This window comes from Muntiacus reevesi, chromosome 2 (assembly GCF_963930625.1).
Source record: "Muntiacus reevesi chromosome 2, mMunRee1.1, whole genome shotgun sequence".
Taxonomy (NCBI): Eukaryota; Metazoa; Chordata; class Mammalia; order Artiodactyla; family Cervidae; genus Muntiacus; species Muntiacus reevesi.
Genome location: NC_089250.1, coordinates 144,359,420 through 144,483,335, shown reverse-complemented (window position 1 = coordinate 144,483,335; position 123,916 = coordinate 144,359,420). Strand labels below are relative to the sequence as shown.

General features: G+C 47.0%; 7 protein-coding genes and 1 pseudogene across 21 annotated transcripts; 2 read left to right on the top strand and 6 right to left on the bottom strand.

The window, feature by feature from the left end:
- Positions 1-7,499: 7,499 nt before the first annotated feature.
- Positions 7,500-14,694, bottom strand: SFXN3 (sideroflexin 3). 2 transcript variants are annotated; one of them, XM_065923156.1, is made up of 11 exons: positions 14,488-14,694; positions 12,986-13,149; positions 12,165-12,339; positions 11,769-11,863; positions 11,348-11,423; positions 11,113-11,198; positions 10,783-10,910; positions 10,538-10,587; positions 9,697-9,746; positions 9,184-9,231; positions 7,500-8,862 (listed from the first exon to the last, which is right to left on the bottom strand). In XM_065923156.1, the coding sequence occupies exons 1-11, from the start codon at positions 14,593-14,595 to the stop codon at positions 8,766-8,768; spliced, it is 1,077 nt and encodes a 358-aa protein (XP_065779228.1). In that variant the 5' UTR covers positions 14,596-14,694; the 3' UTR covers positions 7,500-8,765. The 2 variants fall into 2 exon arrangements, with proteins under 2 accessions (XP_065779228.1, XP_065779229.1); XM_065923157.1 differs by having other exon boundaries at positions 14,508-14,649.
- A 2,113-nt stretch (positions 14,695-16,807) lies between these two features.
- PDZD7 (PDZ domain containing 7) lies at positions 16,808-35,340 on the top strand. The gene is made up of 16 exons (XM_065920075.1): positions 16,808-17,027; positions 21,617-21,757; positions 22,069-22,243; positions 23,033-23,209; positions 23,446-23,593; positions 24,770-24,830; positions 25,206-25,607; positions 26,048-26,245; positions 28,024-28,074; positions 28,672-28,847; positions 32,171-32,262; positions 32,388-32,479; positions 32,631-32,702; positions 33,215-33,826; positions 34,112-34,212; positions 34,624-35,340. The coding sequence occupies exons 1-16, from the start codon at positions 16,808-16,810 to the stop codon at positions 34,837-34,839; spliced, it is 2,934 nt and encodes a 977-aa protein (XP_065776147.1). The 3' UTR covers positions 34,840-35,340.
- A 272-nt stretch (positions 35,341-35,612) lies between these two features.
- On the bottom strand, positions 35,613-45,730 carry LZTS2 (leucine zipper tumor suppressor 2). 7 transcript variants are annotated; one of them, XM_065923150.1, is made up of 5 exons: positions 45,401-45,730; positions 39,785-40,234; positions 38,508-39,170; positions 37,723-37,980; positions 35,613-36,951 (listed from the first exon to the last, which is right to left on the bottom strand). In XM_065923150.1, the coding sequence occupies exons 2-5, from the start codon at positions 40,190-40,192 to the stop codon at positions 36,271-36,273; spliced, it is 2,010 nt and encodes a 669-aa protein (XP_065779222.1). In that variant the 5' UTR covers positions 40,193-40,234; positions 45,401-45,730; the 3' UTR covers positions 35,613-36,270. The 7 variants fall into 7 exon arrangements, with proteins under 7 accessions (XP_065779222.1, XP_065779223.1, XP_065779225.1 ...); XM_065923151.1 differs by having other exon boundaries at positions 45,411-45,730; XM_065923153.1 differs by lacking the exon at positions 45,401-45,730 and adding an exon at positions 45,090-45,194.
- A 2,359-nt stretch (positions 45,731-48,089) lies between these two features.
- TWNK (twinkle mtDNA helicase) lies at positions 48,090-53,437 on the bottom strand. 3 transcript variants are annotated; one of them, XM_065923146.1, is made up of 6 exons: positions 53,071-53,429; positions 51,617-51,743; positions 51,184-51,424; positions 50,943-51,050; positions 50,500-50,641; positions 48,090-49,294 (listed from the first exon to the last, which is right to left on the bottom strand). In XM_065923146.1, exons 3-6 carry the CDS (start codon positions 51,303-51,305, stop codon positions 48,974-48,976), a joined length of 693 nt encoding a protein of 230 aa, XP_065779218.1. In that variant the 5' UTR covers positions 51,306-51,424; positions 51,617-51,743; positions 53,071-53,429; the 3' UTR covers positions 48,090-48,973. The 3 variants fall into 3 exon arrangements, with proteins under 3 accessions (XP_065779218.1, XP_065779219.1, XP_065779216.1); XM_065923147.1 differs by lacking the exon at positions 53,071-53,429 and adding an exon at positions 52,937-52,983; XM_065923144.1 differs by having other exon boundaries at positions 51,617-53,437.
- Positions 53,438-53,485: 48 nt separating this feature from the next.
- MRPL43 (mitochondrial ribosomal protein L43) lies at positions 53,486-54,681 on the top strand. The gene is made up of 3 exons (XM_065923148.1): positions 53,486-53,672; positions 53,762-53,868; positions 53,984-54,681. Exons 1-3 carry the CDS (start codon positions 53,542-53,544, stop codon positions 54,223-54,225), a joined length of 480 nt encoding a protein of 159 aa, XP_065779220.1. The 5' UTR covers positions 53,486-53,541; the 3' UTR covers positions 54,226-54,681.
- Positions 54,682-54,800: 119 nt separating this feature from the next.
- SEMA4G (semaphorin 4G) lies at positions 54,801-69,062 on the bottom strand. Of its 2 annotated transcripts, XM_065923143.1 has the most exons (17): positions 68,975-69,033; positions 68,179-68,246; positions 65,591-66,026; positions 65,347-65,495; positions 65,018-65,080; positions 62,056-62,154; positions 61,858-61,951; positions 61,597-61,710; positions 61,223-61,392; positions 60,969-61,138; positions 60,559-60,703; positions 60,234-60,456; positions 59,709-59,824; positions 59,390-59,565; positions 59,133-59,194; positions 56,709-57,766; positions 54,801-56,581 (listed from the first exon to the last, which is right to left on the bottom strand). In XM_065923143.1, the coding sequence occupies exons 3-16, from the start codon at positions 65,712-65,714 to the stop codon at positions 56,937-56,939; spliced, it is 2,535 nt and encodes an 844-aa protein (XP_065779215.1). In that variant the 5' UTR covers positions 65,715-66,026; positions 68,179-68,246; positions 68,975-69,033; the 3' UTR covers positions 54,801-56,581; positions 56,709-56,936. The 2 variants fall into 2 exon arrangements, with proteins under 2 accessions (XP_065779215.1, XP_065779214.1); XM_065923142.1 differs by lacking the exon at positions 68,179-68,246 and having other exon boundaries at positions 68,975-69,062.
- A 6,476-nt stretch (positions 69,063-75,538) lies between these two features.
- SLF2 (SMC5-SMC6 complex localization factor 2) lies at positions 75,539-117,947 on the bottom strand. Of its 5 annotated transcripts, none has more exons than XM_065923139.1 (20): positions 117,694-117,947; positions 115,093-115,136; positions 113,865-114,589; positions 112,718-112,775; positions 107,233-108,221; positions 106,181-106,251; positions 103,260-103,382; positions 102,222-102,389; positions 101,277-101,379; positions 95,258-95,333; positions 94,316-94,457; positions 88,995-89,097; positions 88,211-88,387; positions 86,761-86,858; positions 86,108-86,195; positions 84,347-84,478; positions 83,822-83,899; positions 81,658-81,744; positions 79,432-79,500; positions 75,539-77,393 (listed from the first exon to the last, which is right to left on the bottom strand). In XM_065923139.1, the coding sequence occupies exons 1-20, from the start codon at positions 117,831-117,833 to the stop codon at positions 77,358-77,360; spliced, it is 3,507 nt and encodes a 1,168-aa protein (XP_065779211.1). In that variant the 5' UTR covers positions 117,834-117,947; the 3' UTR covers positions 75,539-77,357. The 5 variants fall into 5 exon arrangements, 3 of the variants coding, with proteins under 3 accessions (XP_065779211.1, XP_065779212.1, XP_065779213.1); XM_065923140.1 differs by having other exon boundaries at positions 107,233-108,218; XR_010661552.1 differs by lacking the exons at positions 75,539-77,393; positions 79,432-79,500; positions 81,658-81,744; ... (11 more) ...; positions 106,181-106,251; positions 113,865-114,589 and having other exon boundaries at positions 108,149-108,221; positions 117,694-117,789.
- Positions 95,343-98,918, bottom strand: LOC136160060 (ganglioside GM2 activator-like; annotated as a pseudogene).
- Positions 117,948-123,916: the final 5,969 nt, after the last annotated feature.

The following is a 123,916-nucleotide window of genomic DNA, read 5'->3' as shown; positions in this document are numbered from 1 at the left end:
AATAAAGCAGAAATAGATGTTTTTCTCGAACTATCTTGCATTTTCGATGATCCAGAGGATATTGGCAATTTGATCTCTGGTTCCTCTGCCTTTTGTAAAACCAGCTTGAACATCTGGAAGTCCTCGGTTCACGTATTGCTGAAGCCTGGCTTGGAGAATTTTGAGCATTACCTTACTAGCGTGTGAGATGAGTGCAATTGTGCGGTAGTTCAAGCATTCTTTGGGATTGCCTTTTTTAGGGATTGGAATGAAAACTGACCTTTTCCAGTCCTGTGGCCACTGCTGAGTTTTCCAAATTTGCTGGCATATTGAGTGCAGCACTTTCACAGCGTCATCTTTCAGGATTTGAAATAGCTCAACTGGAATTCCATCATCTCCACTAGCTTTGTTTGTAGTGATGCTTTCTAAGGCCCACTTGACTTCACATTCCAGGATGTCTGGCTCTAGGTTAGTGATCACACCATTGTGATTATCTGGGTTGTGAAGATGTTTTTTGTACAGTTTTTCTGTGTATTCTTGCCACCTTTTCTTAATATCTTCTGCTTCTGTTAGGTTCATACCATTTCTGACCTTTATTGAGCCCATTTTTGCATAAATTGTTCCCTTGGTATCTCTAATTTTCTTAAAGAGATCTCTAGTCTTTCCCATTCTGTTGTTTTCCTCTATTTCTTTGCATTGATCACTGAGGAAGGCTTTCTTATCTCTCCTTTCTATTCTTTGGAACTCTGCATTCAAATGGGAATATCTTTCCTTTTCTTCTTTGCTTTTCACTTCTCTTTGTTTCACAGCTATTTGTAAGGCCTCCTCAGACAACTATTTTACCTTTTTGCATTTCTATTCCATGGGGATGGTCTTGATCCCTGTCTCCTGTACAATGTCATGAACCTCTGTCCATAGTTCATCAGGCTCTGTCTATCAGATCTAGTCCCTTAAATCTTTTTCTCACTTCCACTGTATAGTCATAAGGGATTTGATTTAGGTCATACCTGAATGGTCTAGTGGTTTTCCCTACTTTCTTCAGTTTAAGTCTGAATTTGGCAATAAGTAAGTAAAAAAAAGTAAGGTAGCACAATCTAATTTTGAAACTGTGAACTAGCTTGAGCTAGTAGTTTGTGCAGTGTCCCAGAAATATTGAGTATTTTGGGGTTTTCCTGGAAGTTTACTGTGTTTACTGAGTTTACTGTGTTTACTGTGGCACACTGGGGTGCCTCAGTATACAGTTTGGAAACCACAGACTTAGAGAGTCTACCTGTTTTCTTTAAGCAACAAGCCTTCTCAGTGGTTTTAGAAAAGTTCAGTTCAGTTCAGTCACTCAGTCATGTCTGACTCTTCACGACCCCATGGACTGTAGCACGCCAGGCCTCCCTATCCATCACCAACTCCCAAAGTTTACTCAAATTCATGCCCACTGAGTAGGTGATGCCATTCAACCATCTCATCCTTTGTTGTCCCCTTCTCCTTCTGCCTTCAATCTTTCCCAGCATCAGGGTCTTTTCAAATGAGTCAGCTCTTTGCATCAGGTGGCCAAAGTATTGGAGCTTCAGCTTCAACATCAGTCCTTCCAATGAATATTCAGGACTGATATCCTTTAGGAAGGACTGGTAAGAAGTCATCTGATTTAGCCAAAGGAAAAGAACTAAAATCTTATCCACAGTTTGTGGGTCATATAAACAGTGGAGTCTGATAGCCTAGGGGTTCAGGTGTTGGAAGCCAGAATGCAGAATGTGGCTCTGAAAGAAAATCACTAGCAGTGATGATCAAGTCTAGCAGGATGAACCAGACACAGAAGGCTTGATTATCATAAAAAGCAGTTCCTTAATCTTATATCACCACCACCCACCACCACCCGCTATCCTACTGTGCCGTGATACCCTGGAAAGGAGGTCATGACAATGAAAGTATATCACCAGAGACCAGCAACTCTGCTTTGGGAAACCAAACAAGAATGAGGTGATGTCTCTTTCCCAGCATACCTTAAAAGATGGCAGCTCAGAGCCAGCCCCAAGAAGTGGCAGAGGCAGAGGGCAGGTCAGCACCACAGAAACTGCCAAGAGGAAAAGGTATTGGTGTGTAGAAGGAAGCAGATAGACAGCAGAGTTGGAAACAGTGGCTCTGATTACATGTTAGATATTCTGTCCCTCACCTCCCTGCATTTAGGACTCCTAGAGAGACACAGAAAGGGAGGGCTGAGTTCCTTCTCTTGCTGGCTATCACATGTTGGAACGTCTCTAGGAAAAAGCTTCACTTTGCCTAGGGGACTTATCAAGTCCCATTACTCCCAAGATTCTGACAAACCTCCCTGGGAGGATAGGCTGGAAATCCCTGAAGCTGTGAGCCACTGTTTCTGTTGTGAATATGTCATGTCTTTTAAGTTTGTTGAGGAGTAAAATAGATTGAGAGCCACTGTGTCAGTAAACTAACTAACCTTGGACAAATATGTGAGTGGGGTTTACAGCACTTTTGGATTCCACATTCATTTATTCAGGAAATATGTAGCATATACCTACTGTGGATCAGGCACTATTACAGCTGCAGTGAAAGTGAAGATATGAGTGATTGCTTAATGGGTATAGAGTTTCAGACGTGCAAGATGAAAAAGTTATGAAAATCTACTCCACAATGATGTGAATATACTTAACACTACTGAACTGTACACTTAAACGTGGTTAAGATTGGTAAGGTTTATATTACATGTTTTTTTAATCACAATTTAAAAAACAGTGAAGGTATGCTGCCTGCCCTCAGCTTTTTCATTTAAATTGGAGAGAATCAGTTGTATAGGATCAATAGGAAAACATATTGTAGAAAATACCACTCAGGTTAATTCCCAGCTCACGATAATTGCCCTTCTTTGAGAACAGCCCCAACCACAGAGAGGGACCTGAAGGATGATGCACAATGCCCTTGACCCTGACCTCTGGCTACCTCCTAGGGGCAGACAACTGATCTAAGCTGCACCAGTTTTTGAAACTTGAACAGAGACTGAAGTTGTTACCTTTTTGACAGTGTCTGAGTACTCCCGTTGCTGAGGCCTCCGGAACCACTCAGCTTCTTGCCCTTTCTAAGGCCTGGTTGATTAGCTCCATCTCTGGTTCTAAGAGCTATGGCAGAATCCTTTCAATTTAATGAAGCTATCCACAATCATTCTCTACTGCTGTCCACAAATAACTTCAACTATAACCCAAACCAGTAGTGCTCCTTCTAGGAAATAAAAGTTATCAGTTGAAGATTTGCTGGTGACAGAGGAGGGGAGGTCTTCAGTCAGAAAACAGCAAAGTGGTTAATTTATAGATTGAAATAGCAAATTCTTGTTTCATAAGCACTTTACCCTGAAGGAGCTGCAGTGTTGCCTGTTACAGACGAAGTTATCTTCCTACTGGATGTGAGGGGATGTGGGGGAGGACAGAGTTGTGTGAATAGCCTAAATTATTCACAGTTCCTCCCCCATTCTCCTGGTCTTTGTTATTCAGTTGCGAAATGTTGCTGGGAAGACTGGAAGGAGAAAGCTTGAGGAGGCTGTGGCCTGAAGTTCCGGCTACTACTGTCCTTCTGGCAGCCTGGGCTGGGGCTGCCAGTGAGGAAAAAATATTTATAAAAGAGTGAAGGGGGCAGCTTCAGAGGCTCTCTTTGGGAAAATGATACAACTGGTTCGAGGTTCCTCCACAATTTCTAGCAAAAGATTGTTCGGCTTCAGGACCCGAGATCAGAGCAACATGCAAGGAGATTGAGGAAGAGGAGAACGCCTGCCGAGCACTGGCTGTGTGCCAGCAGGTGGGATGGGGCTCTTCACCCAACAGCCCATTTCTACTCAGCGCTGGGCACAGAGCCACACTTAGCAGAGTTTACTGAGCTGTGGCACGCAAGGGTAGAGACCGAGAGACCGCGGAAGGCGCAAGATGCAGAGTCAACAGCCTCACAGGCCGCTGGTGGGGTGGAGGGGCGGAGGGGGAAAGAGGCCTTGGAACCCAGGAAGGGCCTCGATTCCTCGAAAACCTCGCGTATTTCTGGGCGGGAAGTCAAAAGGCGGACGCTGGGGCGCTTGTGGGTTTCGAAACTGAAAACTAGGGAGGGGATTTGGCGGATTTAACGGCCCAGGACCCAGATGATCAATGAAGCGGATCTGTGACCTGTGACGCAGGTTCCAGGCTCAGGTAGGCGAAGTGAACGGTATCCTCAGTCAACGGCGCTAAAGCCGTTGCCCGGGAAACGGGGAGGAGGCGGAGCCAACCGAACTTGGACTGACAGCAACCACAGCAGGGGCGGGACTCTGCTTCTGACTGGTTATGTTCCTCTCGAGGGGCGTGGCTCGTTTACGGCCAAGCGGCCGCGGGGGCGGGTTGGCTTGAGACTGACAAGCTTGACTCGGAGGAAATGGGACTTGGTTTTAACAAGCAGGGCACCAGCCAGGGCGGGACTAGGATAGTCTGGTTGCCATAAGTCCACAGGGCAGGAGCTAAAGCTAGCCCGAACCACCTGTCCTACGCAGACATTTTAGACACAGTCGGGGAAAGGACATGGTGAGGTGATTTGGGAGAATAGCATTGAAATATATATTCAGTTCAGTTCAGTTCAGTCGCTCAGTTGTGTCCAACTCTTTGCGACCCCATGGACTGCAGCACGCCAAGGCCTCCCTGTCCATCACCAGCTCCCAGAATTTACTCAAACTCATGCCCATTGAGTCGGTGATGCCATCCAACCATCTCATCCTCTGTCGTCCCCTTCTCATCCCGCCTTCGCTCTTTCCCAGCATCAGGGTCTTTTCCAATGAGTCAGCTCTTCACATCAGGTGGCCAAAGTATTGGCGTTTCAGCTTCAGCATCAGTCCTTCCAATGAATATTCAGGACTGATTTCCTTTAGGATGGACTAGCTGGATCTCCTTGCAGTCCAAGGGACTCTCAAGAGTTTTCTCCAACACCACAGTTCATAAGCATCAATTCTTTGGCGCTCAGCTTTCTTTATAGTCCAACTCTCACATCCATATATGACTACTGGAAAAACCATAGCCTTGACTAGATGGACCTTTGTTAGCAAAGTAATGTCTCTGCTTTTTAATATGCTGTCTAGGTTTTCATAACTTTTCTTCCAAGGAGTAAGTATCTTTTAATTTCCTGGCTGCAGTCACCATCTGCAGTGACTTTGGAGCCCCAAAAAATAGGCTTAAAAAAAAAAAAGTTTGCCACTGTTTCCAATATATATATATTACCATATGTAAAATAGCCAGTGGGAGTTTGATGTATGATGCAGGGAACCCAAAGCCAGGGTTTTGTGACAGCCTCAAAGGGTTGGGATAGGGAGGGAGGTGGGAGGGGAGTTCAAGAGGGAAGGGATGTATGCATACCTAATGCTGATTCACATTGATGGGTAGCAAAAACCATAACAATACCATGAAGTAATAATCCTCTAATTTAAAAAAAGAATTAAAGAAGAAGTAAAAAAAGATGTTGGCCTCCATTGGAAATATATACAGTAAAAAAAAAATGTTGAACTCATTAGCCCCAATGGCCAAGGAAAAGAGCAGGATATGCCTACTTGGCCCCCTCCTTATAGCCAGGGTAAGCCAGGTCTCCAGATCCAAGCCATTTTTTCCCCTTAGAACATGGACCAGGAGAGAGGAAGAAGGCTGGGGAGGAAGGCCAAGGATGCTGATACAAGTTTCCAGAGAAGGTACCCAGAGTCTGAGCACTGGGAGGAAGACGGGAGACCCAAGAATGGGGCAGATTACTTTCCAGTGAGTAAAGTGCTATCTCTGCCCAAATGCTAGCTTCCAAAGAAAATTCCAAGCATGTGGAAGCAGTCTAGAAAGCACACCTCACTAGGATTTGCCCCTAAAGAACCTGTGAAGTTAACCTAAACCAAACTTTTTTTCTTTTGAGAAGTTGGTGTGAAACTAGGAATTTTGGTGGCAGAAAAGCCTTCCTACTAACTGGCCCACTGGTGCCCTGGCCAGTCTTCTCTCTAACATGGCTTAGTTTTATCTGCAAAGTACAATAATTGTTACTAAATATTCTTAATGATTTTGTTTTACAAAGATTCCTGCACCTCACTCCCTAAGTGGATTTTTTTTGCCTAGATTTTCCAGTGAAGTGCAAGGCCTCTTTTCAAGGGGATTTTTAATGCCCAAAGCTATAACTGTAGAAAGAGGTTTCCAGATTTGACCCAAGGTGCCAGCTGGGCTTGGTGGGAGACACTGTTCCCTGGCAGGATGCAACTGAAACTGGTTATCTAACTGTCATCCCATAGTTAGTCAAGAATGGAAATCTTTGCTTATACTCCTTGTTATAAAACCCTCAAGCCTGGAAACTCTTCAGTGGCTTTGGTAAAAGGTCTGTCAATTTTTTCTGTCCTGTAAACAAAATGGGCCAGGGAGGAGCTGCCCTGGAATGTCAAAAGGACTAGAAGAACGACCTCAGGTTAACTGGTGGGTGGGGAAAAAGCATAACACATGATTCAGAGTCACTCAACTTGGCTCGAATCCTGATTTCACCACCACATAGTTGTGTAGCTGTAAGCAACTTTCTTAATGTCTTAAATAAGCCTGTTTTCTTGCTATAGTGAAAGTGATAGTCGCTTAGTCATGTCCAATTCTTTGCGACCCATTAACTGTCACCTGCCAGGCTCCTCTCTCCATGGAATTCTCTAGACAAGAATACTGGAGTGGGTATCCATTCCCTTCTCCAGAGGATCTTCCCAACCCAGGGATTGAACCATGGGTTTCCTGCATTTTTCTTGCTATGAATGGATATAATATGTCTGGCCTCACAAGGGTGGTTGTGGAGCACCAAAGACACAATGGACTTAAAGCACTTAGTTTCATTAAGCCTGCCTGGCATGACTGGAAGAACTCAATGAGCAGTAGCTAGTGTCGCCCCCTACTGCCCATCAAGTGAACTACTTTCCACAAGGAATGGGTGAGCTCAGGCCGGGGGAACAGGTCACCTGAGGCTGTTGTGGGACCATTCAGTCCTAAAGATTCCTAAAGATTTATCTTGACCACCTACTGTGAGACCTTTAGGCTGAAAAAAAAAAAGGAGATGAGTGTATAGAGGTATGTGGCACGCTAACAACTTCTCTGATGGAGCTAGGCAGTCCTTAGCCCTCTAGCCTTCCTCTTTTAGAGGTCCCCACCCCATCCCATGCCACATGCCTGAAGACAACCAAGAAGCCCAAAGCCTGAGTTGATTTGTAGGTGTGTGATCAGCCCCTTCCCACCCCCGCCCCCCACCCTAGCTCTCCTCTCCTCCAAGGGAATAGGAGGTGGAGCCATCTACCTGCATCCTTCCTACTTTAGTACTCTGGGTGTTGATGGAAGATTGATTTTCTAATCTCAGAGCGCCCTCTGCTGGGATCTGAGGCTCCCTACAAATGGGAAAGGAAGAGACTAAGACTTGAACTTTGGTAGCGAGAGAAGGCGCCCTACAAAAGACTGCAGAAAGGAGGCTCTTCCCTGGCACTCAGGACGTGGAATTGAGTGACAATGAAGAAACAGACAGATGTTCAGTTTACGGAGTAACAATGGCACCATAGCTTTTATTACTGGTGGTGGTTGGTTGCGGGAAGCAGGAAGGTGCTCTTAGAGGATCACACTGGGGCCTTCACCCCACTTCAGCCAGAGGTCACAGGAGTTGGAGGCAAGGTCCAACTCTTCACTCTGTGAATTCACCAGCACATACTACATCCCCAAGCGCACCTCCCCTTTGGACCAGCCATTGACACCTGGGCCCTTCTGCCTCTTGGAGATGGGGGTGGGGTGGGAGCAGAACCAACCCTCAAGAAAGAGAAGGAACTAAGATCAGGATGCTGTGGAATGTATAACAAGATCAGCGCAACACAAAATCCCCGGTCTTAAGATTGTACACTCAGGCTTCGTCGCCCTGAGGTGTCTTACAGCCACTCAGACACCTGTGGAGTGTAAGCACCATTCCCACAGCTGCCTCTCTCTGTCAGAGGGTGCTGCGGGGGCTCTTAAAAAGGAATGCTTGCTGTGCCTTCATGGCTTTTTGGTTGTGGGAGGGTGCTGGGATTTAAGTTTAGCTTTGAGGTTATGATGTCAGAATGGACCAAGAACTCCTGGGATTGTGCCCTAAGATGGCCTTATTGTAGTGGGAGGGAGGGAGGATGGGAAGCCAGCAAGAGTAGTACAGGATGCTGACATTCCTTTGTTCTATAGAGAAGAGGAGAGGAAATGACCCATTCCAGGATGAAGGGGATGGGACAAGCCTCCTGCCTCCCTTATCCCCACATGTCCTCCTCCGCCAGCCCAGTTCTCGAGTCAGCTTTGGGAGACAGAAAGCAGAAATCTGAAGGATTCAGCCCAGTTTGGCCTGCTAAGTGTCCTTCAATCTTTGTCATGAGATCCTGGGGCTCCTCTTATGTCCAGAAGGGGCAAGGTCCCATCAGAAATGACTTGGCTGGTGAAACTGTTTAGGCAAGAAAGCCCTGTACCCTGGCTGGTAGATAGCCAAGAAGGGAAGCCAGACATGAGGACACCCCAGGGCAGCCTGTACACACACACGTTATCACTTATGTACCTACACAGATGTACTAGAGTAGGAGAAAGGGATTATATGACCCTGTCTTTTGAAATCAGAGGAGAGTAAAAGGCTTATGGGGGCACCTCTCAGTCTATGGATCGCTGGTCTCAATGGCTGCTCCCCCACCAAGCCCTCTGCCCAGCACCAGGCAGATGGAAAGCAGCAAGGACAGCAAGGCTCCACTAAGCAGTAGCCCAAGGAGGCAAGGAAGGAGGCCAGGGGCTGACCCTGCCTCAGAGCCCCTTGTTGTAGTAAACCACTTCGATGCTGGGGTTTTGCTCCTGAATCTGAACTCTCAGCTCCGGCTCCAGCCTGCTCACATGTATGGAGCTGTAACAGAAGAGCAGGCTGGCTAAGTGTCCCATGAGCCCACCCCTCACGCTCAGGGACCACCATCCCTCATCCTCCCAGGCTGCAGAATCTTCTCCTCTGACTGCCAGAGGCCCAGATCACAGTCATTCCCTCACCCCCAGGATAAGCTGAATGCCCACCAGGCCCCTTCCTGGAACACAATGATGGGACCTAAGGTCAGCTGCTCCCACAGGTGTAGAAAAGTGGAAGTGAAAGTGTTAGTCCCTCAGTCGTGTCCAACTCTTTGCAACCCTATGGGCCTGTCCAAAGCCCCCAGCCAAGCCCAGGGACAGCACTTACCTTCTCTGGGGGAACAGGGCACAGCACAGTGGGGTGGCAAATACCAGGCTGAGGGAGAAGAGTGTTAGAGAGGTTTGTGAGGCGCTGATCTAAGAGTGTTCCCTCCCAGTCCCCCACCCCATCTCTGGAGACAGCCCCTACGGGTGGAAACTGATTAAAGCCAACGATGACAGATGACAGTACATTCTGGCTGAGGAAAGAGCCTCCAGAGCAGTGATCCAGAGCGCCACAGTCAGTGACAGAACCAAGAATTAAATGTGCATGAAACTCTGAGATGGGATCAAAAGGCTTATTTCCATGGTGGATGTGGGATCCCTTCGACTAGACTCTTGACCTTCAAGAACAGACCTCACCCCTTAACACACACAGTATGCTTTACAGGTATCCAAGACCCCTACCAGCTGATTATATGAATGAATGACATATATAAACATCTTAAAAGCAATAATATCCACCCACATTCACCACAGACAGGACACTCGCACCACTCTAGCTATCTTCCTACATACTTACCAGAAACCCACCAGGCCCATCTGCAGTGGGGCCCCCAGCCAGGGGCGGCGCTATGGGGAGAGAGAGAATATAACAGTGTGTGTCCCCTGCCCCCTCATCTGTATACCCATACCACGGTGGTTCTATCCCATCAGCTCTACCTTTAAGCCTCTGATATATGGCCCTTTTCTTTCCCCCAATCCCACAGCAGTGACTGGTCACCTTCCACTCCAGCCAGGCATGTTTGCCGACACCCACCCTAGCATACCATCCTAACACTTACCTCTCAGAATCACTTCTTACACTTCCTCCAGGAGCGTTTCTCCAGGAAGCCTTCTCTAACCCTCCACTCACTCCCTCCCATCCCACTGCATGAATCTGTCCGTTTCCAAACTCACCTCCTGCTCTGTACACCCTTCTTGATTTGCTCCAGCCATAGAGACCACCAATCTGTTGCTCCGTGTGTGTGTATGTGTGTGTGTGTGTGTGTGTAGTTGGCACTCACATGTGTGAACCTGTGTGTATATGTGCATGTGTCTCAATGCTTTTCACAGCTGACAGCATGAGCATGATACCAGGTGTAACTGTGATGGTCCCTCCCTATGTGTGTCTCTGGAGTGACACCAGCTTCCTTCAGGATAGAAACTCTTTCCTTCCTTTCCTGCCCTTCTCCTGCACCCTCAGTGTTCCTTCATTCCAGTTCAATTTAGTCTTGCTGAATGAATTAATGAAGCGGGAGGGGGAGCACAGGGGTGCAGACAGGTAGCAAGTCTTAGGTCAGGCTGGAGAGGATGTTGGGGACTGGTCACTTCTGCCCCCAGGCACCACTACTTCCAGGATGGGAAAAGTGAAAGTGACCTACCTTCAGGAAGTCTTTCTTCTCCAGGGTGTCCATGATCACCGGCGGAATAGCTGAGGGAAGAGCAGGGCAGGGAGGGAGGGAGTGAATGGAGTGAAAGTCAGGACCCTCAGGAAGGGGCGATCCCCCTTAGCAGCTCCTCCCACTCCCCCCAGAATCTTACAGCTCCCAGAGTCCTCACACCCCCTGGATAATGGCATCCCTTCTCTTAGAGCCTCCCGTGCCCCACAGAGCCACTCCTGCCTCACCCATGGCAGGAATCGCCATGCAGATTCTTGATATCACCACCTGGAAGATTCCTTGCTTGGCTGCAGCCACAGAATGGCCAAGCCTCTGACCCTGTTCATTGGTCACTGGGATGCCCACCTGCAGCTCCCTGAGAAGGGAAAGGGGTGGGGATCAGATCACAGGCAGCTGGTCCCTGGGGTACCCTCAGACAGCCTAGATTCAAAGGCTGGTTCTCCCACCCCAGCATCCCCCCAGCACCAGATGGAGATTAGGCCCGGCAGTTTGCACGGCCAGCTGGTATGCCTCCAAGCACTCTGTGCATGCACATGCCAGAAGCAGCGGCCACTCACCTTTGCCTCATCAGGGGGATGTTGATGCAGTTGGCAGCTGCAACGGCTGCAAAGGGCACAAATCTGCCAACCAGTGGGGGAAGATGCTGGGGGAGAAAAGGTGTCACTGAGTGGCCCTAAGGGCCATGGGGTGGCAGAGAACTCCAAGGAGAGTTACCAGGAGCCTGTAGATTGAGTGGAGGAGGGGAAAGGGAAGAAGGAGGTAAGTAAAGAGCGAATGGGGGGCGGCATTTACCTTGGTGAGGGATTTGAGTCCCAGGGCCGTGGCCACAGCCCCGGTGGTGGCACTCACGTATGCTGTTCCCAACTGCCTGTGGGTGGAAGAGCCAGGAAATGAGGTGGAAATGAACAACCCAGCATGTGGCTGTTTGCTTCAGGGACATGCCAAATCCTCAGTAACTGAGGCATGGGAGACTGGTCTCGCTGCAGAGAAACGTCTCCCCTGCTCCAGTGTAGACCTGTCTGGAAACCCCAATCCCTCCACTTGAAGAGGGCTGGGTCCTCTTCAAGCATACACAAGAAGACCTCATGCCATCAGTCAGGCCAGGAAAATGACAGGCTGAGAGGAGGGCACTGAGCCACTGGCTGCAGAGGCCTGGGGGGACAAGAGAGAGAAATGGAGAGCCAGGAGAAGAGTTCCTGGGGTGAGCTCTCACCTCACAGTGATGGGAGCGTCGCCACTGCGGTTGGAGTAGTTCACGATGGCGTTGAAGGACTGATTCAGCCACTGCCAGAACACTACGGTTGGGGTCTTCCTGGGGGAACAAAGGCACTTATTTCCACAGTGTCCCACCTCCTTGGATACTGACAAAAAAACCCCAAAGATTATCCCCAAACCCTCTAGAGGGGCCCTGGTGAACCTGCTCTGATGACCTGTGCATGACCCTCCTTACACAAACACACTTGAGTTTTGAGGAATGGAAGAGATTCCAACACAAGCTCTCAGCTACCCACTATTTTCTGCCCAAACTGGCCCAGAGAGGACATGCCTAATCATCAGGTTATCCTCTAGCCTGAACAGAGTACCAGGGAGGAGACACACAAGATAGGACCTGCCTGTAGAAGATGAGCATGCAGCCAGTGATGGTCATGTTCATGGGCACCTGGGCTGACATGCGGCCAATCAGGACCACCTTCTCTCCTGTGTCTGGATGGAAGGCAGAGTCGTACACGTACTTGGCCCTCCACAGCTGGTCCTCGGTGAGCCCTGGCGTTACCACGCCAGCCCTGAAGAAGTTGGCAAGGAGCTGACAGGCAATTCTAGGGGGCAGATCCACTCTCCCAAACCCTGCCCACCCAGCTCAGGGGTGATCTGGGCAGAGGCCTCTTGCTCCCAGTCTCAGAACAAATGAGCTCCTTGTCTCTGGGGAAGAATCAAATCTTCCAGAAAGAGGGCTCCTATTTCTATTTCCCTTCTAACCACACAAAGAGGAGTACCCTTCTGTTTCTGTCTAATGCTAGGTCATGGGTCATGGTGGTTTCCAATGGGTCAAAAATGGCTGGGGTACTCTGAGGGTTTTTCCTCCTTGAAACAAGGAGGCTGCCCTCCTAATTTTTTAGGACTCAACTTTGAGCCCCTCCATCCTTGCAGAGGGTGGCCCAGCAGAAGGACAGGTCCCTGTAGAGGGTGTGTGAAGCATAGAACCGCCCCCTACCCATAAATATCAACACTACCTCCTCTACCCAAACACCCTGAAATCCTTTGGGTTGAAGTTCTGTGTCTTAGTTGTCAGTGATTCCGACAGATACAGTCAAGGAGTGAGGGGGTGGAGGAGTAGAACAGGGTCATGCTCAAGTGAGGAGAGATAGGTACAAAAAGTACTGTATGAATAGCAGGGAATGAGCCCCTCAGTCAGATGGGGTCAGGGGTCACCTGTAGTTCTGCACGATGTTCCGGGAAGCTTCTAGCTGTGCTCCAGACAGCAGCAGATTTCGGGGGTCCGTCACGGTGAAGAAGTGCCGGGCTCTGCCTAGGAAAGTGCTTTGGTCCCAGCGAGGTTCCTGGATATTGATATCTAAAGGCAACTCACCCATTTTCTGCAGGGCAGGGACCAAAGTCAGAGAACTCCAAGGAGGGGGTCCAAGGGCTCCACATGGGGGAGACTTTGGTGGTGCTGCCCTGGTCCCTGGGCCTATTGCCAATCCTTCTAGAGCTCAAGGTGATTTTAGATAGGTAAGCAAGCAGGGCAGGAGCTGTTCTCTGGGCAATGTTCCAGCCCAGGGACCTACAGCCCCTGGAGGAGGGGACAGAAGAGAACAGGGCCAGGAAAGCAGATGTCCTTGTGCTCTGGCCTGCTGCAGATTTTCATGAGTGAGGATTTACACGTGTGTGGTTGACGCATGAGCCAACTAATCCCATGCAGCTACTCTTGTGCTCTGTATGCACAAAAATGCAGATTATATACATCACACATCCACGTTCATGTCAGATTTAGGCCCCTCCCCTCTCACACACTCACATTCACATACCCACACACAGAGATACCAGCATACTCGCCCGACAGAGACCTGCAGACAGGGTGGACACACCCTGTACACCAAAACTGTTACTTACTTACTTACACACACACACACACACACACACACACAGAGCCTACATACAAACACCTGAGGCTGTTTGGAAAAATGGCATAAGCTGTACCACACTCCAGGCCCTAAATGGAGGCGAGCAAGGGCTCAACAGCTCCAGGGCTTATCTATTCTGGATCTCAAACAGGGGACTGATGCCAGCCAACCAGGTGTACTCACGGGCATCCACAAGTTCCCTCTCCAGATCCGTCTTCCTCAACCCCACACTGAATTGCCCAAAGTTCTCCTTGTTCCCCAGGTGGGCAGGGCTGGCATGGACACCCACTCACCTCTTCCTGAGCCACCTGCCTCTAAAGGAGCAGGATTGGTAAGTGATCCCTTCACTCAGCATAGAGAGGAAAGTCTGAAGCAGCCATCTGGCCATGTTGGGCAAAATCCTACAAAATGACTAATCCTCTCCGACCACACTTCCTCACAGGCAGACACACCCTCCCCTCTCACACACTCACATTCACATACCCACACACAGAGACACCAGCATACTCGCCCTACACAGACCTGCAGACAGGGTGGACACACCCTGTACACCAAGACTGTTACTTACTTACACACACACACACACACACACACACACACACACACACACAGAGCTTACATCCATCAGCTGCAGACACTTGAATGTGTGACCACACAGAGCCCCACCCTAACATTCCGTCCCTAATCAACCTCCCCTCTGCCCCATGGATCTCCCTAGAGCCGAAGATACTGAATCCTATAGGACAGGGGCAGCTTCCCTTTCTGACTCCCAGCCCTCAACCCTCTACTCCCCTGACCCCCGAAACCCACCCGGCACAGCGAGCACTCACGCTTTCCTAGACTCCTGGGCTCCGCGGTTCTGCAGCTCTCAAACTCGCCTTCCTCTCCGGGCTTCCCGCCCCCCGCCTTCACATCCATCACGCGTAACGTCACGCGTGACGCTCACCGGCTTGAGGGGCGGGGGCTCCGCCCGACTAGGCCAGGGATTGGTAGGGCCTGGGGGCGATGCGTGTCATTAAGGGCGACGCCCCCAGTCCTGGCTACCGAGACCCAGCCCTCCACAGCCTCCCAGAGCCAATCCTGGCTCGGGAATCAGTTCTGGCCGCGTCCCCAGCGCGAGAGAGGAGGGGAGGAGCTGCCCCATTTATTTGCATTCCCTTGGCTGGCCTCGGGAGGCACCCGGCCTCTGCCCAAGGGGTCTAGGTGCCCCCGGCGAAGGCAGGCGGCGCGGAGGGGCATCCTCTCACAGTGCGTCCAGAGGGACTCGGGTTACCTCCAGGCTTGTTTACTTGATGGCTACCTTGGCCGTGGCCTTTGCCTACTTGGTCCCCTGGGCTCCTACCCCGGTTCCCATAAGGTCCTCTCGCAGCATCTGGACATTCTTACCCCTTCACAGCCTTCTACTCGCGCCTCTGTCTTTTCAGTGTCCACACCTTTCCTCCTCTGTATTTTCTATCCTCCCCTCCATCCTCCAGTCGCTTCTATCCTCCCCTCTGTAACCTCTAGCTCCGCTGGGTCCCCAGTTTCCTTATGACTCCAGTCCCTATCCCTGCATCACAGACCCTGGCCCCTGGCCCTGTCCCGGAGGTGAAGGGGCAGAAAGCTCAAAGTACCTCTCTCTGCCTCAAGCAAGTGGATCAGACATTCTTCCTCCTTCTGGTGGCCCGGAACCAGCTTCCCTGCTATGCGTCCTTTCCAGAACTGGAAAGCCAGAGAGACACTTTCTGACATAGAAGGAGGATGCATATGAAGGCAAAGTTCAAACACACGCGCGCGCGCACGCACACACACACACACACACACACCTCAGTCTTCATACAGAACATCCATGCTGCACACTGAGGCTCCAGCTCGAGCTCCTGCCCACTGCTGGCTCACTTCTCTCTCTGCCCAGGTGACATTCCCTCGCGGAGGCCTCAGGGGTGACCGCAGAGAGGTGGCAATTCCATAAGCCCTAGTAAGTAGCTGGTTTGCCTGGAAACGACGCGGTTCTAGGCTCGCCTGCACCGAACCGGTAGCGGGAGCTGGGCGAGCCGAGATCCAAGCTTTAAGCTGGTAATGCAGGATGGGGTATCAGAACTCGGACTGGAGCGGGTAGAACCCACCGGCCCCAGCCCAGTTTACATACGGCAGCCCCAGGCACCCAGGAGAGGTGGCGGGAGGGAGTGACTGGCGGCCTTCCCAGCCAATAGGAGCCCGAGGCTGAGGTGGCCAGCCCTGTTCCTGCAGACTCGGCGGGGCGTGGGCGGGGATTCCCAGGCCGCTGCGCTCTTCCCTTCGCCCGCAGGCGGGCGAGGCCGGCGACTGCCGCAAGCGCGAGCAGGTGAGGGGTGACGGGAAGGTTGGAGCCCGGGGGTGGGCTGCTGCATTCTGGGTTCTGGAACTGCTATGCGGGATTTGGCCCGAGGTTTTGCGTGGGATATTGTGGGATTCTCAGCAGCAGGTCCTGTCCCCAAGGCTGGGAGATGTTCATGCACCTCTTTCGACCCAAGGGACGGGGGGGGGGCGGGGGGGGGGACAGAGGAGACTGCAGCCTGGGGCTTGGAGATCTCTGGGGCCCTTGGCTGCAGCTGTCCCAGGTTCTGAAGTCCCTGGAGCCCGCAGCCCACATACCCAGGAGAGGTGGTGCGGTGAACTGTCCTGGCCCAAATCTCTCTCAGTGCTTGCAGCCCAAGGACTGGCAATAATCCCACCTCCACTCTCTCAACCTCTACTGAGGACTGGAGACCTACCTGAATAGATGACTCAGCCGAGAGCAGGAACAAGGGGTAAAAGAGAGGTTCTCACCCAGCTTGTTGTATAAATGGCTCCAAAGTCCACGATGGTGCCTGAAATGGGCAGTTCTCTAGCTGGGAGAGGTGAAGGGCCTAAGTGTTGAACAGGATGCTCAAGCCAGGGGGAGGGGGTGGGGGTTCTGGGGGGCAGCATTTACACCGCTTCCCCAATCGCTGATCTCCTTGTGCAGGCCTGGAGCACACACTCCTGAGAAGCAGCAGAGGTTTGGGGCTCCCAGTCCTTGAGACCCCGGTTGGCACAGAAGGCTCATGGAGCCCCAGGCGTGGGGGGCCCTCCTCTCGAGGGTCAGCAGGTTCCTTTCGGACCTGCAGGGCGCCACCCTAATCTAGCCAACATGGCACACGGATTTGCAGTGGGCTTCGACCCACTGAGTCTTGGAGACCTGAGCTCCAGCTCTCTGAGCTCCCTCTCCTCCCGAGGCCACCTGGGCAGCGAGTCGGGCTCCGCAACGCGATACCTGCTGAGAAAGCAACGGCTGCTGAATGGGCCCCCCCGGGGAATCCGAGCCTCATCGCCCATGGGCCGAGTCATCCTCATCAACTCCCCTATCGAAGGTGGGGGCAGGGCCGGGAACTACCAGAGTGGGTAGGGGACAGCAGGCTTAAGTAGTTGAAGAGCCAGTGTGGGTGGGGGAGTCCTAGGAATGCAGGGAGAGAGAGGGCCTCTGGTAACCCATAGACTCTTCCTCGTCTATCCTTTTCTCATCTTCAGACCGGTTTTTTAGTGTTGCAAGATTATGGAGAGGTCAGAGCTGGGAGGTCTGGGCATGGAGGCGAAGAAGGGGTGTGTGGTATGCTAACCCCCAAGTAAGCAAGGCCAAGTATTAAATTGGCCCCCTCCCTCCTGTGGACTGTTTCTTTCTCCAGGCTCATTTGAGCATGACTTTTGGGGGGCATGGAGAAGGACATTCTTCATCAGCCTGCCCTTTGTGTGCCCAGCTCTGGGCTGGGCTGTGGGGGTCAATGTCCAGATGGACAGACAGAATTAAAGGCTTCAGGTGCAGAGGATGGAGACAGAGGTAGACTGGAAGATGCTCCAAAGTATGGGGAGGGGTCGAGGGTCAGCATGGAGTCCCAGATCTGGGCCCTGAGGGAAGGGGGCACCTAATCTTAGGCAGTTGCTTAGTGCTGTTTCATGGCACACCTATCTTATACCAGCTCTCATTAGGTCCTGAGGGGAACCTACAGAGAACTAAGTCTCAATTTTCACCTTCTAGAAATTTCCAGTGTAGCAGGGTTTGGAGACAGAGCCATGGTAGCAGCTGGTAGTGAGGTAGAGATATCACAGGAGAGGTTGAAATGGTAAGTGTGGAATATGGCAGGTGGGCGCTTAGGAGACAGCCTGGTGCAGTGACAGATGTGAGGCGACAAAAAGCCAGTGAACCAGGCAGGACCTTGCCTACCAGCAGGGGAGGGGGCCTCCCTGGGCCTGGGCTTTCCCTGAGCAGAACCAGATAAGTATCTCCAGCTCCCCTCCTCTCTCAGCCAGCAGAGCTCCCCTGACTGGCTCTCAGATTGGACTTTTCAGACCCTGCTCTTCCCTCTGACCCCACTGGGCCCCCTCTATCCCCTGCCACAGGGGCAAGGGTGGAATATTCTGCTCAGAGAGCAGGCTTTCCCACACCAGTGGCTCAGCATGCTCATCCACCATACTGGCCTCACTTTCAGGTGAGCAGCAAGGCAGTATATCATTCTGAACATGGAGCTGGAGTCCTCAGATGAACTAGGAGACACGGAGGAGCAGAAGGGAGGCACTGCAGTACAGTCCCTGCAAACCCCGTTGTATTAGAATTACACCTATACCTCCCCGTCCCCCGCACACTCCATGCTTGATGATGATGCAAGGCCTGTGCACACTGTCCCTCTGAAAAGCCTCTTCCAACAGTTCCATGAGTGCTCTCTCCCTCACCCCATGCCCCAGTGCAGTCAAGAGAGCAGCCTCCCTTAGCGATGATAGAAGGACTGGGGCATCAGTCAACCAGTTGGTCTGTCTGGGTTGGGAGCCTGTGAGCTCAGAATCGTCCCCTCTACCTGAGCACAAACATCTCCCAACTCACCACAGCCTGGAGCCCCTCCCCCATGTTATTTTATATGTTATTATTTAGACCCTTCCAGAGACCTAACATAACTGATGAGGAAGACACAGTAGAAAGGGGAACACTGCTACCCACATTGTCCTCGAGAGTTCCCACCAGCTCCTCAAACTCGTTGGGTCCCAGAGAAATGGCATTATCTTTAATCCCAACCAGCCCCTCTTCTCACTCTCCCAACTCATTCATTTATTCATTATTCTGCTTATTATTTCATTCATCAAAAAAAGGCTTAGCAGGGACTTCCCTGGAGATCCAGTGGTTAAGACTCCATGTTGCCACTGCAGAGGGCATGGGTTTGACCCCTAGTTGAGGAAATAAGATCCCACATACTATGCAGTGTGGCCAAAATAATTTTTTAAAAAGACTTAGCAAATATCAACCACTGTGCAACATACTGGGGAATACCTTGGTGGAAAGAATTACTAAGTCCCTACCATGATTGACTTTCCTGGTGGCTCAGATGGTAAAGCGTCTGCCTACAATGTGGGAGACCCGGGTTCAATCCCTGGGTCAGGAAGATCCTCTGGAGAAGGAAATGGCAACCCACTCCAGTACTCTTGCCTGGAAAATCCCATCAACGGAGGAGCATCATAGGCTACAGTCCATGAGGTCGCAAAGAGTAGGACACACCTGGGCGACTTCACTTCACTTCATTTCACCATGATTGAGGGCTTCCCTGGTGGCTCAGATGGCAAAGTGCCTGCAATGAGGGAGACCCAGGTTTGATCCCTGGGTCAGGAAGATCCCCTGGAGAAGGAAATGGCAACCCACTCCAGTACTCTTGCCTGGAAAAGTCCATGGATGGAGGAGCCTGATAGGCTATAGTCCTTGGGTTCACAAAGAGTCAGACATGACTGAGTGACTTCACTTTTTCACTTTACGATGATTGAGCTTATAGTCCAGTGAAAGGAGAGTGAGAATAAATAATATTACAAATGAGCAAATAATGAGAAAGTATGGTAATAATCTTAAAGGTATTAATTTGGGTGCTAGGATAAAGTGGTGGTTATCAAACTTCAGAATACATCAGAATTGCCTGGGGGCTTATGAAAAGATTACTGAATCCCACACTCAGAGCATCTGATTCAGTGAGTCTGTGGTAAAACTCCAAATTCACATGTGTAATAACTTTCCAAGGGCTGCTGATGCTGATCTGGAGAGCTCGCTTTGAGACCAATTTTGAGACTCCCTGGGAGGAGCGGGTGGGGCCTTTCTTTAGCAGGATCGCCCAGGAAGTCTTCTCTGAGAAAGTGGCACCTGAGCCAGGAGGAAGAAGAAATAGGAGGTGGCTTTACGAAGGTCTGGGCATGAGCACCCCAGGCAGAGGGAACACTGAAAGGACTGGCTGGTGTGAGGAACAGGGAGGAGATCAGTGTGGCCCAAGGTAATGAGGCCAGAGACGGTGGCCAGGGGAAAGTGTAGAGAGGTGGGCAGAGGGAAACCAGGGAGGGCCTTATTGGGCATGGAAGGAATGTGGAGCTCCTTCTAGAAGCAGGGGCAGGCATTGAGGTTTTTAATCAGGGCAAAGGCATGACTGTGTATAGAATGGATTAAAGGACACAGAGGTGAAAGTGAGGAGATAGTAAGGCTGCTGGGTATCTGGAGAGATGCCTGTTGGCAGCGCTAGGGCACTGGAGGTAAAGAAGCTTCCTTCCTCAGGGGCTCCAAGCTCCTAGGCTCAAAACCCAGATTTTGACATCCCCCTGGCCCAGGGAACTGGCTCTCTGGGAGGGAATGAGGAGAAAGAGCATTGGAGGGCAAGAGAGCAAAAGTCTCCTTGTCTGGGCTGAGAATGTCCTGGGACCTATGCAGATAGAATCAGCTAGGAAGCCCCAGTGCCTCTCATGCCTCTGTCCTGCACTGTCCCTGCCTACAGGCTGCCCTTGGGGGTTTCTTCCAGAGCCACTCTGCTCATGCACTGTAACTTGATTTCTCTTAGATCAAGTGTGTGTGTGTGTGTGTGTGAGAGAGACAGAGAGAGAGACAGAGAGAGATTTCCCCTCTCAAACACCTCTGAGTAAGCCTCACCCAAGAATTCTCTTCCCACCTGGGACCCAAGTTACCCCTCCAGTCCCCTCACTCTTCTCTAACCAGAAGACCACCTCTGAGCCTTTGCTCACTCCATCCCTTCATCAGTGCCTTCCCCTTTCCCTCCACCCACCCAAATCCCACCTTCCAAGAAGCCTTCCCTGATAGTCCTGGTCCCTAAAGTTCCCCTCCTGACTTTCCCTGTCACTGATGGAGGGAACCACTTCTGTGCTCTAGGCGCATACTAAGGCATGGTGGTGTTTTGGGTTTCTCTCCTCGTGTAGTCAAATAGCTCCTAGAACCCTCACCTCCAGAATCACAGAGTCTACAAGGTAAAAAGAGCCTCAGAGATCCTCCACAACATCCCAGACAGGGATTTACTATCAGCTTGTATGCCTCCAAATAATGAGGAATTCACTATCTTTCATGGAAAATTCATTCCATTGTCTGCCAGCTAAAGGTTTTAGAGAAAGTTTTCCCTTATTAAATCCCCATATAACTCCACTGTGTGGGCTTGGTTCTGCCCTAGGAGTTACACAGACAAAAATATCTAATGCCTTTTATAGAATAGTTCTTCAACTATTTGAAGATAGGCTTGTCTCTGCTGTAAGCCAGAGAGCCCGGATTCCCTCGACTGTGCCTCATAGAATGGAATCTTTTTCATCCATCTGACTCTGAGTGGCAGGGTTTTTTAGAATTTGGCCTGTCCCAGTGGGTATGGGAAATTTAGTAAGGATTAGACACACACACACACACACACATACACACACCCCTACATTATAAGGGAAGGAAAACAGTGTATTCTAGCATGGAGTCCTGTCCTGCTGGCTCCCATACCCTTCCTGCCATGACCTCAAAATCACCCAGAGAGGACTCAGAAATTAACTGCCTATGCCCACATTCCGGGTCCTGGGTGGCTGTGCCCAGCAACCCAGCCTTTGCAGGCCCCAAGTTAGGGGACTCAGGGACCCTCTGTGCCCAGAATGAGCAGGGGAGTCATGCCTGTGTCCCCACCCCCATCAGCCAACAGCGATGAGAGTGACATCATCCATGCAGTTCGAGTGGAGAAGAGTCCAGCTGGGAGACTGGGGTTCAGTGTGCGGGGCGGCTCTGAGCACGGCCTGGGCATCTTCGTCAGCAAAGTGGAGGAGGGGAGCAGTGCAGGTGAGCGGGACCCCAGGGGTGAAATCCTGGCTTAGGATGCGACCCTCCACTTCGGTGGTATGTGGAGATGCTGTTGGCAGGGATGAGAGGAGAGGACCCTCAATTTTGGAGGGGCTGATCCAGTGGGGAGATGAAAGGGGCTAATGAATAGGTCCTTGGTCCGATGGGCTGATACTCAGACCCTACCTGAGGATCCCAATCTCACTGAAGAAGCTGTATCCCAGGGAGCTTCAGGGATGGGAGAGACTCAGCCTCAACCTGGCGGACTTCTCCCCAGGGGCCCCTGCCCACCACCCTCTCCCCTCATACAGAGCGGGCTGGCTTGTGCGTGGGGGACAAGATTACCGAGGTGAACGGGCTGAGCCTGGAGAGCACCACAATGGGCAGTGCTGTGAAGGTGCTGACGGGCAGCAGCCGCCTACATATGATGGTGAGACGCATGGGCCGTGTGCCGGGCATCAAGTTCTCCAAGGAGAAGACTACATGGTGAGCAGGCCTGGCCTCCACCCCCAGCCCAGCACCACCACCCAGAGCCATGGTGGGAGAGACCCAGAGCCCAGGGCTTCTGCTCTTCCCATCCCCTGGTACTGGAAACACAGGGATCTAATGGCCTGACCTTGAAATGAGAAAAGGCTGTGTCTTTCCCCCAGCCCTCCTCCCAACACTGCTGTCTCAGGCCCCAGTGACCCTGCCCCTCTATGCTGTTGCTGCTGCAGACCTGGAGACAGGGCAGTATCTCTCTCCCAGGCCCAGGGAGGATTTAAAATGGAGCCTGGCACTTTCGTGTGTGCCTGCTAAGTCACTTCAGTCATGTCTAACTCTTTGCCACCCCATGGACCACAGCTTGCCAGGCTTCTCTGTCCATGGGATTCTCCAGGCAAGAATACTGGAGTGGGTTGCCATGCCCTCCTTCAGGGGATCTTCCAGACCCAGGGTTCAAACCTGCATCTCTTATGTCTCCTGCATTGACAGGCAGGTTCTTTACCACAAGTGCCACCTGGGAAGCCCAAGCTGCTGCTGCTGCTGCAGGCCTGACAATATAGCATCTCTCCCTCCTGGGCCTGGGGAGGATGTAAAATGCAGCTTAGCAGTTAGAGCTGCTCAATAAAGAAAGATTTCCATGGTTTCCCTAACTTGATGAAATCTATGTCCTGGTGAAGATCTCAGGCCCCCCAAAGCAACTTCTTTCCCGTGCAATTGTCTTGGCTTCTGGGAGGAGAGGGGTGGGTAGTGGTGGATGGGGACCCAGGTTGAGGGCCCCGTGTGATTGTACAGGGTGGATGTAGTCAATCGGCGACTGGTGGTAGAAAAGTCCAGCTCAACACCCTCCGAAAGCAGCTCAGAGGACGGTGCACGGCGCATTGTCCACCTCTACACAACGTCCGATGACTTCTGCCTGGGCTTCAACATCCGCGGGGGCAAGGAGTTTGGCCTGGGCATCTATGTGTCCAAGTGAGACTGAGGCAGGGGATGAAACGGAGTTGGGCTGGGACCTGGGGATGCTTCAGCAAGTGGGTCCTGGCCAAAGGCATGTCCCAGCGACCTAGGTTAGGGATAGGATCTGGAGGGGGCCGGGACTCACCAGGAGGAGGGTCAAGGAGTTTAACCAGGTCATCCCTGTGTTCAAGTGAAGAGTCTGGAATGGGTGGGTGAGGGAAGGCATCAGATCACCCCTTTCCTGACCCCAGAGTGGACCACGGTGGACTGGCCGAGGAGAACGGCATCAAGGTGGGAGACCAGGTCCTGGCGGCCAATGGTGTCAGGTTCGACGACATCAGCCACAGCCAGGCCGTGGAGGTGCTGAAGGGTCAGACGCACATCATGCTGACCGTAAAGGTGGGCAGGACTGTGGGAGTCAGTGAGAGGCCAGACTCTAGGAAGGACTTCCCAGACCAGTCTAGCACTTAATGCTGCCCATTGCTTTGTGACTTATGACTTTCCACAGCCTACTGAGAGGCAGGGCAGGCATTGCCCTCATCTCTCTTCACAGAAGAAGGAACTGAGGCTCAGAAAGGCAAAGTAACTCAGGAATCACAGTCAGTTACTCAGTTGATCAGGAGCAGGACCTGGTTTCAGCCCTGCCCGCCCCCCCCGCACCCAGATGCAGTGGTCAGTGCTCCTTTGTATGAGTGGTGAAGGTCTTGGAGGGTAAGGAAAAAATGTCATCCCCAGAAGGGCACGTGGTAAGACCAGGACCTGGATGGTGGGTGTCCTAGGGCACAGGGCAGGACGGAGATTGGATTTCAAGGGAGGTGCCTGAATTCATTATTCATGTGGGTCTCACACTTGCCTAAGGATCAAGTCCTTCTCACCCTGGCTCCCACAGGAGGTGATGTCTCCCTCTCTCCAGCCCCCAGCCCTGGCCCCTGCCCTGGTCCTCTCCTTTCCGAGCCTTCATCCCTCTCACCATTCAGTACCTCCTCTGCTATCCTCCCACCACCTCTATTTCCCACCTTTCCCGCATCCCGTTTGTCCCTTTCCTCCCTCTCAAATTATCCCAGGCTTTCCTCTTCTCCCACTCTGCCCTCATTCATTCATTCAATTCTTTTGAGTACCTACTATATGACAGCCATTATACCAGGTACTGGGTGACAACACTGAAAAAGATAGACAAGGTCTCTGCTGCTGGAGGGAAACAGACAGACTAGATGCATGTGGATTGTGACGGCTGTTGTAAGGAAATTGATGAGAGGTGGGATGGGGTAATCTGGGAAGGCCGTTTTAGCCAGGGGGATCTGAGGAGGAGACACCTGAAGAGCTGGCCATAAGATGAGCTGAAGGAAGAGAATTCAGGCAGAAGACACAGCCCGTGCAAAGGCCCTGAAGCGTAGAGGAACTTGGCACATTCAGAAATGAAGCGGCTGGTGTGGCTGGAGTATGATGAGCTCAGAGCAGAGTAATTGGGTTGAAAAGTTGACTCCTATCCCATTGCTCCTGTATTCCTACCCTCCCTTCCCACTCTGTGCTCACTCACGCCCCTCTGCCCTCCTGTCCCGACCATACCCTCCCCAGGAGACCGGCCGGTACCCTGCCTACAAGGAGATGGTCTCTGAGTACTGTTGGCTGGACCGGCGTAAGTGACCAGCTTCCTGAGGCTGGAGGGAAAGGGCTCTTAAGAGGGACTGGGATCTCTGAAGAATAAATGGGAGGGGCACCAAAATCTCCTCAGGACTGCTGTCTCTGGGCTCTCCTCTAAGAAGTTGCAGGTTCTGATCCAGGCTCTCCCGGGGGCAAGTCCAGGGGTGGTTGGAGAAGTGCCTTGCCTAAGGTCCCACAACCAGTTAGCAGGACTGCTGAGTAGTGGCTGGTTCCCGAGACCCCATGCTCACAACCTCGCCGCTGCCCAGCACTCCCCCTCCAAGCCCACGAGTGGTCTGCAGCCCCGGCAGGGCCCCAGAGCCACCCGGCCAGACCTCTGAGATGCCCCTGCCTTCCTCACCGCCCACAGTGAGCAACGGGGTGCTGCAGCAGCTGTCCCCCACCTCGGAGAGCAGCTCCAGCGTCTCCTCCTTCACCTCCAGTGCCCCCTACAGCTCGGCCGAGGGCTCCCTGCCCTCGGACCGCATGGATGTCTGCCTGGGGCCTGAGGAGCCCGGCAGCTGGGGCCCGGGCTGGGGGCGGGCGGACACAGCCATGCAGACGGAGCCTGACGCGGGGAGCCTCGTGGAGACCTGGTGCAGTGTGCGGCCCACGGTCATCCTCAGGGACACCGCCATCCGTTCCGACGGCCAGCCACCCACCCGGCACCTTGACTCTGCACTCTCTGAGTCCCCCAAGACTGCTCTGTTGCTGGCCCTCAGCCGACCCCGGCCCCCCATCACCCGCTCCCAGAGCCACCTGACCTTGTGGGGTACGTGAGGGACAGGTGGCTGCTGCTCCACCCCAAAAGCTCTGGGTCCAAAATCTGTCTTGCACCCTGTCTTGGGCCCCAAGCTTTCCTTCGCACCAGGCTTTGCCCTAACCACAGCTCCAGAACACACTCAGATCCTGCTTTAGGTTCCATTTAAAACTAGTCCTGGGCCCCAAACCAGCCCTAACCCAGACCCTCCATCCTTGGGTTCCCAGACCTGTCCACGAGCGCACACACACACACACACAATCCTCACATAGTTGGAGCTGTGGGTGGGGGAGGGGTGGGAAGTTGGAAGAGGAACCCCACCCCCATCTTCATCCCCACCTCCCCACATGGCTGCAGACCCTGTCTGCCCCCAACTCTCCCTTCTCTCTGTCCCTCCCCACACCCCTGCCCCTAGTCCTTCCCTTCTGCCCACCCCTCCCTCGTGTCTGCAGAGGAGAAGAAGCAGCGGAGGAAGGAGAAGTCAGGGTCCCCTGGGGAGAAGGGGGCCCTGCAGCGCTCCAAGACCCTGATGAACCTCTTCTTCAAGGGAGGGCGGCAGGGGCGACAGGCAGGGGATGGGCACAGAGAGGCCTGGACACTGGACAGCAGGAGCCCAGTCAAGCCTCGTCCTCGCCTGGACCTGGAGAAAGGTAGGTACTGGGCGGGTCAGATGGGAGGACAGAGGAAAAGTCGACTTGATATTCCGCAGCTCTGAGTTTAAATCCCACACTGCCTCATCCCAGCTGTGAGCCACCACCTTCCCCTGCGAGCCACATGAGTAAAACAGGAGTAGTAGTACCAGTTGGTGCTAGTGGTAAAGAACCTGCCTGCCGATGCAGGAGACGTGGGTTCGATCCCTGGGTCAGAAAGATCCCCTGGAAAAGAAAATGGCAACCCACTCCAGTATTCTTGCCTGGGAAATCCCATTGACAGAAGAACCTGGTGGTCTACGGTCCATGGGGTTGCAAAGAGTCCAACACGACTGAAGCGACTTAGCACACACACACACAAAATACTATTTCTTTGGGAATAATGATGAATCAGTGAATCAGTGTATGTTAATCACTTAGTCCATGGTCTGACATACAGTAGGTGCTCAGAATATGTAGTGGTCCTTGTTGTACTGCCTCATCTTCCCATTTTACAGAAGGGAAAACTGAGAAGAGTCACAGCACAGACAAGAAAACCTTGGGTCAGATTCCCATGCTCTTAGTGCTCTTGGGAGGCAGGACACTTCTTTCTTAGAGCATTTGGCTTCACCTCCCCTGGCCAGAGCTCCACAGGCTCTAGCCAGTTCTAGAACTACCTAGAGCAAGGCCATTTCTAGATCAAGGCCCAGGCAGGAAGGCCTAGACAGGTTTCACTCATGTCAAAGGCTTCCTGAGGACCCTTCCAGAGGGCATCTCATCTCTCTGGTGAGATTCAAAGGCTGGACCAAAAGTGGATGAGTTGAGACTCTTGGGGTTATCTGTGAGAAAAACTTAATTCAAGCTAGCTTTAAAAAGCACTTCTTGGCTCAGCTATGGATGCAAACTGGGTCTAAAGGTTTAAATAGTCTCCTCAGCCATCGCACTCTTCATCTTTTGCTTCCTCTTTCCCCTGGTGTGTCTTCATCATCTTGCTGGCTTTGCCACTTAAAGGTAAGAAGGCCACTGTCGCTTAGCAACCGGGGAGAAAGAGCCTCTCCTTAAATAGTTCCAGATGATGTCCCAGGCTCTGGTTGGCCCAGCTGGGATCACATGCCCGACACATCGCTTGTGACCTGGGAGAGAGAGAGGGTGCTCTCATTGGCCATCCTGGGTCATGTGTCCACCCTGGAGTACGGAGACAGAGAATGCTGGGGGTGGGGATGGGATGGGTCCCCTGGTGAAATCAGGGTGCCGTTTCTAGAAAGGAGAATGAATGTTGGGTAGGCAAAGAGGGGCTGGGCCCTGCCCCTCCCTGGATCTCATGGGAGAGACAATCCCTTCAAATCAGGGCAGCCTAACCCCCTCCCTAAACTCATCTCTCTTTTCACAGCTCCCAAGGCCCTTCTCTCTCCTGGTTCTCTCCCCACTTCTCTGGCTGCTCCTCTCCCTCCTTCCAAGGCTCCTCTTTTTCTCTCTGTGCCCTGAAGGTAGGTGATTTGCCCTTAGGATTCTTCCATCCATTCATTTGCTTCCCAATGGACTTCTATGAGCAGGGCACAGACTGGGCCCTCTCTTGATCCAAAGCCTTCACTGACTCTCCACTGTCTGTGAATGAAGCTCCTAGCCTGACCTTGGCCTTCAAGACCTGCCTCAATAGCCTGGCCTCTTGCTTCCTAGTCCCACCACATTCCAACCTTGAACTTTCCATTCCAGCCCATGATCCAGCCAGTTCTGAGCCCTCAACCCCCATTTTCAGCTGGGAGACCAGGGCTATAACTGAATCTCTTTCTTCTTCTTAGCAGGGGGAGTGGGGCCCGTGCAGAAGTTTGTCACCTGGAGGCTGAGACGTGGTAATGCTTGCTTCCCCCTTCTGAGCCTGGTCTACAATAGAGCTGCAGATGGGGTGCATGTTGGGGGTGCTAAGGGACTTTGGGCTAAACTCATGGTCAAGCATGGAGTATCAGACAGATTGAGAGGTGCACATTAGGGGCAACTAAAAGAATTGGACTGTGCTTTCTAGGAATATAGGGTTACAGATAGATATTGGGGTGCATTTTTGAGGACTGGGAGCTTAAGCTGGGACTTCCAAAGACAGATGATTGGGGAGATGATGGAGGGGGCCTTGCTAGATCTCCAGTGTGGACAGACTAGTATGACAGTACATGTTCAGGGGGCCCAGGGACTCTGGACCAGGGCTCAACTAAGGAGCAGACTGGGCTAGGGGTCTGGGATGGGGGCTGAAGGGCCTGAATTGGGACTCCAGTGATGGACAGATTACTGTGGGAGACCATGGTGGGGAGCATCTGGGATAGGCTGGGATTCCACCGGGGGAACCTGGGACCCTTAGCCAGTCTATTCTGGAGTCTGACCCCACTGAGAGGAGCCCCTGCCTTGGCTTCTGATGGCTCCTGGCTCCTTCATTGTATCCTTTTGCTCCTGCCATGCAGACCGGGAGAGGGGCCGGGCTCTGCTCTCTGCCAGGTCTGGGAGCCCCTCCAGCCACCTGCCCAATGTGGATGAGCAGGTGCAGGCCTGGGAGAGCCGTCGGCCCCTAATTCAGGACCTGGCCCGGCGACTGCTGACTGATGACGAGGTCCTGGCTGTCACCCGCCACTGCTCCCGGGTGAGCCTCCAGCCCACTCTCAGCCCCAGTACTTGGTCACTCAGTCACCCAACCCCTCATTCATTCAGGCCACTATCTGCTGGCCAGTATCTGGGCTTAATGCTGTGAGCCCAGTGGTAAGGAAAGCAGAAGTCACCCCTGTGACGTGGTTGCTCAAGAGTGCACACAGACACATGGACACACACTGAGCTCACAGTCAGGAAGGAAAGATAGATAGTAGCTAGAACCTGAGCACCCATAGAGACAAATCATGTGAAGTACTATGAGGGGAAAAGACATGAGAAAATAACCTGAGGCACAAACTAGATGGTGTGGTCTGCCAGGGCCCCCCAGAGGAAGTAATATTTAAGTTGAGGAGAGAAGGAGCCAGACCAGATAGGTGAGTTTTCGACCTGAGTCCCTGCAGTCACCTGCTCGGTTTTCTGTTCTCTTCTAAACCTCAGCCTTCCCCAGCTCATGCCTCCTTCCACTCCTGGGTCAGCCATCAGGCCTGGCCTCTCCCCTGTTACCCAAGTAAGTAATCTTTTGTTCTCCCAACATACCCCAAGCCTCCCTCAACATCTACACTGTTCCTCACTGTTCCTTTCCACTTCAGTATATGTGCTGCCAAAGTGAGCACTCCTTTCCACTTCAGACAGAAGCAGAGGTTCCCACAGTAGGGTCGAGGGTAGATTTGAGGGAGTCTTTGTAGCCTGAATGTTGGGGACACTGTAGGAGGCACAGGTCACCCCCTCCAGGAGAACTGGAAGCCCCTCTCCTATCCTTCTGTCTCAAGAAGCCCCAGGTTTCGTGTCATGGGTTCCCTATACTGCATCTGCATCAGTGCATGTGTGATCCTCTGTACCAGGGCAAACTGAAGAGTTTCAGGAAACTGTTTGTGGTTGCCCCACTCCCTCACCTTGGTCAGGGTGGGGCTGTGTTATGTCTGTGTGATGTGTACCTTTGTTTATCTGGGTTTGTGTTGACTTAACTGTATGATTTGGGCTTCCCTGTTGGCTCAGTGGTGAAGAACCCAGCTGCCAATGCAGGAGACACAGGTTCAATCCCTGGGTCAGGAAGATCCCCCGGAGAGGGATATGGCAGCCCACTCCAGTGTTCTTGCTGGGAAGTCCCCAGGACAGAGGAACATGGCGGGCTACACTCCATGGGGTTGCAAAGAGTCGAGACTTAGGGACTAAACAACAGCACTGTATGATTGTATCTGTGTGCATGTCACCTGGAAACTGAGGCACAATAATTCATGCATCCTTTTCCCAATGCTTGATTTACATCAGAGCTACATATGGAGATGCATGTTGGGGGCAGCTAAAGGCCTCTGGGCTAAATTCATTTGAGTGTCATGCTCAGCTTAGAGCGCCAAGTGGGGCTGAGTGTACCGTCTTTGTAAGCCTGCGACTCTAGGCTCTAGCCACCAGGTGGAGCTCTGTGTCAATTTCTTTGGATGCTGTTCCCCGATCCCTCTGCTCCTCCCACAGTGCCCTGACCAGGAAGGCCTCTCCCAGAGCCCCGTAGCACCTAGGGAGCAATGCCCACCACCCGAGTCTGACCCAAGCCCCACCCACACCAATAGATCAGACCTTCGGGGCAGTGTCCTGGCTGGAATGATTAGTAAAGCTCCCTTAGATGTGTGGTCCTGAACCCCAAGCCTCCCTTCTAGCTCCCACTCTGAGCCATCTCCCCACAGCCTCCTGACCAGGCATTATAAACTACCTCTCTGATCACTTTACAAACTCCCCCAACCCCCTTGCAGTCTCTTGTCTTTGGCAGAATAGAGTACAAGTTCCTTATGCTCACATTCAAGGCACTCCCTGATTTGACTCCCCAGCTCACTAACCTCTGCTTTCCCATGGTCACCATTTCATCTTCCCCGGGTATAACATGTAACCTGGTTGATACAGGTTACGATCGCACAACTGTAGGAGCACCACCTGCACTGTAGTCACAACCCGCACAGCCTATATGGAGGCCCCTTCATGTACCCTGTGTGCATGGGTGTGTGTCCTCTGTCCATGGGATTCTCCAGACAAGAGTACTGGAGTGGGTTGCCATGCCCTCCTCCAGGGGATCTTCCTGACCCAGGGATCAAACCCCCATGTCTTGCATTTTCCGCACTGCAGGTGGATTTTTTACCCACTGATCCATAGGGGAAGCCCAGTTAAACTTCTATGAACGCATTACTCCATACCACCCTTTCTTCTCAACTTTCTCGAATTCCTTTCATTTATCCGTAAGAGTCAATGTAAATGCCACCACCTCCATGAAGCTTACTCTGATCTTCCCACCCTCCTCTGAGACTCCCTCTGGGCCGTCGCCAGTGGTTTGTAGTTTACTGGGGCTTGTGGCTCTTTGTCGTTGTGTCCCTACTGCCCAGGACAGGACCCAGCACTTAGTGGATGCTGAACGCAGGATTGTGGACTTGAAGTGTGTGCACATATGTGACTGGTTCTCTGCCATTACGTGTATCTCTGTCCAGACAAAAGGGGGTGTATTGTCGGTATGTGTATGTGAGTCCCTGCAACTTTGTGTGTGGTTTAGGGCCACACACACACGTTTGATTTCCAGCTCTTTATGAATGCCTCACTCTGGCCACCAGGATGTGCTGTTTGCCAGTCTTCTGTGCTTGCCCGGGATGCTCTGTGTGTGCCCCTCGTGGCACTAGGGGGCAGTGTGCTATCCAAGTTGCGACGGTGGGGTGTGGCTGGAGGCATCCGGGCAGTGCCAGGCAGAAATGCCTCCACTACCCTGGCTAAAGACTGGGGAGGCTTTCTATAGGGCCACCCCTTCCCCAAAGTCCCCATTCCAGCCTTGAACAAAGCCTAATTTGTCGGTCTGTATGCAGACACAAGCTGGGACAGCCAGGCACACAGCCTAGCCTTTGGCTCAAATTCCTTCCTTCAGCCTGGGAGGTGGGGGTGGGGAGGAGAGTCCACTCCCTGCATATCCTTTTCCGGTACAGTAGTAGGCAGGAGCCAGATTTCTCAGCTTTCAATCTCTCTTCACACTTCCTCATCTGTGTGGCCTGGGGCAAAGTCCTCTCTGAGCCTCAGTTCCCTCATCTGTAAAACAAGAATAACTGATGTCACCTCTCAAAGTGGGAGACCATGTGTAAAAGGCCTAGAAAAAGGCCCAAAGCTGTTATTGGTGTTGCTGTTACCGCTCTGTCATTATTATTGCACGTTGCACCCAGTCACCGAGTAAGACAATCCTGTGGACAGCCCGGGCCTGGGGGAGAACCTTTCCTAAACATGGGGACCCCCGCATGCCCCCTCACCAGGCTCTGGAGGCCCCTGCTGCTCTCTGACCTGTGGTACCTCTCTCTGCAGTACGTGCACGAGGGCGGCGTGGAGGACCTAGTGAGGCCCCTGCTGGCCATTCTGGACAGGCCCGCCAAGCTGCTGCTGCTGAGAGACATCAGGTGGGGAGGGCTTGGGGGCAGGGAGGGGACCCCCGATACCTCCCCTAACCTCTCCAGGGTTGAAGCCCCTCCAGGCCCCCCCGAAACTGAGCCCTGCCCACACCTCATCTCTTACCCTTCCCCAGGAGTGTGGTGGCCCCCACAGACTTGGGTCGCTTCGACAGCATGGTGATGCCTGTGGAGCTGGAGGCTTTTGAGGCCCTCAAGAGTCAGGCAGGTCAGCAGCCAGGGGGCAGGACTGAGGCTCCTGAGCTCCAGGTGGGGCTGGGGGCAGGGGCCTCTCAGGGGAGAGGGGCAGAGATGCTTCGGCCCTTTCAGCTGTGTCCCTCAGGGAGCCTTGTTTCTAACCTGCTCTCCTCTCCAACCAGTTCGGCCTCCTGCCTTGAGACCAACCCGACAAGACACACTACCCAAGCGTCACCTCATCACCCCCGTGCCTGGTCAGTCAGAGTTCCAGAGCGCAGGGAGGGGGCACACCCCAGGGGGACTCGGGGAGGGAGAATGGGCGTTCCATCCCTGTTTCCACATAGGACTTCATGGCTTCAGAGGTACGTGTGGTGTGGTTCCCTGAAGGGAATCCCTCATCTCCCAGGACCATTTTTATCACGTCCACTAACCATCTGTACTGTTATTTACTTACTAATTGGTTTTAAAACCCACTCACTTGTTAAATCATCTCATTCTATGCAATAATCTCTGAGAAATTACCAGCTTGGTGTGGGAGTCATATTTTTACTCAGACATGATAAAATAAAACTGTAACTATTCCAATAGAAAGTATTAAAATACTTTTGCAATAGAACTGGGGCAGTGTGCCTCACTGTGGGGCACACTGCCATAAGAGCCCGAGCACACCCAGGGCTCCTTACACCCACGCAGTGGGGACCGGGCTCTGGCCACGCAGTGTGGGCTGTGGAGGAGAGGGCAGCCTGACCTTGGCCCTCTTCCCCAGACAGTCGTGGCGGCTTCTACCTGCTTCCTGTGAATGGCTTCTCAGAAGAGGAAGATGATGGGGAGCTGAGGGAGCGGCTGGGGGGCCTCCAGGTTTCCCTGGGTGCCTCTGCCTCCTGCCACCCTCATAAAGGAATTCCCCGTCTCCAAGACGTGCCAGTAGATGCCTTCGCCCCACACCGAAGCGCCTGCACACCCCCTCCTCAGCCACCTCCCGTGGCTCCTCGGCCCCCGAGGCCTAACTGGCTGCTGACAGAACCGTTGACTCTAGAGGACCCTCGGCAGAGCTGGAGCCAGGGCCCAGCCCAGAGCCGCAACCGCAGCCGCAGCCGCAGCCGCAGCCGCAGCCGGGGCCAAGGCAAGTCCCCTGGCCGCAGGCGTTCCCCATCCCCGGCACCCATCCCCACTCCCAGCACAGCCAATGGGCGCTACCACAAGCCTCGGAAAGCCAGGCCCCCTCTGCCACGACCTATGGATGGGCAGGTGGCCAAGGCAGGGGGCAGTCAAGGGCCCTCTGAGAATGGAACTGGCAGGACAGCTGAGGAGACAGCCATGAAGGTCCCCAGTGGGGAGCTGAGGACCGTCACACTGTCTAAGATGAAACAGTCCTTGGGTGAGTCCTGGCAGGACTGGGCCTGGTAGGAGGTGGGGGCTCGGGTGTGGGTGCGGTTGGTGGGCTTGGTTTTGGGGTGTGACTTGGGGAAAGAATCAGGGTATAGTTGGGAAGGTCTAAATTTGGGAGGCTTAGGATTAGAGTGGGTTGAGGATGGAGCAGTAGTAGGATCTGGGGGTTGACTTGGGGGGCTCTCTATTTGGGGATGGGTCCTGGGTTCTCCAGGGAGCTCTAGGCTTTAGTGGTGTGGCTGCACTGTCACCCAGCATTTCTCCCTCTCACTAGGCATCAGCATTTCTGGGGGCATTGAGTCCAAGGTACAACCCATGGTGAAGATAGAAAAGATCTTCCCCGGGGGCGCTGCCTTCCTCAGCGGGGCCCTTCAGGTGGGTGAAGGGCACCCAGACCCACTCTTTAGGCCCAGATCTGAATTCTGGCAGAGGGCAGGACCAGTGCATGCCCATCTTCCAGCCAGACATGTGTAGACCAGGTCGTGGGAGGAGGCTTGGAGCAGGGGGTTAACCTGCAGGTTGAGCAGACCTAGGGAAAAATCTGTGCCTTCCTGCCAGCCTGGGCCTGAGGGTGGCCCATCCTGTTTCACCCCTAGCCCCAAGGAACAAAAGGCCATTGTCTGTGCCCCACCCTGCCCCCACTGGGCTCCGGGCACAGAAGTCCCATTGTCCATCCCCTCCGCCCAGCTGGGGAGCAGTGTCCCAACTGGTGGAGGTGAGAGGTTGTTGGGTGGGGTGGGGTTGACCTGAGGAGGGAGGTCTGTGATTCTCCCACCTCCACTCCAGGCTGGCTTCGAGCTTGTGGCCGTGGATGGAGAGAGCCTGGAGCAGGTGACGCACCAGCGGGCGGTAGATACCATCCGCCGGGCTTATCGAAACAAGGCTCGGGAGCCCATGGAGCTTGTGGTCAGGGTCCCCAAGCCTGGCCCACTGCCCTTGCCCTCTGACTCGTCAGCCCTCAATGAACAGCAGCTTCCTGCTGACCATTCTCCTGCCCGCTGACCCCTTGACGGCACTCCAGCTGCCTCCCACTGACTCCCAAACTTCCCATTAATGCCCTTCCCACCCAAACCCCGACCCCTCCTGCTGATGCCGGGCTTCTCCAGCTGACCCCAAGCCCAGGCCTCTCTCCAACCCTCCTGCCTCCTGACACGAATCCGATTCTCCCCAGCTATCCTATCCCATAACTCTCCCCACTGACCTCAGAGAATCCTCCTGTCATCCCCCAGACCTCACCTACTAACCTCTTCAGGCTTCAGGAACCTCCCACTCCTGCCTGCCTTGCTTCCTCCACACTGGTGGCTCAGATCCCCTCCCTCACGTCTCCCTCCCCAGTTATCACTAAGGCTCTGCCCGTTCCAGATAAACTTAGTGTCAAGGACAAGGTGCTACTGGGTAGCTGTGTCACCAGCTCACTGCCCCCAACTTCCCAAGACAGGAAGGGGACACCCAGGGTCTGGAGCTGGGGATTGGTGTGCACTTTCTCATGATTCCCTGAAGCAGTGAGGGACAGGGATTCTCAGAGATGGCCCTCAAGGGGGTCACCGCATCCAGCCCCCAGCCGTGTTCTGTTCAAGGTCTTTTCTAATTTCTCAAACCCTGAGGGCCCATTTCATGTTGTAGTTCACTAGGATGTCAGATTTTCTACTTGATTTGTCCTTCCCCATCACCCTTTCTCTCCCTAAGATCTCTATGAGGGGTAGGGGAATAGCCATCAAATAAAAGGGCTTGGGGGGTCAAACAAGTTCCCCTAATCTTTATCCACCACACTCATCTTTTTTTAAAAACAAAAATTTTAATTTTTTTCTTTGGGTTTGTACAAGAAATTTACAATGTGAAAAATATACAAGTGAAAAACGAGGCCAAAAACCTGGATATGGGGAGGGGCCACTTGGTCACAAACACAAATAAACATTTCTGAGTTCTTCCTTTGGTCTGACTACAGCCCCTTCTCCCCAGGAGAGGGGTTGCAGAGCTGGGACCTGGGGATCAGACCCCAGTCCCAGCCCTGTTCCCCAACATGGGCAGGGTTGGGGGCAGGCACATCTGGAGCAGCTGGCGCTATATGGCTCGCTCTAGCTTTGGGATGGTGGGGAGAACGTGGAGATGAGGGAGCCCCTTCCTTTTCTGAGCCCCCTGGCTGAGTGGGCTGGGAGCGCTGGGGGGTGTGGGGTTGGCAAAGTAGCAATGGCAGTATTTGGGGAGTGAATGAAATAGGTCGAGTGAGTAGGAGCCTTTGGGTGACAGTGAACACGGGGACCTTCAGGGAGTCTGATCCAAGTCATCGGGCAGCCCTGAGTCCTTGGCAGAGGCCCAGAGGCCTGCATCCCAGGGACTAAAGGCCCTTGAGCCCTCAGACTTTGGGGCCCTCGGTGGATCTGAGACTACTGCCTGCTTTCAGTAGACCTCCGTGCACAGGGCGGAGCTAAGGCCCTAGATTTCAGTGGCAGTGATCTCCTCCAGGCAGATGCAGGGCGCTGGCTCTGCCAGGCCCAGGTCTGCGAGTTCCCGGGCCTCCAGCTCCAGACTGAGCTGCTGCAGCTCCTGCTCCAGCTGCCGGTTACGTCGGTACATCTGGATGTAGTTGTGCTGCAGCTGCTTCTGGTAGCGGATCACCTGCTCCTTCTCTGCCTGCCAGGCCAGCCGCTCCCCCTCAAAGCTGTCCCGCTGCTCCTCGCCTCGCCGCCGCTCCCGCTGTAGCTCCGCCCGGAGCCGCTCCACCTGGGCCCGCAGGCTGCAGACCCCGGCGGCGGCCCGCTGTGCCTTGGCCTCATCACTCTCTGCCAGGAGGAATGGGTCAGCAGTAGCAGGTGGCACAGGGGGTTCCCGGAGTCCGGCGGCCTCACTGTCCAACTGCCCAGCTTTCTCCCGCAGCCGCTCAGCCTCTTGACGGTGCCGCTGCAGCTCCTGGGAACAGGCCTCCAGCTCCAGCTCCCGTGTTCGGGCTGCCTCCTGGAGGCCCCGTGCCCGGCCCTCGCTGACCCGAAGCGCTGCCCGGGCCTCCCGCAGTGCCACGCGCAGGGCCACCAGCTCGCTGCCCTTCTGTACCAGCTCTGCCTGAGATTCCTTCAGTTGCTGCTTCAGCAGGGAGATCTCACCCGACTTCTGGCACACCTAGGGGTAGGAGACAGTTGGAAAAGACGGTGAGAAGGTTCTCCCAGGTGGCCAGGCCCTGACATCAAGCTGGGCATTTGGGGAGTGCCAGTTTGATCACTGTACCTATTTTACAGATGAAGACACTGAGGCAGCTAAGGTGGAATTTAGGCCCAGATCTTCTGGTTTCAAAGCTGGGGTCTTTAAACCATCATGAAGCACCAGCTTCATGCGGGTTTGGCAGGAGTGGAAGCAGCAAAGGGCAGTGCCTGCATTTCCAGTTGGGAGGCACTACAGTGTCTTGGTGGAAAGCACAGACATTAGAGCCAGACTGCCTGGGTTCAGATCTCAGCTCTGCCACTGACTAGGTGTGATCTCAGGCTCCATCCCTTCTGGGTCTCATTTTCCTCACTGATGAAATGAGGGTGTGAACAGCACCCAATTCACAGGGTTATTACAAGGATTAGATGATACTCTACGTTATATGCTTCGAGTAGCAGTACCTGTCAAGGAATAAACACTACATTCTCATTATTGGTGGGAAGGCAGTGGATGGGAATGTCACTGGCTACCTGAGCACTTAGAGCAGAGCCATGAGGAGACCAAATGTGAAGGCCCCCAAGGAGACCCATACCCAGAAAGGGAGGTCAGAGGCGGGAGCCTCATCTCACAAAAGTGAGGAAGGGGAGGCCCCCTGGAGATGGCAGGTGAGGGGATGTGGCTGGGCCCCTCCTTTCAAGGCTTACCCCCTCACTGAAGGCCCTGCTCCCTGCCCCTCCTGGTACAGCTCACCTCCCACTTGGTCTCCTCCAGCCGTGGCCCGAGCTCCCGTTGCTCCCGCTCGAAGGCGGCGCAGCGCCGCTCCAGCTGCTCGCGTTCCTGCAGCAGCTGCGCGAAGTCGTCCTGTAGTTGCCGCTTCTCCTGCTGCAGCTGGAACACCTGAAGCTGCAGCAGCTGTTGGGCCCGCTGGGCCCGCTGGGCCTGGGCCACGCCATCCTCTCGCAGAGCCTCTCGCTCACGGGGCCAATGCCGCTGTCGCTCCTCGTACACCTGCAGGCGAGAGGGCAGGCCTGGGTCCTGGAGGCTCCCCCACACCTCCAACCCTGACCACCCCCAGCACCCCAGTCACCAACTGCCCTGGTGGCCCACTATCCTGGGCTCAGGGAAGATGGATTCAACAGTGACAATAATTAGGATACCGACAGTAACAACTACTTTTATTAAAAGAAAGACAACAATAATAGCAAGCATGTGTGTGGCACTTCCCAGGTGCCAGGCATTGATCTAAGCACTTAACACCCTTTGCCCTGCTTAATCCTCATGATAACCCTGGGGACAGGAATATCCCCATTTATGGTGAGGAAACAGACTCAGTACAACCGAGTAACGTGCTCAAGTCTGAAAGACAGTATATGGTGGTGCCGTGTCCACCATTCTAGATTTTAAACCAGACAGCTGGGGTAGGGATGGGGGTCACCAGCCCAACACCTGCCTCTTAGCAGACAGAAATGCGTCTTGTATGCCCAGCACCTGTGGATGTCCTGCCATGCCACCCCCATCACTGCCACTGACCACACCTGGCACATGGTCACCTCACTCTCGTCCAGACTGTCCCGCAGCTGCTGCAGCTCCGTCTCCCGGTCTCGGAGCTTTCCTTCCAGGACACAGTGCAGCAGGGCCTCGTCCGAAGGGGGTGGAGGGGGCGGGGGCGGTGGTGGGGAGCGTTCCCCACAAGAGCTGCTGTCAGGGGAGGCCCGGGGACCGCTGCCCAAGAGTCCCCCAGCCACGCGACCCCCCAGGGAGCCTGTGCTCTTGCTGGAGGAAGAACGGCCGCTGTCTGAGTGGGAAGGCCCGGTGGGGGCTCCTCGGGCTGGCCCCGGCAGGGCACCCCGCCCAGGGCCGTGGGAGGGCAGGTGCCCACCTGGGGAGTTGGTAGCCGGCTCGGCACCCCCGGTGCTGTAAGTGGGCAAGCTGGACAATGAGTTTCGGCCGGAGTCAGACAGAGTCCCCGATGGGCAGCCGCTGGCCCAGCCACTCAGTATCAGGGGTTTGTCGGCAGCCGAGGAGGAGGAGGAAGAGGAGGAGGAGGCCGGGCCCCCGAACAGCTGCGTTAGGCTGCCTTGGCTCCCCGACGGTCCGGTGGCCCGAGGACCCAGGAAGCTAGGTAGGGATGGTACCCCTCGAGGTTTGGGCAGCACTGGCTTGAAGGCTGTTGGGCGGATCACAATTTTCTCCATGTTCTGAAATAAGGTGCCATTTGACAATGGGGATGAGCCGCCCAATCTCTCGAAGCCCTTATCACACTCCCTGCCCTCCCATCCCGGGCCCCCAAACCCCATATAGTAATAACAATTGCTACCACTGGCTGAGGGCCTCCTGTGTCAGCTTTACTTACGTCAGGCAACTTAAAATGTACCTCTCAGGTCATTACAAAATCCATGCAAGCAAAATATTATCACTATCGCATACATAGATGAGGAAATGGAGGCTGAGGGAGTTACAGGCCTTGCTCAAATGCAAACACACAGTAGTTATATAGAACAGTATTTCTAAGAAGCTAACATTTATTGAGTACCTATTATGTGCCAGGCACTAGGCTAAACACTTCACACATATTATTAGATTTCTCACAACAATCCTATGAGAATTGACCTGTTACCTCCATTTTACAAACACAGAAACTGAGGCTCAGAAAGGTTAAATGATTTCCCTGAGTGAGGTAGAGCTGGGATGGGAACCCAAGTCTGATGAATCTGGAGCCTATACTCCTTCCTATAAATAGGTCTCTAAATTTCAGCTTCTTCAGGGGACCTCTGATTCCACCCAGACCCTCAAAGGAAGGGCTGGTCCTCACCTTCTCTAGTTTTCCAGAGACAGGGATGAGCTTTGGTGGGGGACCACGGAGGTGGGCATTGCGTGCCCGCTGCTCTCGGGCATCTTCAAGGTCACTGCTTGGGCTGGGGGGTGACTCTGTCCGGAAGTCCTCGTTGACATAGGTAAAGTTGGTACCAGGGACAGCCTTCCTTGGGGGCACAGCTGGGCACAGTGGCTCCTGTGCTTCGTAGCCGCCCCGCAACAGCCCATCCTGCTGGCGGAAGAAGGTGGGTCCAGGGGGACCATGGTGGCGAGGAGGAGCCGGCCCCCCAGGGCAGGGCCGGCCTGAGATGAGGCTGCTCACGCTGCCCATGGCTGGTGCTTGTGGGGCAGTAGCGGCCTCAGGAGCGGGTTCCAGGGGCACTGGCAGTGTCTGCACAATGGCCATGGCAGCAGAGGCTCAGGCCTGGCCAAGGGCCTCCAGGGAAACCTGTGAGCAGAGAAGTGGCATCTGAGTCTCTCCATCTTGAGCTCCCTCCCTGTATAAAGTCCTGAGTCCCTCCTGGTCCTTAGTCTCAGGTCAAACAGTCCACCCGAAATCAGTGAAAAGCACTGATATCCTTCCTCTAACACATCCCCTCTTGCATCTTGGCAAGAACCTCCATCCTCCCTGGGCCCCAGACCACTGTCCAATTCTGGTCTGAATAGGGCTGAGGACTGAATCTATCAAGAAGGGATGATGAGGGAATGGGGGTCCCACAGAGGCCAGGAATCAGGGAGGGAGCCCTCTGTACCAGCTCCCGGCACTGGTCCCTGGCCCCCTGGGACAGGTGGACTCATTAGATGCAGTCTGGGCAAACTCAGGGGTGCAGTTAGCAACTCAAATGGTAATTAGGGAACAAAGAGCTAAGGCCAGGCAGTGCCCAGCCTCACCCAGCTGGGCCTCAGTTTCTCCCAGACAGAGAGACGGCAAGGGTGGAGCTGGTCAAACAAGAACCAGAGCTCTTAGGGAGCCCACAGGTGCCCTCTGGGGTCTCCTGCTTTCCGGAGGTGGATGCAGGCTCATGCCTATTTCCATGACAATTCCTAGCCTCACCACACCCAGTCAGTCAGGCCTAAAGAAGCCTCCACAGGCCCACTGCCAACCTCTATGAAACCTTTTAGCTTTCGACATTCCCCAGAGTAACTCCAAAGGGATGAGGATAGAGGCTCTACCATCACCTCTGGCAGCTGCTCCAGGGAAGAGGGCTCCACCTCCCCAGGCCCTGCTCCTTCCTGGAAGGGGATAGCAAGCCTCCAACCGGAACTCCCTCCCCAGTCCTGAGGCTGAAGACCAGGACTCAGGCATCTGCTGAAGTCATCATGCAGAGTGGGGGCCAAGAAGTGGACAGAGAACTGCGTAGGAGTAGGAGTGTATTCACTTTACTTATTTGTGCGTGTGAAACTGTGCACAAGAACATGAACATGAGCACTGTGTGTGAAAACATGACTGTATGCAAGTACATGTATGTTTGGATAGATGTATCAATACATTCAGATATATACATGTACATATATATGAACTCATATGGGCATACCTTACAAAAATCTGTGCAACTCTCTCAGAAAGTATGTGAAAATTATAAATGCATACATTAGTGAATCTGTGACGTATGAGTGTGACTATGTCAGAGAATGGTTTGATGTCCATTCATATATACGAGTTTATGTATCCTACACAAGTGTGTGAACAGGAAATAGTGCACAAGTGTGTACAGAGTGTTGTGTGTGCATGTGAGAGGGTGAGAGTCTGGGTGGCACGCAGGGCCAAATGGGTGAGTGGGAGCCTCGTTTTTGTCACTCACTGGAGTGTGTGGAGAGAAGAGACATTATTCTTTGCTTGATCTGCTCTCCTTCATTCTTGCTGGTGTTCCGTTAAGTCCACCCTCCCCCACCTCCCTGCTCAAGTCAAAAGATCTGGAGGAAGGTGTCCAGACTGAGGGAGGAGGAGCTGGGAGCCAGGGGTGGGGGTGACTGGTGCCCTCGGAGCAGGGGTGGGGACTGAGTCCACCCCACAAGTGCCAGTCCTGAGCAAAGACGAAAGAACACCCCCTCCTCTGTCCTCTCCCAGACCATCCAGGGCATGCAGGAAACCGTGGGGAAGGGGCTTCCCCTAAGGGGCCAAGAGGGCTGGCATCTCGGTGTGTTTCCCCACTTCAGTGAACACAGAGAAAGTGGAAACTGAGGGGAGGAGACAGAGATTCAGACAGGGACCCAAAAGACAAGAGACAAAGACGAAGAGCGGCTCCAGGGTCAGGCGAACCCAGTGAGCCGGGGTCCCCACGAAGCCAGGGGCCCTTAAACCGAGAAGAGACGCTGAGCTGGCCCCTGAGAGCCAGACACCCACGGAGCCAAAGCCAGGCGCCTGGAAAGCCAGGCCCAACCAGCCCGGCTCCCGCTCTCGGAGCCCGAGAGAAAAGGAGGGGCAAGTGGAGGCTCCATTTTGAGAAATGCGTTTGTGGCTGTGGGAAGGGAACCCCTCGCACTCCCCAACATCCTTGAGAAACCGCTCCGGTACAGCACACACTGCCCTGCTCGGTGGGCCGGGGGCGGTTGAGGGCTGGATCCAGCCGGGGCCCGAGGGAGGTCTGGCCGAGGTCCGAGTTTCCCACAGACCTGTTTTGGGGGCAGAAGAGTTCGGGAAAGTCTCCCCCTCACCAAACTCCAGGACCATCCAGCGGGATCAAGTCTGGGATCACGAGTTTCCATTACGAGACAGGAAGCCGGGAGCCCCCAATCCGCCCTCCGGAGTTCACCCCCCTCCTTCCGCCTCTTCCAGAAAGTGGGGGCAGCTGAGGAATGCGGCCTCCCCACGGGACCTCGGCCGCGCAGAAGTTGGGGGCGCCCCCGGGTCGCCTCCCAGCCCCGGCCCCCCCCCTCACCTCCACCGCGCCGCTCCATGCTCAGCCCCGGGCCGCCCCCAGCGCTCCACAGGCGCGCCGCCCGGCTCCAGCCTGCCGCGCGCGGCCACTCGGAGCGGCCGGGTCCGACCCGGCCCCGCCTCCGAGGCGCCCCCGGCCCGGCCTGGCCCCCGCCCGGCCCAAGTGGGCGGTGCAGCGCGGGGGAGGGTCCGAGGGGTGACCCCGCCCCCGGGGCGCGGACACGCGCAGGCACCCGGCGTCACGCGTGTCCGGCTGGGCGCACGCTGGAGCTACGCAGCGGGACTCAGATTCCCTCCCTCCGAGGCGCGATGACTGTGTGTCTGGTGCTCGGTCGGCTCCGGACTAGGCGACGGCGAATCACCCTCTACCCCTACTTGGGCCCCGGGGCCAGCGGCAGCTGGTCATTGTTCGAGCACAAAGGGCCAGGCGCCGCGGCGGCCGCCCTTCCCCCTCCGCTCCTCCAGTCGATGCCTCACCCCCAGGCACACTCTCCGGCTTCAGAGTCCAGAGAGGGAGGTTGAGGGTCACCTGCACCCAACTCTGGGCCCTGCGTCCCGGCACAAGTCGGGGGCCGACGCTTGGTGGGTGCCTGCCCCACCCCCAGCGGCTTGCAGAAGGCACGCTAGGATTTGCGGAGGCGGCGCCACCTGGCGGCCCGTTCAGAGAACACACCCAGCCACCCCCAACCTTGGGGGGCCCCTACCCTTCTCCCCATTGCTGTACTCCCTCTCCGCAGAGCCCAGGCCTTACTCGAGCGCGGTTCTTTGCTCCTCAACCTTTCCTCAGAGTCATTTGCTAAGAGGTCAGTGCTCACAGAGACGTCCCCTGGGCCCCCAAAAGTCACCCCAGTGGGTGAGCTGGTCCAAACCTACAGGCCAAGCTTACGCCAGCCTCACAGCAGACAACGTTCCACTGTCTTCTCAGGGTCAGGGATACTCTCACCCTCTGGCAAACAACAATCTAAACACCCACACGACCTTTCCCACATTCAGTCTCAGACACAATCACTCAGTCTGTCTGGTACATCAGAAGGTTCCATGTCCCTTCTTTCCATAATCAGGCCAACTCACAGAAATACACTCGGTGTGACGGCTAGTTGTGCATAAGCTTTCACAGCTCAAGTTCCTTTGCACCCAGTCACAATCTTGAATATACTTGTCTCCCAAGCATTTTTCACACTATGACAGTCTTTTTCACAGTCACAAAGACAACTTCTTAAACATACACGTCGTATTTCACAAACATTTTATCACACAGACTTTCCCATAGGGGTCTCTGTGACCTAGCCAGGTCAGCTGATGCCCGCATCCCTGGGCAAGGACAGCCTCCTGCCCCCTAACCCCGCCCCCCAGAACTAAGGCCTGCCAGAGCTCCTCTGCCCCAGGAAGGAGCATTCCCCCCCACCCCCCACCCTTCCAGGCCGCAGCCTGGCCGGCTCTCAGCTCTATTTTTAGCTCCATGGAAAGAGTTGTTTTCTTTCTTTTTCCCTGGAAAGGGAAACATAGCCCAGCCACCCTCAGGCTCACCCTAGACCCTCTTGCCTCACAAGTACAGACTGAGCCCCACCCCCATAGAGACCCCCCTCTTCTGGCCTTGCCCTGATCCCAGCCTCCTGGGGCACCAGGAGCCTCCTCCCCTTTCTGGCAGCCTGCCCAGAAGCTCAGGCAGCAGCTGGGCTCAGCGTGTGTGTAGGGGCGGGGGGAGGGAGGCCGAGGGCCGCTGCCCACTCACTCACTCGCTGGGGGGAGGGGGCCGTGCTCCCTTCTATCAGAGGGAGACAGGCCCACTCTGGTATAGAGAGGATGTGTACGGTCATGCATTCTTTGGGGAAGGGGGGCTCCCACTCTTGCGTGAGTGGGCTTTCTGCTCCTACTTTGAGGGGAGGAGCTCCCAGTTCCGCAAGGAGGAGTGTAGTAAGAAAGGGGACCCACAGGCGCTCGCGCAGCTGCTCCCCGGGGCTGGAGGTCCCAGCGGAGGCTGCTGTACACTGCCATGCAGAATTGCGCCCCCCTCGGGTACCTTCAGGAATGGAGGCAACATGTTCCGGAGAAGGAAGGTGAGGAGCCCAGGTAACCAACCCTCCCAGGTAGTCCTCCTGTGCTACCCCAACTCCAGGGGGCGTTGTGCTCCCATTCCTGGGGAAGGGCTTATCCCCTCCAGGTGGAGAGTGGAATACAGCCCGGCAAGGTATCTTTCAAACTCGCTTAGTATGGGGGAGGGAGGTTCCCGCCGCGAGGCTCCCCCAGTACAGCCTTTGGGTCTGCGAAGCGATCACGTGCTCAACGCCTGTTTACGTCTTAGTCTTCACCTGCGGGCAGCAGGGAAGCCGGAACCTCCGGAGGCGTCCCACCCGGCCCGCCCCCGTCCGCGGTCACTGGGCGGCCCTTTTCTCCCACCCTCGTCAAGTACGCGACGGCAGCACACCCTGCCCGCTGGGGGTCCGCGCGGGCCAGCGGCGTTGATCCGCCGACAGCAAGCGAAACTCTTTGAGTGCGTCCGTCCCGCAGTGCACGTGGATTCGGGTGTCTCCAGTACGCGCGTGGGTCTGTGTGCGCCCGTCGGTGTGAGTTTCCGTGCACGTTCCCTGTTCAGACTCTTCGCCCGCGGACCCTGGATTGAAGACCCGTCTCTTCACCCCAATCCCCCGCTTCCCGGGATTGGGAAAGTTCATTCCGGGGCGGGGGTGTGCAGGAGGCGAGAGTTCCTACACCGCCGCGGCGCCCCCACTCACTCACCCAGCGCTACCTGAACCGCCGTTCCAGCTCCCGCCGGGCTCCTGATCCTGGGCCGGCACCTCCTGGCCGCAGATTCGCCGGCTCTCCAGCGCGCTCGGCCGGAGCTTGGTGGAGGGGGCGGGGCGGCTGAAGCCGCGCCCCCGACCAAGGCAGGGGAGTGGTCTGCACAGCACCCCCTCAGCAGCCGATCTGGTACCCTGCCAAGCAGTGTCGCGACGGTGGCCCAAGACTGCCCCTCGGACTTCTGACTTCGCAGCTTCTGGAACTGGCTTTTGATTTAGGAAGGGGCCAGCGGCGCCACAGCTAAGCTAAGCTACCTGGCTGCCCTAACCAAGTTGGCTATAGGGCTTTACTGCCACCATCCTCTGGTCAGTAGGGAGCCCAGCCTGGTCCACTCTCGGCCCACTCCCCAGACACAGGGAAAACCCCTGGGAAGCAGACAAAGAAAGCTCGGATTTCACCAAAACAGACCCCGCCCTTTCTCACACACACCTCTGAGGTTGGGGCTGTTCAAGCAGAACCAACACTTTCCTCTCCCCTGGAGTAGGTGTCTGCCCAGGTGAGCAGACTTGCCAGTTCTGGCCCCCCACAGAGGGTGGCCAGGCTTCTCTTAGACTTTTAAAGTTCCACCCACAGGCACAAACAGGAAGTTGACCTGTACTGCACCAAAGGCTCCCTCCCTCCATGGCACCCAAGGCAGCCTGTGGGAGGGCAGACCGTGATGTCTACAGGTATCTGGGTCATATCTGCAGCCTGAGTACTTGGGCAGCAGGAGTCCTTTGAGTTGAGTCTCTTCTCGGACCCATCCCCAGTGAAGGGATGGAGGACCAAAGCTGCCCCCTCACAGTCAAGTGGGTTAGTGAATCTGAGGACAAGGCTGCAGATCCAGCTGGATTCTACTGGGCCAGGCTGTCCCTCAACTCCGAGGAAGATTCCAGTTGGGCACAGGCTGAGTACTGGTTCTAGCCCAGGCAGTTTGTCTCAATCCACTTTGGCGGGGTACAGAAACAGTGACTTGCAGGGACCTTACATAGGACCCAAGGATTAACTGCTACTTTCTGGGCTCCAGGGGCTCCTGAAACACTTTGGGCTAATTTTCACAGGAGGAGTTTAAGACAGGTGTGGAATGAAATGTGTGTGTGTAGGGGGTGGGGCAGGGGGATCATTAGCTTCCCCTCCCCCCTACCATTCTGGTTTGCTTTGTGTGGGCTGTCTGCTAGGAGGGTGGGGCAAGACAGGCAAGTGTGTATCTATCCCTCTATCCCCAATTCATAGACCTCATAAAAGTCCCCTAATGGAAATCCCTGAAGGATTTCCTGAGCACAGAAGACCGGAATGTGGAACCCACATCCTTATAGGTAGGATTGACCTGGTAGTGTGCATCTGGAAGGCATGGCTGACGTTCAACGTTACAGACCCTAGATGAGGCCTAGACCAGCCAGCGGCTGGGAATGATTACTGCAGGATTAGGAGGCCTGGCTCCAGCCAGTCTGGGAGAGACCCCCAAGAAGGGAGGCCCTGGAGGAGGTCCCCCTCCTCCCCCCAGAGAACAGCTTTGTTCCAGGGTCTGTTTCAGGAGACAACTGTAGTCACAGTTCTCACACACAACAGACCAGAGACCCCAAACCATTCCACAGGGTTCTAGACCTCCCTCTTAGGTTGACAGGGAATGCTTCATAAGGCAACCTTGCTTCCAGGAAGCAGGACATCCCCCCCCCCCAATACCCCCTTCCTTAACAAAAGGCTTCTCCCCAGCCCTAGAACATCTTTCATTCTCACTACTCTTGCAGGCAAATCTAAAGGGAAACAGACTTTTGTTTCTACTTGAGATTAGTCTCTGGTACTGCCACGCAGACTACGTAGAACCAAGAAAAAAATTTTACCTTTCCCAGTAATTTTTGGAGGTCTTGTGAGATTAAACAAGACCAAAAAAAAAAAAAAAAAGAAAAAAAAATTAAAAAAAAAATAGAATATCAGAGGAAGTAACATGGGAAAGTGTTATTATTTAGCAATATTTCTGACATGGTCTCTTTCTGCATAAGTTATTTTATGATCTCCTTCAGAGTATCTTAAAAACAAGGAGTCCTGCACCTCTCCTGAAACCTCCAGAATCAGAAATGCCTGTGTGTCAGGATTGGGGGAAGAGTAGGGCCTAGGTTCTGCATTTTTAAACAAGAGACTGAGTTCTAACACACACTAACATAGGGGAAACCCAGAGAGGGTACAAGGAGAGGGAAATGGAAGTGGGTGGGGAGCAGATAAGAATATGCTGAGCCTGAATCCACAATGATTGAGGCCACTGAGTGACTCATATCACAGAGGGACAGCTGGTCAGGCAAGGTCTTAGGCATGGGGCCCAGTGACCCATACCTCTGCCAGGGATCACATGGAGATCCTCAGGGAAGACAGGGATAAAGAAGCACCATCCGATCTTCCCTAGGCCGTGAAGAGGTATAAGAGTGTGCATGCATGCAGATCCTGCTTTCTTGGGAGCATGCAGCTCAGATGGAGTGGGGGAGGGGACCTATCCATTCCCAATTCAAAAAGTGAGAGGAAAATTCAGTTCAAGGAAAATCCAGTTAAAGACTAGGGAGACACCTGGTGGTCAAACAAGAAAAAGCAGAGTAACAAAGGCAATGGAAAAAATATATATATATATTTTTTTCTTTTTTCTTTCAGTAAAACTGGAAAAGGCTCTACAAAAAGTCATGATTGCATCCACTCCAGTAGTCCGAGGCAGCATACCATGGGATGAGTGTCTAGGTGGCAGGCACTCTAGGCTCACAGCTCCATTCCATGGCTCTCTTCCAGACTTCCACCTTTGTAGCTAGCCCTGGTATTATTAATACAAGGGTGAAGCACCTAGATCAGATGGTAGTAAGCACCACTTTAGGGAAGGCTTCAGAGTGGTGGGTAGAGGAGTTTGGTGTCTACCATGTCACCCCTTGGCTCTGAAAGCCTGGGCTGCAGTTTTGGCAAGAAGTTCCCCTATTCCCCTACAGGTTCAGGGAGCCTGACCCCCCTGCTTTGACCTCAACTTGCTCGTTCTCAACTCAGGGCCTCTGTATTTCCTTTTTCCTCTGCCTGGATTCCTCTTTCTCCACATGTTCACATGGCTCAGTCGTAGTTTTTAGAGGTCCCAGCTCAAATGTCCTCTGCTCAGAGATACCTTTTCAAATCTTACTCTAAACTAGCCTGTAAGCACTATCACATTACTCTATTTTTCTCCTTGAGAGCATTTTTTCACTATTGAGAACTATGTTTTGTGTGTGTTTGCTCATTGCTTGTCTCTTCTACCAGATTACAGGTTCCATGGGAGCAGGGACCTCATCTATCTTGTCAGTGCTATACTCCCAGAATCTAGAACCAAGACCAGCACATAGTAGGTTCTCAAATATTTGCTAAATTGAATTCTCTCACAATGAAACCATTCCCTATGCTAGGCCCCTCAGACTAAGACAGGGGCCCATAGCTCACAACTACAGGACAGAGGTTGCCCTAGCAGAGGACTAAGAGTCTCTACCCCCAGACTGTCCTGCTAAGCTTGTTTCAATGCCCAGCTCTGCAGTGTCTTCATCTTGAAGGCTTGGAAAAGTCTGGCTGGTTGGGGTTGCGGGCCTGGTTGGAACAAGTGTCAGAGATCTGGGGCATAGCCCCCTTTTTGCCAGAAGAGGGTTTTTTGGCCACTAGTCCATTGTCATCCTTGATCTTCTTGAGCCGGGCCTTGCTCTTTGGTGGTATGGAGAAGGTGAGAGAACTCTTGTTGAATTCAAGTGGGAAGACACCTACATCTCCATCAAAGCGGTTCTTGGACACCTGCAGATACCGTTTCCCTGGCCCAGTTACCAGTTTCCTGTCCTGCAGGATCAGAACGTTGTCTGCTTCCTGACTTGCCTGGGGGATAAGGGGCAGAAGGAAGAAGGAGCAAGAAGATATATGAGAGAAGCACAAAGGAAGGCTGAGTGTGCAGGAATAGCAAGAATGTGGGAAGGGACTTCCCCTGTCACCAAAGCTCTCCAAACTACTGACCAAAATGCTGGGGTCACTTGAGTATTTTAGTTCCCTGATAACCCTGTTGCTGTCCCAGATTGTGTACATGCTGTTCCCCCTGCTGCTAACACATCTGGCTCCTTGGCTTGCTACCTCACTCGACCTGAGCTCCTTATCATTTAGGTCCCAGTCTAAATGTCTCACTTCCCTGGAGAGAACATTCTTGATACCCATAAATAAAAAAGGCACCAGCATCTTTCCACTTCTGTCATTCTTTTCCCCAGTTCCATGTCCGTTTCATCATGGCACATAGTTTTCGTTCCTTGCCCTGTCTTCCTTGTGCCCAGCCCAGGCCTGGCACGTAATAGGCACTCACTCCATGTGCCATGGAAGCTCCAGGATTCCAGGCTGGTCCTGCTGCCCAGAGGGCCCTCCCACTCACTTGCTTATTTCATACCTATTGTTGCCAAAACCCAACCCAACCTTTGTTGACACCTCTTCTAAGAAGTCTCCCCAGATGTCCCAAGTTGACTCAGATGCCTCTTCTCCCCAAATACCTGTGCTGCCTATCATAGTTCTTAGTATTATCATGAAAGTGAAACTCGCTCAGTCATGTCCGACTCTTTGCCACCCCATGGACTATACAGTTCATGGAATTCTCCAGGCCAGAATACTGGAGTAGGTAGCCTTTCCCTTCTCTAGGGGATCTTCCCAACCTAGGGATTGAACCCAAGTCTCCCATGATGCAGGCGGATTCTTTACCAGCTGAGCCACAAGGGAAGCCCCAAGTATTATCATATTGAGTTGTAATCACTGTCTTCTTTTTTTGTGTGCTGTGCTATATGGCATGTGGGATCTTAGTTCCCTGACCAGGTCTCCAACCCTCACTCCTTGCATTGGAAGCACAGTCTTCACCACTGCACCACCAGGGAAGTCCCTCATTGTCTTATTCTAGCACATGTATTCTTCATGTCATGGCTTCAGAGGCAGCTGCCTCCTGCCTGTTCCACACGGGTAGTCAAGATGATTTAAGGCTGAATGAGGGCTGTCCCTGGTTATATCTGCCCCCTCTACTCTCCATAGCTTGAGATCTTGTAAAGTCCACTTACTTTGGCTGAGCCAAAAATGGATGCTGTCTGTAGTTCTTTATCATCATCCTCTTTTCGGGGGTGAATGACCAGTGTTACATGGCAGCTACTGTCTGTTGCAAACTTCCGAAAGGCCCCGACAATGTAGTCTTGAGCTGCAATCCTGCCCAACAAAGCAAAGAGGTTATCAGACACAGAAGGACAAGAATGAACACATACTCCTGGTTCGTTCACATCTTACCACAACATCACTCTACTTCCTTTTACCCAAGGACTCACACTTAAATCCCTCTCCACACTTACCACTGTCATACTGCACACCTCTATAAAGACAGAAATACATATAGAGAGCTATGTGTTTGCACATATGTCAGAAAACAAGAGTACAGTGTTTACCCAGAGGCCAGCTGTCTGAGAAGGTGTGTGTTTAAGTGGGTTACAGCTAGACAAGAGGAGGATGTCACCTGTCTGTGGACAGCTGCTCATGACCCATCATGAACTGCAGATTGTCGATGACCACATGACAAATGTCGTAAACATAGACTGCATGTTGCATTGTGTCTATTACAGTCCTGGGAAGAGGAAGAGACAATGAATTCAAGAGTCAGTTACAAGTAATCTCTAGACCATGGCAGTCTGAAGACTGTTGGGAGTCTGTTCTCCTGCCCTCTTGTTCTTTGAAAGCCCCAGGCCTGGAAACCTCACCTGATGCTCTGTTGCCCATGAAAAGTCATGAAATAGAGGGGCAAGTCCTCAAAGCGGTCAGCCCACTCATCATATTTGTCGAGTTGCTCTTCCAGTCGTCCCACAGCGAACTGTGTCAGCATGACACGGGCTAGTCTCACGTTGCTGATCTCAAAGCTACCCCACAGCGTGTTCACTCCTTGGGTACACAAATCCAGGGCATACTCACTGATGAATGTTGTTTTTCCACTGCCTGTTGGCCCTGCACAGGGGTTGAACACAGACCTAGGTGAGGGAGTAAAGCCCTAACCTTGAAACCAAGGTCCACAAGAAGCTTCAAAGTTGGGAGGGGAAGGCTCCTTTTAAACATTTACTATGGCCCAAACCCACATGCTTTAGTCATCTAATCCTCTGCCCCCAAACCCACCCAAGCAGTGAGTTCCCAAAGGGTTACCTGTGAAGACTGTCAGCTCGCCCTTCCGATGTCCCTTCAAGAGACGATTGAGGTCTGGGAAGCGGCTCCAGCGAACACCAGCTGCCTGTTCCACGTTTGACAGTTCTCCTAGCACCTCCTCCCGAAGCTGCCGGAAAGACACAATAGACTTGTGCCAGGCGGGCAGGGCAGTACGCAGGATACGAGAAAGGTTTAAGCCTTGGTTCAGAGCCTCCAGGGGAGAGGGTTGCTGGTCTCCAGGCCGCACCAAGGAGCATCGTTTGGGGTTCAGTTTTCGGGCAAACAACTTGGCAGCTTCCCAGGACCGAAGGTCATTCCCCAGCCAGAGCACAACCCGTCGGAACTGTTCGAGGTAAGGAAGCAGGGCAGGGGGTAAGCAGGCTGTTCCTCGGGGTAGGGCTAGAGTGGGCAGCCCTGTGGACTGGCTCAAGGCCAGACTGTCCAGCTCACGACTCGTCAATACCACTTCAACATCTCGTCGACTGATCAGTGGTAACCCAAACAGGTTGTGGTAGGCACCAGGCCGGGGAATGGTGGTCTCCACATACTGCACCCCACCGCCCTGGGTTTCGGCCCCTAGTAGCTTCAGGCCTCGCAATCCCAAACCTCCAGGGGAGAACCAAGGGAAGACAAGCCTTCGAGCAGGCCGCAGATAGCGCACGCTGAAACGCTTAAGTGTGTCATCTGTCACTTTGGTGAGGCCAAACATCATGCGAGCTAGCTGGGCCTCCTCTGGCTCAGGTAGCTCCCAGAGAGGTATGGCTCGGTCCCAGATCCTCCGGACCTCCTCACTGTCCTCAGCTTCTGGGGCCTCACTGAGTAGGACCCCTTCTTTGGCCCCATCCCCTTGCCCCTCCACGCTGGCCTGGAAGTCTTCCCAGCTCCCCTCTGCTAGGGTGGTCATGCAGAGAAAGCGGCCCGTGGTCTTGTCAATGAACAGGCTGAAAGAAGTGGCTGCACCAGTCTGGTCCTTGAGTTTTGAGGCCCCCACAAAAGGACTCGGTGCACGCAGGCAGCTGTGTCCATCCTGGAAGGGGATCCCACGGGCCCGCAAATACTGGCGGATTTCAGTTGTGGTTACAGGCAACACTGGTGCCTCCAAGGCGGGAAGAGCCTCCTTCCTGTACCGTCTGCGAGGAGGGCCAGGGGTCAAGCTTCGGGGCAGGCCTCTCCGTCCCATCCACGCCCCACGCAGGGGCAGCAGGATGCGGAGGGGGTATCCGCTTCGGAGGAGGACCCACATTCCTACTCAAAAGGAGGAAGTTACTGCTTGAAATGCCTTAGGTGCCTGGTTCGGGTGCCTTCACTACTAGGTCATACCTTAGGGACCCTGCACGCAGCTCTCTTCTCCCTCTGAATCCTCTTCAGTTCCTCTACATTGCCACCTCACATCCACGCCAGACGACTTTTTCACGTCCGCGTCCCTCTGGCCGGTCGCTCCGCAGCTATCTCACCTCTGCCACCTGCCGCACCGCCCTTCCTGACGCGGTTTCACTCGATCATCTCCTCGCCGCTACCGCCCCTCCGCTGCCCCTCTTCGTCGTCCTCATCTCTGCGGCCGTCTGTGTCCCTTCCGTGGTCCCTCTCCTCTGGGCCCCCTGCTAAAGGATCGCTCCACAGCTCCTCTCAAGGGGACTCCAGGCAACTAGTGTTGCTCCGCCGCTCCCACCGAGGGGCGCCCGTTGTGCCTCCGCCAGGTGGCTTCCTCGGCTCCACGGCTAGGAGCTCCGCCGCTCCTGACCCCAGCCCCCGGGTCACCACTCTCGTCTAACCCCTATCGCCTGCAACATGGGTCACACGCGAGCCACTAGCTGTGACTTCGGAAGCAAAACTGCCGCGATGCAAGTGTTACCGGAAGCGGAAGCCTCTGGTTTGTCCCGCCCCGACTCCGCGAGACCCGGCTTGGCGACCGGTGAGCTGTGGCCATGACGGCCCGCGGGACCGCGAGCCGCTTCCTGACCAGCGTCCTGCACAACGGGCTGGGTCGCTACGTGCAGCAGCTGCAGCGCCTCAGCTTTAGCCTCAGCCGTGACGCGCCCTCGTCCCGCGGCGTCAGGTGAGCCGAGGAAAGGCGTGGGGTTGCTACTCCAGCCGCGGTCGCCCCGGGTCAGGGGTCACCTTGCTCACCCTTCTCGGGTCCCTCAGGGAGTTCGTGGAACGGGAGGTGGCCGACTTCGCCCGCCGGAATCCCGGGGTCGTCATATATGTGAACCCGCGGCCGTGCTGTGTGCCGAGAGTAGTGGCCGAATACCGTGAGTGGGGCCGGGCGAGGGCTGAAGGGCGGCGTCGGAAGGGGGCTCGGCCCGTTTGCCTGCCGCTCGTCTGACCCGTGCTCCGCTTCTGTTATTCCCATCTCCCTTCGACTAGTTAATGGAGCTGTGCGCGAGGAGAGCCTCAACTGCAAGTCGGTTGAGGAGATCGCCACGCTGGTGCAGAAGCTGGCCGACCAGTCGGGCTTGGACGTGATCCGCATCCGCAAGCCCTTCCACACGGACAGTCCTAGCATCCAGGGCCAGTGGCACCCCTTCACCAACAAGCCGACAGCACTGGGCGGGCTGCGCCCTCGAGAGGTCCAGAATCCTGCCCCGACCCAGCGGCCAGCACAATGAAGACCAACTTAATACCCAGAGTTTGGACTCTCACTCCAGCAGAGGTGGTTCCTGCTCCTGGTTTGCTTCACGGGAGACAGATGGAGTCCACCAGTGGGTACTTTTGCTTAGGATAAAGAAGAACTGCCTGTCTCTTTTGATGTCCATCCTGAGGGGCAGGAACTGTGAGTCTCCTCATTCTTAGCCTCCTCATTCAGGCATCCTGAAACCTGAGACTCTTCAGAGATTTGACTGGGTCTTCATTTCTCAAATCCAAATCAATAATAGTGATCTCAAATCACAGTGAGGGCTTTCAAGGCTGGCTTCTGAAGAATTCCTTTTGGCCTGTTTCTGAAGCCAGTGACCAAGAGAGTCTGCTGTGAGCCTGGCATTGGGCTAGGCCCTTTATATCTATGTGAATGTTTGTGTGCAGATTAGAAAACTGAAGTTAATAAATTTGCCAAGGTCACACTTGAAGTTTGCTTCAAAATATGTGCATTTTTAAACTGTAACACCATTTTTTGACTCTCCTAAAACCAGAAGCAAAATGAATAATAACTCTTCAGGATGGTGTAGTATCAAAGGCCATATGATTAATCTAGGTTTAACCCTTGCAAAGAGTGATTCTCAGGCCATCTGATTAATAGGCAGCATCTTCTAGACCTAGGGAGGGGAGGAGATGATGAGAAAAAGAGCCAGGAGGTAAAAACCTAGAAACTTTTGTATGAATTCTTGAATTGTCATTAATTTTATCATCCCCTTATCACCATGATCAATAGTGATCATTTTAAAAAGCCACTGTGTGCCTGTTCAGGACAATCAGGATGGAAGCTGAGGATCCCAACTTCTGCAAAATTTTTAAAAAAAAAATTTATTTTTGGCTGTGTCAGGTCCTCTGCTGCACACTGGCTTTCTCTAGTTGTGCATAGCCTTATTGCAGTGGCTTCTCTTCTTGTGAAGCACAGACTCTAGGGCACGTGGGCCTCAGTAGTTGTGGCAAATAGCTTAGTAGTTGCATTCCCGGGCTCTAGAGCACAGACTCATTAGCCGCGACACACGGGCTTAGTTGCTTATGGGATCTTCCCGGACCGTGTCTTCTGCATTGGCAGCCAAATTCTTTACCACTGGGCCACCAGGGAAGCCCTGAAAATGGTTTATGGAAAGCAAACCCCACCCTGAAACATCTTTATCATAAGCTTAGAAGCCTGTCTCCTGGTGATCAGGGGAAGACCAGCCTAGACCAAGCAGACCACTCATAGTAGCTATGGGGAAAAGGGTATTTATTAACCAACAGTAGGGGGAGGAGCTGAGCCCAGCCTCCCCACTCTTGTCACATGCCTGTCCCACCTACCTGCGTGGTGAGCGGGGGCATTTCTAAAGAAGTGTAGCCAGTTTACAATAAATACATTCATTGTGGGGTAGAGGAAGGAGAGGTTGGGTGAAGGGCAGTAAAAATCCGTGGGATTCCACGTTCTCAGCTACAAAAATAACAGTCATCCTCACCCGAGGGAAATGGGGGAGTTCAGTCAGGTTTTGATTGTCCCATGTGGGCCTGGAGACTTCAGAGGCCCCTGGACCCTGAAAGTGCCCCCGTGAGGTAGGACAGGGGTGGGAGCCAAGCATCCAGACTCCCAACCTCTGCCCTTTGCATAGTTCCGAGAACGGGCATCAGTGCCAGGTGAGACATCAGATCTCTCCTCCCCCTGCTCTGATCTAGGGGCAGCAAATGCTTGGTCCCCAAAAGGGAGGCTGGCTCATTGAGTGCAGTGTTGGTCACCCGTCCTAAGGAAGTGTCTGCAAGGACAGCTAAATGGGAGACAGCTCTCCCTCTGAAATGTTCATGGACCAAATCCGACAAACACAGGTTCGGTGCAGCAAGGGGGGGCTCAGAAGGTGCATGTGAATGGAAATGTAAGCACATGTGCGTGAGGAAGACCATGCCTGGAGCTGTCTCTGGCACTCCTGAGAGTGACCAAGGGGTAGGGAGGCTGACTCACAAGGGCTACACATTAGGGGAGAAGAGGGAAGGATGCAGTAGTCTTACCTTCCCAGGCTGGCCTGTTGCCAAGCTCTTGCCAAAGAGGTCATCACATGGGGCTGGGACTACAGGAAAAGACTAGATAGGATGGGAGGTGGCAATTGAGAGGGTACCCAAAGTTCAGAAGAAGGGATGAAACGCAGGAATGCACCAGGAGGTGGGGGTGGGGGCCCTGCAGCCCAGCTGATAGGTATTCTTCCACGTGCGCACGTGAATGCACGCAGGGCTCAGGTGGCTTTGGTGGCTGGCAGAGGTCTGGTTTGTCTCCAGGACCATCCAACACATAGGGCCAGGCAGAGGGTGGTGACCTGGAGGCCACCTGGACCTGCAGAGCCCTGCCTGGCAGAAAAAGGAAGGGTGTAAGCAGGTGAATGGGGCAGGAAGATGGCATCCTCTCCTCCCAAGTGCTTAGGTTAAAAGGGAAGAGGATTGGGGGCTGGGACTGCAGAGCCTGAGGGGCACTTACCTCTGAGGAGCACCGGTTGACCTGGGCTGCTCACACATGGGTCTGTGGAGAGACTGAGAAGGGGGCTTTGGCTGGGCCTGACGCTGGCCAGCCCTACAGGGACATCACAAAGTTGGGAGAAGGGCCTGGAGTTGCGGGGATGAGGGTAAATTGTCCGTTGGGGAGGCAGCGGCCCAGCCTGGTACAGGCAGGCTGGTTTGGAAGAGCATTTGTCCTGGGAGCCTGGGCTCAGACAGAGCTCTCATCCAGGTGCTCTACGAGATGTGTGTGCTTCCTCTTCTCCAGGATGCGGCTGAGCTCCTCCGCGAAGGAGCAGGGCCCCGCCGGCACTCCATTGTTGCTCTGCCTCAGGAGCACGTAGCTGTTGCCATTCATCCTGCGCAGCCGGCTGGGCAGCGTCACCAGCCCATTGGTCAGCTCAGTTGGTGGTGGTGGGGGGGGCGGCGGCGGCGGGGCTGGGGTTCCCTCTCCGGGGATGATCTGGAGGCAGCCACCCTCCAGACTCCCAGCCCCCTCCCCATCATCACCATCGTCTTCCTCTCCAGGACACTGGCCTGAGACCGTCTGCAGCTGCACAGCAGAGCCCCCTGCCCGGCCAGCCCGACCCAGTGAGTATTTTCGATGGTGCCCTCGTCCACCTCCCCGAAGACAGGCCACGTAGAAGAGGGAGGAAGCCAGGATGAGGCAGAGGCCACCAAGTGCAGCAATGGCTAACACATAGAGCAGCCGCACATCCGGAGCCAGCTGCGCCCCAGGCATGGCAGGGGCTTGTGGAGCAGGGGCTGGAGTGGCTGGCCGCACCGTGAGGCTGTAGGAGGCCAGCAGGGTGCGGAGGCCGTTCTCGTCAGCATAGCAGCCGTAGTGGCCGCTGTGCTCAGGCTGCGTGTCTGTTACCAGCAGCCCATCCACACCCACGCGGTAGCCATCCTGCCCATCGCTCAGGCCCATGCTCCCATTGAGCAGCCACAAGGCCCGGGCCAGGTTGGATGGCTGGTCACAGGGCAACAGGACATCATCGCCCCGGAGCACAGAACGGGTCTTCAGTGGTGGTGGTGGCCCTGGAGGGAGCAAGGGACAGGAGAATGTGGTCAGTTTATCCTGCTTATCCTGGGAGGGCACTGGAGATGGCAAGCCAGGTGGTTCACTGTTAGGTCCCCCGCACCAAGCACAGAATCTGGAATTACAGACTAAACCCTCTGTGCTCATGCTCCCACGCAAGGTTCAGTTGGCCATGTCAGTGGTTTCAGTTCCTGACACCTACTAGTGATTCCTCATCTCTGTCTCCAACAAAGAGTTTTCTACTGAGTGTAGACTTGACTTTCTTCTATGTGCTGTGCATCTCTTGGACATGTCACAGGAACTGAGGCCAAAAGCTCCCTCTTAGACTACACTGTATTTTTCTTGAATTGTCATCACCATGTATGGCACCACCAGCCATTTCCCAGAAACTTGAGTCTCCCTTGTCTCTCTTTCCCTTTCACCTTTGTATCTAACCCTCACTAAGATTCTGCTTCCAGAATCTTTCTCAAACCTTCACATCTCTCCTTCCCCAGCTGCTGGCCCTCACCTAATCCATTCTTTACGCAGCAGTGGGGTGACCTTTTAAAAACACTAAGCTGATGATGCCATCCCCCTGCCTCAGCACAGTCCTGCCCATCTGTCCAGCCTCTTCTCTCGTTCAAACACCAAGCTTGCTCTTCCCTCTACTTGGGTGTTGTCCCCTTCCTCGTGCCCTGTATTAGCCAGGTTAACTTGGAGGAGAAAGCATAACAGTGAACAAAAGCACAGATTCCAGTCAGCCTGCTTGGGATTAGGCTCAAATTCTGACTCTACTGCTTAAGAGCTGATCGATTTTGGGTAGTTTACTTATTCTCTCTGTTACTCGGAGAGATTGCCCCTCATGGAGATGGTAATAATGGCACCTTTCTCATAGGAATGCTCTGAGAACAAATAAAATGCGTGTGTTTGATCAGTGCTCGCCGCATGGTAAATCCTCGGTACATATTAGCTATGACTATTATGATTATTGCTCTTGCTTCAGATATCAGCTCAGTCATCTGATCTTCCTTGAGGAAGAACCTATTAGCTCTCAAACCCTTGTCATAGTTGTAATTATTTCTTTTGTATCAAAAAAACCAAAGAAAAGAACTGTAATTTATTGTGTGATCATTTAATTGCCTGCGCACATACTTGGCTGTAAGCTCCAGTAGTGAGGAAAAAAACTTCACACTTGAATCTGTTTTCTTATTTATAACTTTTTGTTTTGCAACAAATGTTTGTTGAATACTTACTCTGTGCTGGGTCATTCTCACTGAAAGCACAGACAGAGTCATTCAGATATATATATGCACATACAAATGGCATCAAATGGTAAAGAGGACAGACTATGCTACGAGACCCACACATGGCCATGATGTCACTTACCTGTGTCCCTGTTGCCCTCGCAGCCTCGGTTTCCTCTTTCCATGTCCTGTATGAGTGCTGTCCTGGAGACAGAGGATTGGGATTCAAGAACAAGGGGAACTGGACTGTAGTCTGCCCAGTGGAAGGGTCAGTAAAGCTGTTACTAACCACTGGACCCTACTTCCCGCAGCTGGCAGGCTCTCCTTCACCCCTTCAGCCCTGATCCCCAGGGCAAATGGGACCCTCGAACCCCGCCCCCCAACCCCCATGCCTCTCACCTGCTACTCTGGGACCTGTTGGCTACAGTGGTGGTCACCATGCAGGCATGGGTGCTGGGGTCCCAGCCACAGTAGGGGTCCCGGGCCAGGATGCAGTCATAGCAGGAGCGGTAGCGGGAGCAGCTGGACAATGGTAGCTGGATGATGCCACTTGGGGCCCCCACGTAGAGGCTATGCTAGGAGTCAGAGAGGACAGCTGGTTGGCAGCACCTCACTCCCACTTACAGACACACACACACGCAGCCAGTGTCCAGCCTTCCACCTCCCTCTGTCTACTCTGGCAAGACCAGAATATTGAGGGTCATGAGTCAGGGGCTACCTGCATCGGAGAGATGACCAGGTTCTCCACAGACTGGGGCTCCTTGAACACCTGTGTCTCTTCAATAATGTGCATCCCAGAGCCCAGGACCACAGCCTTGTGGATCCAGCCATCAGCTGGTATGGGAATGGCAGAAGGTCAGACTCCAACAGTGGAATCTACTCTCAGCCCCCTGCAATAAATAGCCTAATGGGAACAGCTTGGAGTCCTGAGGTCAGGGACAAGGATTCAGCCAGTAGCAGTGGGTTCTCCCGAGATTGGAAACTCCAAGCTAGTCATGGCAAGAATTATTGGATTTAGAAGCATTAGTGACCAGGGTCAAATGTCATTGTGGTTGGTGACAGGAGTCAGTAGTCACCAAGAGCTAGTGGTCCTTGGGGACCAGTAGTGAGTGTTCACTGAAGAATCAACATCAGTGGTCACCAGGGTTTTGTGATCGGGGTCATCCAGGGGACTGGACGTCAACAGGGATCAAGGACTCAGGCCAGCAGTCACCAAAGGGCTCAGGCCAGGGGTCAGAAGCACCTGTGCCCAGAAAGAGCAGGTCATAGGTGGGTCCGGCGGGTGTGCTGACAGATGTCCCCGTGAGGTGTGTGTAGCGCACACTGCGCTTGAGCAGCAGGGGCCGTCCGCGTGCGGGCACCACAGGCCGAGCCATCAGTGGGTGTAACTTCACAAAGTCCAGGACCAGAGATGGCAAGTCCTGGGATGAGTTGTAGCCTCGGCTTCGCAATGAATCTGTAATGCACTGTGGTAGGGAATAGGGTAGTGAATCTTAGAACTCTACCACTGGCCCACCCTCCCCACAAGGTTAGACCTCCTCTCCATCTTAGGGGTCCTGTCTACTCACCGAGCCAGGCCGGGGCTCTGGCACCCCACCCTCATAGCGGCCCCAGCGCCGGACACCATCCTGGTATTCCATGTAGGGGCCTGCAAAGACAGCCTGCACCTCGGCCAGGTCATAGCGGCATATGGCTGAGGCCTCCAGGGTCTTCCTAAGGATAGGATGGAGGGGAGAGGGCTGAGTCACACTGAAAGGAGCCTACCTACCTGCCCAGCTTGGAGCCCACCATTGCCCTGACCAATCCCAGCCCCAAGTCCACAAGCCCTCTCCTGAGTGGCAGCAGACCCCTGGATGTGCCTGAAGTTCTCTGTCTGTGGCTGGCTTCCCCCCAGGGGGTCCTATCTCATCTCCCCTGACCTCTGCTCCAGCCCCTATGCTGTCCCCATCCCTCGCCTTCCCTCCGTCCCCGAACTGACCACTGTGTGGTCAGCGTGAAGGCCGCATAGAAGTGTGTGTGTGCTGAGGTATCAGCTTGCAGGCTGCAGACACTGCGCAGCGTCTCGTACTGTGGGATGTGGCAGATAAGGCGCGCCTTCAAGAAGGAGGTCCACTTCTTCTGCAGGATCTTCTTCCCTCCCAGGTCTCCCTGGGGAAGCAGGGGGCAGGGGGTCAATGGCCAGGGCCAGAGATTCACCCTCTACACCCTTGCCCTGACATCAGTCCTCCTCACCTTGCACACGCGGGCCACACGGGCCACACGGTGACTGCTGCGGCTCTGAGCAAAGCTGCCTGCACCCTCCTCAGCAGCACGCTCCGTGAAGAAGTAGTAAACTTTGTCGTCATCACCCACGGCACTGGCCTGGCTCTCCCGCACCAGGACGGAGAACACAAACTCAGCATCTGTGGGTCAGGTGGCTTCTGAGATAGATTGAGGATCTCCACCCACTGCCCCCACCCCCACCGCACTGCCCTTATTCAACCACACCCAGGAAGAGATAGGCTCACCTGGGGATTTGGGGATGGGATGATGGCCAACTGCCCAAGGGAGTACAGATGCAGAAACAGTCCCCTGCCCCCCACCACCCTGGGCCTCATCCTCCTAACCATTGAGCCAGTGCATCGGTGCCTCCTCCGTCCTCAGGGAGTGTGGATGCCGGCTCCGGCGGATGTCAGGGATGCTCCGGAATTCATACCGAGTGGCTGTGTAGAGGCCTCCATCTGAGGCACAAACATGTCCAGCATGAGAGACACGTCACACACAAGACACAATACTACATGGGTGGCAAGTCCTAGCAATGAGATCCATGCCCCACAGACAGCATGCCTGTGGTTGAGGGGCCCGTGTGGAGAGGAAAGCATGCTTACCAATGATGAGGCCAGTGAAGCCGCGGGCTGGGTCATAAGGACACTTCTCCTTCCCCTCCTCGAAGCTGGTTGGCAAGGTGAAGGTCTCAGCATCCTGGGGGAGGAAGGGCCCAAAGTCAGTGATCCTGAGGACAGGCCGGGGTTTTCGCCAAAGGTCAGACGGGTCCAGGGTCAGGGAGCAGGGGCAAACACACTCACAATGGCTGCACAGAGAGGCTGGAAGGCGTGAGTCCCACATGCGTAGAGGTGGGTGGCATTGAGTCGCTGCAGGAATCGCACATGGTTGAAACACTCGGTCTGTGGGATAGACGAGGAAGGCTGTGAGCCCTGGGCCTCCTTAGAGACCACTTCCATTAGGCCAGCTCTGTGGTCTGGCCCTTGCCCCCACCCACAGGACAAACAATTCCTTCTAAGATCCTTGTGGGTGTTCTCACTGCTCAGGACACAGACTGTTCCCGGGAACTCACTGTCCTTTGGTTTCCCAGGGGCATGACTCCTCTTCCCTTGGCTAGCTCAGCTTACCTGACACACCTGGCTGGCTTCTCCTGCATCTTCTGCAGTTCCCTAGTCTGGGGGCTCCAAGGGCTCTCACCACCTGAAGATGCTTCTCTCTTGCATCTTCTCAGCACCATCCACCAGTCATGGAGCTCCCACACCCGCTTCAGGGTGGCATTACCAAACCTACCCCCCAGGTTCCAGCCATTGCTCCACCTGCTAGCCCACAGACATGTCGAACTCATGCTGTCAGAAATCAAGCTCGTCCCCTCCTCCGTCCTGTGCATCTTCTCTCTTAAACCTGTTCTTCCCGTCTTTCCCACCTCACTTCACCCATCCATCCTATTACTCAGTCCAGAAACCAGGCATCATCTTTGCTGCTTCCCATTCCCTCACCCCCACATTCAGTCTCTCTCCGTGATTAAGTCTTTTCCTACACGTCCCATGACTCGGTCCACTGCCCCCACCCTAGTCCATATCATCACTGTCATCCCTTCCCTGGACAGCCACAGCGACCACCTGCCAGCTCCCGCACCTCTGTGCCTGTCTTTACAAAAGCTGTTTATTAATTCAGTGAATGAGGAATACATGCACACGGTGTAAAATTCAAAAGGTACAAAGGGATATGTTGTAAACAGTCTTTTTTTATCCTGTTGCCTTCAAAGGAGACTGCTGTTACCATTGTCTGGATTTTCCTTTCAGAGAGATTCTACCAGTCAGCACCCTCTTGCAACCCACTTTCCGAGGCATATTTTAAAAATGTAAACCAGATCATGTCACTGCTGTATTTAAAACCCTTCTGTGACTCACCAGAGTCCTGAACATAGGACCCCACATGCTCCTGGCCCTACATGACAGAGCCCTGCCCCTTCCTGTGGCCTCATTAACCCTCCTGCAGCCACAGAGGCCTTCTCTGCCCATCAAGTGCCCTAAGCTGATGCCCTCTTGACTTCTTTGCCTTGTTAATGATTCCTCCTCCTGCCTGTTACCCAGGGTTTGAGTCCATTCAGGCCTCTATGTCTTTACCCCACCCTCACCAGGTGCAGACTTTGGCATCCAGCCCTCCTCTCCACCAGCCTGCTCAGGCCTCCCTCCTCTGACCCATATGCCCCCCACCTCCGCACTACCTTTCTTGTCTCCAGACTCACTCTATTTTAATTCATTTAGTGCCTGAGCCCAGATAAATATTCTTAAAATAGAAGGAGGGAGGGGGAGTTCTGTGGTCAAATGAATAGAAAACCACAGGTAAAAGCTACCTTTACTGGGGACACCTCAAAGCCTTAAGGGTATCGCTGTGCATTGTAGGATTGAGCATGCAGCATTTTCCAGACTCATCTAACTATTAAACATCTCTTTTGAAAATTATTGCTTCTCAGAACATGCTTTAGGAAATGTTCTTCTAAAGTCAGAGAATGGTCCGGGACCAGCAGTGTGTCAGCTTCATCTGGAAGCTCATTAGAATGGCAGAATTGCATACCCTTCCCCAGATCTTCTGAATTAGCACCTGCATTTATAATACACCCACGTGATTTAAGTGCATGTTAAAGTTTGAAACTCTCTAAAATATCTAATGGTGAGGGTACCACTGTCATAGAATAAAATCCAAACCCCCAGCTGGGTGTTAATAGCCCTCCATAAATTGAACTCCATATGCTTCACCAGCTCCATTTCCCACCCATGTTACACTTAGAGGCATCCTTTGATGAAATCTCCTGGAGACGCCTTTAAGTGCCGCAGACCCACTAAGTCAGAATCCCCCAGCTTGTGGGCCTTGGGGTATTTTTAAACAGCTCTCCAGGTTCTTCCCTGGCAGTCCAGTGGTTAAGACTTTGTGCTTCCACTGCAGGGGGTGCCGTTTCGATCCCTGGTTGGGGAACTAAGATTCCGATGTGCCACACCATCAAAAAACAAAAACACTGTGTAAAAAGCTCTCCAGTTGAATCTGTTACATAGCCAGACATAGGATCCCTGCAGACATTCTGTTCTTTAGCTAGAAAGGGCTGACACTTCACTAGAGAGTGTTAGTTGCTCAGTCGTGTCCACTGTCCGACTCTTTGAGACCCCATGGACTGTAGCCTGCCAGGCTCCTCTGTTCATGGGATTTTCCAGGCAAGAGTACTGGAGTGGGTTGCCATGCCCTTCTCCAGGGGAATCTTCCTGACCCAGGGACTGAACCCAGGTCTCCCACATTGAGGACAGACACTCTACTGTCTGAGCCACCAAGGAAGCCTGACACTTCACTAATACCTACAGAAAAAGTGGGTACTTGAGCTATTCCTTGACCAAAGCCTCATTTTTTTCATTGAAAGTGGAGGATAACACCATTTCCTAGGATTATTTTAGAATGAAATTAGATAATAGCTAAGTCAGCACTTACTAGAGATTACCTATTATTATCATGATTATTATTTGGGAGCCCAGAGGAGATTAAGATAATATCCAAAACCACGCTAGTAGGTCACCAGATGTTTGCATTACAAGTATTGCTCCCAGGCCTGCCACTCCAGCGGCACTCACAGTGTCCGTTGTGGTTGCTGCAACTGACTGACTGATCTGTACCTCTCCATCTGTACCTATCCATCTGTACCTCTGTGTCCCCACCAACCATGAAAGCCCCCACTGAAGAGAAAGAGGAAACGGGTTGGGAACAGGGCGGATCACATACCTGGTTGTTTTTCCCTTTTTGATGACATTTGCTTTGCATCTCTGGGGAGGCCTCCCAGTGAATCTGGAGGGGTGGTAAAGGGAATAGGCTGATGCATCTAACCCAATCCCTTTTTGCCTTTCCCCATTACCTGTGGACAAGGTGATAGGACCCCAGGGTGAGGTAAGTGTCAGAAGGAGAATTGGATGTAAAGGAGACCTGGGCCAGGAAAGGCAGTGCTGTCTGACCAGGGGGTTATGGAAGACTGACAGGGTCTCCGGGAAGTTGAGGTCCTAAGATGCTGAATGAAGCTGGATACCCTCTGGGCGGTCTAGGCTCCAGGGGCTGACCTCTTTGTGAGTCCCGTCTCCTATGTCGTGCGCATTGAGAGAGAACAGGGCACCTCGGGCTCCCACCAGCAGCCGTGCGGAGGCCTCCTCCAGCAGCAGTGTTGAGTAGTTCTGGGCTTGGCCCTTGAAGTGCCGGGTCCCAGAGAGCTCTGGGGAGAGCAGGATTTGTGAGCCCAGCCCTGGGACTGCCTCCCCACCTTCAGCCCCTGGCTCCTGCTGCCTTTTGAGGTTGGGGATGTCAAACCTTCGTAGGGGATGGTCATCCGCGGGGTGGCATCTAGTTCTCTGGATGGTCTCCGCAGTGAGGGTCCAGGGACTGCAGTTGCTGTGAGGAAGCTCAGGAGGAGGGGCCAGAGCCTCCCCCACATCTTCCTGGGGAGGCTCAGACCAACAAGACCCCCAAAGGGAGCCAGGGCCAGAGGCTGGGGGATGATGGGAAGAACAGTCACAGGGATTAAGGTCCAGGGAGGTTGCTCACGAGGTCAGAGGTCATGGGGCCAGGGAGGGTCCTGGAATTGGGAAGACATGGAATCACATGATTGTGCGGCCATGGAATCCCAGGTAAGAGGTCAAGAAGAGGGGTGGATTCTGGGCTGCCTCTCGGCATCAGTTACAAACTCCATGGTGGGGTCACCCTGCCCCAACAGCAGGGCTAGTTCGGGTTCACTGAGGTCTGTTTTCTGAAGAAAAGAAAAAACAAACAGAAAAAAAGTCCTTTCATCTGTGTGTAGATGGAAAGTAGATAGCATTCCCCTCTGAGTTCAGGTGGTATCAAAGCGAGGAGGCCCAGCATCTACAAAACTCCCACAAGAGGAATGAACCCCATCATTCTGTCCTTGCTGTTCAGATGCAGGAAGCTGGGTGGAGCTTGCCCGCTTTACAAGACCCTAGACTCCCTTCAACCCAAATCTCAGGTGACAGCCCTTCTGTAACCTAGTCAGAAGCTCAGCTAGGCCTCCACCTTGGTAGAGCCCAGGTTCTCAGGAAGAAGCCTTCTCCCAGCAGTGAGACCCAACTCGGGCAGTAGCTGCCCCTCCGCCTGCGGGGGTGCCTTATGCAGGAAGGCCTGGGCAGAGATGCTTAATGGGCCTTTGTTTAGTTTGTCCTGTTTTCCCTTTGTTTTTTCTTTTCCCTGGCCTGAAAGCTCCCTCTGGAATTTCTCTTTAATTAGATATTTCTCCTCCTCAGCATTCCTCTCCAAGGGGGTGCACATCTCTGCCCTGCCCAAGCGAGTCTGTACTGTACCCTCTGGCTAAGCATCCACACGTGCCCCTACCTGCAAACAGGCACTCACAGGCACCAAGATGGGTATCTGCCCCCTCTCCCCTCCGCCCCTGTCAGCAGTGCAGTTGTCATACCAGTACAGGAAGCTCAAGTGTGCAAGGTCACTCAGCTGAGACATGAGCAACATGGAAAAGGGGAACGACAGGATCCCTGAGATGGTGGCCACCTCCCTTGGTACATCTTGGAGACTGTTACCACACCTGGACCCTCCCCCATGGCAACCAGCTGGGGATGGGGTTGGGATAGGTGGCAGGTCTGATCTGACCCCTGAACTTCAGGCCTGATCTCTGAAGTTCCTTGGCTGGGCTAGGTGTGGACAAAACCTGACTTACCCAATCTCATGAGACAAAGCCAGCAGGGCCACTGGCCTCTCCCTTTCCTTCCAGGTCAAATATTAACTAGGTGGCCTTGAAGAGAGGGGAGGGACTGGGAATTGGCCAGAAGGAGAACAGGAATTTGGAGGGTTTTTTCAAGAGGTTAAGGTCACTACTGTTCTGGAACAGAGCCCAAAAATGGAGAATGGAGTATGAGTAGACTGAAGAGGCTCCCTGGACCACAGGAAGGGCACTGAATCCTGGTCTGGGGGCTGGGACAGCAAGAGGCCCCAGGCAAACTGCCCAGGCCCCATCTCTCACTGTGGAGGCACACCTGTTTACCTTTGGGGCCTCCTATTTGCTTAGAGCAGAAGTGGAGCAGGGGCAGGGGGAGCCCTAAGGCTAGGAGGGATCAGTCTCTAGGATTGGGCAAGAGGAATACACCCCAGGTCAGAGGAACCACTCAGAGTGTGGTACCTGGCACACTGACAGAGGTTTAAACGAGTCACATATGTCCAGAGGAGGGAGATGTGCATGCACATAGATACACACACACATACATATTCATAGGAGGGCTATGAGCACACGTACACATGAAGAGTCAGGCACACACATTCACAGCAAGGTCTGCACACATATGTTCACCTAAAGGGCCTGCCACCTGTCTTTACATATTTACATGTAAAGTTGTATTCACATGCCCATTCAATTAGCAAGGCACCCAGTCTCAGGGGTTAACAAGGAGGGTTATATACCCACACATATATGGAAAACTGTACACCTATTCACAGAAGGGTCCTGCACCTGTAGGGACACACAGACAATCCCACTGATACATGGGTCAGGCACCATCATGTCCACAAAAGGATCAACTACATTTGTATGCACACAGTCCTCAAACACACAATTACATCTACGCAGAGACAAGTGTATGTACACACAGGGGTCCAGTTCTCACGGCAGGCTTGGAGGCTACCAGTATCCACTGGGGGTGAGATGCAGAGCAGAACCCTGCCTCCCTTCCCCAAAGTCCTAATTCTAAGGCCAGAATCCAAGTTTGTGTTTGTGTGTGTGTGTAAAGAGGAGGGAAGTTTCTGATCTCAGATACTCAAATAGGATGCATGCATGGGTCAAGGCCAGTCTGGCAAGGGAGGGAGGGGCTACATAACCCAGGCAGGAGGAGGCCCCTTGATTTAGCAAAGTAAAGATGCAATGGAATAGGAACTTAACCCACCTCTACTCCCATGTCTACTGCAGTTCTAGATATGGAATTTGGGCCGGAGCGCTCAGCCTGCATTTAACCTGTTGGGCAGGAGGGTGGGGCTAAATGGGGCGGGGGACAGGCGGAGCTGCCACCCCCTTCCCCCAATGACCACAAGGCTTCAAGGTCTCCAGTCCACATCCCACACACCATCTCCGGTTCCAAAGCTTGCGATCCTCCCCCAGGGCCGGCCCCCTGAACTCTGACCACCCTCCCGCTGTTAGATCTTGGGGCGGAGGGAACTGAGGAGGGTAGCCACCAGGATCAATGTAGGATAGGCAGGCTGTCGACCTTCATCCCAGATGTCCACCTGCCTAGTGTAGGCGGTATCCGTCTCTGCCCACTAGGATGGCGGTCTCTCCTGGCCTGAGCCCCTCCCCCGCTACTCTCTCCTTCCTTCATCCTGGACAGTCCGCGGTTCTCTCCTCTCTTCTGATCTAACCTCAGTCTCTACTGCTGCAGCTCGAGGACGAGCTCTCCTTCGATTCCACCAGACGCCAGGAGACGTGACCCAGATCCCGGGGAACACTGTTCACCACGCGGGCCCCCGCCCCACTCCAGATCCCGATTCTGCGGTGGCAGGTCTGCGACCAGCGCCGCCCGAGGCCTGGCCCGCGCCCCTCTCCAGCTTTTATGCGGGACCAGGGTACTTGGCGGTGAGAAAGGCCTGGCCAAGCCTGGAAGATTTAACAGACGTAGGGAAGGCCTGGCCTGGCCCCCGCCCCCCGGCGCAGGCCTTGCCGCTGCCCGCACTCCACGCCTGTCTCACCTTTGCTAGCAGATCCCCGGCCATGCAGACGGCGATGCGCGGCTCCGCGGCCCCACAGCACCAGCTGCGGGAGGAAGGGGCCGCGGCCGGAGGCGAGGCGGGTGGAGGCGGAGCCGGGGGTGGGGCAGGGGCCTGGAAGGCGGGGCCAGGGAGGCGGGGCGCGGGGAAAGGCGCTCTCTGCTTTCGCGCCCCCACCCTATACTATAGGTCAAGGCTCACACAGTGCCCTCGGGCGTCTGGCATGCCCCGCCCCCTAGGGCAGCGCCCCCTGGTGGTGGCTTCATCACCCTGCGCGCTCTGTAAGGACTTTTCCCACCTTCCTACCCCTCAGACCTAGGACCCCTTGGACTTGCTTTCTCCGGGGGATGTGCACACCTGTCCTCTGGCCGACTTAACTCTCCGAAGACCCTCTGGCCAGTCCACTAATGCGGAGCTCACTTTTTGCGCTTCTGCCACCTGCTTCTGCTCTCTGCCTAGGGCGGAGGGCCAGAGTAGGTGGACACCAAGTGTTGGGGCAGCTCTCAACCCAGATGAGGGTCTTGATTTGTAACTCAAGTGTCTCCAGTCGCCTGCTCTTTCAGCTTGAGGCCTGAGGGGGTCAGGCTTCAAGGGATGAATAAAAATTTGACCGGCAGTGCATACAAAAAAATGCTGTTTTTCTGATTAAAGAAGCCACAAACATTTGCACTTGCCACTCAGACCAACTCTTAGATGTAACTGGGGTCTACCTCCTCAGGGACTGGGTCACTCAAGACACCTGCGTTCCCTTCCAGTTCATGTTGAATATCATTCTTATTCCAGATCTTACAATGAGCTCCTCCTAGGTGAGCAAATATCCCTCCCTTTCTAGACTTGATCACCTTACCCAGCAGTAATCTAAGAAACCTCCTAAGAATCAACTCTCCAGCTCCTTACACAACTAGGGTAATCCTCCCATGCACCCTGGCCCCACAATTTTCCCTCAACTCGGGTCATGCTTCCTTCCCATTTAGGGTTTAAAATCAAATCAGACCTGAGCTCTAGACACAACCTGGTCTGATCCTCCCTCTCTCATTCATGACAGTATTGATATGGTCTAAGAATAAGACCAAAATGATGAGAGCCACAGGGTCATAGGTAACTGAGCCTCACATGTGCCTAGGAATCTGAGCTCTGGAGGAGCAGGGAGTGGGGGGACAGGCAGATGAGCACTGGCCTAAGAGAGGGTCAACAAGATTGAGGTAGCTGTCATTATTTAACCGAAGGGACCCTGGAAAAGACATGTCATCGCTTTTCTCAGAACTCCCCAAAGCTCAGTTTGGCACTTCATCACATACAGTCTGTAGTTTGTGTGGCTGTGAGACTACATACCACTAGACAGCAGGGCCCACGTCCCACTTCCACCACCCCCAGCACTCCGTAAATAGGATGTGTGTGTGTGGAAGGGGAGGTAGCTGGGAAGAAATGTTTACATGCAAGTGTACATAGGGAATTCCCTGGCAGCCCAATGTGTAGGACTTTGCACTTCTACTGCGGGGGGCAGATTCAATCCCCAGTCGAGGAATTAAGATTCTGTAAGCCTCGTGGTGCAGCCAAAAATTAAAAGTGTACACAAACTTTTACAAAGAGTGTCCAACTTAATATTTTTCGTTGTAGTTTCATTCCACCCTGATGGATTATCAGGCCTATTTATTAGATGGAAAAACAGGCTCTAAGGTGTTAAGTGACTTGCCTTGAAATCAGGACTGGAAAACCCTGAGAAGAGGGAAGCAGGGTAGAGAACTATCTGAGCAAAGGTAGAGAAGAGAGAAGCAGGGTAAACCTAAAGAATTGTCTGAGCAAAGGCAGAAATATGCAAGTTTGTGCACAGATGAGTGTTGGGGGAGTGGGCAGAAGGGAAGGGGCATGAAAGACAAAAGTGAGTTTGATTTGATAAGATGGTTCCTAGTAGGAAACAGAAGGGAAAAGTCAGCAAGTAATTCAGAAAAGAACACAGAAAAAAATCCTGAAAGAGCTAATGGATTGAGTAAGTGCAAGCTGGGAAGACCAGGAGACACATGGCTATGAAAAGTAAATCTGCAGTCCTTGTGGGAAAGTGGGCTGGGGGATGGTAGAGGGAGGGCAGGAAGACTATCACCTCATGGTAAAGACAGGAGAGAAAGTGCAGGGGCCCAGGTGGCTAAGGGACACAGCTTCTCATGCTCACATAGAACTCAGTGCTGACTTAGGTACCTCATGAGGTGGTAAGTAGGCCAAAACAGTTTGGGGGTCAGTTCAGCATTTAACTCACCTAAACTCCATGAGGCAAGCCTTTCTCCTCTAAGGTGCTCTGCTGACTGACTCAGAATCTTACACATTTTCAAATAAACAGAATGTATAAATCACAATGCTGGATTCTAGCATGGCACTGACTAAACTGTAGCTGGGCAGTTACTTCACTATCTCTGATAATATAGATTCAGACCAATTCCATCTCTCTCTGCTGTCCTCCCACTTCAATTTCTGAACTTAATGTGTGACAAGAGTTAATGGAACTTTCTATAGGAAGCCCTTTTGATTGATAATATTCTTCTCAGCAAATCAAGTTGATAAAATATGAATGAGGGGATAGTGACAATGGGAGAGACAATAAATCAAACCAAGAAACTAACCTCAACTTAGACATGAATCTGAATCTGGGGACACAGGAGTCATTTTTGCACAGATTATTACTTACCCGTAAAAGTCACTATCCTGGCAGCTTCATAGCTTCCTTCATAGCTTCAAAGGGTGGCTATGAGAGGACTCCACTTGAAAACATTCTAGTGTACTTCACACAGAACACAAATGTGGGTCTTGTTGCTAGGTTATTCTCCCCAACTTGGCTGTAAAAAAGTGACAGAGGCCAGTGCTGGTTGTCCTTAGCCACCTATATATACACCAGTGTTTGGCTCCAGGATTTGCACAGACCAAGATATTCACTGTAGCAGGGATCCTTGGTGGAGGGGATAGGTATGAAATCCTGAAACTTGAGCACAGGTTCCCTGAGATAAGAGAACTCTGCCCTAGTCAAGTTGTCCTGCTTCTCTGTTCACTGTGGCAGCACTTCTGTTCCTGTTTTGCCGTCTCCACCTCTAGTTTGCCCAGCATTCTCCCTTTAGGTGGCATGACCTTTATTTTGTATGTGCACACAGCTCTGGTGCTTCTTCAGTAGGCACTATCACCAGTGTAACAACGATGTAGTCTCACTATTCCACTGCCTCAGGAGCCTGTTTTGCCTGTTGCTTTTACTCCCAGCCGGTTGTCTTGAGAGTCAAACCCAAAGCTGGGCTTTCTGGTTTGCCCTCTCTTGACTCCAGCCCGGGGAATGGTTAGCAAGGAAAAGGGAGTATCAGGACATGTCCACATAGGATGGAAAATCATCACCCACCACCCTGTCCTCAGCTTTAGCATGCTGAGTTTAGGGGGTGGGGGGGAAAATCACAATTTTTTGCCAACAGGGACAAAGCAGGACAGAGCAGCTTCTGGAGCTCCCTGTATCAGAATAAACACATACACTGTAATTTTAAGAGATATGGTTTGCTCAGATGACAGTGAACCCCAAAGTACCAAGATTAATTTTAATCTTCATCTCAGAAAAGCCTCAGATTAAAGCTAAATAATAACAGCTATCATTTATTGAAGTTCTTGCTATATGCTAGACACTTGGCTAACTAGGCACGTTTCACTCCACTAGCTGAAGAAACGCCAAGCTCAGAAAAGACAAGTAACTTGCCAAAGATCACATGGCTCATACTGTGAATCTGGGATCTGAGGTCAGGACTAAGGGCAAGGGCAAGGCACTTATCTTGGACAAGGCTGTGCTGCCTGCCTCCCAGTTAAGTACCTGAGGCACTGTCTGTTTTTGCCTAGACTGTGGCTCTGAATATGCCAGGAGGGGGAGAAAAGGGCTCACAGGTGGTCAATTCAGTTCAGTCGCTCAGTCGTGTCCAACTCTTTGCAACCCCATGGACTGCGGCATACCAGGTTTCCCTGTCCATCAACAACTCCCAGAGCTTACTCAAACTCGTGTCCAATGAGTTGGTGATGCCAAACAACCTCATCCTTTGTCGTCCCCTTCACCTGCCTTCAATCTTTCCCAGCATCAGGGTCTTTTCCAATGAGTCAGTTCTTCGCATCAGGTGGCCAAAGGATTGGGAGTTTCAGCTTCAGCATCAGTCTTTCCAATGAATATTCAGGGCTGATTTCCTTTAGGATCGATTGGTTTGACAGGTGGTCAGTTTCCTCTTAATAAGCCCATCAGAAGAGAGAAGGAAATACTGGCATGGTTCTGGAACCTGAGGCCTCTGGCAACCATGCCTAGTCCTTCTATGAGCTGAGGAGAACAGTTTCTCCTGTGAGGTCGGCTCAATCTATGTCTCCCTTCGGCTGGCACGAAAAAAATGAAAGTTGCTCAGTAGTGTCTTGAGTCTTTGCGACCCCATGGACTAGACAGTCCATGGAACTCTCCAGACCAGGATACTGGAGTGGGAAGCCTTTCCCTTCTCCAGGGGATCTTCCTAACCCAGGGATCAAACCCAGGTCTCCTGAATTGCAGGCGGATTCTTTACTAGCTGAGTCACAAGGGAAGCCCTCAGCTGGCATATCCAGAGCTGCACCTGCCTGGCAGGTTGGAAGCGGTCCTAACCTCTGCCTCTACTCTGTATGGCTTCCCCTTTCTTTGTCCTCAGCTCCAGAAAAAGGAAGCCAGGCCAAAAGTATTCTTTTCCAGTCCTCTTTGCCTAATAAAGGAAAATACCTTCACCTGGATTTCAGAAGGTAAGATTCATGAGCTATCTGTTTGTGTTGTTCACCACTGAATCTTAAAAGCAGTGCCTGACATGCAGTAGCAGTACAGCTGTTGAATGCTTGTACTGAATGAGGTGATGTAATAAAGAGATTACCACATTCCCAATGGCAGAGTATACAGCAAATTATTAACTGGGTATTAACAGTCAACTGTGTACAACTATGGCTCGACATGGTTCCTTTCCAGAAACAGGAAATATCAAACTAAAAAAGTGAAGAATCCAATCCAAGAGGAAGAAATAGGTTTAAAAACTAGGTGAGGCAAGGGAAGAAACAGGACGTTCCAGATACTCAACCATCCCCACTCCCAAACAAATATTACCAAACATGTGTTCAAACTGGGAAAAAGCCATTTTAATAGCAGACACATACATTCATAGGACTTTAAGCAAGATGTAGTATAAAATTTGTTTAAAAAAGAAAAAAAAAACAGGAAGAAAAAGGAAATCTGCAGTTACTTGTAAACTTCCTAAAAGCTGGTGGATTACCTGGCTCACAGGACTGCCCAGGGAAAACAAATGCACAGATAATGAGGTGCACCAACAATGTTAATGAGTAAGAAATAACCGCAGATCACACGCTACATGCCCAAGCTACCTGTACTCCAACGTGCCTCCTAAAGAGACAAACCAGAGTGGTCCTCCTCTACTTCTCCAACTCAATCACTCGCTAATGGGTCACCTCTTCAATTTTTATTTTTTAAATGTCAAAATTACTCTTGGTTTAAAGACTCCACACATTATTACTGGCCCATCCCCACCAACTATACTTATTTTGACAGAAATAAATATGCAAATACTCCAACTGAGCCTGGATGACAACATGCCATTTTCTTCTACGTCTGGGGAGATTTTTGTGAAGTCAAAAGCAAGCTATTACTTGTACTTAAAAATAAAATGCCAGCCTTCTAAAAGGTGACAAAGGCACCACTGCCATCAGGAGACAAACAGAAAATGTACAAATGTTACTTTACTGCTACATAGATGCATTTTGTGCATGGAAAGCCTCTTCACTTAACATGATATAACCAACAGAATTATACTTTAGGATAACAAGAAGAGCAGTTTAGATAAGGCAAACAGTTACACACAAAAGCATAAACACTTGCAAGTACCTTAATTTTCAGCTTGCAATAAGGGCAATAAGTTTGACATACAGATCCAGAAAATTAGACAAGGTGATTTTTGACACAGTAATATTGCCAAACACACCACCACTCAGTGCAAGCTTTGTTTGCCAAGTCCAAAAAGTGACCTGACATTCTCTGTGCAACGAACATATTCCCCCCCACTACCACCCCATTCACAGGGCAATAGCAGCAGGAGGGAGACAAAGCATGGGGACTCAGAGGGTGAAGGATAATACTTGATTTGGGAGAAAAACCATGGGCTACTTGTGCTAAAGAGACTCACAAAAATTTTTGAGCCCCCAGTGAAAATACTGTTGGAATATGACCTGGAGACTAAGGATACCTACCAAGTCATATATGTAACGGTTCAAATTGATGTTTAGTCATTTATTTTAAAGGGACAGATGATGAACTTTTTTCCAATGGAGAGAGACAATTAAAAATAGAGACTTTTCTTATTGGAACTCCTAAATAAAATCTATCAAAGTGGTTTTAAATTTGATGAGCAGTTATCTGTTGAAACTGCAATACAAAAGGGTCACTTTAAAAAAAAAAACCTGAATAACCCACTTGTTCCCCCTTTCAATGTACACAATTAGAAAATATTTACACACTGTAATTACAAGCAATATAAGCAGTATTTTATACTTTGAGATATTGTACACTTTACACAATGCAAAATGAGAAAAATATGAACACTTATAAAATTACACACAAATAATGTATATCTACAAAATATTAAATTACAGAGAGTGAAAGCCCCCACTGTTGGGCAGATAGATGCCAGAGTTTCAAGCTTCTGTCAATATAACTCTTTGTATCTATCTCATTAACCATAAGTGGCATTTTCTAACAATACCCTTGAGAGGTAGTATCAAGATAATAATATTCTTACCAGTAAACGCAACACAGAATAAAACTTTTGTTGGTCTGACTCCTGAAGCCTCATTCAGTCAGGGTTCTTAGGGACTAGATTAACTTAAGTCTTCCCTATAAAATCTCTAACTGCTCAATGTTTGACATGGGCTCAAAAGTTACTATTTTAAATGAAAATTTAAGATAAAATGCTTTTTACTGCTAAGCCTCAATTAGAGGTAGAAAGCTATTTTTCAAAATTTATTTTCTCCCCTCTCAAACTATAAACATCAAGTCCAAATCCCTTTCCCTTCATCCTTTTCCCACAACTGGAGGCAGCAGAGTGCTCAGGAGAGCAGTGTCATCTAAGTCAATATTGAAAGAAAGAAAAACAAAGCTGGCATCATCTTTCAAGAAACCAACCCTCCTAAAGGGACACTCAGTCAACAAAAGAATTCTTCAGTTAGCTAGTAAGAGTCTATTACTACCGAAGGCTTCAAAGGGCCCTGGGCTAAGACTAGCATGTGCATTTCTCCTAACCCTCCACCAATGAAACCAAAGGATGGCTTTCCAGTGTTTAAGAATTTAGAGCAGCTGTGGTTTTCAAGTGCAACAAATTTAAAAGATAAGCACACAAACGCACACACATACATACATACACACGCGTGCGTAGTGTACCAAAGAATAAATGTTATTCAGGTCTCTGCTAAGGTTATATACTCATGAAAGTAAAGTTTTTGGAAACCTGTTCATACCTTTAGCTTTTACAATAGACTTCTGTAATATGGCTACGAAGGGCCAGAATTCTAAGATTTAGCCAAGATGCTAAGATTTTACCAGTATTAAAAAAATATATAAATGCATGTAAAATAAATCCAAAACAAACAGCATATGTATGTTTTGGAATAAAAACAAAGCCACTATTTTATAGCTTAAACCCTTCCCCTTAAGGGGATCTGACAATGTACCAAACTTCTGTTTCTCAACTGTTTGTTTAAATGTATTTTAAAAACCCGACAGATTTATAATCTTGAATAGTGAAGAAAAATGTATGGATTGAAACACCCCAGTGGTTTTACAGGAGTAACAGAAAAGATTTATCCTTTTAATTACTAAACTCAGTTCTAAGCTTTCCCTTTGAGTCATAAAATAACTAAAAAGAAAATTAAATCAAACTGGAACTTGATCTTGGTTTCCAGGTCCAGCTTTTCAAGTTGGTCCAAGCCCTTTCTTACATACTTCCTGTGATTATCCAAGTGCTGCAAATACAATCCGAAAAAAAAGATAACAGGCTTACAATTTAACAAGAGTAAAAAGGGGAAGGTTAGATATGCAACTGTCAGCTGCTTCTACCTCTCCCCTCTTAAGGAATTCTTCTCTTTTAAAAGGCCAGTTGCTTTAATTAATCAGATTATATTTCATATCTGCTTCAGAAATGGCAATCTCTTCATTACCAGCTTCATTCTAGATATTCAAGTAGCATTATCTGCTGCATATTTTCTTAGATTTCCATTGGATTCTGTAGTGTTCCTTTAGGAAAGGCTCTTTATTGAATTTCTCTTGGTTCATAATTTTTTTTTGCTGCAACTCCTGTTAAGAATCTGGTACCCAAAAGTCATGAAGTTGCCCCTAGAAAAGGGAAGGGAAGAAAAAAAACAGGATAAAGGAAAATCAGATTACAAATTAATCCTTATAAAACCGCTAATCAGCAGACAATGGGCTTTGATAATGAAATTAATAAAATGTTGACAGTACATTTCTCTGACAATTTATCATAATCTGATTCAAGTTTTACATTTTATAGTCTAACAATTTAAACTAAGTATAAATTAGTACAAGATGTTTTCGTCAGCAACACACACAGGTGGAGGGATGTATTTAAAAAGATTAATGAAAACGTTAAGCTGATTAACAGTTTTGGTATTAAGTTCTTTTCTATTTTAATGCTACATCAGCAAAAAAGGCTGGCCTAAAAGAAGTCTATGGAGATTAGTAACTAAAACAAGAACAACAAAACATTAACATAATATTTCTCAAAGACTTCTGTGTTCCTGTTACTTTCACACAATCCCATTTAGTACTGTAGTTGGTCTGTAAATAAACAGGATGGTAAACTCAATAGCAAGTGTTTAAATAATGCCTTTCTTATGGAAAGTCTCCTTAGATATAATACCAAAACCCCAAGTGACAAAAGGAAAAAAAAAACTGGACTTCAAATAATGAAAAACTTCTGTTCTTTGAATAACATCATCAAAACAATCAAAGACAACACAGAAAATGGGAGGAAATATTGGCAAATTATGTACCTAATGGGGGAATTTGTATTTAGAACATGTGGAGAATTCTCACAGTTAAAAAATGGACAAAGAATCTGAATAGAGACTTCTTCAAAGAAAATGTATGAATGGCCAACAAACACATAAAAAGATGCTCAACATCATTAGTTATTGGGGAAATGCAAATTAAAATCACAATGACATTCCTCATCCAACTCCCTACATCTATATTTGAAAAACAGATAATAACAAATGTTGGCAAGAATGTGGAAAAACTGGAAGCCTCATACATTCTGGTGGGAATGTAAAACAGTGCAACCACTCTACCTAATGCACAAATGTTCATGGAAGCATTATTCACAACAGCCAGGAAGTGGAAACAATTCGTAATAAGCAGATATATAAATCTACTAAGTAGATACATAAAATGTGATACATGCATATAGTGGAGTATTATTTGGCAATACAAAGGACATACAACATGCCAAACATGTATTAACATTACGTTATGTAAAAGAAGCCAGTCATAAAAGACTACATCATATATGATTCCATTTGGATGAAATATAAACAATAGGCAAATACACTTAGACAGAAAGTGGATTAGTGGTAGCCTAGGGTTTGTGGGGAGTGGGGATGGGAGTGTAGGTGCTTGAGGAATGAGGAGTGACTGTTAATGGGTATGAGTGTCACTTTTTGGAGTGACAGAAATGTTCTAAAGTTAAACTGTGGTGATGATTGAACAACCGTGCATATACTAAAAAATACTGTACACTTTAATTGGGTGAAATGTATGACATGTGAATTTTATCTCAATAAAGATATTAAGAAATACTCCACATGAAATAAGCCCCACTGGATGCAATGTAACATTTTAAAATAGGGTCAACCACCTTTGAAAATAAATGAATGAATGTAAGAACAGAAATTTAAAAAACATATATAAAGGACTATATTGGAATTTTCAGTTTATCATAAGATATCTAGAAGTAAGTACTTTGTCATGCTTTTTTAGAACAGCATGAAGAAATAATATTATCAAACCAGTCAATCCTAAAGGAAATTAATCAACTCTGAATATTCTTTGGAAGGACTGATGCTGAAGCCGAAACTCCAATACTCTGGCCACCTGATGCAAAGAGCCAACTCATAGAAAAGAACCAGATGCTGGGAAAGACTGAAGGCAGGAGAAGTAGGGGACAACAGAGGATGAGATGGTTGGATGGCATCACCGACTAAATGGACATAAGTTTGAGCAAACTCTGGGACATGGTGATGGACAGGGAAGCCTGGCGTGCCGCAGTCCATGGGGTTGCAAAGAGTCAGACACGACTGAGTGACTGAACAACAACAAACTGAGAACAAATAAAAACTGTTTAATAAAATGACACCTGAGTAGGCCGACAGTTCTGGATTATTTCCTGCCATTTTCCATGTATCCTGGCAACCAAGTCTTTTACCTTAAAAATACAAAGAAGGGGAAAAGAGATCAGATCAAAACAATTTAAGACTTGACACAAAAGACTGATAATTGTGACAGACCCACCCCCAACAACTCAATGTAGTTTCTGTCAAGAAAGAATAAACTCCTCAACTTCTAGAGGGGTTTTCAAGTCACAGTGATTAACTAAGACCTTTCTTCATCACCATGTCTAAGATATTGAATGCTTAGGAGTCCATTTTCCCATTAGTTAACTAAAGATCATCCAAAAACCATGTTTTCTGCCTTCAAGACATCTATTTTCAACTCGCTGGCTTCTGAACACCCAATAGGAAAGCTGAAGAGTGGGCTTCCCACTCTTACAGGACCCAAGGTTTTGGCTGTTCCTTGCATTTCAAGTTCTACTTGACTCAAGGTCACAAAAGAGGGTTGTTATTTGCTCCTTTTCACATTATCACGAGATCCAAAACTGCGTGTTAAGTCGCTCTAGGATTCTGCAAAGTATAGATGACTCGTGAACAATGTGGGGGTTAGTGGTGCCAAGCCCCTGCACCATAGAAAACCCTGCTGCTATCTCTGCCTCAAAAACAAAGAAAGTGATAAAGGACTCACTCAAGAGCAGGAAGCTGAGATAGTTTGGATAGAAACTGTGTTGCTGAAAGGTAGACGGCACAATGAATCCTCTTTATATATAAATACCTGACGCATTCCTACATTTGGAGCTTTAGTTAAGTCTTTGTATGAAACTCAAACTTTCCTACCACACTAGAGGATTCTCAATTAGTTCTTGGACATAACTGCCTGACAAAATGTTTGTATGTATTTACGTATGTCTATTTTGGGCTGTGCTGTGCAGCATGTGGGACCTCAGTTTTCTGACAAGGGATTGACTTTGTTCCCCCTGAAGTGGAAATGTGGAATCTTAACCACTGGACTGACAGGGAAGTCCCAACAAAATATCTTAAAAGGGTCAGGAATTTTACAGTTGCTTTAAGTTTATAAAGTAAATTGTAAGGTCTGCTTTTTTCTCCATTTACAGTTTGGCAGATTCAGTTTCTCCAAAACAATCAGCACCTTTTCTACTAGAGGCTTGTGGAGAGGCATGCAATTCATTCATTTCAGCAGGACCGCCCCCTGAAGCAATTTCCATAGATCTCTGTTTCACTCTCCACTCTAAATAAGAGGAGCCCTGGCACCAGTCTATGCCCAGCCTCTTGGCTTTAAGATACAAAAAACTTGGGGGTGGTCCCCTGTAGCATATCTGTCAGCAGCAGCCACTACCACCAAGTTCTACAGGCCAGTAACTAGTCGGTGTTCAAAAGAATGTGTTTCTGAAACTGGTTTTCACTCTAAGCCAAAGAGCTATCTCCTACCTGCATTTGAAAATCTGCAATCTAATACAATTTTGTTAGTTACTCCTTTTGGTATTTAACTTAGATCTATTAAAACAAATACAGATACTAAATCTAAACAGGCATTGTTGAAATGACTTTACAGCTAATTACAAAGCCGAAACCTCACTTTTAATGACTATCTAAATACAAATGTGAAGAGTTGACTCACTGGAAAAGACCCTGATGCTGGGAGGGATTGGGGGCAGGAGAAGGGGACAACAGGATGAGATGGCTGGATGGCATCACCAACTCGATGGACGTGAGTTTGAGTAAACTCCGGGAATTGGTGATGGACAGGGGAAGCCTGGTGTGCTGCGATTCATGGGGTTGCAAAGAGTCGGACATGACTGAACGACTGAACTGAACTGACTGAAACACAAATGGTAAGAAAGAATCACCCCTACACTGCAAGAGCTAAAGGATGATTAATTAAAAAAAAAAAAAATCCTTGGAAGAAAATGTTTTAAAAATAGTGGTGTTTATGTTTCAGGAAAAATTGTCAAATTGTTTTATTAATACTAAAGTTGCTTTCCTAACTCCATGTTCTTATATTCAGCTTTTCTGTTCAGCTTCTTGTCCTACATGTTTTTGCTTTGAGATTTTCCCTTTCACTTTCAATCTATCTAGAAGTACTCAGACGAACCTAATGTTATTAAAGGAGAAAGTCTTATTTCTAATGTTATATGTTCTTAAAAAAGAGGCTTATAGGCTTCTCTTACTCAAATATTAATAAAGCCAATGATAAACAAACAACAAAACTATTAAGAAAAAGGCATACTTACCTTAGTTCTATAAAACAGTCTTGCATCTTCCCTAATATCACACTTAATGTGCTTTTCCAAAGCCCCACAGAGGTGCACAAAGTGTTTCTGTGTAAAACAAATACAAAGGATGAAAACAACTTTAAAGCGTTACAAATGAACAAAGAAGAGATTATGTAGCTAGAACTGACAATCATTTAAAAAAATCTACCTTAGCAGTTTCTGATATTAACAGTAGCAGTCATATGAGTAAAATGTAGTGACTGCCACAACAATCAGACAGTTATAGCTTATTGCTAGTTAATGCATAAAACATACACAAAAATAAAGATTTTTACAAAACAAGGTATAATAATAGTTCTCTGAAAAATTAAGTGTCCTAAGTTTTAGAAGTGTACAGTTTAAAAGTCACACTTATATATATACTAAGGTGAGAATGTAAATGGACACTTTTGAGGAGGGAAATGTGATAACAATCATTTTACAGTAATTAAAATTTGAAAACTTTACAAATTTTGATTTAGCATTTCTACTTCTAGGAATTTACCCTACAGGAATGCTTCCAAAGGTTCATGTTGGTACTGTGTGTAATCACCGAAAAAGGAATGTTCATCAGTAAAGATTTTGGAATACTATAGTTTAATTAGACAGAAGTGCTAAGTAAATTACAGTGAAGAAAAAAAGGAGTTACAAATAATGTGAATAGCATGACATCATTTTTAAAAAAGTAATGTTAGGATATCCATAAATCATGGAGCATTTACAGGAGGGCACTAGATTATAAACTCTTTCACTTTCTACCTTACATGGTTTTATAGTAATTGAGTTTTAACATAATAATTATTGTTTTCTAATCAGAATAATTAAAAAATTTAAAGACCATATATAAGAACAGATAGATGACTGCGTGCATGCTAAGTTGCTTCAGTTGTGTCCGACTCTTTGTGATTCTATGGACTGTAGCCTGCTAGGCTCATCTGTTCATGGGATTCTCCAGGCAAGATACTGGAGTGGGTTGCTCTACTCTTCTCCAGGGGATCTTCCTGATCCTGGGATGGAACCCAAGTCTCTTCTGTCTCCTGCATTAGCAGGCAGGTTCTTTACCACTAGGGAAGCCCCACAGATGATTATATTAGGTTCCAATCAGGAGAGCAAAGATAGTTCTACGTACAACAGTGTTTATAAAAACACAGGAAGCAGTCTTTGGTCCTTTTTGATCATGTCTAAGGAGATACAAAGTTTTAAACAGGGGTTGGATTACCTAAAGTGTAAAATATGGAGAATTAAACAAGAATTTTCCCCACAAATGAGGAACATGATAGTACAGGAAGAATAAATAATTCAAAATGAAAATCTTAACATGGGGAGATAATTTAGGAATGTATATATAGAGTAGGCTGATTTACCATCAGTTTAATTTTGAAGGCAAACATTATTTCTAAAGAAAAAAGGAAATGGAAGTGGGAGCAGAGATGGGAAGAATGGAGCTAAAAGCTAGCTCATTTAGTATTTGGTGATTTTGATATTAATGTATTACACTACAGTCAAGTTATCACAGTTAAGTTCCACTCCAATAAACAGAAAAAACGTTTGTAGACAAATAATTGTCAACAATATGGCTGCAATCCCTGGTTGAGGAACTAAGATTTTGCAAGTCTTATAGCAAGGCAAGAAAAAAAAATGTTAAGTTTGGACTTCCCTGGTGGTCCAGCAGTTAGGAATCCACCTGCCAATACAGGGGACAGAGGTTGGTCCAGGAACACTCCACGTGCCATGGGGCAACTCAGCCTGTGAGCCACAACTACGGAAGCCCACACACGCTAGACACTGTGTGCCCTAACTATGGAGGCTGCAAGCTGCAACTACAAAGCCCACATATCCTAGGGCCTGTGTCCCAAAACAAGAGAAGTCACTGCAATGAGAAGGCCACACACTGCAATAAGAGTAGCTCCTGCTTGCTGCAACTAGAGAAAGCCTGCACAGCAATGAAGACTCAGTGCAGACAAAAAAAAAAAAGGCTGCAAGGTTACTATCACTTCTCCCTTTCCAATGTACATTGTTATTTCAACAGTGAATCCAAAGTGAATTTGGTAAAAGTTATTATATTTTCTCCTATATAAAAAATGATCATTATTCCATCAATAGTGACATTTATTAAAAACTAAAAGGACGAAAAAATACCTACCCGTTGTCCAGAAGAAAAGGAGTGAGAACAACTAACCTCACCGATTAAATGAAGAAGAATGTAGGTCAGGTAATATGCCTGGTAGAGAAATGAATAAAGTCAACACCCATGGATGACATTAGCTAGAATACATGTCATCCCAGTTTAAACATTAGGGAAGTTGCCCAGGAAGGACTGGATTTGCTGAAGTTAACTGGACTGGTAAGTAAGCAAAAGTCAAGCATTTATCTAAGGTTTCTACTTCAAGTTCATTCCTTTTACCACCTCATGACTGCCCTAGTAAAGGGCTACGAAAAATACTCAGTATTAAATTACCAACAATCCTTTTATTTCAATCTTCAAGTTAACTGAAGGATTTTATGACAGCAATAAACAAAAATATCATTCACCATATAACTATGCTACAATGTATCTAGTCTCTAAATTCAGAAATGTAAAAAAAAAAAAAAAGAAATGTCTATGGTTAGGAAGCTATCACAGGTTGTGCTCAAATGTACTCTTTTGAGATGATCTAGCCCTGGATACCTGCTTTTCAAGTTCCAAATGAAGACTATCATCAATAGTGCTATTTGGTTGTTCAGCTCTTTTCTTCAAGACCATTTTCTTCAACAAATCTGAAGGCTTCATTTGCACAAGATAGCGATGTAAGACTGATATCTATCAAAGGAAAGAGGAGACAATGAAACATATTAGGCAATACACTTGCTCATTCTTAGGCATTTTTTTTTCAGTGTCCTCTGTTCATTTTGCCGTCTCTTAATTTAGCTTCTTAAAGTTCAGTGATATCCATTTATTCTTTACTTAAAAGTCCCCAACCGAGGGACTTCCCTGGCAGTCAGTGGTTAAAAACTGCACACTCCCAATGTAGGGGGCGCAGGTTTGATCCCTAGTCAGGGAAGATTCTGCATGCCACGTGGTGCAACCAAAAAAACAAAGTCTCCAACTGACCCACCAAGGTTCATGTGTCTTTTATATACTGTTAAACTTCACTGTAATAAAATGAGAGAGGGGAAAAAAAAGTCAACTGCTTAAATGGGATCTTAATTTTAATTTTTTTGGTTGCACTTTGAGGCTTGTAGGATTTTAGTTCCCCAACCAGGGACTGAACCCAGGCCCTGTCAGTGAAAGTGCCAAGTGCTAACCACTGAACCACCAGGAAATTCCCTAAAAGGGATATTAAATTTAAGATTTAGTACTTTTAATTGAGGATGAAAACTTAAAGAAGAGACTAAACTACATTACCAAACAGAGGTCAAAGTGAATACTTTTTATGAAAAATTATTTGAACATCAGCAAAGTTGAATCTTCATCCTTGTGAGTAGAAGTCACTGAATTCTGGAAAGAATTCTCTTTTGATGGCAGTAATTATCACTGAAAGAACTGAGAGCTATTTCTAACTACCCTGGTAGCTCCAGTGTGGTCCCCCCCCATAAATATAGAATCAAATCTACTTCAACTCTACTAATATAGGAACAGCTGTCCTTTTCAATCTCTCTGTCCCACAGCACCCTGAGCATACTTCTGTCACTGTTCTTGCTACACTGTACCACAATGGTTGGTTAATTGTTTCAACCACTACAGTTTGTTTTCAAGGCCAGAATCTCTATCTTCACTTTATTTTTAATCTGTAGGACCTGACAGATTATTTTATACTGCACTGCAATTCAAACAAGAAAACCATATCTAGATCAGATTCTATGTTTCAAATTCAACTACAAATAGCCCCACTACTGCTACTGATGTTTGTAAAAAGCCTTCAGGATTTCTCAGAATGGGTTTTCAATATGACATGTTTATATACACTCATATATACATGATATATTCACCACTGAACAAGTACTTAATTAAAGGGCAACCACATTTAAGCTCCATAATTTAAAGACTAATATAAAAATAAGTACAGGATGTAATTAACATTTAATAGTTTTGCAATTTCTAATCTCGTGATAAAATTGCTAATGTTAACAAGGTGAAATAATTAATGTCACATTTATATAGCATATTATGATGTTCCCAGAACTTTTTATAAATTAATTCATCTAATTGTCCATAACCATCCTATGTGGTAGATGGTATGATACCGTCTCCATTTCACAGATAAAGAAACTAGGTCTCATTGGTTAAATACCATGCAAAAGATTACATGAACAGTATTCGGTCAAAGAGCTAAGCTCTAACTGCAGGACTTTTTGACACAGGACTCATCGTTTTTTTCTTTTTTTTTTCCTTCATTTTTTTCTGTATGTCTCTCCCACTTACTAAAAAAAACAAAAGTGCTATTTATACCTGCAGATTATTCACATTAGGGATATCTTCACGTTTTTCATCCAAAAGCTTTGAAATAATCACTAGGCTGAGGCACTGTCTCAGTTGCCTGAAATTAGAATTTTAAAGTATTTAGGATGTGTTTAATCAATACTGTTTAAGAAGCAAATGAATGAGCCAAAAGTTCTTCTAATTTGCACGACAGCTAATGTTTCAAGAGAAGGCTATATAAGAATATATAAACTTTATTAGAACAGTAACATTTTCATGCAAAATATTTGTACACAAAGTTAAAGTTGTCTGAAGTGCAGGAAAACCATTGAGAGCCTTTATCTTTGACCCTGACGATTTATTGTTAGAAAATCTATTTTACTGCTGGAATTTCTTTTTATTAAAGCAAAAAAAAAAAAGCGAATTGATTCATTTTTGTGGTATATGCCATCTATATTAAGTTATCAGATAAGCTAAAGCTAAAATTAACAATCAAGACTATTACAAAGTGATCTGAGTTGAGAATCAGAATCAGGCTGTCAATGGCTTTTCTTAAAATTTAATATCAAATAAAAGACTCTGATTTAACATTCAAGAAATGATGAAAGGAAATAAAGGACCTAAAAGCTTTTCATTAATGTAAACATGTATTTTTCTAATGTTTCATTCTCACTTTTCAATACCTTCCACGTGATGTCCAGTTAGGGACCAGCTGTACCAACCAGAGAAGGTTGTGGGGATGAGTGGAGAGTTCATTTATGGCCAGACAGAGTTCAGGCACCTGAAAACAAACCATGAGCAAAACTTTTCACATAAGTTAGTGGAATCAAGTATCTAACAGTTCATCCATGTCCCTTCTTGACTTAAGATTACAAAAAGAGCACACAGACTGTTTTATCTTAAACTCTAGAGTAAACTGAATAAATACATTTATCAGAATTTTATTTAACTTTTGTGTTTTGTGCTACATCATATCTACACTGATTTTAACAGTCCTTCAAAGAATAATCTAAATACAAATACCACCTGAAAAAATAAATAAATACAAATATTTTCCAAAGGGATATAATAAGAGTTGCACAATACATGTTCCTGACCAGGGATTTTTTGAATTTAGGAATCCTCAAGTTTAAATATTATTTCAGTATTCAAAATAATCCCTTAGTAAGAGTCGGGAAGATCTCCTGGAGAAGGAAATGGCAACCCACTCCAGTATTTTTGCCTGGGAAATTCCATGGAGAGAGGAGCCTGGTGGGCTACAGTGAATTGGGTCCCAAAGAGCCAGACACGACTGGCCAACCGAATTAAAAAAAAAAAAGGGGAAGGAAGTATAGGATAAGGGTAAGAGATAAGATTGTGTGATGTGCTAAGTTGCTGCAGTCATGTCCAACTCTGTGCGACCCAATGGACTGTAGCCCGCCAGGTTCCTGTGTCCATGGGGTTCTCCAGGCAAGATAGTGGAGTGGGTTGCCATGGCCTCCTCCAGGGCATCTTCCCAACCCAGGGATCGAACCTACATCCCTTATGTCTCCTGCAATGGTAGGCAGGTTCTTTACCACTAGCATCACCTGGGAAGCTGAAGATTGATCACGTTTTGATAATTGCTGAAGTTGGGTCATAAGTACTTAGGGGTTCATTAAACTGTTTCCCCTACTTTAGCACGTTTGACACCTTCTACCAAAAAAATGTCGAAAAGCGTAATTTTAAAAAACCTAACACATCAAATAGCAGAGGATCCCTGCCTTGTCCAGCTTTACTGTAATTTGTAGCATTTACTATAACTTAGTATGATACTATAATCTACATTTACACTGCTTATAACCTAACCCTTTGACTAAAAAGTGCAGGGAGAGGAAGGGTTTTGTCTTCACACAGCTTTATCTCTAGCACCTGTATTAGTAACACTTGGCTCAATAAACATTAACACATTTTTTGAATGAACAGCTTCAGTTTTAGAAAAGATTCAGTTTCATGAATTAAACACAGTTCCAGCAAAGATAGTCCTTTCCTCAGTTAAGTTTTCATCTGCTGAAGATCTCAACTTAGGTTAGAAACTGTCAATTCTGCATGCACTACGACAGTCAAACTGTGATGCTATACAAAAAGCAATACTAAAGTTTTAAGTAATGTTACCTTTGTGTTCCAATCTCTGATGTTTTTCATCAGGTTTATTAAGAGGCTCTGAAAGTCTACTAGAGGAATCTGTTTCAATTCTTTTTCCAAACTCATTTTAAACAACATTAAGATCAGTAACATTATTTCACGATCCTGGTAACCTTCTGGATGTATAGATGTACACAAGCCTAGAAACTTTGACATACATCAGAGACAAAACAACTTTAGGAAATATATTCTGCTTGAAGAGTTTACAGTATAAACACTTTTTGATAAAAAATGCAAACAGGAACTATACAGAAACCAAAACATTAGCTGCCTAGGAAAAGGCAAAAAACATTCATGTTAATAGCTGAATTGCTAAATATTTTATTGTCCATTTTTAATTTTCAAGATTTTAACAGTTCAATATCACTATTGGTTTGATTTAGTCGCTAAAGATGTTTTAACACTTATTAATTCTTGGTCACTAAGGTATACTGTAAACAATTTTTCTTTGTATATTCTAATTCTAGAAAATTATTGGTTTCAAAAATACTAGTTTCAAAAAGCTTCTTGGTAAAGGTATTCCTAGAACTATTTTAATCACATAACGCTGATTTAAAGTTCCCTTTCGTTCGTAATATTAAAACAAAAATAAAAACAGTAAAATCAAGTTTTAAAACAAAGAATATTGCTAAGGAATGTCAGACACTAGAAATGCCATGGTAAAACACTAGTGATTTTGTTTGAAAATCACCAAGCAAAAAACTAAATGGTTCCAGCTTTGTGCTAAAGACACACAAAACAGTTTTTTTCCTACCTTAACCACATTTAAAATGTTAGTTTCAGGGAGAGATGAAAAAATTGGCTTGTAAGATGAATCTTCATTTTCTTTCACTCCCAATGTCACCTGTGTTTCAGAACTATAGAAAAGTGAATAAAGCAGTGAGACATTAGGAATAAAATTCTGAGAAGCACTGAACAACAAAAATTTTATTGAGGTATAATTACATACGATAAAAGAAATATACACATTTAAAATTTCGATGAATATGTATACACTAGTGTAACCACCATCCCAACCAAGAAATAGAACATTTCTATTACTTCCCAGAGTCTTTGTCAGGTCTGAGTTAATCAGCTATCGCCCACTCCAGGTAAATTTGATTTCCATCTATACATTAGTTTTCCCTCAAACAGCTGCTTTTTATAAGGCAACCTCCCTGTTGCTCTTGGTGTCTGAGAGCTATATAGAAGGTGGCTCTGACTACAAAGAACTCAAAATACTTAGGAGACTCATGAGTGGCCCAATAAAACTGCCACAGCAATATAAACAATTCTAAAGCATTTCAATTTTGGTTGAGGAAATCAGTGAAGGTTCATGGCAGAGAGACAAATGAATCTAGCCCTCAAAAATATAGGTAATATTTTCTTGTTTAATTTTTTTAAAAATAAATAACCCTTTCATATGGATAAAAAAAGGTTAAGAGATATTAAGGCACAGTGTGCTGAAGAGAATGGTCCTTGCAGTCTAGGCCCTCAGCTGCTCATTTCCCCTTCCCATGGACAATCACTACTAGCTTCAGTCCTTCCTCCCATAGGTATTTTATATACATACAAATAAATATGAATATACCTCTCTCCAATGCTTTAATACTTGTATCTTGGAGATACTCCTATAACTACAATGTGCAGAACCTTTTTATTTTTTGAAATATCTGAGTAGTTGTAGTGACTATCAGATGAAGTACTATATGTTAAGACCCCAGAACCATGTCTGGCACACAGTAAAAATATGTAAGTATAGGTAGCTCCACTCAAATGAACAGTGCTTCAAGAAGTGAGACAGATAAGATTTTGATAAGCAGACACTGAGGATGGAGGTGAGGGACTTGCATGAGGAAGATTCAATGCAACAATGGCTAATGTGAAGGAAGAGCAAGAGAGTCAATCTGGTTAGAACAAAAGGGTGAACAAAATAGAAAACAGAAAAAAAAAATAGAAAACAGGTCAGAATCAATTGTAGAGTCTTAAATACAGGTGTAAAGGTTTAAAAGTGGAGAAGAAAATTTTCATAAAAGGAAGCCTGTAACAGTGAAAAGAATAAGTATATTAGAGGTGGGACACTCCCAGGAGGAAGATTTTTGCCATGCTAGACATGAGAGGAGGATCTGAATAAGGCTGATGCTAGGAATGAACAGGTAAGAATAGCTGTGAGATAGGTACAGGAAGAGAACACAGGAATGTGAAGCAATTAACGGAATGTAGAATAGAAAAGGGTTAGAACTAAGTCTGCATATCCTGCAAACTAATGCTAAAGAACTGTTACTTGGATCCTTTAATGTCTTACTCTCCCTATCTGAATATTTACTCTAACAATCTTCAAATCTACTATCTGGATGCATATTTGTGAATATCCATACACATAACAGCAAAAATAGATAGGTTGCACATGAGTCCTAGTAAGAGAAGAGTGAGTTGTGATCATATCTCAACAGGATTTAGTCTTGTGCTCCACGCTGTTTAAACAGATATTTCATTATGCTTCACCAGCTCACTCTTGCTCATCTGTGTTCATCTTTGCCTACCACTATACAGCAACAGTAACTTATAGCCACCGCCTCCTGACTGCAGTCACCAAACCTGACTGAGGCAACTCTTCAGTTGGTAAATAATCAATCAGAAAAACTATTATTGGCATTCATTATGTCTTAATGAAATCATTTTATCTTTACTTCACTATATTCACTGTAGTACCTGTTCACTATAGTGAAGAGAAAAAATTCAAATCTGTTACATACATACAAAATCACCACATACTACTCAGTTCATTAAATGTTAAATAATAAAATAGTATTAACTTTCTAAATATAGGTATTTGAGTATTTTGGTCATTTTTTGGGGGGAAATATTGGGGTTTTTAAATGGTCTGATAAAGCATTATGTTTTCTATTTAAATTGACAGAATACAGTCTTCATATGAAAATGTGCTATCTAAGATATTTTCAGATACAGGTTACATCTAAGCAACAAAGAGGAATCCTGTATGCGGTGGAAAGAGATGGAGAGATGAAGATTTTCGTTCTGGATATACCAAATAACAAAAATTTGCATTAAAAAAAAATAAACATGAGTATATTTTCATAAAGTTTAAGAACTGTTTTTCCTTTTCTATTTACTCCCTTTGCCTATTTTTCTAATAGTTATTGAACATTTTCTTATTAATTTGAAATTAAGCCTTTATCCGTGACCAGAGTTCATTCATAGCGGACGATTACACAATGCAGGGGTTGGATCACCCACCCAGCACAAAGTCTAAAATCCTTGTATTAGGTATAATTGGCCCTGTATACATCTGAAGATTTAATCAACTGATGATCGTATAGTACTGCAGACTCTTCAACAACCTGGGTTTAAACAGCACAGGTCTACTTAAAAGTGGGTTTTCAAAACTAGTAAATACAGTACTATTATGATATACATATTCTCCCTTCCACCCCTCAATTTTCTTTTGACTTTTGTTTATGATGATTACTGTCATAGAGATTTTTCTTTAAAAAAGTGGTCAAATATGTTCACTTCAGTCACTCAGTCGTGTCTGACTCTTGGTGACCCCATGAATCGCAGCACGCCAGGCCTCCCTGTCCATCACCAACTCCCGAAGATTACTCAAACTCATGTCCATCGAATAGGTGATGCCATCCAGCCATCACATCCTCTATCATCCTCTTCTCCTTCTGCCCCCAACCCCTCCCAGCATCAGGGTCTTTTCCAATGAGTCAACTCTTCACATGAGGTGGCCAAAGTATTGGAGTTTCAGCCTCAGCATCAGTCCTTCCAATGAATAGTCAGGACCAATTTCTTTTAGGATTGACTGGTTTGATATCCTTGCAGTTCAAGGGACTCACTACAGTTCCACTGTATTTAACATATTTGACTGAAACAGTGGAAACAGTCAAATATGTTGAATATCTCCTTTTATGGATTTTGCACGTTCAAACAAAATCATCTTCCCTTCCTCTAGGACTATTTAAAAGTTCTTCTATTACTTTATGATTTCATTATATACACTTAAATCTTTACTGTATCAGTTTGAGGTATGGAAACATTTTTTTTCCTAGAAAGCCACCTCATTTCCCAAATAATGGGTAATATCAGATACTGAATAGTTCACCCTTTCCTTATTTTTGAAACACTACCTTTAGCATTTACCAAGTATTTTTTTCTTTTCCGGTTTATTTTCTTCCACTGATGGAGCTTTGCATCTCTATACCTGTCCCATGTTATTATCTGCTAAGGTCAGTCCTGCCTCATAATTTCTTTCTCAAAACTTTCCTGGGTATTATTTTTTCTGTATGACTTTAGAATCACTTGTAGAGTCCCAATTCCCCTTGTCTCAACAAAAACCTGACTGGCATTTCTTTAATTTTGCTGAAGTATAGTTGATTTACACTGTTGTGTTGGTTTTAATTTTTAATTAAGGTCTCACCAAGTTCACAGTTTACCTTAGGGGGAGCTCTAATGTATTTATGATGAATTTTCCTACTGTTCTTTTTCGTTCTTTAGTAGTTTTACACACATGTACACTACTTCTATTTAAGCTTATTCCTAGGTATTTAACATATTTTTCATTCTTACTATTGTAAATTAAGTATATCTTTTAATTAGCTCATATATCCAAAGGTTAGTAACTTCTCTTTAACATTGTACCCTGGCATCCATACCAGATTTTCTTACTAGTTTGTCATTGCTTTTCAGTTGACTCTTAGGCTTCTATGTATATACATTTAAATCACCTTTTCTGCAAACAGTGAATCTTTCACCATTTCCAATCTTTTTATCTTTTTTTTCTTTTTTAATTATTTTGACTTATTGTGTTTGAGTTTTCCTCTCCCCAGGCTTCAAGGCTGAATTCTTTCTTCCTTTTGGTTTCTGCCCTCTAAGGTTGGTCCAGAGGTTTGTGTAAGCTTCTTACAGGGTGAGATCTGTGCTGAGTTTTGGTTTGTTTGTTTCTCCTCTGATGAGTGAGGTGGTAATCCTGTCTGCTGATGATTGGATTTGTATATTTGTTTTGTTTGTTGTTTAAATGAGGCATCCTGCACACTGGTGGTAGGGTGATGCCAGGTCTTGTATTCCAATGGTTTCCTTTCTGTGAGTTCTCACTATTTAATACCTCCTAGGGTTACTTTTCTGGTAGTCTAGGGTCTTGGAGTCAGTGCTCCCACTCCAAAGCCTCAGGGCTTGATCTCGAGTTTTGGGTGGGGGCCTGTATATTCTTTTCTGCTGGTCAGGTACTCCTGTCCGCTCTTGGTGTTTGGCATGCACTTCTGTGTCTGAAGGTGTATTCCTGATGTATCTGTGGAGAGAGATGTACTCAATGTCCACCTACTCCTCTGCCATCTTGTTCTCCCCCTGAATTAAACAATTTTTTCCACGGAGAATAGAGAAAGGGTTTGTATGAAGATTCGGTAGTTCAGAATTTTTCCAAGGGGAGCTGATGGAGAAAGTTCCTTTTCTTCTTATAGATCATGGACTCCACTACACAGAAGAGCCTTGCTGGTGTGGGCAAGCAGCTAGGCCTGCAGTTCCTTCAGCTCCCACTGTATCTTTCCTTCAGCCTCTCCAAAGTCCTGGGCCTCTCCATGTATTTTACTTGATGAGCTCAGATACGAAAATGATCAGGTAGATGGAACCACGTGAAGAGCTTCTCTCTGTAGGCAGCCCTGTTCTGGGGCAGAGGGCATGCCTTCGGGCCGGCCCACAGGAGGGTGGCTGGGGTGGGGCTGAGGGTAAGCCAGAAGCAACCAAGCCTGAAGCAACTGAGGTGACTGAGCAGCAGTAGCTGCTCATGGCCTAATTGTTTTGGCCAGTAACCTCCAAATAGCCATAAATAACAATGCATAGTCTCATTAAAAAAATTTTTTTTTAAATTTAAAAATGTTTCAATTTTTTCCCTGTTAAATATGATGATGACATTTAGATTTAGATGTTAAGAATGTCTCTCATTCAAGATCCATTTCGACTTTGAGAGATTTTAAAAAATCAAGAATGAATACTGAATTTATCAAATGAATATTAACTGTTGTTATATAAATCGTTTAAAAGATCATTTTTGGAGTTAACAGCGAAAAGAACACTTACACTAGATTGTCTTCATTAAAGTCTGGCTGAAGATTCTCCAGAGGAAATAAAGATCTAAAATCAATTCCCATATTGAAAAACACAGCAGCTATATCAGACAATGATGGAATCCAGGGCCAAATTGGTGAATCACTGAAGGTATCTAGTTAACAGAAGAAAATATTTTATCCCAAATCCTGGGTTCACAAACCCTCAGTTTTAAGATGATAGTTTGCAAGTGAAACATGGATTATTACCATGATTTCATAGAAACAGCAGCAGGTAATAACTATATAGTTATTTAGAATAATCATATAGGAATTATAGATTTTTCTTTTTTTTTTAAGGAATTATAGATTTTCAAATAAATATGAAGGAAATGACATTTATGAACAAAATCTGTTGAGTGATGGATGATAAAAAGGTGTAACATAGGAGGAACATTTTGAGAAGACTGGAAAACAACAGTAAGAAAGCAAATACTGCTAACACAAAGATTTTATCATGTACAGGGTTTATGCAGTCGCAAGTCTTACAGGTAAATCATAATGCTTGTTTCATCATAAGGGAGCCCAAAGGTGAGAATGCAACTGTCATACTCTTACAGTGGATACTTTCAAACTTCTCAGGCATAATCAGTACAATACTATTGCTCACCAAAAAGCCATCAAAGTTAATTGGCTAATTAAATAATAAACTATTTCTCTTTACCCAGCACAGTAGGCCATGACTTGGTAAAAATTAGGTAATGGCTGCCACTTGTAAGATCTTATACCCCTTTTCTCAATGCAACTAGAATGCACTCTCTTTATTAGAGTTTCATTTTATTATTAAAGACTTTATATTAAAAATAATTTTTTATTCTATATTTCCAAATATCCTAACGTTCAGTAATATGAAAGAGATCATGTAGAAAGCAACCAAAAATTCACGCTACTAATCACAGTAAATTTATATACTCACCATTTCTTATTGTTATTTCCATTAATGTACTTAGAATCTGCATAGATACAATACAGTCTGTATGAACGGACATCATCTGTTCAAAGCAGATAAAGCGTATTGAGAGAGAAGAAAGAACAAAGAGGGTCAGAGAGATTAACATACTCCACCCAACATAATATATGAGTTGGAATTTAAACACATATCTGATTCATAAGTCAGAGCCCTTTCCATTCTAACACGCTGCTTTTTCTTTTTTTACAACTTTTACTTATAATTAGACAAATATAATATTTAAAATGATCAAAAGTACATTTCTAGTTCATATCATACCATGAAACCGAAAGAACATAAAGGAGAAGGCTACTAAGCTGATTGTCACATCACGGGCAAAAATCAAATCACGAACTAGTAAAAAACATTCTATAAATATACAAATTAGTATGTCAATGTGAATTTTTAAAAGCTACTCAGTATGATTAATAATCAAAGAAATGCAAAAAAAAAAAAGACATATCATTAGTTGACTTCAGGATTGGTAAAAATCAGGAGTTGTGATAATTAATACTCAGTGTTCACAAGAGTACTAGGAAAGAGGTAGTATGCCCAATATGAGTGTGATTTGGTAAAAACTGTAAAGGCTATTTGGTAATGTTTATGCAAAGTCATTGTCCTTATACTTTGATCTACTCAGGCTTTTTTATGTACAAAAATTAACATACGGAAGCATATAATTAGTGTAATTTCTACAAGACAACTTTTGGGAATAAAATCTCAAGTTTAACAGACATTAAAAAACCCAAAACATATCGAAAGTTATTTTATTTTTTTCTTAGCAAGTCAAAAAGATTTATTACCATTCCAGGCTTCGTGTGAGCCCCGAACCTGAGGCTGGTCATAGGAGGACAGGATGATGAACAAACCCAGGCACCTGATATAACTCCACCTCTCATCATGGATCCCTGCTCCACAGAATGGCTGCTGGTGGGGCCACCTCTTCAGGCTCTGACTCCCTCACCCTGACAACACTCTGGGCCAGGGCAAGAGGCCCTGAGCTCCTAGCTCTGAGGCCACCTCACTCCCCCAGCATCAGAGGAGCCTGCAGGCTCAGGCACTATGGATTTGGCCCCACAGAAGGAGAAACAGTGCTGGAGTTGTCTCAAGGTTAAAAGGACAAGGCATGCGTGTTCTTACATCCAAGGCCATGAACTGGCCTCGCATGAGCCAGATTTCCCTACTGACAAGTCTGTTTGGCCCCTTCTGCCTGTGCAGTGTTTAAAAAAAAAATTCACTGTCAATATTTAAAAATGGATTTCATATAAAAGTCTGGATTTCTGGCCTCTTGAGGGGAAAAATGTTGAGAATATTTGGTAGTGCTGGGCCCACAGTCTCCTGTGGAACTCACTGGCAATAACTGGACAGCAACTGACCCTACAGACTGGAAGTGCCCTTTCCAGCTCAGCCCAGCCTCCACATCCCTGATTAGAGCCCCAGCCCGAGATGGGGCAGCAGCTGCCTTAGATTAGTGCTGTTATACAAAGGCAAGATATGCCTGGAAACAACATGCTTCTTGTGGCCCTCATCACTCACGGATGCACCACGCTTTGCCCTGAAAGCACCTGAATTTGCAGACTATCTTAAATACACAGAGCATTCTCAGTTGTTCTTCCACAAGCCCTGCCTCTCCAGGATACACTATACCCCACTGTTAACTGGGCAAGTCTAGAAAAAGAACACTAAATTATAGAAGTTAACAGAGGAACAGATTTAGATCACCTCCTTCAGACCCTTCCTTGTAAGAGGGAGTGGGAGTAAAATGAAAACTGTTAGTACTTTCACTCTGCTTTTAGGTCAGTGACATAAAAAATCAATGAGAAAAATCATAAAGGTACTTCAGGAAACCAAGATTGGGTCTGAACGTGGGGGTCATAAAACATGTTAGCCTCCTTAGAAAATGAGTTAAGCTCTTAGAAAGCCATGGGAGTGAGGCTGAAAGTGCAGCAGCCACCCCAGTAGGTGTCCTGGGCTGTCAACAACCACCAGGCTCATCCTCCCTTAGGTCAGGGCTGCTGGCCCACAGTTAAAAACTCTGTAGGTGGTATAAGATGACTTTCAGCGGGGGAACATCAACATTGTAGAAAAGGGCTTGAGGAAGGACAGAGAGTAGAATCTGGCCTTGACCAACGTAAGACAGAGGAAGAGGATGCCTTCCTCACCCTCTTCATTCTGCAGTGGCAGGTGCCACCTTATTTGCCTTTAAGAGAGGCAGAGATATTGACACAAGCCAGTCGCTTCCCGCTGTTGCTCAGGATGGTCTGCAGGCAGTAGTTCCCCGTGCTGAGCCAGCTGGGCAACTCCAGGTCGGGCAGCATGAAGTCAGACTTGGGCAGTGAGTAGGCACCTTCTTTGAAGGGACAGTGACAGGGAAGCCCATAGGTGTGCAGTGGTTCCGGGCAGTGTTCCTCAATGGGAATTAACATTTCAAGCATATTACAGAAGTTGTCACAGGTGCAGCTACCAACGTTGTCCACACATGGGATTTTGACCCAGAAGCCAGCTATGTGCCTCTCCACAGTTAATTCCACCTTCAGAGGATCACTGAGGACAGCACTGGTCTTGGCCTCAGCAGTGATGGTCAAGTTCCCCGGAATGGCAATGGGGTCAGGTTCCAGAGTCAGGCTGTTGATCACCCCAGGGTCCTTCCCTGCATCGCAGTTATCCAGGAAAAGCTACCCTGCCGGTTCTGGAGAATGCGTGCAGGAAGGGCTGGGCCAGCAAGAAGCAAGCCCAGAGAGAACAGGAAGGGAGCCTGCAACAGTGGGCTCATCGTAAAGGGTGGGTCCTCGCCTGGTTAACTGCAGGTTCATGGAGGCAACGACTCTGTTAAATACCTGCCCGTATTGGTTATCTCAAAAGTTATTTTAAAGTGGTTTTGTAGAGGACACATATCATGCTTCTATTTTGTTTTGGAACCACAGATTATATTAAATTTAAATCTAAAATGTAAGAATGAATAGCCTAAACTCTGGTTTCAGTCAGGCATATAACTTGTGTCATTTCAAAATCAACCTATGTGAAAAGAAGTCTCTGCTATGATGTTTGAGTCATTACACTCTGCCAACAGGGGCAGAATCATTCAAAGGCCTCCTGGTTACAGGACAAGTTCTAGATAAACAACCTTTTTGTAGGGGGTGATGAACTTTAAGGTGGGTAATACAGTGAAAGTGAAAGCTCTCAGTTGTGTCCGACTCTTTGCGATCCCTTGGAATTCTCCAGGCCAGAATATAGGAGTGGGTAGCCATTCCCTTTTCCAGGGGATCTTCCCAACCCAGGTCTCCCACATTGCAGGCGGATTCTTTACCAGATGAGCCACCAGGAAAGTCTGGTGGCAATATAGAACTTGGAGATAAATAAGAAGAGATATATATGTAAAAAACAATCTAATGTCTGTCAATTGAGATTGGGTTAAATAAATCAATCATGATATAGCACTACAAAGGAATACTTATAAAGCGATTAATAAGAATAATAACATGTCTGTATCAAGATGAAAATAACTCAATAATTTATAGTTATCTGAAAAAAAAAACTTATAAAACAGCCCATATTCTGTTCACATTGTCTTTCTGGTCAACTACACTTAGACACATGATAAGATCATGAAGAGGCAAACATTTCAATTACTTTAACAGTCCAATTTCAAACTATTAGGATTATAGGATTAAAATGAATTCTGAAAAAAAAAAAAGAAAAAAAATGAATTCTGACATATTTTCTGGAAAAAAAAAAAAATATATATATATGTTTCTAAGTCTCTCCATCATGAAAAACAGACTTGGAATTGAAAAGAAGAAATGAGACAAAGTGTCTTACATGGAAAAAAGCACAAATGATTATTAGTTTGCTTTTCAAAGAATAAATATGAAAAAAAGTATAAAAAACTGCTTACATGAAGGTATGTTTGTATGTCATTATTAGGGTTTTAAAGGCTGTAATGATGGGTCCACATCAACATGATGAAAACACAGATGAATGCAAAGTCTTACTTGTAAGTTTAAGAAAAAATATATTACACAGAGAATAATGGAATCCTGGCCTGACAACAAATGAGGTTCTGAATTGTTATAAATATCTGGGGGCGGGGGTTGATGGGTAGAGTCTTGCTGGAAGCTGCTGGCAATAAAGATCTTATATGGAGCACTTGTTCATTATTGGGGAGAACAAAGAACAATTTAGGAGTGAAAGTGACAAGCTAAAGGTCATTCAGAAGGATGACCGGTAAAGGGACTTGAGAATGTTTAGTGTGGGAAGTGATGAGTCATGATAGTTGTTTAAAATAACTGAAGGACTGTTAGATGAGGTATATTGTGGGGAGCTATAGAAAAGATAATTAGTACTAGATAAAAAATATTTGGAGGTAAATTTTGATTTAATTAGGATTGTTTAAAAAACAAAAAAAAAAATCACTGGAATCCAAGAAGTGAGCAACTCACCACAGGAAGCAAATGTTCCTGCCCCATAGTCTGTCCCACCTGTTATTCTCTCTGCCTAGAATGCTCTTCTCTCATTTATCATTTGACATATCTATTAATATAAATGTACAGACATTTACGGTCTTTCTCCTCTATACTAGAACAAGGGTTTCAAGAAATCAGAAAGGTTTTTTATTACTGCTCTCTCCAGTACCTGGCACAGCTGGCACTCAAATATGCCAGCTATATGAAAAATGAATGAGAAACTATACTGGAGTATCTAGTTCTTGCCAAATATGAGATTTTTTGAAATGCAATCTTAAAAGTCCAAAATAGAAACTGCATGTTTCCCTTACTTCTCGCTTCATACATATAGCAGTTCTCTGATACCACCGATATTTATAAAGTTACCATGTGGATATCACAAAATTAAGGTAATTATTTAAGTGGATTTAAAAGTTAAATATGGAACTTCCCCGGTGGTGTAGTGGATAAGAATCCACCTAACAATGCAGGAGACAAGGGTCTGATCCCTGGTCCAGGAAGACCCCACTCACTGTGGAGTAACTGAGCCTGTGCATCACAACTACTGAGCCTGTGCTCCAGACCCTGAGACCCACAAATACTGAAGCCTGTGCACCCTAGAGCCTGTGCCCCTCAAAAAGAGAAGCCCTCGAACTTCAAGAGTAGCCCCCACTCACCACAACTAGAGAAAGCCCACACAGCAACAAAGAACCAGTGCAGCCAAAAATAAAATAAATTTAAAAGTTAAATATGAACAGGGGAGAGAAATACTCAGTTGGATTTGCACCTCCCCAAATATGAATGGGGGGAATATTAGCATACAATTCAAATCCTAACAATGTATGGAGCTGCTGGCACAAAAATAGGGGGAAAAAGGAGAAAAACTCCAGGTACATAAGCATTAGAAGACCTTTTCTAAAGTGAACTACAATAGTGATTTACCAGTGTGATGAAATGTCTTAGGCACAACTAGTAGTACTGCCTATCCTGCACACGGTCTACATTGGCATTTCTTTGGCAAACCTTTTCCTTAAATTTGTATTTGTTTATTGGCTGCACTGGGTCTTCATTGCTGCATGCAGGACTTTCTCTAGTTGTGGCGAGCAAGGGCTACTCTTTGTTGTGGTGCTTGGATTTCGCTGGCTTCTCTTGTTGCAGAGCACAGGCTCTAGGAACTTGGGCTTCAGTATTTGCACCACACCTGGGCTCAGCAGCTGAGGCATGCAGGCTCTATGGCATGTGGGCTTCAGCAGTTGTGGCACAAGGGTTTAGCTGCTCTGCAGCATGTGCAATCTTCCCAGACCAGGGATCGGAACCCGTGTCCCCTGCACTGGCAAGTGGATTCTTATACACTGTACCACCCGGGAAGTTCTGGTAACCTCTTTATATCAGTCTTTTTGCTTAATTTTAACCCACTAAAATCATGGGTTTGATACACTGAATTTTTTTTTCTTTAGCAATATGCAAATAAGATTATATTTTAAAGGTTTACTTTTGACTGAAAAGTATAGCAAGAGATGATGTCTCAAAAACATTTCTCTTACCCGAAATAGCCACTTCAACACAGGTACAGGACACTGGACATAGTGATAAGCCGAGGTAAGGAAGCCTTGTGTTGTCAAAAAAATTTGATCTGTTTTTCCTGATCTGAAAAAATACAGTGAAATCAATATGACTGCTATATTCATGGCAAGAAACTTGAACCACCACATCTGACATCAGGGAAATGAACAAGCAAACCATTGCAGTCCGTGGAGGTGGACTCTGCCCTAATGTCGATAGGTTACTCATTAAAAAATTCAATCAATGGCCTCACACTGAACCAACCTGTTGGCCTGGCTCCAGATTTATCTGGTGGATGAATCTACATTAGCTGGCAGTGTTAAAGACCCTATCAAGTCTCAGAACACTGTCTGCTTTTGTCAGCCTGGGTTTGTACTTCCAAAAAGTTCAGCACCAGAATTAGTGCTCTCTCTCTTTGGGTCTGAACAACCATGCAACGAGAGAAATTAGACTAGTCTGGGTATTGTGGTAGGGACTGTCAGTTGCCTCTTCTGACATCTGTTCATGTCCTTCCTCTTGGGAATGGGGTTTTTAGCTGGGCATACTGACTGCCTGAAATAAAAATCACTCCCAGGCTTCCTTGCCTCTAGGTATGGCCATGTTGACCAAGTTCTACCCAACTAACCCTAAGTTAAAGTGTTGTGTGGGGCTTCTGGGAATTTAAGTGTAAAGGCTGAAGCTCCAGTAGTGCCTGAAGCAACCAAGTGCTAAAGATGGTGAAGAAGAAACACTATACTTCTCGTGTAAGCTCTTGTTATTACACTGCTTCCTGTAATTAAATAATAAACACAAAGAGCAACAGTAATAAGATGACTAAGAAACGGGGTAAGTCATAATAGAAATTAACCTTTCAGAAGAAGTCCATCAAGTCAGTAATCTTTTAATTCTTATATAGGAAAAAGTAAAATGTCTATTTGCCTACTTACTTAAGAATAAGTTTTTCTACAGCACTTTGTCCGATAAAACCAGAGTCTCTCAAATCCAAAGTATACTGACTGAAAATTTTTCCAGAATTAAGGAAATTAAATATTTCTTCTCCTGGATGATGATCAGGAATAGCATCGATTGTAATTGAAAATTTCTTTAGAAATTCTCTGGGAAAAAAGAAAAAAAAATAAAAGAAGTAGTTATTGAGTACTGAACAGTTATACTGCATATAGTTTTGTATTTAAAAACTGGGTGCAAAAAACCCTTCTCTTAGGACCACTATTAACCCTAGATTAGAAGGAGAACGTGAGAACACATGTTCTGCCACTCCCACCTTTTGCTAGTAGTTAATAGTGCAAAGTCACTAAATGTGTCTGTGCGAAAGGAAAAACTAGGAAGACAAAGAAATGTAACTTAACCTTAACATTTGCCTTTCAAGTCCACCCCAGATGGATTAAGAACCCACCATATATTATTCATAAAGTAAACCACCACCTATGGTCCATTTATTTTATGAAAAACAAAATTTTAAATGTATTTTTAATAGAGTGTATTTATGAAAAACACTACCTGAGTGCTTTTTCCTCTGAATGACTTATTTATCTAGTTTTATTGAGGTATAAAAAACATACAGCATGGTATAAATTTAAAATATACAGCATAAAGATGTGACTTACATACATCTTGAAATGATTAAGTTTAGTGAACATCCACCATCTTTGCTACAACATACAACAGTGTTCACCTTATTTCTCACGTTGTACATTACATCCCTAGTACTTATTTATCTTGTAATTGGAAGTTTGTACCTTGTGATCACCTTCATCCAATCCCTCCCTCCTCTGAACCCTCTGCCTCTGGTAATCACAAATCTGATCTTTTTCTGTGGTTTGTTTTGAAATAAAACTGACCTACAACACTGCTACTTCCTGTTACACAACATAGTGACTTTGTACTTCTATACATTTCAAAATGATCACCATGACAAGTCTAGTCATACACCAACATTTCTAGCTGTTTACTAATTCCCCACATACCTGTGCTCTTCTAAGAGGCCATCTTCATCATCAGTACTGTCGTGATCACCAATTCTGATTGGGGATTTAATGCCTCGGCCCTGCCTGATGTCTTCCTGTAGTTGCTTTTGCAGTTCATCTAGCCTGAGAATCAAAAGAATGTTATAATAAATGGCTTAACCTAAAAATAAAAAATCTTTAGTTTATGTCTAAAAGCAGTACCTACAAAAACTCATTAACAGACTTGACTATTTCTTTATGGCTAGGACTTTAACAGGGCTTCCTGGATGGCTCAGTGGGTAAAGAAGCCGCTTGCCAACGCAGGAGACACAACAGACCAGTGTTCAATCCTGGGTCAAGAAGATTCCCTGTAGAAGGAAATGGCAACCCGGGTAGTCCAGTATTCTTGCCTGGGAAATTCCATGGACCAAGGAGCCTGATGGGCTACCAGTCCATGGGGTCAAAAAGAGTTGGACACGACTAAGCACGCACCCACACAGGATTTCAGCAATGATGTCCAAATCATTTAGAGAAAGGAGAAGAAAAAAATCACAAAGAAGGAAAACTACTGACTTGATTACCCCTTCTAGTTTTAAATGCTCCTTTGACTTCCAGTTAACTAGGCTTTCAGGAAGCAGTAGTCTTTACCATTGTCACTGTCATGATCACAACACTCAACACTTAGCAGCTACTATGACACTGTCCTAAGGACTTTATTAACTCAACCCTCACAACAACCCCAGGAAGTAGTTTATTATTATCCATTTCATACAACAAGGAAACAGATATAGAAAAGCTAACTTGCTCAAGCTCACAATGTAAAGGAGCTGGGATTCAACCAGAGAGGCCAGTTCTGGAGTCCTTGCCAAGATTAAGTTAATTTAACCAAGGTCCTTATTCCTAGCTCCAGCCCCACAGTACATGAGAAAACGCACCGCTTTATCACTACAGGAGAATCATTAGATCAAACCAGAATCTCTCCCCTTGGTCTGTGAATGTTCAATTTTAAATGAGAAACTTCAGATTTGACCTCAGAAATCACATGAAATCATGAAACTTTAAAAGAATTTTATAGTAGACAGGAATTCCCTGGTGGTCCAGTGGCTACAAATCCATGCTTCCACTGCAGGAGGGACCAATTCAACTGCTGGTTGGGCAATTAAGATCCTACATGCTGTGCAATGCACACCACTCCTTCATCAAAAGACTTTTACAGTAGAGACAAATTTATTTCTCTGTTAAACTCAGAAAGGGGAATAGTACTTACTTACTAATTGTAATTCCTATACTTAGGTACTTGGAGACACATATATACCAACTTCAGGCCAGTTGAGGTTTTAGTGAGGTTCTCTGAGTTATTTTTAAGGACAGTCTTTGAATTAATAATGAATATTAATTTTTCCCTCTAATAAGCAAAAGCAGTTTGCAACTAGTTACATAAATTTCATAGGGTTATTATAATTTTCAAACTTTTTGATTTCTATATATGTGTGGGTGGTGGTGGCTATCAGTCATAATTCTAAACTTCTTTCTCAAAGGAGTAACTTGATGTGAAAACGTCATGTCTAGTTATACTGGTTTCAAAACTTGGACTAGGTGGGCATACAAACATTTAACAAGTATGAAGGTGCTGCTTCATACTTGTTAGAGGATGGCTATCATTAAAAAAATCAGAAAAACCAAGTGTTGGTGAGTATGTGGGAAAACTGAAACCTATGTGCACTACTGGCAGGAATACAAAATGGTACAGCCACTATGGATGACAGCATAGCAATTCCTCAAAAAGTTATTCATAGAATTACCAAATGATCCAGAAATTCCACTTCTAGATACATATGCAAAAGAACTTAAAGTGGGGACTTCACAAGAGAATTTGTCCACCCATGTTGATAGCAGAAAAATTTACAGTAGCCAAAAAATAGAAGCATCCCAAGTGTGTCAATCAACAGATAAATGGATAAACACAATGAGGTATATATATACAATGGAATATTATTCAGCTTTAAAAAGGAAGGAAATTCTGACACATGCTACAACATGGATGAACCTTGAAGACCTTACACTAAATAAAACAAGCCAGTCATAAAAGGACAAATACTGTATGATCCCATTTACATGAGGTACCTAGAACAGTCAACTTCATAGTAAAAGAAAGAGTTGTAGCTGCCAGGAGCTAGAGGCAAGGAGAGACTAGGGAGTTACTGTTTAATGGGTATAAAATTTCAGTTAAGGAAAATGGAGGGAAAAAAAAAGTTCTGGAGATGGATGGTGGTGATGGTTGCACAACAATGCAAATGAGTGCTAGGTAACGCTTGTGAAGTATTTAAAAATAATTGAAATGGTCAATTTTATGTGTTATACTTTTGGACACATACACACACACACACACACACACACTACAAAAAAATCTTTTCTACCCATGCTTTTGATCAAGAAGTTTAGCTACCAGATACACACACACACACACACACACTACAAAAAAATCTTTTCTACCCATGCTTTTGATCAAGAATTTTAGCTACCAGATACACACACACACACACACACAAAATACAAAAAAATCTTTTCTACCCATGCTTTTGATCAAGAATTTTAGCTACCAGATACACACACACACACACACACACACACACACACACACACACAAAATACAAAAAAATCTTTTCTACCCATGCTTTTGATCAAGAATTTTAGCTACCAGATACTAGCTCTGGTAAGCAGAAAGGAATTCATACTACTAATTGATGCAGTATACCATAAAAACCATGATCTTCTGATACAGCCTGTAAACAAGAACACCTTATTTTTAACACAAATGACTTGTGAAACTCATAGCACTAGCACAAAATACCTAATTTCTCTTTTTTTTAAAAAGGTAAGTTAAAAGTCAGTCATACAAACAGTACATTAAATTTAGCAAGACAGTCATGATGCTAACCTACCTGTGTGTGTCTTCCATCTCCTTCACTAGACGCTCTAAAGTATTTGTGTAAGTCCCACTATGAGCATGTTCCTAAAATAAGAAGAAAATTTAGGAATACTTCATAACATATCTTAGCAGAAGAACTGGGATGCTTTAAGTTACTCAGAAACTAAAAATTATTTATTTTCCAATAACCTGGGCCAGGAGGATATATATATATTTTAAAATTATTTTCACCATCATGCTTTAAATTGAGAATTTTGTAGTGCAGGCAATTTGATTTTACCATCTATTAGGAAAAGGCACTACTTATAAAAACCCTGCTAGTCTTAGGAACTGACTGCCAACACCCAAGGGCTCCATGGCTACCCTGTCTTTACTTTTAAATTCTACTTTACTGGAATTAAACTACTAATTTTTAGGTGTTACTATGAAACAGTAACACCCTCCCCACCAAACTTTACACACATATGAAAATTTAATTCAGTTTATTCCCAAGATAGAATGAAGCACTTCATAAATAAAATTGCACACCACAATTAACAACATTTCTACACTCTACCTTCATTTACAGCAGTGGTCTCCAAAGCAGGGGGTGTGCAAGGTGATCCATTGGGGTGCAGGAAGAAAATAATAGAACTTCTATTTATATGGAACTTCTATAGAAACTCCAGTAGAACTTACTCTATAGTAACTTCTATATAACTTCTATAGAAAAATATTTTTTCTTCTTCCTTTCAAGTTGTTTTTTTCATATACTTTAGAAAGTACATAGTAGTATAGTAGTACATGTATATAATCTATAAGTATACATATATATTGGGATACATGCTCTAAATTTGTTTTACTAATAAAAGTATGTCTGATCAAAGAAGTTTGGAGACCACTGATTTACAGTTATAAAGCTAAAAATGTGGGAAACCCATTCACCAAAAAAGAACTATACTGCTTTCAGTCTGAGTTGTAACAAACACTGAATTTTAAAGTAAATTCTAACAAATCTATCGCTCTTTCACTAGTCAATCCATTTTTCTCTCTTCAAGTAAAGATAGATGTCGTAGAACTACTTACTGTATAGTCTGATGACTGAGATCTAAGCCCTTTAGAAAGAGCCGGAGGCTTTCCTGTAGCTGTAGGAGTCTGATTGAAGTTCAAAGCCATTATTTCTTCCAGTGATTTTAATGTTTCCTCTTCCTCATCACTCTCTAGGTTATAACCTAAACTTTCTTCATCACTATCAAAATCACCCCTTAGTTTCCTTTTCAGTGCACTGCTACCTGCATTAGAATTTCCTGAACTCTCTTTATCTGAAGGGGCTTTATCTGAAGGTGCTGGTGGGCTTGGAATACATGGCACAACTTCCAAAGCAGCTGGGGGAGACTTTGTAGGAGTGCCATATTCTGAACGTAAAGATCCCCCAGAAATTTTCCCTGAAGATATGTTAGAATCAGCCTTATTAGTCTTTGCTTTGTGTTCCTTGTGTGTGGAGGACTCTGTAGAATGCCCAGAACATTCTTTAGGTGAAGAACGCTCTTTATCTTTTTTAGGAACTGGAAGAGTGCAATTTTTAGCATTTAATGGAACCCGAGAGGAACCAGCACTTGGAACATGAGAAAGCAAAGGTAGAAGTTTTGTCTCCTGTGATGACATAGAGCTAGCAGTTTTATTTTTCTGAAGGTTGCTAGCTTTTTTAACTGCAGACTTTTCCTGAGGTAAAGATAAGTGGGGTTTCGGTATCTTAGTCTCTTTGGTACTTGCCACACGGATTTGGTCACTACTCCTGGAAGAATGGTGCCCAGAATTTGTTGGTGTCAAGTCTGCAGAGGAGCAATCAGCTTCTTCATTTGGGTCCTTGGATATATCTTCCAAGCGCAACACATCACCAGGTGTCTTCAGTGCAATATGTCTTATAAATTTTTCTTTCTGATGTGGTCCATCAGGACGCTTCTCAAGGAACGACTCTTTTGCTTTTGGCATTATAGATTCTCTTGTGCTTTTCAGATCTGAGTCCACAGAGTTCCTTTTTCTTTTGTCAGGGAATTTATTCTGCTTAGAGCCTGCTAAAATTTAATTTTTGCCAGATTAGTGAAAGTATACTTCTCTATCTTAATTAGTTTATTCAAAGAGTGTCTAGAACACCCTGACAAAGTATTTAAATTCTAAAAGCTTAGGCTGAGATTATCACATATGGAATGAGGAAAAACAGTTACTATTGTATTTTATTATATTCCATATCACATATGGAATGAGGAAAAAGTTAATAATGTATTTATTTCTTTGACATACTCATGTCAAAGCCAATGACAAATGCTCATTTTCACTCAAAAGCTATTAAAAGTTTATTACCTAAATAGAATTAAAGGTGTTACTTGCCAAAACACTAAAAAGCTGTGTATCTGTATCAAGGAAAGGTAAGTTCTCAATTAAAAAATTCCTGTATTTCCCCCTACTATTTTATTCTTCCCCATTTATCTTTCTAATCCTAAGCTGTGTTATGGGTTGAACTGTAGCTCCCAAAATAATATGCTGAAGTGTTAACTCCCAGAACCTCAGATTGTGACCTGAATTAGAAACAGGGTTTTTATAGGGGCAATCAAATTAAAATGATGTCATTAGGGTGAGTCCTAATCCAATATAACAGGTGTCCTTATAAAAAGGGGAAATTTGGACATGGAGAAAGACATGCAGAGGGAAGATAATATGAAGACACATACAAAGAAGATGCCATATGACTGGAGTGATGCACCTGCAAATCAAGGAATGCCAAGAATTGTAGATAAACACAAGAAGCTGGAAGAAGTAAGGAAGAATTCTTCCCCTAGAGTTATTGAGAGCACGGCCCTGCTGATAACCTTAGTTGGAGAATTCTAGCTTCGAGAATCATGAGACAATAAATTTTTGTCAAAGCCATCTAGTTTTAGATACTTTGTATGGCAGCTCTAGGAAACTAATACAACTTGACTCTGTTAGGAACTCCATCCAGAAGCACTTTAATTTTAAACACCACATATACATGAATTAACCAGTTTTTTTTTAAATTTCTGTTTAAAAACGTGATGTTTCATTAATTCACTCTGAAAAATTCACTATTTATATAATTAGTATTCTCAAAATCAAATTTCCTTAAACCAAGTTTCTACACATGGACAGATGTCCCCACATCTCAAGTTGGCCATCAGAATAACTACAAGCCATACTGAGGCTTCAGCAGGAGTGCCTGACTGACCACATACGCTTTGTTTGGATATCGAGTGAACACAATTATGTACCAAATTTAACTTGACAAACTTTCTATGGCCTGTCCCATGTACATCTTATTTAAAATATCCCCCCTGGAAATCACTCTCTTGTTTAATATTTCCAGAGCTCTAGTTGTTTAGGCAGCGTGTGGTTTCTCAAGAGGCCAGAGCGGCATTATGAGCTGATTTTTATTACCAGGTTACCCAGAACCAGATTGGAGGGTCTGCTTCCTGCTGCCGCTCTGCAGCCTGGACCTGTGGACCCTGGTTGTAAAGAGTAAATTGTACTTTAGAAAACCAGTGTCACCTTTTTTTCACCTTTTAGTTTTATATTATTTGTGTCATACATTTCCTATAATGGAAGTGTTAATTTTACTGTACTTTTTGGTACCTTTCGGGAATCTAATGTATTGTAAGGTATTTTACACGTGTCCTGATTTTGCCACGACCTGGATATTGAAGCTATCCAAGCTTTTGAAATAAAAATTTAAACTCCCCCCCAAAAACAAACAAACAAAAAAAAAAAAACAAAAAAAAACTCAAGAGTTAAGCAATTATTTGGATAAGCTTATCAATACACAGTCTGGAAAATCAATACATAAGAATGAAAAATTAATTAATAATCAAATGTTCTGGGACTTCCTTGGCAGTCCAAGCGGTTAATAATCTGCCTGCCAATGCAGGGGACGTGTTTGATCCCTGGTCTGGGAAGATTCCACATGCTGTGGAGTAACTAAGTCTGTGTGCCACAACTACTGAGCCCAGCTGCCACACCTGCTGCCCCTGTGCCCTAGAGCCTGTGTTCCACAAAATGAGAAGCCCAAGCACCGTAGCTGAAGAGTAGCCGTCACTCGCTGCCTACTAGAGAAGAGCCTGTGCACAGCACTGAAGACCTAGTGCAGCCATAAATTAACAAATTTATATAAAACAAACCAACCAACCAACCCAGGGGAACTTCCCTGGTAGTCCAGTGGCTAAGACTAGGCTCCCACTGCAGGTGGCCTGGGTTCAATCCCTGGTCAGGGAACTAGATCCCAACTGCTACAACTTAGACTGGTACAGCTAATAAATTAAAACAAAAACAAACTCAATGCCCAAGAGCTCCTGTCTGCATTCTTCTACAGGTATTTCCTATTAGCTGATAAATCATTCCATGCGCTCAGTTTTCTGGGGTTAAATATCTTAAAATGACAGGGATCCCTCATAGGGCAGGATGACAAATCAAATAACCAAGAAAAGAGAAGACTTGGAAAAGACAAGTCTTCATGATTCTTTTTGCGTTTCCTGTATAATCTTTAGGTTGAATGAATGCTTTACAACATTTCAAATACCTATTAATATAGAAAATACTCAGATAAGACAAGGACTGAATTTGTAAAAAGAAAAAATCCAAATGCTCAATAGAAGATTGGCTATTACTAAATAATATAATAGAATAAATTACGGAGGGATTAAGTTGATCCTCAGAATTTAACCCTAGGACAGGGCTCTGCAAGATCAATAAGCTAAATGCCTATCCTACCAACATTTCTGAAGTCCCTGAACTTGTATGTGATTAATGAATGTGTAATTATGTATATCATCACAACTATTAAGTGTAACAACAATAATATAAATATAGCATAACATCTGGATTAATATCTACTCACTATGTAGGGAATACTCACATGTGATGTAAAGAACCAACTCATTGGAAAAGACCCTAATGCTGGGAAAGACTGAGAGCAGGAGGAGAAGGGAGTTACATGGGATGGTTGCATGGCATCATTAACTCAATGGACAAGAGTTTGAGCAAACTCTGGGAGATAGTGAAAAACAAGGAAGCCTGGTGTGCTGCAGTCCATGGAGTTGGAAAGAATTGGACACGATTTAGTGACTGAACAACCACAAATTCACTACCAGATAAACATGCTTCATGTTATCTAGAAAAAAAAAATCCCCTTATTCTCTTTATAGTCTATTGATATTCAATTGTTAAGTATAAGTGTATACTAAATTATACCATAATTATTAATGGGGATTATGAAAATAAGAATCTAAGTGAAAGCAATCATTTTAAACTTGCCTCTGAAAATAGAAAGAACCTTTTTCAAGCGGTTTTCAAGAAGAGCAGTATATGGGATTATATAAAAGGAAACCACTTCAGTCACCACTTGTGAAATCTGCAAACCCATGAACTGAAGAGAACTACTATCCTAGTCATTATCAGAGAAAAAAATGCTGAACAGCCTTTTTGGCAACATCATCACCAGTGACCCCTTATACTAATAGAGCTAGTGTAAAGATATCTTGTTTTTCCCTTCAACAATTATGTTAATACAGTGAGTACACAAGCAATCTCACGGCTGAGAACTTATTGTTCTTCTACTGTAATGTTAAAATCCACTACAATGTCATCACTAAAACCAAAATTGTTGTAAAAATTAAAACAAACAACACAGATCACTTGGTCAAAATGCAATACACTTCTAGAATGTACAGAAAGCAGAGTTCTACATGAAACCAGAAGAAGAATGAGTCAAAATTGTCTCTTTGTACCTGTTTTTTCATCTCTAAAAGCACGGATGTGAATCAAATGATGATTCACAAAGCACACAGTAAGTGCTCAGTAAATGTTGGCTATTATCAGTACATTCAATGTATCTTGCTGATTGTGGAAATCTGTAAAGCCTGATTTTCAAAGTGTGCAGTCAGAGCAGAAAAAAACGATATACCAGATTATTATTAACAGCGGGCATTTTTGGGGGCCTTTCTTTTTCTATGTTATAAACTTTTGTGGTGGCTGAATTTCACATGGTTTTATCTTCTAGTTAAAAAGAATACTTTAAGAACTACTGAATTAACAGTAGCTGTTTGTTATGTATTTTATCAACAGATACTGAAAGTATAAACGAGTATCATGTAGGTGTCCTTGAATTTGATAATAAAAAGGGGTCTTTATATTTGAAATATTAAGAAACATTGTCTTGAACCATAAGTTTCACACTTAAACAAAGCATCTGCAATAAAGACCTCAGTCTGTAATTCAAGAATGTAAGATTATGCTTCTTAATGTAGCCAAAGATTCAGAACACTGAATTCCAATATGAGAAACACATTGAAAGGAACTGTTGAAGAAGGCAGAGAAGAGTCAAGACAAACTACTGTTTATACATACTGAATTCAAGAACTATTCCTTCTTAATATAACTTTCCCAAACTTTAACCTGAGACACCCAATTTACCTCTAGGAAGGAAACTGTACATTTAAACAAAGTAAAAACCAGTGCCATTAAGACGCAAATTTATTTAGAATTTTCAAATTTATTTTGATTCTACCTGAAGCAGGTCCCCATGAATCAGAAGAGGATCTTTTTCTTGAGAGATGTCCGTTTTCCTATTAGCAAAATTAGAAAATATTAATTAGGAGTTGAGAGCAGTCAAGAATATGAACTTTTCTTCATTATATTTAAGCAAAGATTTCTAGACTGAATAAAGCAAGCATCAAATTTGGAGATAAATCCAAACTTCTACAGCAAAATACTTTAAACAATATGTAAAAATGTCAGTTTTCATAATGTAAATTTAGTAATTTTTATTAACAGCTCAAGATTAAAACTAGAGCACTGTACTATTTATTTTAATAAAGAAATAGCCTAATATTTGCCAATCAAACAGGTACAACTCCCTCTTCAATACTTCTGTTTAGGTACTAATGCACCACCAAACATTGAAATCTTATGAAAATGAACCAAACATTACTACCTCTATTGATCATTTGCAAATCTCACTGGTAAAGGCACCAAAGTCCTTGCAAATAAACCCATGAGTTTACAAATATATTTCCAGCTATTCACTCTTATAAAGTCATAGTTTGGTTTATTTTTGGTCCATCTGGTTTTAAAACTACAGCATCTTATATTAACATAGCACTTTGTTATCTCATCTTCCTTTAGTTGCTCAATACGTAGAGAAGTTCTTTGAAACAGGTACACTTAACAACTTGACTTTCCAGGGGAGAGGGACAGTTTTTACGCTAATCTAAATTTGGTCAATTCTCAAAAGAGAAAACTGATGAGCTTAAGATGTATTTGGATAGTTTTCTAAGATGCCATCATTTTGTAGGTTTTCCAGGGCCCATACTTAATTATTTAAGACATACATAACATAAACCAGTGATTCTCAAACTTCAGGGCAGCCTAATTTAAAAATAACTGTACTCACCTTAAAAAAAAAAAAGAATGCTTATTTTCCTGATTAAGGAACATCTTTGTTCCTGGTCTGAAAAAATTAAGGGCAGAAAACACTGCTTTACGTCAGCCATCAGAAATGTTTTGATGGACAGTTGGAGGAAACTTAATGAAACTAGCTTCTGTATCAGTATTTCCCTAACAAAAGGCACCATATTGTTATCAAACATTTTTATATTTAGTATTCTAAATATGATAAAACAGTAGCAAGCAAATTTAGCATTTATTGCACATACCAGGTTTGAAAGATTACTGTTTCCAGGTGTGACATCATTCTGTTTACTCAGTTCCTGCCTTGGTTTGCATTTTCTTTCTATACTAGAAGATTTTAAGGAAAGATTGCTTGCTTCTGAGAAAGAATTTTCTGAGTTGATTCTCTGCTCCATTTGCTCCCTTCTCAATCTCTTTAGTTCTCTTTCTCTGCAGTAAGAAGCTAGAGATAACTGGAACTTAGCTCCCAGTGGGCTTTCTCCTGGGTGGTGCCTGGATAGGCTGCTCCTGCTGCTAAGACTTCGGGAGCTGTTCTTGAAGATGTCAGCTTCTGTCACCGTGGCCTGCTTCTTAGAATCTGCACTGATCCTGCCTCGATTGCCATCATTCTTCTCCCTGCTATTTTCATGAATGAAATGTGACTTCCTTCCCTCTGAAGACTGATGTTTTTTCTTGGTCTCTTTTGACAAGAGATATGAAGGAGGAACGTATTTTGTAACTGCCTTTGAATATTTGGTGTCCAGTGACACACAAGGCTGACGTGACTCATGTACACCATGGTCTCTATGGTGCTTTTTAACACCTTTTATGAATGCCTCTAAGACGGGGCTCTTTTCTGATGGCACTCTTTTGGGTTTAGAACTTTTTGGTGAGGATAGTTTCCTTTCAAACTGCTCTGTCCCACTGATGGACAATCCACTTTCTCCATATTTGATGTTCGATTTTTGTGGAGAATCCAACATACGTCTATCTGAATAGCCAATTAAAACAAATGCACATTGTATGTTATTAAAAATAGCACAAACTATTACACTTGTATAAATATTATAAATTAACACTTAAAATATTAAGCTATCACAAATGTTTTCAAATTTATATTTAAATAATGATACACATTTTATGGGGGGGAGAAATTCAGACATGATTTTAAAGCCTTACTTTCATAAAGCTCTCTTTCACCACATCATGTTCTCCATGGTTCTATTTATGAAGTTACTTTAACCCAGAATCAAAATAGTATACTTAATGAACATTATTGACGTCAATCTTTTAAATGTAAAAAAGCATAACAGCAGAGAGTTTCTTCATGATTTTAGAACTTGTTTATCTTTGTAAACAACACTGTATCTTCTTTATATTTTCAATTTTGAACATCATGCTTAATCAAATTAGTAAGTTTATAGTAGATTTAAAAATCGACTCCATCTCCCTCCCAAAAAGATCCCACAAAAAATGCATGAACAGTTTACATACCTTGTTTTGAAGCTGGTTTGAAGAAATCTATAATTGACTGTTTCCTGAAAATAAAAGCATAACTAATATGGAATCACACTGGCAAATATTAAAACTTCAATAATTCAGATTAAGTTGAGAATACTACTAGACTTACAGATTAGAGGCTTAATTTCACTATCTGGCTTAATCATGTTCTGACAATACTACTTTGCCAAGCTGATTATAAAAAAATTTTTTTAAATATAGTTCCTGTAGGAGTAAATTTATAAAAGCAAAATTGAAGTTTATATACTTTTTAGTACAAAAATGATAAGACTGGAGTGTGGATCTAAGGAATTGGTAGACAGCTTTTTAGCACTGAAAGGCTTGCTGTTATGTGGAAGAATAGAAGAATCTGAAGGGATCTGATCCTACTCCTTGATATCTCCAGTGACAGGTACAAAATTTGTTCTAGATATGTTTGCTGAATGAATAATGGAGATTATAAAAACCGATTAAAACTTGAGCAGACTCTTAAGAAGAGTAGATGGTAGAATGGCAAATATGGGTGATTTTGCTGGTTTGGAGAGGCAGCTAAAGAGTGTGCTGAGCAGAAGGCAGAAAAAGTTCTAACCTTATACTATATTCTTTATACACTACAGTGGGATGTTAATCTAAATAATAGCCAAAATTGGAACGAGGAGTGTTTCAAAGTCTTAATTTACTAAGAATTCTTAAGATATTTACAAAATCAACGTGCTGCCGGGGGAAAAAACAAAACAGAGAAAAAGACATTAAGGAGTAAAGGATGACAAAAACCAAACTTTTAATTTTTAAGGATTTCTGCACTCTACAATGAACACAAAGTGAAGTAGGACCATATCACCAGAATTTTGTACTCTGATTTGTTCATATATTTAGTTTCCAACTGCACAGAGCGGTGTTATTACTAAGTAGAGCAAAAAAATCACCTTTCTGGCAAATTTTGCTAAAATTTCTTCGTTTTAGCTGAAAGAAAATAAGCAGTAGACAAGTTCCCCTAAACATTTATCCACTATGAGGTTGGACTGCTCAGAGAAAACTTGAACAATGTAAGTCCCTGAAGTTTATGCTGCTTTTACATCTTGCACTCTTTACTAGCCACATCAGAATGGCAATGCCCATCTTTAAGGGTTTACTGACAGTCTACAATGTTTGTTTGAGATATTAATAGAAAAGCTAAGCAGCCTTGAAATGAATGTTAATGGAGCATCTATGCATTTTTTTCTTCATGAAATAAATTACATCAGAGTAAAGAAATACTACAGGTTTTGCAAAGGGGAGAAGGATAATGCCTTGCTATTGGTTGAGTACAGGGAGGTGAGAAAGAGCTAAAAAGCAGCTAATTAACTTAAAACAAGATAATACTGAATGTTTTTACATTAATTACTAAAAGTAACACTGTATCTCTTCCTTATTAAGTATTACATCTTTTTGTTCATTACACCTGGGAGAAAAATGGCTTTGGGTATAACACAAGAAACCTGTAAAATAACCATGAATGTAACTTTCCAGAAGTAACAATCCCCTAAATTCAAATGCACAGAAAGGACCATTATTTATTTATAACTAAACAAAATTGTTTATAACAGCACACAAACCCTTATCTGAAACTTCTTTGGGAACCAATGCGTTTTAGAATTCTGAATTTATTGAATTTTAGAAAGGCGGTAACCTGGATGCATTATGGAAAGCCCCCAGTGAGGTCTGAGATTGCACTCTGTAAGCAAATAGGTAAATGTTTTTCCATCAAAACTTAGACTCTCATTTAAAGGGAAGAAGACCAATTATAGCCTTCCTCTAGTTCTGATCAGGTTTGGTTGCCAAGTTAAATGTGGTGCCAAACTTACTGGAAACTTACGGTTTTCCTAAGTTTCTGGCTTTCAGAATTAAGATAAGGGGTTGTGGACCTGTACCACAATATCAGAAGATAAATATACTGTTAAACTAACATTACAAGTTTTCAAACTTAAAAAAGACAGTACCAAGTTCGAAGAGAATTTAAACATGTTTTATTGTCAGAGAATGTCATTTGATGAAACTCTCCATCTTTTTACATAGCTCCAACAAAATCTTTACAAGAAAACCTGGCCTCTTGGAGAGAAAACAACACATTCCTAATCTGCATGTTCTTTAAATTAAGACTTATCGTGTATACTGGACTTGAAAGCAATTCGTGGAAGTGTTTTCCTCATCACATCTTACATAATTTCACCCACAACATAGAAAATGCTTATACCATTCAACCACTAGGATCAGGAGAACTGACAATGCAGAGAAAACCACTTAAGTATGCATTTACCAGTTAGGGCCCAGAGTCCAGCTAAAATAAAAGACAAAAATCACGTTCTACCTAAGGCGGGTGGTTCGAAGCCATCCAGGCTGTGGTCACTATACCGAGAACACCGTCTCAACTACAGAAAAGGAGACTCGAGCTCCCAGCAGTCCCCGCGTGGAGGCGGGGCAGGGGTTTGCCAGGCCCCGGACGCGGAGGCCTGAGCTCGCGGAGGATGGCGGGAACTGGAAAAGCGACCGTCCGCAGTCCTCCCTCATACCCTTGCCCCCGCGACCCGGCCCCTTCTCAAGCCCTCTGCACGGTACCTGTCCCCAGGACTCTCTGTTTTCTTTCCCGCGGCAGCAGGGACGGTACTACCGGGTCTCAGATGGCAGCGCGGGGGCGACGACCCCGGGGCTGGGGATGAGGGGAAACCTGGCCTAGCGGGCATGCAGCGCCTTGTCATGTCGGCGCCGCTGGCGACGGCGGCATGAGCTGTAGCTGGAGAAGTTGGATGCGTGGTTGCCGTCTTGCTGCTGGGACTCGGGGATGCTGTCGGAGCAGAGGTGGGCGGCACCCCCTTCCCTCTTCATGGCGGTTCTCTCTCTTCGGAAGTGACTCCGGTGCGAGCGGGAAGGAACCTGAGGACCCACAGGGGGCGGGTCTTACTTGAAGCGGCGCGTTCTTATTGGCCGGCACGGGGGTCATTCCAGTAGTGGTGCAATAGAAAGCCGTAGCCTCTCAAGAGAAGGCAGGGTTTCTGGGGAGGGGGGTGGGGAGGAGAGAAGGAACACTGTTCCCCCCGTCACGTGCACGGAGTGGGGGTGGGGCGCCTCGGCGTTCGGGCCGCGTCCGCCTCGGCGGGCACGCGGGGGCCGGAAGACGCGGGCTGCCAAGGGCGCTGCGGTAGCTGGCCATACCCGTCTTGAGGAGGGCGAGGGGCAAGATTTGCTGAAGCAAACCCGAGCCCAGCAGTTTCCCTCAATGAAGATGGCCAATAGTTGCTCTTCTTGTGTCACACAATTGTGCCTCAGAAATCCCCAGCTGTTCATTACATCGTTCTCTTAACATCTTAGGCCGAAGTGCCCTGATGCTGTCACCATTTCCTCGGTAGTCGGCACAACGCAATGTGAAGACTTGTTCATTGTGTGAGGGTTCTTGTTGAGTGCTGGAGTGCCTCCTCTCTCTCTTTTTATAAGAAGGAAAAAACCTCATTGAAATAAAGACTTTTAATTACACAAACGCATTTTGTTTCTCAGTTGCTGTGATGAGTTATCCATAAAGTCTCTGCAGCCAGATTCCTTGGAGATTTTTGAAAGGAACATAAGGTCAGCTTTTAGTCACTCATGTTAAGTGTGGACGCATAGATTAGTGAAAAGTGCCAGCAGTCTCCAATTCTTTGTAAAACGTTTGTGCTTTGGAGGCTGATAGCTAGGGTTTTCCCTACAAACTGAGAGGCGGGTCTGAGTAGCTCTGAGCTTCAGTTTCCACATCTATAAAATGGGCATTCTACTTTTCTGGGTAATTCCTTATAAAAATGATAAGCCATGCAAAGTGCACAGCTCAGAGACTCTCATGTAGTAAGTACTGTGTGAATTAATGTTCCCTTGCCATTGTTCTTTAAACAGACTCTTTAACTTAATATAAAATCTTCCAGAGATGGGTCTGATATTGTTATAATAACTATTAACCAAAATATCAGTCTTAATGATGTTCAAGCCATAACTGTTATGCCTGTTCAATCAGTTGGATGGAACAAAATCTTAAATGACACTGAAGAAGTTAGACAGGTCTTTCAAGTTTATTGTACTGAGATTTAACGGCTTCTGTAGCTAAGCATACCTGACTGGCCTGAAGTTCACCTCCTTCCCTCACCTGTTAGCCCTCAGGAGAAAGAATTAATGAATAAAGTGGCTAACAGGGAGGGCAAAGTGGAGGGTAGAAAGTAAACTGAACACACAAGTCTCTCATTCATCCCCAAAGTATATATACATAGGTGGATACTAAGTAGTAGGGATATAGGAAAGGAGCTACTGAAATAAGGGGCATTTTTCTGCTCCCAATATCTGAGAAGTTACTATACCTAGCATTGTTTCTTAGATAAAAAAGAATATAATAGGTGCTCAAAATGTGTTGGATGGTAGTGACTTATATATTTAAGGGTTTTTTACACGTTATTTCCAACCTCTTGTATAACTGTGTTCTGGATGTTACTACGTTAGCAAGTTCCTATTTCTGTAACTACACATCTATAAAACATTTAATCTGATTCGTTTCATTGCACGCTCAGTCCATAAAAAAGAGTAATGCATAAAAGCATGTTCTGCATGATCAGTTGCTTTTCTTGGATTATAGTATTTGAGTCATCCAGCCTCCAAGGTATCGCTTTAAAGGCTGTACTTATGCTACCAAACAATAGTTTTCGAATTTTCTTAATCTGAGCAACAGATTATGGAGTTAAGTGAGGCAAGAAATCCCCTGATCAATAAATGGAGATGGAATCATAATAAAAACACAATTTAAAAAATCTCTTCTTAACAGGGAAGTAGTTATCTAAATCCTCAATAAGCATCAAGGCTCTTCTTTGTTTAAACTGTGTTTGAGAATGATGCAGATTTAGGTTGCAGGGTGAAATATGCTCTACATATCAACCAGAACAGCTGGGAGCTTCTGAAGCTCTTCCCCCCTCCTGTAAATAGTGTTAGTCTTATTATGTATTTTTAATCCCTTCTGTTACTTTGAATTAGTGTGTGTGTATATCTCTATCTCTATGTACATAAATGGCCTGGAAGCTGTACTGAGTGAAAGATGTTCCTGGTGAGGAGACCAGGGGAGAGAAAAACGGCTGGGGAAAGAGGATGATGAATAAAGTAGACAAGACTGAATTAGAGAGTTAGGACAAAACCTCAGCCAAGATTGGAAAAGTAAATGAAGAACTGAAGGCCAATGACCATAAAAGGCTAGTTTGAGATTTCTGTGGATGAGGAAACAAAGACCACAGGAAGAAGTGGCTTCTAGGCATGAGGGTTCTATGGGATATTTGGCACAATTTAGCACCCTGTATTGTTAAAGAGAATAGAGGAGCACAGACCCTGGCCTTGATAGGAAGGGAGAGTCAGTCAGAGAAACAATGTTATGTGCAAAACTGATCAAATCTGCTGGGAGCTCAAGCCCAGTGTGGGAATCCTGAAAGGAGTGAGGGTATAGCTGATGCCAGAGATACAAAGTCACAAAAAGAGAAAACGATTTAGGGAGATGGGCTCATGAAGTACCTTTGCAGGCAGGGACTCTGAGAACAAAAGGTCAGTAAGTTACACAGAATGTTACTAACAAGCTGGGAGCTCTTTTGATTCTACAGTAATAACACAGTTTTGCTCTGACATTGCTACACTCTGGAAGAAACCCCAAGGCTCTTAATGGAGGGTGCTCCAGGGCAGACTGAGAGACAAAGATGGGTTTGCTGCAGAAATGCCTGCTGGTGGCCAAGAATGTGTGTGCGGAGGGGAGGGTAGAGGGTGACCTGGGAACGGGGATAAGGAGCAGACTCTGAAAAACAGGAAATAATTAACTTGAAAGCCTGACTGAGAAAGACCACGTGATGATCTGAAGGAGGGAAGGCGACCTCCCGCCTCTCAAGATTTGCACGAATCACTTTGCAAATAGATGCTGAACTCAAAACCACCCAACAAGGGCTTGGAAAAAGCACTGTGCTCAGTCACTCAGTCGTGTCCGACTCTTTGTGGCCCCATGGACTATATAACCCACCAGGCTCCTCTGTCCATGGGATTTTCCAGGCAAGAATACTGAAGTGGGGTGCCATTTCCTATTTCAGGGGATCTACCTGACCCACTAGCTTGGTTTTAAAGGGCTGCTGGGGAAAAACCAAATGTAATATGATATCATGTCATGTTCTGAAACTTAAACTTCCTGAGAGTTAATTAGAAAAACTGCAGAAGCAGATCTAATGTTAAGAAAAGTTTCTTGTTATTTCATTATGGAATGGTGCAAGATACTGTTTCCCACACTTTAGAACATGAGTGACATATTTGTAATTTTTGACATACCTGAATGTTTCCTATATTAATATTTAATATTTTTCTGTAAATCACTTTTAAAATTTAAACATTTATTTTAGAAGAAAACTTAAAAATAACTTTCCCACTTAGGGACAACTTTCCAAATGAAAGCTAGTTCTAAAAACTAATTAATAACTAGAAAGAAGTCTCTATGTTTTTTCTAGAGACATCTTATTTACTACTTTTGTAGGCATAGATATCATTCATCTTATCTGAAAAATAAGACACTGTAAATATTGGTTTGGAACTCCAGCCTGAATCAGGTGTTTTTCACACTGGGTTAGCCACTCATTAGAGGGTTTTGAAATTGATGTAATGAGTCACAGGCCACATGAAAAGAGAAAGAGAGACAACAGAATAGAGGGTGCACATGCTGTATGAGTATGTGTTGTTTTGCAAGACTTTTACTTATTTCAGTTGCACAGATGTATTTTATATGGCAGTGATGTAAAAGGTATTTCTGTGGCCCTACTGTGGGCAGTAATGGAAACTTGTCAAAGTTGTTGCTGTAATCTGTATTCATATTTCACACTTCTGTGTATTGGTGAAATAGAACAGCAGAAGCTGCTTGGAGGGCAAAAGATAGGCTTTCTTTGGTCACTCCTGCTGGTGGGGAGGGTGGAGAGACATAACTCGGGCTCCGCTTATGCCCTTTTAAGACCGTATTTTCCAAGAGTGGGGGAGGCTTGAAGAGGGAGGCAGACTGTCTTTTCAAAGGAGCGTGCCTTTACCCCTCCCAGGCTGTAAGAACTTAAGATGGGGAGGAGTGGCTGAAGTGGCCCTATCAGACCCCTCCTTGTCTTTAGTAATCTTGAGACTGAGAAAGAAATAGGAGGAAAGGGGAAATGATACAAGAGGTAGAAGGACCTTATATACCTTGTCCAACTCACCCCTCACGTGAAACCCTACCACCCACAAAGAAAAGTCTCTTTGAGGATAATGCATCTGATCTCATGCTTTTGCAATGCTCTTCCCAGAATTCAACACACCTGTAAGACCTTTCTTGATTGGGTTATGACTTATAGAGGCATTCTACCACCACTGTTCCTTAAGCTGTAAACTTGCGCAGCACCAAAATACTGAACCCTCTATATCAGATGTGACAAGATGGCCTCCTGAAGGAGCCATCTTTCATCACCTTCTTTTTAAGCTTCCTAAGAGTTCTTTTGTAAAGTTACGGGGTAACATTTAAAAATCAAGAGATTTCGCAGAAAATTCTAGATTTTTGGCTCCAAGAAGTACAAAGAGGGGTCTCTTATTTCTTTCTACAGAGGCTAGATAGATAAGTATGTGAATCAGGTCAGTTCAAGGCCACCAAAGCCTGCTTGGCCACACAACATGGATGCTGAGGTAGCAATAAAATGGAGTAATTTAGCTGAACTCTCAATACTTGTGATGGATTCCCAGGTGGCTCAGTGGTAAAGAATCTGCATGCCAATGCATGAGATACTGGAGATGTGAGTTCGATCCCTGGGTCCAGATGATCCCCTGGAGGAGGAAATGGCAACCCACTCCATTATTCTTGTCTGGAGAATCCCATGGACTGAGAGCCTGGTGGACTACAATCTTTGGAGTTGCAGAGTTGGACGGGACTGAACACGCGTGCACTCAACCCTTGTTAACAATATAAACTAACAATCTCTGAGATACCCTAAGTGAAAAATTGAGTTGCAGAACAGTGTATGCTACAGTGTATACATGTGCTATTGCTTATATAAATAAAAAGTTTATTTGTATGTATGTGCCAAAAAGACTATCTCTGGAAGGATGGTGTGCTTTCCAAGTAACTTCCTAATGCAACATAGTATTCTACTGTATGGACTGGCCCATAACTTAGTTAAGTTAGTTCCCTTTCAGCCTTATATTACTGATAATGATGCAACGAATACCTTTATACTTTTATACTCACGTTTGTGAGCATAAAAGCATATCTCTATACATTGGGAAGGGAATTGCTGGGTCGAAGGATATGTATGTTTTATATTTTGATAGACCACAGCCATTGGTACTTTTGAGTGTCTAACCTGAGCATAGGTAAAGAAGCTCATAAGAGCAGTTGCCTCTGGAGAGAGGTTTTCCCCTATTTGTGAAAATTATTTTATCAAGTGCATATATTACTTTTCCAAAGAAACACATATCCCTATCTCTTCCTATCTTTTATATCTATCGTCTATCTATCATAAAATAAAAGGACCAATGGTTTTGGATGAAAAGTTACACTGTTACTTTAATTGCTTTCCATGAAGACTTCACCATATATCCTCCACTGTTTCTATTAGCTTCTGTTCATTTCTCCTTCATTTCCCTTCCACTTGCCACTGCCACCCTTGTTCCTACTGCCCCTATTGGAGGGCAATATGGAGACCATTAAGTTACCCTCCCTGACCAGGGATTTAGTAGTAAAAACATTTGTGGTTAGGTTCTCAAACTCAGCATGTCTTTAGCAGAACCTATTATCTTCCCTCCCTGACTT

What these genes read in the sequence shown, in the direction of transcription:
- MRPL43 (XM_065923148.1), top strand. Translation starts at nt 53,542, where the DNA reads ATGACGGCCCGCGGGACCGCGAGCCGCTTCCTGACCAGCGTCCTGCAC. An exon ending in CCCTCGTCCCGCGGCGTCAG is followed by an intron (nt 53,673 to 53,761) that starts GTGAGCCGAGGA and finishes CGGGTCCCTCAG; the next exon opens with GGAGTTCGTGGAACGGGAGG. An exon ending in GAGAGTAGTGGCCGAATACC is followed by an intron (nt 53,869 to 53,983) that starts GTGAGTGGGGCC and finishes CCCTTCGACTAG; the next exon opens with TTAATGGAGCTGTGCGCGAG.
- PDZD7 (XM_065920075.1), top strand. Translation starts at nt 16,808, where the DNA reads ATGGCACACGGATTTGCAGTGGGCTTCGACCCACTGAGTCTTGGAGAC. An exon ending in GTACTGTTGGCTGGACCGGC is followed by an intron (nt 24,831 to 25,205) that starts GTAAGTGACCAG and finishes CACCGCCCACAG; the next exon opens with TGAGCAACGGGGTGCTGCAG. An exon ending in TCACCCGCCACTGCTCCCGG is followed by an intron (nt 28,848 to 32,170) that starts GTGAGCCTCCAG and finishes CTCTCTCTGCAG; the next exon opens with TACGTGCACGAGGGCGGCGT.
- TWNK (XM_065923144.1), bottom strand. Translation starts at nt 52,859, where the DNA reads ATGTGGGTCCTCCTCCGAAGCGGATACCCCCTCCGCATCCTGCTGCCC. An exon ending in CGAGCTGACAGTCTTCACAG is followed by an intron (nt 51,425 to 51,616) that starts GTAACCCTTTGG and finishes ACCCCTGTGCAG; the next exon opens with GGCCAACAGGCAGTGGAAAA. An exon ending in CCATTTTTGGCTCAGCCAAA is followed by an intron (nt 49,295 to 50,499) that starts GTAAGTGGACTT and finishes CTTATCCCCCAG; the next exon opens with GCAAGTCAGGAAGCAGACAA.
- SLF2 (XM_065923139.1), bottom strand. Translation starts at nt 117,833, where the DNA reads ATGACAAGGCGCTGCATGCCCGCTAGGCCAGGTTTCCCCTCATCCCCA. An exon ending in CAAACCAGCTTCAAAACAAG is followed by an intron (nt 114,590 to 115,092) that starts GTATGTAAACTG and finishes TTGGCTATTCAG; the next exon opens with ATAGACGTATGTTGGATTCT. An exon ending in TGTTGAAGTGGCTATTTCGG is followed by an intron (nt 95,334 to 101,276) that starts GTAAGAGAAATG and finishes TGCTTTGAACAG; the next exon opens with ATGATGTCCGTTCATACAGA.
- SFXN3 (XM_065923156.1), bottom strand. Translation starts at nt 14,595, where the DNA reads ATGGATGTGAAGGCGGGGGGCGGGAAGCCCGGAGAGGAAGGCGAGTTT. An exon ending in AACATCGTGCAGAACTACAG is followed by an intron (nt 12,340 to 12,985) that starts GTGACCCCTGAC and finishes CAACTTCTTCAG; the next exon opens with GGCTGGCGTGGTAACGCCAG. An exon ending in AGAAGAAAGACTTCCTGAAG is followed by an intron (nt 9,747 to 10,537) that starts GTAGGTCACTTT and finishes CTCTCCCCATAG; the next exon opens with CGCCGCCCCTGGCTGGGGGC.
- SEMA4G (XM_065923142.1), bottom strand. Translation starts at nt 65,714, where the DNA reads ATGTGGGGGAGGCTCTGGCCCCTCCTCCTGAGCTTCCTCACAGCAACT. An exon ending in GTGTGGCCCGCGTGTGCAAG is followed by an intron (nt 61,139 to 61,222) that starts GTGAGGAGGACT and finishes CTGCTTCCCCAG; the next exon opens with GGAGACCTGGGAGGGAAGAA. An exon ending in TTCACGCTGACCACACAGTG is followed by an intron (nt 60,704 to 60,968) that starts GTCAGTTCGGGG and finishes TCCTATCCTTAG; the next exon opens with GAAGACCCTGGAGGCCTCAG.
- LZTS2 (XM_065923150.1), bottom strand. Translation starts at nt 40,192, where the DNA reads ATGGCCATTGTGCAGACACTGCCAGTGCCCCTGGAACCCGCTCCTGAG. An exon ending in TCTCTGGAAAACTAGAGAAG is followed by an intron (nt 39,171 to 39,784) that starts GTGAGGACCAGC and finishes ACCTTATTTCAG; the next exon opens with AACATGGAGAAAATTGTGAT. An exon ending in GTGAGGTGACCATGTGCCAG is followed by an intron (nt 37,981 to 38,507) that starts GTGTGGTCAGTG and finishes TCTCGCCTGCAG; the next exon opens with GTGTACGAGGAGCGACAGCG.